Raw genomic sequence first — 144,179 nt, forward strand, 5'->3', positions numbered from 1 at the left:
ATGAGGGATTCACAGCTCACACCCACGCTGATTTTAGTGAACGTTGCTAGAGAACCTTGCAAGATTCTTGGCCACACGTTGGCTGAATGGCCCTCCAGCCCTATGGCTCGAGAAGTTGATGGACCCATAGCAGAAAATGCAGGCTGCCCTTCCTGTCGGGCGTGGCGTGCTTTGTGGGCTAAGGAAACGGCCGTGTGTGTTCCCTGTGGCTGAGCTGGACTTCTGGTTTCCACCGGCCTCGGGGGATGAGAGTCAGAGGGTCATATCTCAAGCATTCCAGCTGAGGGGTTTAATACATCATATATTAACAGTGTGCTATCAAGCGAGAGATGATGTGGAAGGAAAACAATAATATTCCAAGGAAATCTCATGCCCACATACAACCCTGTTCGAGTCCGTTCTCCTTTTTGAAACCCATACCCTACACATCTGTTGGTGCAGACGGATCGTGTGACAGTCAGTCCCAAACGCACACACTCTAGAGATGAGGCAAAGCGCAATTTATATCAGCTTCTTAAATACATTTTTTTTTCCCTGCGGTACGCGGGCCTCTCACTGCTGTGGCCTCTCCCACCGCGGAGCACAGGCTCCGGACGCGCAGGCTCAGCGGCCATGGCTCACGGGCCCAGCCACTCCGCGGCCTGTGGGATCTTCCTGGACCAGGGCACGAACCCGCGTCCCCTGCATCGGCAGGCGGACTCTCAACCACTGCACCACCAGGGAAGCCCCTTAAATACATTTTTAATATGTCGAAGTCTTCAGCAAATGTTACCTTCTCGAAAGCAGTGAGAAATGCGCTGTGAATATCTCCAGCATGACCGATAAGGGGGTTATCGGATCCTTGTGCAATCTGCCCCTTGAAATCTTTTAGGGGATGCTGTCTAGCCACGCGTGTTTCTCTCTGCAGAAGGGGATCCACATTTTCCAGAGACGAGGATCAACTCGGGTTTTCTGTGCAATGTGGAGCCTCCTTGAGCATCAGATGAAGACGCCTGTGGGATTCACGCCCGGATGTTGCAGCTGATGGGGAAACAGATGGTGGGACTCAAGCCGTCCTTTGGAAAATATCGGTACAATCGCTGCAAACAGCACAAAGCGAAGTCAGAGAGATGTCTGCAATCCGTGTCAGATACTGGGTCTTTCGAGCTCCACATGGCCTTTGCCTTTTCCCAAGAATAGTTTATAATGAAGTCAGCACGATGCCTTTTTTCTGGACCAACCACACCTAACATTTGCAAACTGATGACCACCGCCCAGTGGTTTGCAGAGGACAGCTGTTTGCGGTTAAAGACATCAACGGCATTTCCCCGGGGGGCATCATTTTCCTCGGGCTCCCTCCCTGCAGCTCATTTTCTCAAGTTTAGGGACCCAGCCTGTATGTTTCAGGTCCCAGCCCACACAGGTCGCCCCGTCGGACACGAAAAATTACATTAACATGGGATCAATTTTGAGAAAAGAATACTCTTCAAAAAAAAAAAAAAAGACTTGATGTTACTCTTTCTTTAGCAAATGTCTTACTTGAGGTAATCCACCCTCCCCTGCCCCCCTTGCTTTTGTTCACATCAGCAACTTTTCACCCAGAAGGATCTCATCAAGAACGTGCTGCATCTTCTCGAGTGCAAGGATGAAGTGGAATATCTGGCTGGGTTTTTGTTTGCCTGCTGTTAACAAGAAAATTAGTCTTTTCTAAGCCAAATTTAGAGACAAATAATTATCTTTTTCTCTTTTTAAAAAATTTTTTATTGCAGTACAGTTGATCTACAATGCTGTTCGTTTCTGCGGCACAGCAAAGTGAATCAGTTATACATATATATCCACTTTTTTTAAAGATTCTTTTCCCATATAGGCCATTACAGAGTATTGAGTAGAGTTCCCTGTGCTGTACAGTAGGTCCTTATTAGTTATCTATTCTATATATAGTAGTGTGTATGTGTCAATCCCAATCTCCCCATTTATCCCTCCCCCGCCCTTACCCACAGTAACCATAAGTTCGTTTTCTACGTCTGTGACTCTATTTCTGTTTTGTAGATAAGTTCAAGAGACGAACAATGATTAAGCCTTGCCTTATCTTGGGCACAGTGTGGAATCGACTTAAAAATAGCAGAATGCTATCATGCTAACACATAAATATGGAATCTAAAAAAAAAAAGGTTCTCAAGAACCTAGGGGCGGGACAGGAATAAAGACGCAGACGTAGAGAATGGACTTGAGGACACGGGGAGGGTGAAGGGTAAGCTGGGACGAAGTGAGAGAGTGGCATGGACCTATATACACTCCCAAATGTAAAATAGCTAGCTAGTGGGAAGCAGCCGCATAGCACAGGGAGATCAGCTCGGTGCTTTGTGACCACCTAGAGGGGTGGGATAGGGACGGTGGGAGGGAGAGGCAAGAGGGAGGGGATACGGGAACATATGTATACGTATAGCCGATTCACTTTGTTATACAGCAGAAACTAACACACCACTGTAAAGCAATTATACTCCAATAAAGATGTTTAAAAAAAAATGCTTTTAAGACCTCATCCTGTAGCTGAAACTCCAACTATGGTAAGGTGTATCTGTCTGTAGCATGCGTCTACCGTGTTTTACGAGCTTCACGGGGTGATGACCACCTAGGACAGCCTGGCATGCCCTAAACCACAGGAAATACCCGCGATGCGTCACCTTACACACTTCTGTAAGAATTCCTCTGGGATTTACACCTACAACGGATAGGGCTGGGTCATGAGATGTCCACGTACTCAGTGAGCATCTAACGTCTGGCCAGACGCTCTTCACAAGGGCAGCTACAGAAACTCAGTATCCTGCTGGCCCCCAGTGGTGGTCGTCTCACACAGGCGAGCGTTTCATACTATTCTGTACTGTGGAATCACCCCCCCACACACACACACACACGATGAAACATACAATATATGCACGGTTGCGAACACTGTAATTAAACCTTTCATTCGTTTTTTCAATCATTTTGAAACTATACCATCTCTTCCACCCATATATGAACCTACGTTGCGACATCTCTCTTACACGACGTATTTCCCAAAAGGGTAGAGACGTAATATTATTACCTTCCTCCCGCAATAGAGGTTTTCTGTGGCATATATGTTGGGTACCGATGGTCACGATGGCATCGTCTCAGACCAGAAAAGGAACGAAAAGGAAAAGGTGGGGTTCACTAAACCAGGGCGGGGCAACCTCCCCACCTGCTCCTCTGTGGGACTCGTGGCTTCTGTCCACCTTTCTCTGTCTTTCCTCCTTGGCTTCCTAAAAACGTGCTTCTTTTCTGGGCTCACGGCTCCCCCTGCAAATAAAGTACCTCATCGGATCCAGTTCTGGAAAGCTCGCCGTAATATAAATCCTCGAAAACCCGGCGTCCTCTGGTCCTGAAATAGCAAGAATCTAAGGTAACCAAAAGGAGGGCTGATCCCATTGCCACTGGTTCAAGCTTCCTTTCCATCAATTAAAACCACGTGTGTGTGTTACAGCCATGAGATCCAGATGTCCCTGCGGTAGGGGATCTCTGTAAGAGCCACGCAATCCGCTGTAGTCCCCGACGTGGTATTTCAGTGCATCCGTGTCTACAGAAAACCGCCACAGGTGATGGTCAGCTGGAAGGACTTTGTATGAACACGGAGCCGTGCCCTGGACGCAAGGTTCCAATGTCCCGAACCCATAAAGGCAAGTTCTCTCAGTGGTGACCCAAATGCCCCCTTAGCCCATTCACCTGACACTTTGTCTGTCCATCCGATGAATTTTGGAAGTCTGTGAACCACCATCATCCCGCCAACTGGACCCTGAATACGTCACACCAATATTCATCTCCTTTCCACCTTTTTTTAAGAGCAGGAAAGCACGCGACAATGGGAAGACACATACGATGGCTTGCCTTCTCTCTTTTCTAGAATCTCGAGGAAAATCTGGTTGTCCCCGAAGTCCCGTGGATACATACATTTTAATCTGTTGTAACAACTTTGTCTGCAAAGCACACTTCACCCGGGTGTCCTACGTGAATCAGGAGCCAGTGCCTAGTGCGTATCCACTGTGTTGGTAGCCACTGCGCTAGCTTCTGGTTTCAAGGAAAAACGTTAAAGCACTTGGATTACATGTGGACTTTTGCTTTCTAGGTCATTGTTTCATGAAAATAAAATGTCACAGAAGACAGAAAGCCGCTGTATGCATTCTTTCAAAATGTTTTCCTCTGCCCACAGAAACAAGCTCCACCTGTATAAATATTAGGCGGCCAGGAAGTAACTGTTTACTTATTATTACAAAGCCTTAAAGGCAGCAGGAAGAAGAATGTCGTGTTTATTTTTCCACACGAAATAACATTTAAAGCCACTGCAATGGCAAGGGGAGATGGGAGAATCTAAGTTGATAGGAATAGTTATAAAACTGTTACAGTCGCCCAGATGTATCATCTGGGAGTTATTTTGCATAATGCTGATTTCACTTAGGGTGTCTCATGGGTAGACGGTCAGCTCAGACACAAACTGAAGCCCAATATATTTTTTCTCTCCAAGGTTCACAGCGTTGCCAACCGGGATGAATGCCAACCCGAAGAAGAGGATGACATCGTTAGCAAAGAACCCCGACGGCATCCTGGGCGGACTGACGGACGGTGTCATTCTTCAAGCTGTTTTAGACGATCGTTTCTTTTTCTGCCAATCCTCTCTCTTTCGTGAAGGAGAGCCTTGTTCTCTTATTTGTTAAGGTTTGTTTTCTTTAAGTCGACCCTATTTAGACTTCTTTCTGAGTGAAAGCATCTGGGGATCGCTAGATGATTATCTCTCTGTCACAAACAATTTGCAACAGTGCCCTTTATGGACGGCTGCTGCTTTAGCAAACCAAATTACAGGACGCCCGCAAGGATAAGGGTGTCCCAAATACTGCGTTGGACACACTTAACAGGTACCACTCGTCTATTTACCAGCTACATTTGAAGCTGGGGCAAATAATGAATAGTTTTTTTAAGTACGTACATTAATTGGGGACATGCTGATGCTTTAAAAAAATCATTCAGCATTTACCCCAACTTCAAATGTAACTGGGCTTCCTGTATTTTATTTGGCTACCCTGCCTTTATAAGCCCTTTCTGGGGGCGGTGGGATGTGCATAGCAGATGGTACTATAATAATACCATTTTGGTCTTGAGGAAATAGTTAATCCTGGTCCTTCCAAAGCTACTTTTGCAAGTCAGCCAGGATGCTGCATTAACTATCTTTTACTTTCTAGCAGCGATAATTTGCTCGGGGCGTGGATGGTGGGGGGGTCACCCGCAGCTTTGAACGTTCACGCCAATCACATGTAACTACACCAATGACCATCTGAGCGTGGAGTACAACCTGCAGCCGTTTAAACTCCCTGAGACAGGAGACGATGGGCAACAATAAATCTTTCGAGGCCGTCCACGGGCTGTCCCGATGCGTACGGAAATCCTGCCCTGCATTCCTGACTACCTTCCTTCCCAAGATGTCCACGGCTCCGCCCCCCGCCCCCCAATCCACCAGCAACCTCTTCGCAAGCTTGTCTACGCGGGTCCCAGACAACAGCAGGCTCAGAACATCGAGTTGTTCCACCGCGGAAAGAGAAACGGGTGCTGGACTCAGACCCAAGGTTAACAGCCGACCGGGTCCCATCCTCACGCTTCGGGGGCGTCACCTTCATTCTCTGCGACTGGATAAAGGTTTGTGCCCTTTCCAGAGAGGGCGCTGGTTACCGGGGATGCTGCAAACAGGCGAAAAGAACCTTGCTGGGAGTGTGGGCACTGCTGAGGCTGGGGACTGCAGCCAGCTTGGCGACCTAAGCTAGACATAAACGCCAGTCGGATAACAGTCCCTACCCGAGAGGTTCCTGGTTGGGGCAGGGGGCTGTGATGCAAGAATAAAGAATTTAGAAAATGCCTTGCTCGCCCCCCACCCCCCCGAGCTCGGAGGCCGCGGCTACCCACTCACAGCGGCGGAGTATTTGAGGCATAAAAGTGGCCCGAAGCCAGCCTGACATGGGACAAGAGAAAACAGAGCTACTTCATGGGTTGGTTCTGACTTCTCTTCTTGGGTCTGGACACGTTAAATGACTTTGTTTCCGTCTGTGGCAGATCAATGAAATGGAAGCGATACACCTAATAAGGTTCTCACCCCAGAATGGTGAAAATTGGTTTCGGCATTCGAAGGGCGAGCTTTCTAGAACTGGATCCGATGAGGAAGCGGCACGTTTCCGAATAAAACAGGAGAAATGAGGCTTCGGTTCCTGCTTTACATTCTCGGATAACAGCACGGGCAAGGCGGTGGGTACGTGCGTGCCCTGCGCGACATGAGTGACCATACAATCGCTAATGGACGAAATATGACTCTTTTATGGATCCCCAAAGGCACCGGAAATACCAACATTCCGCCGCCATTATAAATAATTATAGGATGTACTGGTGATGCTGAAATTCCTTATTTACAAGTCGTCCTAGCAGCCTGGGAGTGTCCGTTCCTGGTCATGGCTAATACTTTAAAAATTAACTACAGAGACCTCTTCGGACCAGCCCTGTCTGTGAAGTACACATATAGTACGGTGTTTTGTTGTTTTAATAATTATGGTTCTGGTCTCTGTGATTGATGTTTGGTCTTTACTCTTTGGTATCCATTGTTTTTCAATGAATAGGGCAGAAGAGAATTTCAGTTAGGAAGGTCTTTTACCTAATGAAAGATGAGAAATGCAATCGTGGAAGGGTTTGCCTATTCCTTTCGCTGGTAAATACTCTTTTGAAGTTGCGTTCATTGTCTATTAACTGTTAAATTGCTCAGCTGGGTTCGGCTTAAAAATTAAGGCTTTACTATCTACTTCCCTAACGAGAGACACTGTGGCCCAATTAAATACTGAGAGTCTTACATTTCAGCCCATTTCTCCAGAAAGAGTAGCTCACAGTGTGATCTCACGTTTTTTGGTTTTTGACACCTGAACAGTGTGTTCCCCTCATTTGCAGGAAGGATGGAATTTAGGATCCGCTCCAGCCCAAACCCATGTCAATTCTTAACTCAAATCTCTGTTGGCTGGCCCAACCACTGTGAAAAGAACACATCTTTGAAACACATGAGTGCATACTTCGGATGGAATCAAAATGTGTTTTACAAATACACATTGCCTTCAAGTCCCAGAAGTTTCTGAAATAAATTCAAACATGAGTTTGTCAGATGCCACAGACACCACATTATAACCCCAAAATAGATCCTACAACGATCTGGCACGAGGCATTTATGAAATAATGAACAGACCTCAGATCTGATAGCCCTATAAAAAAAAGATATCGTAAAAACCGGTAATAATAATAATAAGCATTCTCCCTTTTCATGAGCCAAAGTCAGAATGGAATCACCCCTGATCATCTGTAATGAGCTGGTTATAGAGCAAAATGTTACAAACTTTATACTCTTGCCCGGAATCTGTAATTATTCGGACTGCAATGTTTAATAACAGTCATTTTCCAATGATTCTGATTTAAGAGGAGTCCTATGCCTATTTTTAAGGATCGTAATTTATCCTTTTCCTCAATAATTCCCCTGCGCCTGCATGATTATAATGCTTAACACGTGTGCCTCTCGCCCAGTGACGAAGACAGGGCCGTAAAAAAAAGTAGGTATTCCATCTAACTCTGCTGACATCAAACAAACAAATCATCAAAGTGAACTCACAGGATATTTTTAGAACGCACAAGGGGTTCACAGCACCAGGCGGGGGCCACACAGCTAAAGAGCAGGTGTGATATCTTCCCGTAAAAAGTCTGCAAGATCCCTCCACCCAGCTGGAGACTGCCTGGCATGATGGTGATAAGGGAGGGGCAAAAGGCAGGGGAGGTGTTTCAAGGCGAAGAGAGGCTTCATCGAAAGGTGCTACCAAGAAAGCTACCTACCCAGATGGCCGCGCATGGGCAGAGCTGCACGTTGGAATCCGACATGCCAAGACAAAGGGAGCCACCAGATAAAAACAGATGTGAAACCTCGGGCACTTCGAACGCTACGGTCGTTTCAATTCTGCCAGTCATATTTAATTCGGGGCTTGGTTTCAAAACTCAAACCATGGAGGAATAAAAGGGAATAAATCCAAAGTTTTTCTTCACAATCTCCCTCAGCTGTTATCTGTTTGATGTGTATCTTTCTAGACCTTTTCTATGGATCTGGGTCCATAAATATATGAACATGCTGAAAAACGTGTAGTTTCCCGAAGTGCGTCATTTCACCCCCCCAAACGAAACACAACGGATTCGCCTGAGCGAATTCTGAATTCACTTTTCCACATACCAATGTATCTTAGAAATCTTCCCTTGACCCAAAATACAGGCCTTCCACAGCTTTTTTTTTTTAAACTCCTGAAGCTTATTCTGTACATTGGCTGTACTCTGGTTTATTTTCAAATCTCGCCCTAATTTTATGATTCTGTCTCAGGCCACTTTTTTCTTGCTTTGGTTGTTAGTTTATTCCTTAGTACTCTAATACAAAAGACTCAAAGAACCCCAACTATCTGGTAATTCCAGCACACAGAAATGTGTGTTGCCATTCTCTAAAATAAGTTATGTACGCCCATGGCAAGAAAACTCAAACCACATGGAATTCCCACTTTATCGTATGTTTTGCATATATAAATTATTAGGAAAAGATAACCGATGGAAGGGGCAGATGGTATAAGTTATCTCACCCATTTCAAAGCAACATGAAGAAAGTAACATATAACAGATGGTCAACTTGGTTCATTTAAAAATGCACATCACTGACTTGGAGGGCACTGTGCTTGGGGAGATAAGTCAGACAAAGGGAAATTCTGTATGACACCCCTTACACGTGGAATCTAAAAAAATACAAGAAACTAGTGAATATAACAAAAAAGAAACAGACTCGCAGATATAGAGAACAAACCAGTGGTTCCCAGCAGAGAGAGGGAAGTGGGGAGGGGCAAGATAGAAGGAGGGGATTAAGAGGTACAAACTAGTAGGTATAAAATAAATGAGCCACAAGGATGTATGGTACAGCACAGCGAATACAGCCAAGATTTTGTAATAACTGTAAATGGGTGTAACCATTAAAAATGGTATAAAAAATAAAAATTGAAAAAAGAAAACCAAAGAGTTCACCCAACAAAAAACATTTTTAGGGCTTCCCTGGTGGCGCAGTGGTTGAGAGTCCGCCTGCCGATGCAGGGGACACGGGTTCGTGCCCCGGTCCAGGAAGATCCCACATGCCGCGGAGCGGCTGGGCCCGTGAGCCATGGCCGCTGAGCCTGCGCGTCTGGAGCCTGTGCTCCGCAAAAGGAGGGGCCACAATGGTGAGAGGTCCTCGTACCGCAAAAAAACAAAACGAAACAAACAAACAAACAAAAATTTTTAGATGCATATCAAGGTGAAATAGATTTTACCTATGTAGCTAGCAAAAAAACCCTTAAAAGTAACTTTAAAGTACGCGGCAGTAAAGATCTGAAGAAAAGTATTTTTTTTAAATGATTGAATGAGTAGAAACAGGAAGAATATTTTCTGAAGGCCAATTTGCCAAGCTGTATCAGAACTTAACATGTAGGTAAGCAGGAAGTTTGGAGGAGGAGAGATGAAGAGTGAGGCGTTTTTCTATTTCCCATTCGTGTGTTCATGGTTCAAATTAAAATCCTAGAGGTAGAAAGAGAAGGAAGGGGTGGGAAAGCCCCATTTCTGCCCCAGCCCTGGGGCTCCTGCACCGGGGGGGGAAGGTGCAGACTGGCTCTGCCGCCCAGCAGGTGGGACATCTCCTCCATGGGGGGAGCAGGCAGACCCTACGTGGAGCCTCAGGAGCTCCTAGACCCACCAGGAGGACAAGCAGAGGAAGACAAGTGTGGATGGAGGTTCCTCTTCCCTCCAGAGACTCTAAGCCAATCCAGGACGCCTCCTTCTTGGAGCACTTGTGCCGGAGACGGGAAGAGCTGGCTTCTTCCAGCTCCGGGAAGTCCACCTTCCCCCCCACAGTTGCCACCATCCGGACAGGAAGAGCTGGCTTCTTCCAGCTCCGGGAAGTCCACCTTCCCCCCCAGTTGCCACCATCCGGACAGTAAGAGCTGGCTTCTTCCAGCTCCGGGAAGTCCACCTTCCCCCCCACAGTTGCCACCATCCGGACAGGAAGAGCTGGCTTCTTCCAGCTCCGGGAAGTCCACCTTCCCCCCCAGTTGCCACCATCCGGACAGGAAGAGCTGGCTTCTTCCAGCTCTGAGAAGGGGACTTAAATCCTGAAGAACTCTGTGAGCCAGCTCTTCCACTGTCGGCAGCTTGAAATCAGTCACGGCGGGGTTAAGTACTGACACCATGGACGTCGGCAGAGGCTGCGCGTCAGGGCCTTATCTCCCCCGGGAGAACTGGTTTACAAAGCATACCACCACCTAAGACCGTCTAAGCCTCTGCAGCACTGACACGGAGCACGGCCCCACGTGGCCTTCTCAGGACAGACACTCCCCCACCCAATGTCCTCCACCTGCCTCTTTTCTGTAGAAAAACTTTAGCCAGAGAATAACTTCAACCAGAGAAGTGAGAAAATGCAGAAGCAAAGGAAAGCAGTCAAACAAAACCAAATAAAGCAGTTGAGTCATTACACAAAGTCAAGGACGCTTAGTCCCTCCTCAGGGACTAGCGATCGTATTCTGAGCCACGTCCTGTGAGCTGCTCTGCAGATACTGAAGACCCCGCCAGGTGGAAGAAGTGCACTGCACGGTGACCAGGCTGTAGCCATGACATAAGCTGCCACCATTCTGAGAACTGGCCTCAAGGAAATGGGAACCAACTGACCTCGGAAGTGAACACCAACCGTACTGAAAACAATCAAGAGGATACAGATCAGACCATCACTGACCAATTTCAAGATGACGATCACAGCTGACTGTGCTGTTTCTGCATGTAGCCCCGTCCCTCCGCCTTGACACTCCCCTCCTTTTTTTTTTTTTTCTTTTTTGCGGTACGCGGGCCTCTCACTGCTGTGGCCTCTCCCGTTGTGGTGCACAGGCTCTGGACGCGCAGGCTCAGCGGCCACGGCTCACGGGCCCAGCTGCTCTGCGGCACGTGGGATCTTCCCGGACCAGGGCACGAGCCCACGTCCCCTGCGTCGGCAGGCGGACTCTCAACCACTGCGCCACCAGGGAAGCCTGAAACTCCCCTTTGAAAGCTCCTGTCCACTGATAAGCAGGGGAGAGGTGGCTGTTAGACATGAGTCCACCTTCTCCCCCCAGTTGCCACCATCCGGAATAAAGCACACTTTCCTTTCTACCAATGCCTGCCTCTCGAGTATTGGCTTGAGAGTGGCGAGCAGCGAGACCCGAGTTCGGTAACACGACGACAGTTGAGTTCTGTGTTCTTGGTCTCAAGGGATTAGAGCAGCAGGCTATATATGGGATTCATTACGCCTGGCAAAGCCACTAAACGGTTTTCTAAGTGTGATCAGGATGCCGATGATGGTGGGGATTGACGGGAAAATAGATGTGGAGTGAAAATCCAGAAAGGTATACTCTGAGCTACTACATGGTGCTTAGAGCAAACTAAAAGACCCAGGAGCCTAGGTGCAAATTTAGGAGACAACTGCCTTCCACTGGCAGCTTTCGGTTAAACAGAAAGCAGAATAAATTTGAGAATAGGAATATTCTCAATGCAGAAGCAGAATAGGCTGCAACCCCCTAATGTTCCGAACAACTGGCCAGAAGAACAATCACAGGCTTCAAAACCCGTTAGGGCTTCCCTCGTGGTGCAGTGGTTGAGAGTCCGCCTGCCGAGGCAGGGGACGCGGGTTCGTGCCCCGGTCCAGGAAGATCCCACGTGCCGCGGAGCGGCTGGGCCCGCGAGCCATGGCCGCTGAGCCTGCGCGTCCGGAGCCTGTGCTCCGCAACGGGAGAGGCCACAGCAGTGAGAGGCCCGCGTACCGCAAAAAAAACCCAACAAAACCAAAAAACCCTGTTAATTTACTTTCAGATGTTAGAGAAACATTGTAGATCTACATCTGCTAATGTATACACAAACACTACACCCGGATGGTAAAACAAAGTATACAGTGGGCGCTAATAAAAAATAAAATGGATACAAGTTTCATGTGGCCTTACCAGCCTAAAATAATAAGAAAACCCCTTTCAATGGGATTATTTGCTGAGTTCAGAGGTTGAAGAAATGGTGAAGGGTGATTTATAATGATCTGCTAAAAATCAAGCAAAGGACAGGCAATTCAGAAAAAAAGAAATGTGAAAGTCCAAAACATGTGGCTATGTGCAAAACCTCACTCACAAATGTGGATTGAAAATACTGAGATATGACTTCTTTAACCCAATCCAGTTACCAAACACTATAAAAGCTGGCCTGTCCACTTGCTGTGGACAAGGTTGTGAGAAACTTCTATTCTCTGTTGATGGGTGTAAATTGATAAAAGTGTTTCTGGGTTGCAACGGGCAGTATCTGATCATAATTTAATTGAGCAAATCCTTTGGATCCAGCATTTTGTTTCTAGATCCTTTTCTAGGAACGACTGCTACACACACACACACACACACACACCAGATACACACACACGGACCCCAGATATACACACACATACACACACCAGATACACATCCCACACCAGCGGTCCCCAACCTTTTTGGCACCAGGGACCGGTTTCGTGGAAGACAATTTCTCCATGGACCAGGGGTCGGGGGTGGGGGGCGATGGTTTCAGGATGATTCCAGTACATTACGTTTATTGTGCACTTTACTTCTATTATTATTACGTTGTAATATACAATGAAATAATGATACAACTCACCATAATGCAGAATCAGTGGGAGCCCTGAGCTCGTTTTCCTGCCACTAGATGATCCCATCTGGGGGGTGATGGGAGACAGTGACACCCGACGTGAGGGCTTATGTCCAGTCTACTGCGTAAGACGCAGCTTAATCGTCACTTGACACTCACTGACAGGGTTTTGATATGAGTCTGCAAGCAATTGATTTATGATGGTCTCTGCGCCATCAAACCTCTCTGCTAATGATAATGTGTATTTCCAGCCGCTCCCCAGCGCTAGCATCGCCGTCTCAGCTCCACCTCAGATCACCAGGCATTAGATTCTCGCAAGGAGCGCGCAACCTAGATGTCTCGCATGCGCAGTTCACAGTGGGGTTCGCGCTCCCGTGAGAATCTAATGCAGCCGCTGATCTGACAGGAGGCGGAGCTCAGGCGGTAACGCGAGCGACGGGAGCGGCTGTAAATACAGGTGGAGCTTCCCTCACTCGCCCGCCGCTCACCTCCTGCTGTGCGGCCCGGTTCCTAACAAGACACGGACCAGTACCGGTCCATGGCCCAGGGGATGGGGACCCCTGCCCCACAACACACACACACACACACAAAGATGCAACCACATGTGTATATACATGCACACTATTTTATATAAAGCATGGTTTGCGCTGTACAAAATGCAAAGAAATTCTCTTCTTTTCAGCAATTCAATACATAAATTACATAAGGGCACCTTGCCTACAGTAGGAGACCATCTCCTCATTGCAAAGGAAAGTGCAGTAAGTTTCTCTACACTCAGTGGCAGAGAAACTACACATAACAGAGTTTTACATGAGGATGTCCTTGCATGTCCTGAGAACTGTTCCAGGCACCAGACATACAACAGTGAACAAAACCAGAGACCAACTTCCCTGCCTCCATGGAGTTTGCATTATAATGGGGAGAGACAGACAATAGAGATAAGTAAGAAAAGTGGACATAACCCATTAGAAAGTGCTCAGTGCTATGGAGAAAAATAAATGAAGGAAGGGGTTGGTGAGCAGGGGCAGGAGAAATGAGTTGAAATTTTAAATACGATGCAGGAGGGACCCCTTTATGAGAAGATAGCTGAGCAGTCTTTAAAGAAACGGTGCAAATGATGGATAGACAGACATAGATAGACAGACAGATATAGATAGATAGGTGGATGGACAGTCTTATGCTAAGGTCCAGGGTCTCTGAACTTCAGTGCTACTGACATTTGGGGCTGGAGGACTCTGATGTGCGGCGTCCTGTACCCCATCGAGTGTGGAGAGCACGCCTCTCCCCTGAGAGATCAGCACACCTTTCTTTATTACATTCATACTCTTAATGAAATGTTGCACGATCTAAATACTACAATTCCAAAACTGTTTTAAATAACTGCTTTACATATGCAACATTACCCATTTGAGGGGTTAAACAGACGCCTCGAAAAGTGGTGAAAATCTTTTTAAAGGGGGTTATCAAATTTATCTTGCCTGGGTAGAAACAGTACATCTATCGGGAGCTTAGAAAGAGGATTATCTGTCACGACTGAAAGAATATTTTTACAAGGGCAGAAAATGAAGCCGATTTTCAGTGAAGACCAGTAGAAAATGTCAAAGGTAAGAACCAAATGAGAACAAGGAAATAAAGTGAAAACTGGGGGATGGACACATAGGAAAATGGTTACACATGTCGGGGTCTTCCATGCCTGACGAGGACGCGCTGAATTCTGGAGCCAAAAAACTCAACCTCTGCTTTGAGAGAGCTGAGAGTAAGGCACGTGGAATCCCACCAGCATCTCTTTCCCTTTTGGAAAAGAGAACCCTCCCAGCCATCCAGAAGCCCAGACGTCTATGCAGAACTGAGACTGGCTGGGACCCGGGACCCTTGGCTGCAGTGCTGCAGTGCTTGAACCTGGACACACCTCTATTCCAGCAACAAAATATACACACACCATATGGGACTAAAAATAACTGCGTGCATGCGCAGTTGGGGCAAATTCCGGACAAAAGATACAAAGAGACCAAAAACCCACCTGTGACCTCTGAAGAGCCGGGAGCAAAAGCGGGTACTGCGCATGCGCCCTGCACTCACACCACCAAGGCAGGGCACTGCGCACGCCCCCTGCACTCACACCACCAAGGCAGGGCGCTGCGCGCGCCCCCTGCACTCACACCACCAAAGCAGGGCGCTGCGCGCGCCCCCTGCACTCACACCACCAAGGCAGGGCACTGCGCACGCCCCCTGCACTCACACCACCAAAGCAGGGCGCTGCGCACGCCCCCTGCACTCACACCACCAAAGCAGGGCGCTGCGCACGCCCCCTGCACTCACACCACCAAGGCAGGGCGCTGCGCACGCCCCCTGCACTCACACCACCAAAGCAGGGCGCTGCGCACGCCCCCTGCACTCACACCACCAAGGCAGGGCGCTGCGCACGCCCCCTGCACTCACACCACCAAAGCAGGGCACTGCGCACGCCCCCTGCACTCACACCACCAAAGCAGGGCACTGCGCACGCCCCCTGCACTCACACCACCAAAGCAGGGCACTGCGCACGCCCCCTGCACTCACACCACCAAAGCAGGGCACTGCGCACGCCCCCTGCACTCACACCACCAAAGCAGGGCACTGCGCACGCCCCCTGCACTCACACCACCAAAGCAGGGCACTGCGCACGCCCCCTGCACTCACACCACCAAAGCAGGGCACTGCACACGCCCCCTGCACTCACACCACCAAAGGGGTGGGCAGACCCCCTAAGCCTCCCCTCCGGCCCGACCCCTGGACCCACCCCTACCCTCACCCCGTAGAAGGACCCAGCTGCCCCCCCTCGGGGAGCGGGGCAAGGGCACCTGTTACTTGTTCTCGCCCCCCCCCGCCCCCCGCTGCAGCAGGGACCCCAGTAAAGCTTTGCCTGAATTTCTTGTCTGGCCTCTGATCAATTTCTATCGATCAAGGAGGCCAGGAACCCCGGTCGGTAACAGATCTTCAATGAGAGCTGGAGACGTCTGTGGAGGGCTGGTGGCTGCCCCATCACCAGCTGTCAAGAGCTGACAAAGACCTTCCACCACCGTTAGGAAGGAAAATCCGTCCAACCGGCATCCCAGAGCAGACTGTAAAAAAGTGATGGCCACAGGCCATGTCCATGGCAACTTCGACCCAACAGTTGTAAAACAAACTAACTAACTAACTAAAAAATAAAAGAACACACTGGACCAACGTTTTGTCAAAGTACAAGTGTGCAGAGACTGGGAATAAGGGCTGGAGAAAAGAAAATATGAGTCCAGAAAGACAGAGCACTGGTAAGCACGCTGTAAACCGCACCGATGAAGACAGAGCACCGGTAAGCACGCTGTAAACCGCACAGATGAAGACAGAGCACCGGTAAGCATGCTGTAAACCGCACAGATGAGGACAGAGCACCAGTAAGCACGCTGTAAACCGCACAGATGAGGACAGAACACCGGTAAGCACGCTGTAAACCGCACAGATGAGGACAGAGCACCGGTAAGCACGCTGTAAACCGCACCGATGAGGACAGAGCACGCTGTAAACCGCACAGATGAAGACACAGCACCAATAAGCACGCTGGAAACCGCACAGATGAGGACGGAGCACCGGTAAGCATGCTGTAAACCGCACCGATGAAGACAGAGCACCGGTAAGCATGCTGTAAGCCGCACCGATGAAGACAGAGCACCGGTAAGCACGCTGTAAACCGCACAGATGAGGACAGAGCACCGGTAAGCACGCTGTAAACCGCACAGATGAGGACAGAGCACCGGTAAGCACGCTGTAAACCGCACCGATGAAGACAGAGCACCGGTAAGCATGCTGTAAGCCGCACCGATGAGGACAGAGCACCGGTAAGCACGCTGTAAGCCGCACCGATGAGGACAGAGCACCGGTAAGCATGCTGTAAACCGCACAGATGAGGACAGAGCACCGGTAAGCACGCTGTAAACCGCACAGATGAGGACAGAGCACCGGTAAGCATGCTGTAAACCGCACCGATGAAGACAGAGCACCGGTAAGCACGCTGTAAGCCGCACCGATGAAGACAGAGCACCGGTAAGCACGCTGTAAGCCGCACCGATGAAGACAGAGCACCGGTAAGCACGCTGTAAACCGCACAGATGAGGACAGAGCACCAGTAAGCACGCTGGAAACCGCACCGATGAGGACAGAGCACCGGTAAGCACGCTGTAAACCGCACCGATGAGGACAGAGCACCGGTAAGCACGCTGTAAACCGCACCGATGAGGACAGAGCACCGGTAAGCACGCTGTAAACCGCACAGATGAAGACAGAGCACCGGTAAGCACGCTGTAAACCGCACAGATGAGGACAGAGCACCGGTAAGCACGCTGTAAACCGCACCGATGAGGACAGAGCACCGGTAAGCACGCTGTAAACCGCACAGATGAGGACAGAGCACCAGTAAGCACGCTGGAAACCGCACCGATGAGGACAGAGCACCGGTAAGCACGCTGTAAACCGCACCGATGAGGACAGAGCACCGGTAAGCACGCTGTAAACCGCACCGATGAGGACAGAGCACCGGTAAGCACGCTGTAAACCGCACAGATGAAGACAGAGCACCGGTAAGCACGCTGTAAACCGCACAGATGAGGACAGAGCACCGGTAAGCACGCTGTAAACCGCACCGATGAGGACAGAGCACCGGTAAGCACGCTGTAAACCGCACCGATGAGGACAGAGCACCGGTAAGCACGCTGTAAACCGCACCGATGAGCCAGAAGGCTGGTGTGCGCCGTGGTGAACGACGGAAATGAAAGGGTAGAAAAGAGGATCCACTTCTAAGTTCCCAGACATGATGGGAAAGAGAGCCGCAGCTTTTCTTCTAACCCCTCCCTAGTATTCGGTCCCTTGTGAAATCAGCAACACAGAGCCTGGAGCTCATGTGAGAAAACAAAAAGCGGGATTCAGAGCAGTCACCTATGGGCTTCCCACAAAAGACCCAAGCCTGAAATGTGGTTTCATTTCTGGATGGTTCTGCTAAATATGCCAAATAGGTTTCCCACCATGACCACAGTAAAGGCTTGAAAAGCACGAATTAGGGGATCTCTGCTAAAGCCCCAATTCTTTAAGATGACATTCTGAAAGTGGCATAAATTCCCCCAAATAGGTCACGGGGGCTCCTTCCCTTAGGAAGGAAAAGACAACAGATTCCCAAGAAAAAGCCAAGGATCTAAACATCTGGCCAGGGACTTCCTGGTGGTGCAGTGGTTAAGCATCCGCCCGCCAATGCAGGGGACACGGGTGCGAGCCCTGGTCGGGGAAGATCCCACATGCCGCGGAGCCACTAAGCCCGTGCACCACGACTACTGAGCCTGTGCTCTAGAGCCCGCGAGCCACAACTACTGAGCCCACGAGCCACAACTATTGAAGCCCGTGCTCCGCAACAAGAGAAGCCACCGCAATGAGAAGCCCGTGCGCAGCAACGAAGACCCAACGCAGCCAAAAATAAATAATAAATTTTTTTTTAATAAAAGGATATCAGTTTAAGAAAATAAATAACCATCTGGCCACCGGGAAATGGAGAGTTCTCGGGTATTAGAATGTACTCTGCACAAGGCCAATCCTCCCCCTTTGCCTTTTAGGCATTGGGTCGTGCTTCTCCACCTTGACAAAAATAAGCACAGTGGATAAGAACTGCCCAAATTCCGACCTCCGTGGGCCAAATTAACCTTTGTTCTTTCCCACTTACGGGAAGGACGTCCCTTTAAAAACTCTGCCTTTTGTGGATTTTTTTTTTTTTCTTCACTTTCTCTAAGGCACTGGTTTTAAACAGCCTGCACACGAATTCTGATCATGGGAAAGAAGCATTGTTCAGCCAGTGGCTCTCGGAGACAGCGCCCTCCCCGGGGGACTGTAAAAGCCGAATGTGCAGGGGCTCCAAGCCAGACCTTCCTAACCAGATACCACAGCCAGTCTATTCTCCAGGATGTTCTTGAGAACCGGAAACATTTCGGGTGAAATTCGAGACCCAGCCCCAAAGGCGGGTGCCAGGGGCCAAGGGCAGTGGGGACAGGGGAGCGGTGGGAGGCAGTCACTCACTGTTCAACGGGGATAGAGTTCGGTTACGTGAGAGCAATACATCCTAGGGAGCTGCTGTACCTGACGGTGCCTACGTAACAGGGGAAACCAGTTACCTGTTCCTTTGACCTTTGTGCTCTGTCGCCTGTGCTCAGTGATGCTGGCTCTGCACCTTTTGTAAAAGATGTTGCCTGTGGCCTGAAACATACATAACGGCACATGCTCCGGGCTCTGACCTTTACCAGTAAAACACTTTTCGGTTCATACAGAGATAAAAGGTTGCAGAACAGAGAATAACATGTGTCTTGTTGGAGGTTTACGTGAACGCGGTGACCTGACCTACATGGACAGATGCAAGAGCAAAGGATTCCAGCATCCAGAAGGTGCCACAACCCCAGCCCGCCCTCCCCTTGCCTTTAAAAATGCTTTGCTGAAACCCTTCAGGGAGTATGGGATTTTCTGAGCACGGTCTCCTGGCAAGCCCTGCAATAAACCTTTCTCTGCCGCAAACTGCGACGTTCCGGTTTGTTTCGCCTCACTGTACGTCGGGCACACGAACTTGCGTCCAGTAACATCTATACTTGACGATACTGTACTTTGCACTTAAAATTTTATTGAGGGTAGATCTCCTGTGATGCACTTTTTAACCACCACTTAAAAATAAAAGTTTATCTGTGCTCGTAGCTTCACAGGTCTACAAAAGAGTCTCTCGCCTGCATTTCTGGAAGGTAATTTGCCTGTTAATAACTCTGACTTTCAAAAGGGTTCAAGTAGATCATGGTTTTCTGCCTTAAGACAAAGCCAAGCATGCAATCGTCAATGCTCTTATCAATCCACTGACTGGAGGTCTTCAGCATTTGACAGTTTGCCCGGCATCCAATGTTTTCCTCCAAATACAGAGAATCTGGTTCTTTCTTTCTTCAATGACGGTCCTAATATTTTTATTACTGAAATGTCATGTGGTGCACTGGAATGAGCCGGAGTCAGGTGGAGTTTGAATCTCAGCTCCATGATTTATTAACTAGGAGACTCTGGTGAATAACTTAGTTTTTCTCGGCCTCAATTTTGTTACCTTTAAAGGAGGGGGCGGATATCTCCTATTTTTAAATGTTAAATGGTAGCCGCGCCCAGGAGTGGGATTGCTGGATCATTTGGTAATTCTACTTTTAATTTCTGAGGAACCTCACCTCCATGTGGCTTTCCATAGTGGCTGCACCAGTTTATATCCCACCCACAGTGCAGGAGGGTTCTCTCTTCTCCACACCCTCTCCGGCATTTGTTGTTTGTCATCTTTTTGATAATAGCCATTCTGACAGGTGTGAGGTCGTATCTCACTGTGGTTCTGATTTGCATTTTGAAGAGGTATCTGCACCCCCAGATTCACAGCATCGTTATTCACGACAGTTGAGACACGGAAACCACCTCAGTGTCTGTCAACAGAGGAATGAATAAACGAGGTGTGGCGTACAGATACATACGACGGAATATTACTTGGCCATCAAAGAGGAAATCCTGCCATTCTTGACAACACAGATGGGCCGAGAGGGTATTATGCTTAGTGAAATAAGCCAGACAGAGAAAGACAAATAGGGTATGATGTCACTTATCTGCAGAATCTAAGAAAGTCACATTCATAGAAACAGAGTTAAAAGGTGGTTCCTGGGGCTGCGGGGTGGAGGGGTAATAGGAGAGATGTTGATCAGGGTATAAAGTTGCAACTAGTAGGTAAATAAGTCCTGGAGATTTAATGCAGAGCACAGTGATTACAGACAATAATATTGTATAATAAACGTCACCCTCACTAAGAGACTAGTGCTTAACTATCCCCACCACATACACACACACAAAAATGATAATTAGGTAACCTGATAGAGATGACAGCTATCACTACAAGGGCAATCATACTGCAATATATAAATGTATCAACCAACACGCGGAACACCTATCAGAATGTTCTATGCCAACTATATTACAATAATAATTTAAAAAACAAACCCTGTAAAGCAGGTATCTTACTGTCCTGTATGGAGGGGAGCTCCAAAAACAGAAGAAACATTTTTTTTCTGCAGGCAATACCTGAGGCAGCCTCGGACTGAGACCACACCTGTTCTTCCTTAACTTCTTGAGACAAGGTTGTTGGATTCTTTAACAAGAACGCAAAATGAGACTGGCTTCCAGACTTCCATGAACAGAGTATGGTTACGGAAAAAAAAGGAGAAAGAAAAGAAAAGAAGCCAATGAGGGCAACCAAAGCGGCAGAGGAGACAGAAGAACCTAGCTGCTTCGCAACACAGACTCCGTGGACCATCTCCAGCAGCCCCTCAAATACCCTTTCTCATTTTCTCCCGAAGTATGCACGGATGTGCACGTGCATGTACACACACACGTACACCACACACACATGTACACGCACGTCCACACACACGTCCACGCACGTCCACACACACGTCCACGCACGTCCACACACACACTCACTCTCTCTCGCTCTCCCAAACCAGAATGTCACCCCCTAAGTACCCACTCTATAGAAATTCTAGACCGTCACTCCCAGAAGGTTTGCAGCCAGACCCTAAGTTGCCGTGCCTGTCTGTGGAGACGCTCCCAAAGGAATTCCATGAGCAGAGGTAGACAAGGGTGGCCACCAAGCAATAAACAGGCTCGTATGGGACCCTCGTTTTGGTGTGATGCTTTGCTACCGGCTGTAGTAGTGACGTGAATGCTATAAATCACACACGGGTTGACTTACAGTGAGGAAGGGCGCATGTTTCAGCAAACTGCAGAGGTAGCGTGGAAAGCCGGGCGCCAAGCTACGTGACGGATGAGAATGAAATTTTAAAATAGTTCAGTTTTTGATGACAACGATGGAGGTACATTTTGAACAAACCGCAAAGGCGACTGGCAAAGACACCCTCGGGTACTAGACGAGAGGTTGGCAAAGCATGGCCAAATCCAGCCCCCCCAGCCTCTCTTTATCAATAAAGCTTTATTGGAACAAGCCACGCCCCTTCATTTACATACAGTCTAGGGCTGCTTTTGCACACAGCTTGTCCTGCAGTGCCAAAAATATTAACCGTCTGGCCCTCTGCAGAAGAAAATACAATAATACTGCACCATATGTTTGAAACTTGTTTTAAGGGAGAATTTGAAAGTTCTCGGCACAAGAAAAACATTTTATAACTATGTAAGGGGACGGATGTTAAATAGATATACTGGGGTGTTTTTCTGCTATGTATACATATATGGAATCATTATGCTGTAAACCTGAAACAAACATAATTTTTTGGTCAATTATATCTCAGTAAAATATAAAAAATTAAAAAGAAAAAGAAAGACTTCCGACACCTAGGCTAGATGAAAGCAGAAAAGCTACAGCTTTCCCTGTGACCAAAGAACCAGACCGGAGACAGACTTTATCTTAAAAGATACAAAGTTTTATTAAACAAACCTGGAATCAATAGTATTATTCCATAAATTAGACAGCAGTAAAATTTTCCTAGGGTATATATACAAATCACAGTGATTTTCATTGTGCAAGGAATTGACAGGGTTTTTTAATCCACATGAGAAGCTGGGATGACCCGGCGGGGCTCCCAGTGTGACTCACTGGGGACGTGCCACGCTGGCCCAGGAACTTCATCCCGCAAGAAAGAAGGAAGCTCTGACGGCCCTGCAGAGCTGGAAAAGCATCTCAGGGAACCAGGAAAGACGGCCTGCGAGCAGAAAGGCTTCACATCCCCGTTGCAAAAACAAACATGTAATGACTTGTACTTAAATAACAAAAGTCCACCGTGGAAGATCAACAGAACATCTTAAGACACAATAATTTAGAGGAAACCGTTACAGAGTATTTCCTTTTGATTATGAAGCTCTGCTCCTTGGATGCAACCCCACAGGGTCTGCAAAAACAAGCTTGATATGAAAACATTATGCTTGGTGAAAGCATCCCCCCCCATTCCACCTCCAACAAGACAGACAGACAGACACACACACACACACACACACACACACACAACTACTCAAACATATTAAGACAACTGTGCATGTGTTTTTCTCTTTGTTTTTGGTAACTCAACAACAACAGGGCTAGAGGGTACATACAGTACGTAGGATGTGCCCAACAGGTGTAAAATACATGCCAGGGAGACGCACCCCTGGAGAAAGAATAATGCAGGCATGCGTCACTTCAAATCTTAATTAGGAGCCATCAAGGGCTCCTGTGATGGTGTAAATTTCGCGATGCAAAATCAAAGGGCTGGAAAAAAAAAAATCCAATCTTTCCTGCACCTGCAGCTAACGTGAGGAATTTGATGTTCTGATGGGATCTGCTGCAGCCTGCAGCGTTCACCTGGGTGGGCGGCCCTCGGTGCCTACAGGGCGGTGCGTCGGGGTCTCGCGTGAACAGGATGGAGCTGTATTTCACAGTCCAAGTGGTTCCGAACTGAGAGGCAACTTAGGTTGTACGCAGAAAGGGCAAATGTGTGTCACATCACCCAACTGCTCAGTGCTACTGGTGACGCTGTGGCTGGCAGCAGGGGAGTCCCGACATACAGACGGACAGAAGGAAACAAAACACTGCGCGAGACATTTATAAACAGCTGATGGTGCAGCTGCCCCAGGAGCACAACAGGAGGTGGTGTTTTAAAGCATCGTGACGGTGTGACATGGACACCTGTTACCTGGTGACTGGAGTTTCTTTTGCGTATTTTGACATGTGGAGAGCATAAGTCACGATTTTTCCATTGCTGGCAAACGATACATTTCTGCTGAGGGGGATTCCAACTTCTGTGACCATGAACATTATGCCGTATGATCAGCTGTGATTTCACCTCCTTCTCAGCTTTACAGATGCCTATCAAAGCAGGCTGGCGACAATCCCCTTAGGAAAACAAGACCCGCCTCAATCCACCTCTTGCAATACATGTGTTTCCTAAAGACTTTTTAAATAGCATTGTCATTTACCAACTTGTCAAAATTGCAGAAAACAAAAATCAATCTGTCCTTTTCCGGCTCTGAATGTTGTGCTGATGGATGTGAATTTTCTCCAAAACTTTGCACCCTGATTATTTCTGATCCGATATGTGAGCACGGCAGAAGGCCTCCAGGGAGGGAACAATTTTTCGGTCATACACGGGGAGCGTGCCATGTGCTTAAGACTCACTTTGATCACACCCATCTTTGCACTACGTCAGACCATGTAATTTATGCCCTGGTCACCGGCAGGTAACGCTTTGTATAATTAAATGGGCCTGAGGGTCTGGAAGGTGAGACAAACACCATGTGGTACTCTTGGAATTCCTCTTCACTTTCAATGTTTTGCGTGGCTGACGGTCAATGACAACGTTTTTAAAGAACCAAGTCATCAATGCATTTGAACTTTTGTCTTCCCTGCATATTTGTTCAAAATTAAGGCAGTGTGTGTTCATGCATTCTTGGACTCTTTTCATCTCATAAATTAAATCCTGGACAGGAAGAGCGAACCCAAAAAAACACGCATAGGGATCGTGTGTATGTACCATTTTGCATTGTGTTCAAGAAAGGTGTTTCATTTATTTTGTATTTTTTTAAGCATAAGCCTCCAAATAATAATTTTCTTTTTTTTTTGCAGCACGCGGGCCTCTCACTGCTGCGGCCTCTCCCGTTGCGGAGCACAGGCTCCGGACGCGCAGGCGCAGCGGCCATGGCTCACGGGCCCAGCCGCTCCGCGGCACGTGGGATCTTCCCGGACCGGGGCACGAACCCGCGTGCCCTGCATCGGCAGGCGGCCTCCCAACCACTGCGCCACCGGGGAAGCCCTGATTGTTTATCTTTATAGTCAGAAGACACAAGACATGTTTTTCCTTGTGTGTCTACATCTCCGTGCAGGTTTGCTTTGCTCATTTAACCTTCTGACCTTCAACGATGAAACAGTGCAGAAATTACACGGTAAAATTTTAGCCCCTGTTGGCCCATGGCTTCATCCAAAGAGCACGGTGCCCGAAAAGTACAGACTGAAAACACAGTTCTGTGGGAACATTTACCCAAGCGCGCCCTTGGAAAATAAATTTTTATTGAGCTACTCATTGTAGCGGGTTTCTTTCACTAAATTGTGGGCTCACTCTCACCTATGGACTTGGTTTTTGAAGACGAGGTCATTTATGAGAAGGGGGTGATTTAGTGTCTCCAATTTAAAGCTCTTATAGGTGTAAGTTGCCTTCATGTCACCTTCAAACACACACAGCCCTCGTCTTTGGATTCGCGAATGGAAACTGGCCAAATGTGAGAGGTGACTGCATCTCCTTGGACAGTTTTTGCTACGGTAAAAAAAAATGTATGATTTTTTGCAAATGGCAGCTCTCCACACCCCCAGATGTGCCTGCAGAAGAGACAGAGGTAGGCAAGGGGCTATAGGAAGAAAAGCCTTCCTGGCCCAGCCCAGGAAAAACAGTGTTGATGGCAAAGAACCTGCCCGGTCACCCAAGAACACATGAGCTGCAGAGGCCTGGGAGGGGGCTGAGAGCTCAGGGGGCGCCCAACGCTTGACACCAACACACCTGTGGGGCACACTCTGCCCCATGCCGGCTGCCCAAGGAGCTGGACCTTTCTCGGCAGGAAAAGGGAGGATGCAGGAGAGGCGATCTCGCAGATCTATCGGGTGCATCCCTGCCGCCACTGAAGGCTCTGGAACCTACTTCTTAAACGCACAGACCTCCACGGAGAAGGCCATGGTTGGGCCCTACGATCGGATACGTAACAGGTTTGAGCAATGCTGTGTTTTCAGCTGACTCACAGCCAACAGAATATGGGCGGCGCCTTCAGATTTTCACAGCAAAGTTTGGAATCGGAAAGCAGAAGCAGAGAGTAGACGAGGAAATGCACGAGGGACCAGACAGACACCGAGGCCCTCCGCCCAGGCACTGCTTCTGGGAAGACCCATATTTAAACAGCAACACACTCATGGCGACCCACTCAGCACTTGGCTTTCAAGATCAGTGCTAAGGGGAAGGCACAGCAGAGCACTCCTCAGGGGACCCTCACCATCACGTCCAAAGAGAAACGAATCTCACCCAACAGGTGAGATTCTGCACAAGCCAACCAGGTCTATGACACCAGATGGACTGAACATTGACAAGAAGAAGCAAAACTAAGCAGAAACGAGGGAGGTTCAAACACTTCCATCGTACCTGTTTTGTTTCTTACTTTTCCTAAAACCAAAGGGAAAAGAAAACATTTGCATAGGTTCATTGAGCCAATACAGAAAGCTACGAGTTTGCTTTGGGAGATGCAGTTTGGTCCACGGATTTAACCTGGAATATCAATAGCTAGCCATCCCCCTACAGAGTATGAGATTTTTTTAATGCAATAGAGAAAATTCCTTGAATAACAGTCATGGCCAATGGCTAGCCTTGCACTAAAGTCCAAACCCACATCTCCTTCCCTGTCGTCCTGGATTCATGACCCAAGGCTACCAGACACAAAGCACTGAAGATATTGGATATAGACCGTCGTATGATACCTTCTTCACATATAACCATAAAATGCATATAAGATGATAAAAAATGCACATATCATACTTTTAAAATTTGTCCCCAAGAGAATAGATTCTTGAAAAAAAATGTGAAACATGAAACACCATAGGCTCTGGAAAGTAGGAACATTTACTTCACTGCACAATTTCCCTGATCCAGGCACACCGTCCTTTTTATACACACACAGACACACGCACAGGCACACACATGCAATTTGTGGTTGTATCTGAACAAGTTCAGCTCAAACTTATAAAGTCTATGAGAAAAAAACCCCAGGATATCCCAGTAGGAACACAAGCCTAAAAAGAAGATAAAATCTACAACCAAACAATTTTTCAAAATGTCCTCCTACTGCGCAGTCGATTTCCAGCTGCTTAAATAATTCTAGGTCCACAAATGTCAACGGCTCTGCCATCTCTTTATATACATCCGGGTGTATATAAACGTGGAAAAGTCCTTATCCCATTAAGAAGATGCTTCTTCAGGTCTGCCTGGGGGCAGCCATCTGTCCCAGGCAGGCTCAAATCACCCTGTTTCTGGCATGAAATTAGACAAAGGATTTTGTTAGTTTTTAAACACCTGGGTAGAGTTTGTCATCCTAAGAACAACAACAATAATAGCACGAAAGAAACCCAACTTTCCTTTGGAATTCTTACTGCAAAGACCCACAAGCCTGAATTCTAAGGAGAGAAGATGCCTAATAAGAGACATGGAACAATATTTGAAAGGTGGGTTTTTAATGTTCTATGGTGTTGACATGCACAGAACTAGCCTCTCCTCACCCACGATGAGAAGGGAGATTCATCACTCAAGCAAAAACAGATCCGAGGGCTTCCCTGGTGGCACAGCGGTTGAGAGTCCGCCTGCCGATGCAGGGGACGCGGGTTCGTGCCCCGGTCCGGGAAGATCCCACATGCCGCGGAGCGGCTGGGCCTGTGAGCCGTGGCCGCTGCGCCTGCGCGTCCGGAGCCTGTGCTCCGCAGGGGGAGAGGCCACAACAGTGAGAGGCCCGCGCACCGCAAACAAAACAAAACAAAACAAACACAGATCCTAGTTTCAATGTGCTTTGCTGTAGGGTTATACAGCCAGAGAAAACATTTTGTGATGAAAAGAACTACAAGGCACAGAGAGCTGAGAGGCCCCCTGCAGCTGTCTTAACACCCTCTCCACCTGCTGAGAAGCAGGAGCCACACACAGAGGCACGAGTAAGTCCCACAGCTGCAGAACAGAGCTCCAGAATCCTGTAACGAAGCTGAACTCGGGTCTCACCTGTGGGATGAGATTTCGCTTCCTGAAAGAATATCTTTTCGCATAGCATCGTCACACCTGATCGCTCAGCGGAAAATACCAGCCGGTAAAATGACTGAGAGAGATTCAAATATGAATGTGTCTGGCTTTTAGAAGAGCAAAATGCAAGCTGGTTGCATGAACAGGAGGCAATGAGATCATGAAATGGTCTCCTGACTTCCAAAGGGTCACCAAGAATGTCATCAAATACGGCCCCTGCCATTGGCCAAAGTACATTAAAAGTAACTCGACTATAAATCTGGGGAAAAAAATGATACAAATGAACTTACTTACAAAACGGAAACAGACTCACAGACACAGAAAACAAACTTATGGTTACCGAAGGGGAAAAACGGGGAGGGAATATATTAGGAGTTCGGGGTGAACAGATTCACATTACTAGGTATAAAATAGACAAACAACAAGGACCTACTGTACAGCACAGGGAACTATACGCAGTATATTGCAAAAACCTACAATGGAAAACAATCTGAAAAAATATATATACATATATACAATGGAATCACTTTGCTACACCTGAAACTAACACAATATTGCAAATCAACTATACTTCAATAAAAAATAAAAATTAAGAAAATAAAAGCCAACCCCTAGATACCAGAGAGAAAAATAAAAGGCAATTAAACTAACTCAATAACTAACTAAATAAACTAGACCTTCAAAGTCAGAGAGTCATAGACCTTCAAAGGTTCGTGGAAATAAGAGACTCAAAGTCATTTCTTTTCAATCTCAAATTAACTTTAGCAAATTTCCTACAAGGTGTTCTCAGATGATTCCTTTCTAACAAAAAGAGACCCAAGAGCCCTTCTGAAAATACTTGGGAAGTATTGTGGTCTGGACCTCGGAGATTCCAGGAAGCAGCCACAAGAGCTATGCTTCTCAAATGTGTAGGCGCACCGGTCTCCTAGGAGCCGTATGTATTGGTACAGACCCTGCCCCGGCAGGTCAGTCCGGGGAGTGAGATCCTGGTGGTGAGGCTGGTTCTCTGGCGTGCGGCCCACACACACCGGCTGTTTCTTCTGCTGCCCTGGAAGGGACTAGGGCTGGTTCTGCTCCATCGCTCGTGCCCGAAGCGGGGAGAGAAGCCCCACTCGGTCTATGCAAGACCTCCTGCACACGAGGTTCTGTCAACCTCGCTGATTTTTTTTTTTTTTTTTTTGCGGTACGCGGGCCTGTCACTGCTGTGGCCTCTCCCATTGTGGGGCACAGGCTCCGGATGCGCAGGCTCAGCGGCCGTGGCTCACGGGCCCAGCTGCTCCGTGGTATGCGGGATCTTCCCGGACCGGGGCACGAACCCGTGTCCCCTGCATCGGCAGGCGGACTCTCAACCGCTGCGCCACCAGGGAAGCCCCCTTGCTGATTTTTAACTACTAAAAATAAAGATACACCTTGTCGTTTACCCATTTTAAATACAGCAGTGTGTACGTATCAATCCCGAACTCCCAATGTATCCCTCCCCCCTCCCCCCGACCCTCCCCCCCTCGTAACCTAAGTTCGTTCTCTGAGTCTATGAGTCTGTTTCTGTTTTGTAAATAAGTTCAACCAACGAGGACCTTCTGTAGAGCACAGGGAACTGGGCACAGTGTTATGTAACAACCTAAATGGGAAAAGAATTTGAAAAGAATAGATACATGTATATGTTAAAAAAGAAAAGAAAGAAAGAAACAGAATTCAACTGATAAAATTAATGCATGAAATGAGATTCCTTGATATTAAAAAAAAAAAAAAAGATATACCTTCCAGGTGGGGAGCCCATGCTCAGAAATTCTTGAAGACTTCCAGATCTTTCTGTGACACCGGAGGGGCCATGTTCCAGTCGTTCTCGGGATAAGCTTCGAAGTTGGAGGTGTCGCCCTCGCTGCACACTTTGGGCACGATGGGAGGCTGGGGGATCAACAAGACCCAACCCCGTGTTACAGAGGAACAGCGCGCGCCAGGATGTTATTATGCTCAGCGCACATTGCACTTTGCACAGACTGTGTTTTTTACAAATGGAAGCTTTGCAGCAACCCTACCCTGAGCAAGTCTATTGGGACCCTTTTTCCAGCCACACTGGCTCCCTTCGGGTCTGTGTCACATTTTGACAGTTCAAACTTTTCCACTATGATTATATCTGTTATGTTGATCTGTGACCAGGGATCTTTGACGTTACTACTGAAATTGTGTTTGTTTTGTTTTCTTTTGTACTTTGGAGTTAAGGTACGGACACTTTTTTTAGACATAGTGTGACTGTATGCTTAATAGATTACAGGATAGTACCTATTGTACATAACTTAATTTTTCTTCTTCTTTTTTTTTTTTTAATTTTTGGCCACGCCTTGGTTTGCGGGAATCTTAGCTCCCGGACCAGGGGTCGAACCCTCACCCTTGGTAATGAAAGCACACAGTCCTAACCACTGGACCACCAGGGAATTCCCTATACATAACTTTTATATGTGCTGCAAAACCAAAACATTAGTGTGACTCGCTTTATTGTGGTACTCTGGAACCAAGCTTACAGTATCTCCGAGGTCTACCCATACATCCCTCTATGTCTACAGCTTTCTGTGAAAATGTAAAAAGAACTGGAAGACAACAGAGCTGCTTTTCTTTGTTTATGAACAGGAAAAGCTTGGAATTAAAGATATTGCAAGTGAGGTGTCAACTATCAGATTGATGAATGCTTACACAGTTTGAAGAATTTAGGGAAGAAGGAAGGTACCCAGCACTTGCTTCTTAAATTCTAGAACTGAGGACCACCTGGACTGCTTGTTAAATCGAGATTCCCAGGTCGGGGACATTCTGATGTAGCTGGTCCTGTGGCCACACTTTGGAAAATTCCAGAAAGATGGAAAGAGCTCCAGACTTGGGTTTTATTATCTCAGAGGCCATACCACAATCCTACATTGATAAAAATGAAGGCATCGGGATTGAGAAGAGGGTCAGCAAACTTTTCCCATAAAGGGCCAGTTAGTAAAACATTTTGTTTTTCAGGCCATACAACTTCTGTTGCGACTACTCCCTGCTGCCATTGCAGTGGGAAAGCAGCCATCGACAATCTTTAAACAAATGGATGTGGCTATGTGCCAATAAAACTTTATTTATAAAAACAAGCAAGGGGCCAGATTTGGCCCACAGGTTGTACTTTGCTGATTCCTGCATACATCCAACTCCAAGATTCTGTAACACACACAGACACCGACTAGTTTTCTCTAATCCTGTGAAACTGTTATGCTTTGTCCAGAGCCTTTAACACACGTGGTGAGCACCACCCCTCTCGCCCTTCCTCTGCAGGATGGATCCTAACCTGGATGTTTCACAAGACACTTGAGGCTCATGATGCTAGAATCCTCAAGTCAAGTCCAGGACGAGGACCTAGATTTGTCCCTGTCCCAAAGCTCCGTGCTTCCTAACAGACCACAGCAAAGCAGATGCAGCTGGAGAATCCTGACAGAGCATGCGTTCCTACGTGGATCCCAGGGGGAACATTTTAACTGCTATGTGGACACAGAAATGAGTCAAGTAAGTTAAAAATTATTCATTTAAAAAAAAAAAAAAGAAAACCCTCTTGTCACGTGTATATTTTGGTGAGTGTATCAAAGTGCAAAGAGCATGGAGTGGTCAGCACCTCAGAAACATCAAGGAGCTTCAGGTGAAGGTGCCACGTTCCTCATCTGACTCAGAAGTTCCGTGGCAGAAAGTCTAATTAGTGAGGTTCACGCTGTATACGCACAGCAGACAACTCCCATCCCCAAATGGGCCAAGCCACACGTGAATAGATCTTGGGTTGGCTCCATAAAAGAGGTTGAGGATTTACAAAGATTTTAAAAGTCACAGAGTAAGTTTAATGGTGACTTTTCCTTCATTCTTTCTCACTGCATTCAATAAATGAGCTATTTCTATAAACCAGGCGCCACGTGGACAGAAGGTGCATGATTCTGGCTTTCAGAAACCTTCCAGCCCAGTCAATGGCTCCAGGGGAGTATCTCTATCTGGGTGGCATATTTGGAATCACTTGATGAGCTTTTAAAAAGCTATAAAAATAAAGTTACACAGAGATACCTCTTTTTAACCATCAGTTAGGCAAAACTGCAAAAGTTGTATAACTCACCACTCTTGAGCTGGGGGAAAAGAGGCATTTTTCAGAACCAGTCCCCCGGGAGCACAAAAGGATGCCGTTTCTACAGGGACGTATGCTGCAAAAGTACCTAGATTTCAAACGCATTTACGCTCTGACCCAAGGATCTCACTTCTGGAAATTCATCTTCAACACAAAAGAAATGTACGCAATTATTCCTTTTAGGAGACTGGAATCGGCATTAAGTGTCTGTCAGTTGAGGTCTGGTTAAGTAAACGATGGTAGAGACATGCAAAGGAGTTCCATGCGGTTTAAAAAGAATGAGAAAGCTATTCAGGCATATGGGAAGATCTCGAGGTTGTATCGTTAAATGAAAAAAGCAAAATTAGAATAGTGCATGTGTAACTGTAGGTTTGTGTTTTTAAAAAAGGGAGAAGGACTTCCCTGGTGGTCCAGTGGCTAAGCATCCGCCTTCCAATGCAGGGGACATGGGTTCGAGCCCTGGTCAGGGAACTAAGATCCCACGTGCCACGGGGCAACTAAGCCCGTGTGCTCTAGAGCCTGCGTGCCACAACTAGAGAGCCCGCGTGCCACAACTACTGAGCCCGAGTGCTCTGGAGCCCTCGCACCACAACTAGAGAGCCTGCGTGCCACAACTAAAGACCCGACACAGCCAAATAAATAAATAAAAACAAATACTTTTTTTAAAAAAGGGAGAAAATAAGAATATGTGTATCCACCTGGGTTTACATTAACCTAAAGAAACTTTTAAAGGATACACAGAAGAATCTAATAAAAGTGGTTACCTATAGCCAGCTGGGAGGGGACAGCCTGGCCATGTATACCTATTAATATTGATTTGGTTTTTGAACAATGCGAATATATTACTTAGGCAATTTTGTAAGTCAGTGTAATAGAATAAAATACATAAAAGTTAAAACCTTGAACAAAATGAATATCGGTTCCACCCCTAGAGTCTGGGCTGGGGGCGAGGCATTAGCATTTTTTAAGTGTCTCCACTGGCGCCCAAGCGCAACGTTGAAAACATTGCTGTTGAGGATACCCGTCAATCACATATTAAGTTCAAAGAAAGATGGGCCTCAGAATACTTTCCATCTAAGCTACCACCATCACTGTGCCACATCCGTCCATAAGTATGAGACATGCGTCCTACCTGTGTTATTCCCCCTTAGAAAGGGAACAGATGAGATTCATCATAGTCTCAGAGCCAGGGACGGATGGAGCCAGTTCTCCAAAAACCCAACTGCAAAAGTGGGGTCTGAACCCCCCATTAGGTGACTCTTTAGCTGAGCTCTCCCCTGAATAGGGAACCTGGCTTATCAACGATTTGGGATGGTTGCTTGTACCGAATCAATTCATTACATGTCCATCCTAAGTGAAAGAGAGCTCAGGAGAGCTCCAGGCTGCCCAGGGACCAACTGCCCATTTAAATATGTTGTACCTTCAGTTTCCTTTCTGGGACAGTCTCCCAGTCCATGGTCCGGAACCACCGATGCCGTTTCACATCCTCTGCTCCATTCTGCAAAAGAAACATGCATCATCAGTGAACAGAAGGTTGACAGGATAGGAAAGAAAATATTCCAAGAGAACCTCTACGCGATGCCCTACGGAGAAAAACAAGAGTTTGCTATGTGTGCAATCACTGTGCCCAGAGTGTGAGCTATTAGGGAAAACGACAGATGAAGGCATCTGAGTTTCATTTGCTTTCCTTTGTCGTAGAAAGAAATCCGGTCACGAGGTTCACGTGTATGCCGCTCTGGACCAAAGACCAAAGTGTAATTATGATTCAGCCTCTTGACATAAAACTAGACTGACGCGCGGTCAGGTCTGAGTTTGACACCTGTTTTCATCTTGACAATTTCCTCAGGTGAAATTACACTCATTTTAGAAATGTATAAACTGAGATTCATTAAATGATGTCATTTGCTCTGTACTGCCCAGCAAGTAAGTCTATAACTCAAACTGAGCATGTCAAACTTCAGAGACTTTAACAACTACCCAACGTCGCCTCTCAATTAACAATGTGTACAGCACAGGGAATGCTACTCTATACTCCGTCATAACCTACATGGGAATAGAATCTAAAAAAGAGTGGATACATGCATATGCGCTCACTTTGCCGTACAACGGAAACTAACACAACACTGTAAATCAACTCTACCCCCCAAAAAATTTTAAAAAAACAAAACACAAAAAGCAATGTGTACTAAGGTCTGTCTAGTTCATCCTCAGCTGTGGTGTCAATAGCTGGACGGGAGGCACCACCAGTACCAGGACCTCTGAAAATCCCTTCCAAGTTCTCAGCCTTCAGCTGCACCCTTCTTCTCCTTTTTTACGACACTTGTAGCAACTTTTTAATCAATTAAATGCATGAAGTTATAAGACAGAAACATGTGATGTCTGTGACACAGGAGCCAGTGCATCTGAAGTTAACTTTTTAAAATGTGTATCAGTTCATATTTTTTAAAGTTTTAAATGATTTATCCTCAAAAAAGAAAATTCTCTGTAACCATATCTCCAAAAGGTAGGAGATGGGGTGTCAATGTTTTCTAGTTTTTTCCAGTCCTATTATTTTGAAAACTCTTTTTCTTTTCCTATTTCTTTCCATCCATATGTAAGTCAAATAATGACATCTGATGAGTGTTACCTTGAGGGATGCTGAGAGAAGGTAAATGGGACTGAAGGTTTACTCCCTAAAAGTTCAAACTCAGTATGGATACTAAGGTTTTATGGTATCTAGATAGATGACAGAGAGATAGATGTAGATGACGGTAGAGGACAGAGGATGAGCTATTTAGATAGATACATTTATAGATGATAGATGAAAGTTAGGTAGATAGGTGTTCAATAGATAACAGACAGATGATAGACAGATGATGGAAGATAACAGATGATAGGTGATAGATACATAGGCAGATAGATGATAGATAAATTGATAGATAATGGAGAGAGAGATGGATGAGATATCTAGATAGATGATTGATAGATGACGGATATATAGGTAGATAGATGATGGAATATGACAGACATATAGATAGACATAGATGATAGATAGATAGATACAATAAATAGACAAAGAAGTGAAGGAGAAAGTAAGTGCTAGAAACTTTCCAAGTGTGGAGGACAGAGCAGTGTCCACAGAGGATGAAGGAGTTAAACACAATGGTCTGTTTGGGAAATAAAAAGAGAAACACCGCAAATGAAGGAGCGCCAGGAGGAGAAACACAGCCCGTTACTGGATGAACAACCATGCTGTTTCACAGATCTGTTCCTTTCTCCAGTGATATCCAACCACTTAGCGTTTACTCCCCTCCCTTAAGGACCTCAACACATGAGCCAATCTCCATGAGTAGCCTTAACTAGCCAACCAATTTAACTCGTTATGTATTGAACTGTGCTCCCCACGAAAGGACATGTTGAGGCCCTAGTCCTCAGCACCTGTGAATGTAACTTTATTTGGAAACAAGGTTTCTGTAGATGTAAACAAGTCAAGATGAAGTCATTGGGGTGGACCCTAAATGCAATGACAGTGTCCTTACAAGACACAGAAGAGGAGAGACACGGACACAGAGGAGAAGCCCCGGGAAGACAGAGGCAGAGACGGGAGGGAGGCGGCCACAAGCCCAGGGACGCCTGGAGCCCCCAGAAGCTGGAAGGGGCAGGAAGGACCCTCCCCTGGAGCCTCTGGAGGGAGCACGGCTCTGGGACGCCTGGACCTCAGACGTCTGGTCTCCAGGATGGGGGAGGATGGATTCCTGTGGTTTTAAGCTCACGGTTTGTGGTCCTTTGTTACAGCCGCCCCAGGAAATGAACACACCCACATAAACAGAGGGCCCCACGAGACCTGCGGGGTTCAAGTCTCACACACAGGTCTACTTTGTCCCTCAAGACTGCAACTGACAGGGTCAATGCACTGGTCCACGTCTAAGTTTATCCACAGACGTCCAGAGCTAGAAACAGCTAAGAAAATGTCCCTGGTTTGTCTCAAATTCAGCAGTGCCAAAACAGAACCAAGACAGGCATATACAATATCACAGTTTATACAAGTCAGTTCCTTCCACGTGTTTCCCTCCAGATGAAAAGTTTGACAAAAGCACACATGGTGCACAGCTTCTAAAATGACGATGAAGTCACACACCAACCTGCACATGCATGTTTAGAGCAGCACTACTCCTAACAGCCCAAAAGTGGCAACAGCCCAAGTGTCCATGGACGGATGGATGGGCACACAGCACGGGGTCCATCCACACAGCACAACAGGACTCAGCCAGGACAAGGAGAGAAGCTCTGACCCAGGCTACCACGTGGATGGACCCTGAACACACGACGCTCAGTGAGAGAAGCAGACACAAAAGGTCATGTTGTGTATGATTCCATTTTCATGAGAGCTCAGAATAAGACAATCTAGAGAGACAGAAAGTAGCCCAGTGGTTGCCTACCACCAGGAGGGCTAGAAGGATAGAGAGGTGATAGATACAGGATACAGGATATGGGTTTCTTTTGGAAGGGATAAGCATGTTCTTTAAACGGTGGTGATGGTCGCACAATTTTGCAAATACATTACAAGCCATCGGACCGTCCACTTTAAAACGGGGAAACTGGATGGTATGTGAATTATACCTCAACAACGTTGTTGAAAAATATAAAAGTAAATAAAGTCATGATTCGTAACCTACAGATCACTGCTGAGTCACTGGCTCCTTTGGAGAGACAAGGAGATGGGGTGTAGACCCAGTTTGATTCTGCAGGCCCCAGAAACCCAGATTTGGAATCTGACCAATGACTGAATACGAATGTTCTGCCTTTGCTGAAGGGTGTGAAGTCAAATGACAGGCACTTATAACGAATACCACTTAACACATACGGACGGAAACACTCACCTTCATGTTTCCCAATCTCCTTGTTCTGTCGACAACAAGCAATTTCTTAATGAGGTCTCTGTTTGGGAGACGGAGACAAAAACACAGACGTGTTGATACGGACCCATGCAAACACAGCAGGTCAACAGCAGTAAAATCCACACCGCACAACGTGGACAACGGGCGCAGCGGTTCACACTGGCTGAACGCTTTCTAACGCTTCTTTCTAACCATGATCTGTTCCTAAATAATTTCTGCGGCGCAGAGCTGCGAGAGGGACCTAGCTAAGGGGAAGAGGTTGATTAGATCATCGTAGAAAAGAACAGCCCCGGAGCGGGAGAAAATGTGCCTGCCCTGGGGATGGGGAGGCTTCATTTCAGACATACGAGTCAGGCCATCCCCGCCGACTACACGACATGCACTTTCACCAAAATCGATGCTCTCGCTTTGCCCTGTGGGTCTGTTTATCTGTGAGATTCTTGTCTGGCCATCCGTGCCTTCCCGTAAGCACGTAAACTTATTGGATCCCTTTCGTGTGTGCCGGTTCACTGAGATCCTCCCTCTAGATAGCAAACGGGGGACTTCCCTGGTGGTCCAGTGGTAAAGAATCCACCTTCCAGTGCAGCGGACACGGGTTTGATCCCTGGTCAGGGGACTAAGATCCCACATGCCGCGAAGCAACTAAGCCTGCGTGCCGCAACTACTGAGCTCACATGCCTCAACTAGAGAGCCTACGCCCTTTGGAACCCGCGCGCTACAACGACAGAGCCCACGCGCCCTGGAGCCTGCACGCCACAACTAGAGAAGAGGAAATCCGCACGCCACAGCTAGAGAGAAGCCTGCACGCTCCAACGAAGAGCCCGTGCACTTCAACAAAAGATCCCGCGTGACGCAACTAAGACCCGACACAGCCAAAAATAAATTAAATAATAAATAAATAATTTTGTTTAAAAATAAATAAATAAATTGCAGGCAGTATCAGAATACAGCAGGACGGTCAATTATGATGGGAAACTGGAGGTGGTTTTCAAGACTTCCAGAAGATGGGCTAGCTCTCAGAGTAACAGTTAAGGAAATAAAAAGTATAATGTGTGTGTTTAAGTATCTAATACGCTGACCATGTTGTGTATACATTAATATCCAGGGACTTCAAGCATATGAGGATGTTTTCCAGGACAATCAAACACCCCCGACTCAGCTTTAAGCATCTCAGCTTTCCTGAATCCAACAATGCCCCGGGGTAAGCAGCACAAACCCAGGCTCCAGCTACGCCCTGGGCGCTGTGGGACCCGCTAAGGAGGCTCAGATGCGTCAGGTGATAAATGAGGGACCAGGGACCAGGGCTCCTCACATCTGCACTGTGAAATCTCCCAGGTTCCTACTGATCAAACTCTGTTAAGGTATAACTGTAACACAGTTTCCCAACACTGTGTATCCTTAAGTAGAACTGGAGTCCTTCTAGACGTTCTCCCAAATCCATCTCAAAGAGAAAACCCAAGAACACTGGCTCACCTAAGGCTAGGATGTAGCCTTAAGGCTAGGATTTTGATGCATCCATCGAAAACAGAGGAAATGTACTCTTGTGCAAGGCAGAGGGATACAAGAGCACTGAGAAATGAAGGTACCTTTCCCATACTTAGTGAGTCTCCCCTTCATTATTTTAACATACCAAAGAAACACACTAAAAAAAACAAGGTCACCAAACACCACACTCCCAGAACATCCCCAAATCCATGTGTTTTTTCCTTCTTCTTCCCTATTATTTACAGCACCCTCAGCCCTATGAGTGCATATCGTTAAAGCTGCCAGTCCCAGGATTACAAGAAAATCAAAGATTTATTCAACATATAAAATCAGATCTTTGCGAAACAGCTCGATCCTGAAGGCAGAAGGTGCAGAAGAAAAGGGGCCACCCGATACGGCAAAGCCACACAGGAACTCTGCAGGCATCCAAGACGCGGCAGGTGGGCACCTCCATCCTGGAATGCCTGTGAGTCCACTGGCAGGCCCTTCATTCAGCGAGGCTGAAACTCTGAATCCTGCTGACTCCCCGGGGGCCAGCTGGCTTCTCCTCGACCACTTTCAGACACAGAGAAACACTTGTAAATAAATATGAGTTCTACCAAGTCGGCACCAAGCCCCCAAGCTTCTACTTCCTTTTCCATTATACATATTCCTGCAAGGAAACCCGAAGCTTCATCCAAAGAGACATGTGCCCAGGCCAACACGCTGACACGGTCCAGCGCTGAGGGTGCAGGAACCCACAAAGGACCTGAACAGCTTCAGTCAAAATTCTACCCTCAGGGCCACCTGGTGACAGTCACTTGGGTAGGAAATCACTCCCTCGGGCTCTGCTTCTCAGCCGGCCCATGAAGATCTAGGCAAAAACATGAAGAAGTAAAGCTTTACTCAACTATGATGTGCCATCACCAAGGGCAGCAAAGGGTCCCAGGTTCCTGCCCTTGGTGAGCCCCCTCACTGGGGACGTGAGAGGAAACGCCTGGAGCTGCGCACGTGAGCCCTCGCCCTCGCCCTCACCCTCACCCTAACCAAGGATTCCAGAACAGCCTCTGCTGCTTCTCTCTTGAAAGTAAACTAGGAGAAAAAGACGGGGAGTTGGCAGCAGACCGGACGGAGATTACGCTTAGGTCTGTTCTCTTTCTATAACATCTTCTTGTTCACGAAACGTTGGAAACGTACTCTATATACAAACATGAGTGTAAAAAAGAATGAAATTGTGCCGTTTGCAGTAACGTGGATGGACCTGGAGGGGATCATACTAAGTGACGTCAGTCAGAAGAGAAAGACAAATATCATATGATGTCACTTGTATGTGGCATCTAAAAAATGATACAGGGACTTCCCTTCCAGTGGTCAGGGCTCTGCACTTCCAATGCAGGGGGCATGGGTTCAATCCCTGGTCGGGGAACTAAGACCCTACATGTTGCGCTCATGACCAGAAAAAAAAAAAAAAAAAGATACAAGTGAACTTATCTATGAAACAGAAACAGACTCAAAGACATAGAAAACAGACTTATTGGGAAAGGGGGTGGGGGGAGATAAATGAGGAGTTTGGGATTAGCAGATACACACTACTGTATATAAAATAAACAACAAGGACCTACTATATAGCATAGGGAATTATATTCAATATCTTGTAATAACCTATATGGAAAAGAATCTGAAAAAGAATTTATATGTATATATGTGTATATGTATAACCAAATCACTTTGCTGTACACCTGAAACTAACACAATACTGTGAAGCAACTACGCTTCAATAAAACAAAATGGATAAAAAAAATGGGGGTAAAATAGAAATAAAATTTACTATTTTAACCGTTACAAATCCATATATTAACATAAGCAAATAAATGACCTAAGATTTATGGATCTTCCCTTCTCCTGGGGAAACACCTCCTGGAAGCATTTAAGTCCTTCCTCGAAAGAGGAAGGGGATCCAGTCTGATGATCTGTGTTGCCTGAGACCGTCACAAGTTTACCAAAGAAAGAAGCAGGCTGTGAGGACACAGGAGGTAGTTCATCTTTATCCTGCTTGGAGCACGCGCACCCACGGCAGCAGCGAAGTCACACCCATCGCGGGCGGGTCCCGCCAACAGGCAGCGGGTGTACAAGCCCCAGGTGTACCAGGAGAATTCCAGGGAGTCTACAGGGGCCATCAAGTAGCAGTGCCCGTGGCTGGGAGTTGCCGCTAATCTGACCATATCATCGGTCAATCGTTGACACATTTATAACTCAACTTTATTTTTTTCTCTTTATTATGTCTTCTCTTAATACCCTCCCCCGATCCTTCCTCATCCCTCAGCCCTCCCCTGTAACTCACTTTTTAAAGTGTTTTGCCATCCATTCGAAACATTGTTTCGAATGGATGGCAAATCTCAATGATCAAAGATAACTGGCAAATCTCAAGGATCAAAAATAATTCTCGTGCTGATTCCAAATCAACTCCTCGCATCAACACTGATGGGATCTGGAGCCTGGGAGAGAAATCCTAGACCATATTTCTTCATTTCTTTCTAGAGCAATAGACTTTTGAGTGCTGTACGCATTCCCCTTGTCACCTTACCGTCGGACCATTCAGGACACAGAAGTCTCCCTTCCGGATAATTTCTGTCTAACTGGAGCCTCCTTTTCTTGCTAGAATCTTTTGGAACCTAGCTGGTGGGTCAAACATGACACAAGCTCCGCCCACAGGAACCAAGAAGAACATCCTTGGTCCATACGGAGCATTGCTGTTTAAGGTGAAACAAACTAGATGCAGCCAGTGGCCCCAGGATCACAGCTGAGCACTGTCATGAAAGAAGTTTTCCCTGAACTCAACAGGTTCCTTTAAAAATACGTAGCAAAAAAAGAGAGAAAAGTTTAGTTCTCAATTAAACACAATGAAACCCCATTTGGGGATCAGAAGAGGTTGGAAGCACCTATCAACGTATCTGGGAAATACAGTAAAACAGCTAGAAATCAGGACTCACAACGGTGCCAATGGCTAAAAGCTGACACACAGGGCAAGGTCGTTGGAAAAATCGTTGGAAAACCTAAAGCGTTCTTATCTTTTAAAAAATTTAGCTTTTCCTCCCACTGACACAAAAATGCACACCCGAAGTTTAACACTGAAGCAATGCAACAGTTCTTGAAACAACGAGGGCGTAACTCAAAATTCTAGCAGGAGAAAGGACTTTAAGAATGAAAATAATTTAAGCAGGAGAGAAAAGAGAAACTCTGCTAAAGCCATCAACACTTGTGCCAACCGCAACACTAGCTGGGAGGAAGGACACCCTTCTTGTCAAATAACAGAACGGCTCTCGTATTAAATATGATAACAAACGCCTTTATTCGCTAATTGTAAGTGTCATTTCTTTTAAACGGTATAAAATAGGGCTGAGAGTCGTTAAAAGGTGAAGTCTCATCCCAGCAGAGTCATGAAAACCTCTTCCCTTTTGGTGGAAAAAATGACCGGTCAAAACAGCTTCAGCCCAGCACAGAGAATAACACAGGATCGTACCCCGCTCGGCAGATGCCATAACTGGGGTTTCTTAGATGCTTTAAAAATAAACACACCCGATGAGGCGGGAACGGTTTACTTACTTGACACTGAAGTCCAAATGCCTGGGGAAATCGATCTTGCCTGCAAGAATTTTTTGGTAAATGCCAAATGCGTTGTCATCAAAAAACGGAGGAAACCTGTTAGAAACATAAACATCTATTTTTAGTGCCAAGCAAGTGTGGAAAACATCCCTGCTGGGTAAGGAGGACTCTTTCCGCCTGACCCAGGCAGAACAGAATTTATTTCACGGCCGCTCTTTCCTCGCATCCTGGAGTCCATGGATGGCTCGAGACCAGCTTCGAAGACATGGTTGCAAGAGGCCAAGCGTGAAGCACCGCAGCCCGAGGACAGAGGATGGGCCGGCAAAGAAAAGGCAATGACCATGAGGCCATCTGACCAACTATGAGGTCACTAGGGTGCCATTAAAAATGTCTCCCCAACTGGACCGTGAGTGGACCTCTTTGTATCCCTCCTGCATACGGGAGTGTGGAGCACACAGTAGGTGCTCAATAAGTGTACACAGGCCAAATGTAAGAGGAGAGGTTACACTGGATCCTATTTTTTTGGCTCAAGTACTTCATAACTTTACAGAAGCCCATATGTAAATCTCCACGGTCGATGAATTCACCTCCATCCTACTTTGGGAGGTGAGTGACAGCAAGGCTGGTTTCCAGTTTGCGATTTTAGGCACAAAGATCTACACTAGGGGTTGGCCAGTGATGGCCCACAGCCTCTTTTTGTCAATAAAGTTGTACTGGCACATGCATGCCATACACGTATGTATCCTCTGCGGCAGTGTTACCACAATTAAAGACTATAGTCTAGTTAGAGAAACTAACAGACCTATCCTTTCTAACATCTGGAAATAGAAAAACAACACAATGTGACATAAGTTAAAGAAGAAATATACTTACAACTGTAAGGACCACGAAAAATCCAAGAAACTCTAGAAGTAAACCACTAAATGCATACCAGATAGCCACATGTCCCTGGGCACAAGGTATACTTCTGATACTTCCTCAGAGTGTTCAAGGCAAAGACCTTCTACTCGAAAGCAAAACCTCTATTTAGTTTCTTTAGAAGGAGGTCTTCTAATTCAGTAGAATAAGCAATGGAAATATGAAGGGGAGATTTCAAATGATGGTCTGACTGATGGCAAATCTCAATGATCAACAATAATTCTCGTGCTGATTCCAAATCAACTCCTCATGTTTTTTTAAAGAGAAACAGTGTATCATGGGTGGAATGGTGGCCCCCAAAGTTACACCCGTGTCCTCACCATGACTACCTACATGGGACCTTATACGGAAACAGAGTTTTTGCAGATGTGATGAAGTGAAGGGTCTGAGATGAGGTCCTCAGGGAGAAAATGTGTCATACATACCTACCCACGTGCGTGGAGAACGTGGCACGCAGTACTCTGGGGGAGCTGGCATTACACGACACTATCATGGGAAAGGCATGTTAGCAGTAGTTTAGCGAGCGGAAAAAACAATAATAGGGAGAGCACTAACACATCTTGCCTGAAGGAAAAAGCACGGAGAACTCGGCGTGTGCAAAGCGGCCAGAGAACCTGCCCTCAAGTCTCTGCCTTTAATCCAACAGAATCCTTCCAATTCTTAATAAACGGGTGCTTGTCATACAGAAGTGGGCGTTATGTGCACCTTGCGTTGTCCATGGTGAGACGTAGCCAGAAGGACAAGCTGCCCATCCCCGTGAAGGCAGGCTCGAGACTTTCGTCTGCAAACTTCATGCCAATTTTGCCATTTTCTCCATCATCTATCTGGATTCTTTGTATAGATACCGTCGACCTACCTAAATCTCCCAGTAAAAAAATGGATTGTCCAGAAACAGGCGCCATTGTTGTGACCTTGCGTTTCTCATCAGACCCCAGAGACCCGTTACAAAATGATGGTCCTGGGACGGCCCCAGTGGCCCAGTGCTTAAGACTCCATGCTTTGGACTTCCCTGGTGGCGCAGTGGTTAAGAATCCACCTGCCAATGCAGGGGACACGGGTCGAGTCCTGGTCTGGGAAGATCCCTCATGCCGCGGAGCCACGAAGCTCGTGCGCCACAACTACTGAGCCTGCGCTCTAGAGCCCGCGAATCACAAGTACTGAGCCCGCAAACCTACAGGCCGTGCTCCCAACAAGAGAAGCCACCGCAATGAGAAGCCTGCGCACGGCAACCAAGAGTAGCCCCCGCTCGCCGCAACTAGAGAAAGCCCGCGCGCAGCAAGAAGACCCAGCACAGCCACAAATAAACAAACAAATACACAAATTTATCTAAAAAAAAAAAAAGACTCTGTGCTTTCACTGCAGGGGGCACGGGGGGTTTGATCCCCCGTCCGGGAAGTTCCGCATGCCACAGGATGTGGCCAGAAAACAAAACCAAAATGATGGTCCCAAACTATGAGCCCATTGTAACAGGGAAAGGACCTTGGAAGGCAGGTACTTTGGAAATGGCTTCAAGGAAAAGAAGAGTTTCTGGAGAGAGAAGTGAGAGATGGGGGGCTACAGTATCACCCTCCTTTGACTTCTCCCTCCAAGGTCCTCGGCCTCATACGTTCCTATGAAACAAATATCTGAGATCCTCAGAAAAAGGGGCAAGAACAAAGTACTGGGCCAGGAAACACCCGGGCAGACTGGAGCGTGAGAGAGAGTCCCGGGGCACCCTATCTTTGGCATGGCAGCTGTGATTCTCAAAGTGGGGTCCCAGGGAACCCTCGGGTTCCTCGGGATCTTTTCAGGAGATCTGTGACACCCTTTTTCTGACTATGAATCTGAATGTGGCTGCATTTTCGTCATACACCTCAACCAAAACAACGCATCACACCAGACAGAGTGTGAGAGAAGGGAAGGACGCAGTGGCCCGCAATGAAGCTGGACATAAAATAGTGAACATGTGTACAACGTCACTGTTTTCTCTACCTATTTTTAATACTAGGAAATAGTTATTGTTTTCATTAAAAATTTGATTTATGTTCATCATTAGTTTATCACCTTATGCTTTTACGTATAAACTTATACACTTATATATACAATCTCAGTTTAACTTCCAAATGTGGTAAACGTTGACAGATAGAACCTGCATCCCTGAGAGCTCTTTGGGGTCGATACTAACACTTAGGGGCGTTTTCATAACTTTTAGGAAGGGAGTCACTTTTAGGACAGATGGTTACTGAAAACTTTTAGGGTCCTGCGGCTGAAACGTTTTGAGAACCACTGCACCGCAGCTAACGTTCTACATGGATGCAACTCCAAATGCAGACTAGTTCCATCTTCCTGAAAAATAGGCGTGCGACTGAAACTCTCCACATGGGTGGATATGAAAGGAACAGATGATGGAAGACATCAGGGCTGAGTTGGGCGCTCCTGGAAAAGCCCATGAATGGGCCACCTGTTTTCAATCCAACCGAAACATTTCTTACTCGATGAAAATAAAATCCCAGTTAGGACATGCTCTCATACCTAATCACGTGGCTGGCTGTACCCAACAAGTGTACTTCTTGTACTTCATGAAACATTTCACCCACCAATGAAAGCAGTAAGCAAACAGACAAGGCAGAGTCTAGCCTGATCTTGCTAAAGGTGCCAAAACAGAAAATGGAAATCCAACAGGCACGCGGGAGACGGGAACCTGGAAGAAAAGGCCACCTCCGCCATCTGTATGAGAACTCCCTCCCACTGGCCACCAAAGGCGTCTGGGTTCAAGGGGGTGAGAAGAGCAGCTTGCACCATCCAGTGATCTCGTGGGCAACGAACACACGGAACCAGATGGTTGCAGACCCACTGAGCGCTCCAGAGAGAACAGAAAGGGGTGCTAGGGCGGAGCGTGGCTGGAAGCAGCGGAGGAGGGCTCTGAGGGCAGGTTACAGGTGAGCCCGAATCGTGAGGACTGGAAGCGAAGGGACCGGCCGGGGGGATGCCCTCAGGCGGCTGGCAGAGAGAGGGACAGCAATGCCGCACCGGGTGCTGGAGGCGCAGCAGGAAGGCCCGCGATCCCAGGAGAGAGGCCAGGCCTCCGTCTAAGGTGGGCAGATCTTCTACAGACCGACTCAGAGCCTCGTATAACGAGGAGCTCCGGGTCTGTCCCCTCGAGGGCTGCTAGGGAGAAGGACGTGGCCTGGCGGGTGTCGGTGAGGGACCCCTCCGGTGGCTGCCAGGGGAACGTGCCACGGGCAGGGGCAGCTGGAGGAGACGTGAGGACACTCGGGACGGGTCCAGGCGAGAGCAGAGGCTGGCCAGACTTCAGGGGCAGCCCCGGGTCAGCCAGGCGTGCGGTGTGGGCAAGTGTGGGTGTCTCTGGAAATACCACCCAGACAAGCCTGACTCTAACTGAAATGTGGAAAACAAAAATATGCCGACTGTGAACTAACAGCTCCCTTTTATGAAATGCAAAGTTCAGCTTACGGTGTTCTGGGTTAGGAGAGGGTTTGAATTATTAACCTCCAATTATTCTAATAATAGGACCTAGTAATAGATTCTAATTACATTATTTTCTACTGAATTCCTAATATTCTCTGAGACTACTAGAACTACTGTATGGTTAACCTTCTACTGGAATAGAGTATTTTCTATTTTCTAATGTTCTAATATTTTAAAATTGTACATCCCAATAGTAATGAGAATATCATTTTAATATATTATATCCTAATAGTATCTTAGTTACTATTAAAATAGCATATTAAATTATTAGAATTCTAATAATTATGCTTATATAATAACCCTCATAATAATTCCAGTATATCCTAATATTATATTCTAATTCTACCCTATCCTACTCTATTTTAATAATTTTCTATTATAGTCTATCCATACTGTGTTCGAACAGTCTATTATATTCCAACCTTGCCTCTCCTAATGATATTCCGCATTACTGTGTTCTGTACTATTACAGTCCAACCGAACAATAAAGACAAAACAGAGGACACGTGGACCCCATTCTGCTCAACAGGACTGGGCGCCGGGATTCAATTCTCCTTGGGCAAGGCTGCCCTCTCGTGGTCAGCAATGTACAGGAGGGAAGGTATGCTGCTGGCTCGAGAGTGTGGAAGCTGATCAAGTACAGCTGCAGAAAGATGTACAGTTTCTATACCTTCTTGGTGGATCGACCGTACATGCCATTTATTTCAGCGTGCTGCTTTGATGAGGACTTCCTGGGCTAGGGTGCATGTGAATAAACTTGGGTCTATGTGATTTGCTAGAGGTGTTTGACTAAAGAGCAATGGAAAACTGAAAAGATTTGATAGATTGATAGATATTGATCTATGATTGATAGATATTGATCTATGATTGATAGATGTTGATCTATGATTGACAGATACGGATCTATGATGGATAGATATGGATCTATGATTGATAGAAAGGCAGATAGCTAAAAATTAATAGATACACAGTTAGAGATAGATATGAATAGACGATAGGCAGATAAAAATAAATACATAGAGAGTTAGAGATCGATACGGGTAGATGATAGAATAGGTAGATGACAGATGATATAGATACATAGAATAGATGACATACAGATGATAGATAGCAGATATACAGTTAGAGATAAATAGGTACAGATAGTAAGACAAATAGGTAGATAGATGATGGATAAAAATGACAAACTAGATGATAGGTAAATATGATGATAAACAGGTGACAAGAGTGGGCAGATAGGTATATTATGTAAATAGATACCAGAGCTGACCACAGATACAATAGAGAAGATATACAAATAGATAAGATACAGATGACAGATAAACAGACGATAACTAGATATAAACGACAGACAGATCATAGGTAGACGATGAAGAGATGGACGACTGATAGACGACTACGGACAGGTTTGCAGAGATTCCCCCCTGGTTGCTCACACACTCAATGCAGGAGAAGGCCTCTTTCCATCTTTCTTTCCAACTGAAAGCTGTGGACCAGCCCTGCAGGGAATCACACAGGCATGGAACAGGCTCCGGGTTTTATTAAAACCAGAGCAAACTTACCAGCAAAAAGCACAGCCGCCAATGAAGGCAGGACACAGGGAAGGGGCGGGAGTGTGGACGGAAGGCTGCCCGTCAGACAGAAGAGCCTCGCGTTCACAGGACGGGGAAGAATCCCCAGGTCCACAGTTTCTACGAGGGGGATGCCTGCTTTCTGTGTCCATCCTGCACGTCTCACGCAGAAGCCACACACTTCACTATTTAATCATGCCGACCCCTTGAGAAACAGTCCGACTCTCGGCTATCTGGACGAGGGGCAACGTGACTCCTAACCTCCCCCGAGGCACGTCTGGGATTGCAGGGAAGAACACCCTCTTTCCATTCCGACACACTCTCCGTTCATAACGTCCTCAGCTGCGTGATCCGACACGTACGTTACCCAGCTCCGGGAATCACTCCAGAGCGTCCGTGCGGGAGATGAACAGCATTTTCTTGGGAGACAGGGACACTTACAGACAGGACGGAAGACCTCGACAGCTGTGCCCTGCTGGTCCTTCAAGCCTCCGCTTTTGCTCTTTGGAAATCAAGCCGGACGGTCCGTTCATATCACCGTCACCAGCAGCGGGAAACTGCCGTGCGACCCGACCCCGAGAAGCTGCCCCCGACCCCCGGTGCCCCATCCTGGGGGTGGGCTGAGCACCCCAGGGCCAGCGAGGGGGGCAGGGACTCGCCGCCGACTTCTCCACGGAAACCCGACTCACCCCGAGAGCATCTCGAATATGAGGATGCCGAGCGCCCACCAGTCCACGGCTCTCCCGTGCCCCTTGCTCTGGATGACTTCGGGGGCCAGGTACTCGGGGGTCCCGCAAAGGGTCCACGTCCTGTGGGCAGAGAAGGGAGTCCACAAAACTCAGCTGTGCTTGGCCAGTGCGTGCGTCTCAGAAGCACTGAAGGTTAGTCACTGAATTGATCGACAAGATGCCTTAAACCCTCGCCCGGTAGATAAAGACAGTAACCCCGTCTTCCCTGACTTCTGTCCTTTATAATAAACACTCTGTAACCAAGAAAGAATCTGAGTGACGGCCCTGTTATCACGGCTGTGTCTTCTTCTTGGTGCTTACCTTTGCTGCTCAGGATCAAAATCCCCCGTCCCTGTTTTCCCATAAAGTGATGGAAAAAAGGATTCAAGGATTGACTCAAGGGAACGACCCTCAGGAACCCAGACGTCTGCTTTATGAATAAATGAGCTGGTTCTGTGCCCCCAGAGGAAACACCAAGCGACCGCTAAGTGCCTTTTCCACCTGCTCTGCAAAAGGCCTGAAGTGTTTTTGTGGGTTCGCGGTCATTTTAGTATCCGTGGTGGCTTTTGGAAATCCTCAGGTTAAGGGGCTCTGGGATGTTTGGGGTTTAAACGGGGCGGACAGCTTTGGAAAGGATTTTCTCCCCAGGAGTTGAGACTTGCAAAATATTTAGCGTTTAGCGCCACCTAGAGGACAGCTGGCTGAAAGCAAGAGATTCCAGCCAGCCAAGCCGGACCCAGCACAGAACGCGGAGATTTCTTCTGATCGCGTGGGTGGTTGTTTTTTATTTGGGTCATCCCTTCCCTGTGTCTTTTTCACAACAGATGGGAGACGCAGTCTTCTTCTCCTTTTAAGAGAATTCTATTTATACTTTAAAAAGCCCCAATGTTTAATTAAAACATAATTTGTAACATTTCTGCTGAAATATCTAAATTTTTATGCCCTATGGAAAATAAAGACTGATTTTCCTAATTTTCTCTTTATTTGTATATCTCAGTATGGAGGATTTTGCTAACAAAAATTCACCCGTGAAAAGATAAAAACAATACAAACTTCCAGCTGAAAGATTAGGTCCTGGGGTTGTAACATGTCGTGGTGACTATATAGTTAATAATACTGTATTGTACATTTGAAAGTTGCTAAGAGAATAGATGTTAAAAGTTCTCATCAAGAGTAAAAAATTGTAGGGCTTCCCTGGTGGCGCAGTGGTTGAGAGTCCGCCTGCCGATGCAGGGGACGCGGGTTCGTGCCCCGGTCCGGGAAGATCCCACATGCCGCGGAGCGGCTGGGCCCGTGAGCCATGGCCGCTGAGCCTGCGCGTCCAGAGCCTGTGCTCTGCAACGGGAGAGGCCACAGCAGTGAGAGGCCCGCGTACCGCAAAAAAACCCAAACAAAACAAAACAAAACCCTGCGTCCAAAGCATAGGAAAATAACACGCTATGGTCATGTTCACGTTTTATATGACAGATCAGCGATAGTGATTAATATCCAAGAGGGAAACCACGGACTTCCCTGGCGGCCCAGTTGGTCTTTGCCTTCCTATGCAGGGGGTGCAGGTTCCATCCCCGGTCGGGGAGCTAAGATCCCACAGGCCTGGTGGCCAAAAAAACCAAAACATAAAACAGAAGCAATATTGTAACAAATTCAATGAAGACTTCAAAAAGGGTCCACATCAAAAAAATCTTAAAAAAAAAAAAAAAAGGGCAACCAAAGGAGATGCCAGGGAAGACGCTGCTGTGACACATGAGCTATGAGCTCCATCGGCGCCTTCAGCCAAAGTCTGAATGGTGACTTTCTCTTCCCCAAAGTGCAACTGACACAGCTAGGCTGTTAAACCACTAAGAAGATCTGGAAACCGCCTGGTTCCAGCCCACGTTCTTACGTTGGGTAAAAGTCCAAGGCAATCAATGTCATCTGCCTGTTTTGTGTTTTTGGTGTGTGTTTGTCATCATGATATACACTAAATCCCCAGAACATATTTATCATATAACTGGAAGTTTGTACCTTCACCCATTTCCCCTTCCGCTCATCCCCTGCCCCTGGCAACCACCATTCTACCCTCTGGTTCTCTGAGTTCAGCTGTTTTTTTAAAAAATTAAAGTATAGTTGATTCACAATGTTGTGTTTGTTTCAGGTGTACAGCAAAGTGATCCAATTAAACACATATTTTTTTCAGATTCTTTTCCATTATGGTTTATCATAGGATATCGGATATAGTTCCCTGTGCTCTACAGTAGGTCCTTGCTGGTTATCTATTTTATATACAGTAGTGTGTATCTGTTAATCCCAAACTCCTAATTTATCCCTCCCCCACCCTTTCCCCTTTGGTAATCATACGTCTGTTTTCTAAGTCTGTGAGTCCGTTTCTGTTTTGTAAATAAGATCATTTGTATTATTTATTTAGATTCCACATATAAGTGATATCATATGACATCTGTCTTTCTCTGTCTGACTCACTTTGCTTAGTATGATAATCTCTAGGTCCACTCATGTTGCTGCAAATGGCATTATTTCATTCTTTTTCATGGCTGAGTAATATTCCATTGTATACACATACCACATCTTCTTTATCCATTCATCTGTCAATGGACACTGAGGTTGCTTCCATGTCTTGGCTATTGTAAATAGTGGTTAGTAACACAGGGGCACATGTATCTTCTCAAATTAGAGTTTTCGTCTTTTCTGGATATATGCCCAGGAGTGGGATCTCCAATTCAGCTTTTTTAGATTCCACACGTAAGTGAGATGCTACAGTATGCGTCCTTCTGTGACTGATTTATCTCACTTTAATAACCCCAAGGTCCAACCATGTTGTCCCAAATGGCAAGATTTCCTTCTTTTTTATGGCCGAATAATATTCCATTTTATACACATCTCCTAGCTTCTTTATCTACAAGCCAAGAAACACGTGAGGCTACCAAAAGCTAGGAGAGGGGCACAGAACAGATGGTTTTCTAGAGCCTTTACAAGGAACATTGCCCTGGCAACACCTTGATTTCCTACGCTGGCCCCCAGAACTGTGAGGCTGTAACATTCTGTTGGGTTAAGCCCCTTAGTTTGTGGTACTTTGTTATGGCGGTCTCAGAAGCCAAACACCCACCCCATGGGGGCCATATCACATCAGCCCTCACCCAGTTCACCTCTGCTTCTAAAGCACCTGGGGTTTTCACACTCCACACTGGGTATTATAACTTGTGCTACATGACGGGCTACAAGCTAAATGATGGCCAGGGAAACAAAACATTTGGAAACACAGCTTTGGAGGTCCAGAAAATTGTCATCATGATGTCCATGTTTATCTCTTTAAAGAGGCTGACCACCCAGTTGCCCCCTCAGGCTTGGAGAGATGACATCATGTCACGCAGACAAGGAGCTACAGCTCAGAAAGGGGATGCGATGGGGTTTCCGTGAGGAAGAACTTCAGGTTCTCCTTGTGACTTTGCCCTGCGATCGGCCAGAGGAAAGAGTCGAAAGTGCAGAGGCGACCACTTCACCCCATGCAGATGGCTACCATCAAAAAAACAGAGAAACAAGTGGTGACGGGATGTGGAGAGAAGGGAGCCCCCCTGCACTGTAGGTGGGAATGTAAAATGGTGCAGCCACTGTGGAGGGTCCTCAAAAAACTAAAAATAGAACCACCGTTACGATCCAGCAATCCCACTCCTGGGCATATACCCACGGGACATGAAAGCAGGGTCTTGAAGAGATATCTGCACACGTGTGTTCATTACAGCACTGTTCACAACAGCCAAAAGGGAGAAGCAACCCCAGTGTCCCTCACGGATGAATAAACAAAAAGGAATATATCCAGACTGTGGAGTATTATTCGGCCTTGAAAAGGAAGGGGACTCTGACACCTGCTACAACATGGAAGAACCCTGAAGACATTACGCTCAGTGAAAAGGAAAACTACCTAATGATTCCACTTACGTGAGGCCCCTAGAGGAGTCATATTCACAGAGACAGAAAGCAGATGGTGGGTCCAGGGGCTGAGGGTGAGGAAGTAGGGGAGCTGGCACATTTTAACGGGGACAGAGTTTCAGTTCTGCAAGAAGAAAGGAGTTCTGGAAATGGATGGTTGGGGATGGCTGTACCACGTACTGAATGTAATTCATATGCTGAATTTTACGCTTAAAATTGGTTAAGGTGGTATCTTGGATGCTATCTGTATTTTGCCACAATTAAAATTTTATAAAGTGCAGAGACAGAAGAGGCTAAGAAAGGAGGGTGTCCCCGTGGGCGGGAGATCCAGGAACAGGTGTCTGATACCCAGAGTCAAGGTAAGGTAGCCAGGACGTCGGCAGAAGCTGGACCAAGGGCGGGTTTGGAAAGGATCCGGGACCAGTAAGTCCAGACAGAGCTGTGTGGGAGCCACGTCCAGCTGGCACGCTTCTGCCAAGGAGCATGTCTCTGGGGCAGCCACTTAAAAACTCTGGGCTGCAGCCCAGGTCCAGACCACGTGTGCCCAGGTTGCCTAGTGTTGCCGTTGTGTCTGGCACCTGTCTGTAGACAGGTAGAAAGGAACGGCATCTTAGGAGGGAGAAAATACCCTTTGCAAAGAACTCCTCCAACAAGAGATGCAATGATGAAGCACTGATAGAAGAAACCCCTATCTTGCAGGTTTAATGTAAAGAAAGTAACAGTGTCTGCTCACTGATACGTTTGTCCACTCTCTCTGTTTCTCTGCCCATCATCGAGCTCACGCTGACCCTGCTGTGTAAGCAGTGCATCTGGTCCGAGCCCTCCCCAGGTCCACTGGAGTGTTGGGGGTCTTGGGCGGGAGTGTTCAGCTCTCTCCAGGAACCCACCCAAAGGTGCTCTTGGGTCCCTGCTTCCCTTCTCCATGACACCTCTCCATTCCCAATCTCTGACTCTTTTTTCACACGACAGACTCTTTCCCATTTCCCTAGAACCCCCCGTGATACAAAGTACCATTCCACTTTCAAATCCTATGGAAGGAATGGACGGTCACGTTACGTTGGTGCAGATAGAAATTGTATGGTCTGGTAACCAGCCAGGAATTTGGGTGCAGAAGGTGGCCGTAAGTTCAAGGAAGGAAAGGAGATGGGAGACGTGGGTTCTTCCCACACGGAGTCGAGCGGGAAGGGGCTCACACTACCTGCTGGGCTTTTTCAAGTGGCATCCCGTCAGGGTGCACAGAACCACCTGGCGGTCCAGCTAGGAGTTTCTTGTCCCCAAGACTTAAGCTTAGGAGCATCTTTCTTCCCGCCACACCCAGCTGAGTCAACTCAAAGTCAACCCTCGTTGCTCTGGCTCATGAAATTCATTAATTCTGCTGAGAGATCCAGGTACTGGCCCGTGAATGCTGTATTCCCAGGTGGGGCACATCCACGGTGGCCTGAATCTAGCTGGAAGCCTGGCGCTTAGCTGATGTCCTCACCAGGTGGAGGTGGGTGCAGATAATTGTATCTGTGTTAGGTGTGGTGTCTCCGCTTACATGTGGAAAGGTGAGTCTCTCCCTGGCTTCATCCTGGGGTATGGGGCACAGATGGAAGGCCGTATGACTTTCCAGTTTCTCAGTAAACTCAGGTAGCCTGACCCCCTCATTCAAGGAAAAGCTTTCTCCGAAAAGCCCCCAGGCTTCTTGGGTGTAGAGAGGCATAAACTGCTAGAAAGAGCTTCAGACTGCAGTAAACGTCCTTAAAGCCTTAGATTTCAAACAGTACTGCAGTTCCCTAAAAAGTTAAAGAGAATTTCCGTAAGTCCCAGGAACTTCCGTCCTTGGTTAAGGCCCCCAAAGAATTGAAAGCAGGGACTCTAACAGACATGTGTACACCCAGGTGCACAGCAGATGATTACTGGGCAAGGTGGAAGCAGTCTTCTCCTTTCAAGAGAATTCTCTTTATACTTAAAAAAGCTTCCTGCAAAAAGCCCCCATGCTTCTTGGATGTAGAGAGTCACAGATTGCTAGAAAGAGCTTCAGACTGCAGTAAATACGTTAAGACAAGACAGACAGTGGGGGATGTTACTGGGAGAGGGTGCTGGTCCAGGCTGTGAATTATCGATGCCCCTGGTCTTATCGTTTCTGCTCACTGGCTCTTGAAGAGAGGGCCAAGTGACACCCGCCGTTCTCAGTTTTCTCACTGTTATCAGGTCCACCACAACTGGGGGTGGGAGACCGTTATCCAAGTATGCTCTGTGAAACAGACGTCCAATTGCTCATGTGTTCCGACTCCCCCACTGCCTTCCATGGCATCCCCACTGAGTTGAATTGTGTCCCCCCCCAAAAGTCCTAGACTCCGGTACCTGTGAATGTATTTGGAAATAGGGTCTTGCAGATGTAATCAGGTTAAGACTGGGACTAATCCAATGACTCGTGTCCTTAAAAGAAGAGGAAGAGAGAGAGATCTCTCTACTGTATTAGAAGGAGGCCGTCTACAAGCCAGGAAGAGAGCCTCACCGGGAACCAAATCAGCCAGCATCCTGATCATGGACTTCCAGAACTGGGAGAAATACATTTCTCATAAGGTCACCAATCCTATGGGATTAGGACCCCACTGTCATGACCTCATTTGACCTTAATTACCTCTTAACAACATGATCTCCAAATACAGCCACACAGTGGGGGTTGGAGCTTCAAGACATGAATTTTGGAGGAACACAAGTTCAGTCCAGAGCAATGAAGGTGATGGTGATGGTGGTGATGGAGGTGATAATTATGGAGATGATGATGGTGGTGATGATGATCATGGAGATGGTGGTGATGATGATGATAGTGGTGATGATGGTGATGATGATAATGGTGATAATGATGGTGATAATGAGGGTGATGATGACGGTGGTGATGGTGATGAAGGTGATATCTATGGGATGATGATGGTGATGACAGTGGTGGCGATGGTGGTGGTAATGATGATGTGAGGGTGGGCATGATAAAGTCAGAAGCACCTACTGTCTACTCAATGCTTACTACATGAGAGGAACCGTTCTTAGGAAATACTTTCCATCGAGCAGACCCATCCATTGTTACCAATCACCCTGCAGGGTAGGAACAATTCCCATTACACAGACGAGCAAAACCAAGGCACACGGGGTGATGACAACATACAACGTCCTCAATCTCTCCAGAGTGGCAGACACAGGGGTCCAGCAGAGGCAAGTGGTCCCCATATCCACTCTTCATTCCTAAGTGCCCCTCTGAGGTGCTTCCGTGAACAGAGGCTCTTGGTAAGGGAAGTAAGTTTAACCTGGAAGCCGTAAGGTACTACCACTTGGCAACTGTGGGGATACACGCCAACTGCCTTACCTCTCAGGGCCTCAGATTTCTCAGCCGTAAAATGATGACGGTTGGCCAAACTTATCACCGAGTGAATTTGTGAAACATTTTATTGGTTGTTTGTTTGAATCAGGGCTTCCAAATAAAATGATTAAAAAAAAACCACAAAAAACTAGCAGGTGGACTATATACCACATGTTACCAATAGGGGGCAGCACCAATGCCATAAACCAATTTTTAAAACTATATAAAGTCTTCACACTCTTCTACGTAAAACCATCCCATTTTATTCTTAGCCATGAAACAGATGAAATTCTATAGGGGAAAATCAGGTTGCATTTAACAGCAGCCTAGAACGAAACTGGGTCATTTGTAGAGACATGGATGGACCTACAGACTGTCCTACAGAGTGAAGAAAGTCAGAAAAACAAACATCCTATATTAATGCATATATGTGGAACCTAGGAAAATGGTACAGATGAACTCACCTGCAAAGCAGAAATAGAGACACAGACGGAGAGAACAAATGTATGGATACCAAGGGGGAAGGAGGGGTGGTGGGATGAATTGGGAGATTGGGATGGACATATATACACTATTGATACTATGTATAAAATAGATAACTGGGCTTCCCTGGTGGCACAGTAGTTGAGAGTCTGCCTGCCGATGCAGGGGACATGGGTTCATGCCCCGGTCTGGGAGGATCCCACGTGCCGCGGAGCGGCTGGGCCCGTGAGCCGTGGCCGCTGAGCCTGCGCGTCCAGAGCCTGTGCTCCGCAGTGAGAGAGGCCACAACAGTGAGAGGCCCGCGTACCGCAAAAAAAAAAGAAAGACAAGCCGTAATATGAGTTGGTGACGGTGTGGAGAAAAGGGAAAGCACGTCCACTGTTGGTGGGAATGTAAACTGGTGCAGCCACTATGGAGAACAGGATGGAGGGTCCTCAAAAAACTAAAAATAGAGCTACCATGTGATCCAGCAATCCTACTCCTGGGTATATATCTGGAGAAAACTCTAATTCGAAAAAATACATGCACCCCAATGTTCACTGCAGCACTATTTACAATAGCCAAGACATGGAAGCAACCTAAGTGTCCATCGACAGAGGAATGGATAAAGATGTGGTGTGTATGTATATATACATATATATATATACACACACACACACACACACACACACACAATGCAATATTACGCAGCCATCAAAATGAATGAAATCATGCCATCTGCAGCACCGTGCATGGACCTGGAGATTGTCATACTGACTGAAGTGAGTCAGACAGAGAGAGACAAATACCATACGATGTCACTTCTGTGTGGAATCTAAAGAAAAAGGAGGTCACAGCGCAGAGGACGCAGAGCACGCTGCCAGAGGCAGGGGGTGGGAAGATGGGAAAACGGGGGAAACGCTCACGTACTTGTCCACCAGTTTCTTGGCGAACCCGAAGTCAGTGAGCTTGATGTGACCGTCTCTATCCAGCAGGATGTTCTCCGGCTTCAGGTCTCTGTAGACGATCTCCTTGGAGTGCAGGTACTCAATGGCACAGACGATCTCTGCAGCGTAGAAGAGCCCGGTGGAGCTGGAGAAGCGGCCCTGGTTGCGCAGGTAGCTGAAGAGCTCACCACCCGGCACGAACTCCATCAGCATGTACAGGAAGCGGTCATCGTGCCCCGTCCAGAACCTGCGGGACCAGAGCGGGAGTGAGGGCTGCGCCTCGGAGGGACAGGAAGGGACAGGGACGGACGGATGCTGGGATGGCACTTAGACGGAGGTCGTGGTACACGAACAGGTCATGTTAAGATATATCTCTCGGTAAGACATGATCATACGAAGTGAAGTAAGTCAGACAGAGAAAGACAAATACCATATGATATCACTTCTATGTGGAATCTAAAATGAGACACAAATGAACTTATCTACAAAACAGAAACAGACTCACAGACACAGAGAACAGACTGGTGGTTGCCAAGGGGGAGGGGGTGGGGGAGGGATGGAGTGGGAGCTTGGGGTTAGCAGACGCCAACTATTATATAGAGAATGGATAAACAACAAGGTCCTACTGTAGAGCACAGGGAACTGTATTCACTCTCCTGCGATAAACCATATGGAAAAGAATACGATAAAGAATGCATATACACGTGTAAGGGAATAACTTTGCTGTGCAGCAGAAATTAACACGACATTGTAAATCAACTATACTTCAATTAAATCTTAAAAAAAAAAGATATATCTCTAGGTCCATGTTAGGATACTCATATACATGGACAGATATAAGACGTGTGTGGACAGATGTTAAGATTTGGTAGAGGGCTTCCCTGGTGGCGCAGTGGTTGAGAGTCCGCCTGCCGATGCAGGGGACACGGGTTCGAGCCCCGGTCTGGGAAGATCCCACGTGCCGTGGAGCGGCTGGGCCCGTGAGCCATGGCCGCTGAGCCTGCGCGTCTGGAGCCTGTGCTCTGCAATGGGAGAGGCCACAACAGTGAGAGGCCCGCGTACCGCCAAAAAAAAAAAACAAAACAAAAAAACAAAAAAAACGATTTGGTAGAGATCGATGTTAAGATATGTCTATAGGTATTAGAACAGAAAAACCAACAAATAAGCAGATGATTATTTTGTAAGAAGAGATACATCCCTAGGTAGATGTTAAGATACTCATACAGATGGACCGATGCCCACATGTGTGTGTGCGGCGATGCTAAGATTTGGTAGAGAGTGATGTTACTGGTACAGATACATGTTAAGACATGGCATAGACAGATGTCACGTTATGTGTATAAATACACGTTAAGATCGATCTCTAGGTGGATGTTAAGATACTCGTATAGGTGAACAGATGTCGAGATATGTGTGTGGACACATGTTAAGGTTTGGCAGAGATTCATGTTATGGGTACAGGTACCCATTCGATGTGCTAAGATGTGGCACAGATGATGTTAACGTTACGTGTACAGACACACGTTTGGACACGTATAGGTAGACGTTAAGATTCAGGTGCACGCAGATGTTAGGATACAGGGAGACACAATGCTAAGGGATGGCTATCCTGTCGACGTGCAAAGGTCTCAGAAAGGCCAAGAGTAAATACCAACTTCTGACGATAAACTGGTGAACAGCTTGTTATGGGCTGAATTGTGTCCCCAACCCCCAAATTCATATGTTAAGTCCTCACCCCAGGACCTCAGGAGGTGATTCGATTAGGAAATACGGTCTTTAAAGAGGGGATGAAGGTAAATGAGGTCACTAGGGTGGGCCCTGATCCCATAGGACAGGTGTCCCTATAAGAAGAGGAGATCAGGACACAGACACACACAGAGGGACGACCCTGGGAGGACACAGGGAGGAGACGGCCGTCTCCACGGTCTCAAAGGGCACCCACAAGGCCGACATCCTGACCTCAGACTTGCAACCTCTCCAAACATGTGCTAATAACTCTGCTGCTACAGCCGTGCCATCTGGGGCGCTTGTCTCACAGCCCGAGCAGACTCACACGGGGTGGGCACACCTCAGGGATCACACCTGGTTCAGTGGCCCCAGGGTCGTCATCAAGACTGCAAATTTCCAGTCCATTCATGATGGCCTCCCAGACACCTGCTGGGAAAGGTGGCCATTAACAAAAGCCCAAAGCAAGAGATTTCTAAGCAACGACGGGTAGGAGATGTTCCCAGAGAGTCAGAAGAGACGCATCCCCTTTAGAAAGGCGCTGATTGGCTCTGTTCACGGGAGAAAAGGCAGCAGCGAGAAACTGAGGAGAAAAGAAGAATACAGATGTAAGAAGAGACAGAGTCCTGAATGAATTTTAGAGGTCACGGCAAAGAGGAAAAGCAACAACTACATCCTGGGGAGATAAGCACGGATGGAGAAGAAAGTTTGCCTGTAAAGGAGATGTGGCTACGTATGGCTGATTCACTCTGTGATACAGCAGAAACGCATACACCACTGTAAAGCAATTGTACTCCAATAAAGATGTAAAAAAAAAAAAGATGTAGAAAAAAAGAGAAACGCTCGTTGGAAGTAAGGGCTCTGTTTCTGAGCGGATTTAGGACACAGAAGTGTGACTCAGGCACAAGCATATAAAGGTCCCCCCGCAGGATCGGGACACACAGACGACGATGTGAAGCAACGCAAGGCTACCGTGCCAGCAGAGGTGCCTGATCCCCGAACCCCCGGGCCGGGCATCTTCTCTGCTCAGGACACTGTGCTCCCCTCCAAGGCTGGTCCCAAAGTGCTGAGTCCCTCTGGGCTTCCATGAAAACAAAGGATGCTCGGAGGACCCGCGTCCTTGGGTGAGGATGCGCAGGGCACCACGCACCAGATGGTCCTGGCTGCTGGGATGGGCTGTTCCAATAAAATAAAGAAAAATACAGGCACACCTCGTTTCAGTGTGCTTTGCACACACCGCATTTTTAACACATGGAAGGTCTGTCACAACCCTGTTTTGCAAGCAACTCTACGGGCACCATTTTTGGAACAGCATTTGCTCACTTTGTGTGTCTGGGTCCCCTTTTGGCAATTCTCGCGATACTTCAAACCTTTTCGTTATTGTGGCAATCTGTGATTTGGGGTGTTTCTATTGCAAAAAAGCAAGTCACGGAAGGCTCCGAGGTTGGTGAGCAATTTTAACCAATAAAGTGTTTTTCACTGTGGCACCCACATTGCTTTTCTTTAGACATAATGGTACTGCACACTTAACACACTACAGTCCAGCGTAAACGTAACTTTTAGATGCGCTGGGAAACCAAAAGCTTCGTGTGACTCGCTTTACGGCGATATTTACTTTACTGTGGTGCTGTGGAACGGAACCCACCGTTATCTCTGAGATCTGCCTGTAATCAACCGTATCGATATATACACAAAGCACTGGAGGAGGTAGTTTGCAACGACCCAAAAACTAGCTGCAAGGAAAATCACGAAGCAATAACCAAGTGTGGCAGTGGTCAGGAAGGTGTAAGTTTATGCAATAAATAAAAAGATGGGGGACTTCCCGGGCGGTCCAGTGGTCAGGACTTGGTGCTTTCACTGCCGAGGGCACGGATTCAATTCCTGGTTGGGGAACTAAGATCCCCGTAGGCCTTGCGGTGCGTGCGGTCAAATTTGGAAAAAAAAAAAAAAAAAAAAAGATGGGCTGCAGAGAGGAAAAACGCCCCCCGTCGTGGATGTGAAAAACTTTTCTATGCCCAAGGGAAGCCTTTTAAAAAGAAAAAAGGACAACATACTCTTCTGATGTTCAAATGAATGGCTTTTTTGTTAAGCACTATGGTTTATATGTCTTCGCACAATATGGGCCACGCGTTATGAAAGGGTTTCTCTACATGCGCGTTTCCACGTGCAGACTCTTTGCACGACGGGTGCGGCTGGGGGATGACGGCTACCCTCCGATAGGGTTGCCATACATGCCATTCTTTCTCGGTGTTCCCCGTTGATTTCTGTCTCTCAGAGTGAGAGACGGCCCGGGGTCCTGTCTGTAAGAAGCACAGTGGCAGCCCCGTCTAGGCGTTGCTTTTCCCCCAGTTCCTGATAGCCGTGCATCTCTGGCCTGTTCCCCTTCTCACATCTGACAGCTCAAAGGCTCGAGATTTGCAGTGTTGAAACTTGAGGGAACACAGGACGCAGGAAGAGTGCTTTGGGGTTGTGGGTTGTGGCTATTGCTACTGGAGTGGAACACAACTTTGCTCCCCCTGCAAAGTATCTCTTTGGCATGCGGATTATTTCGACCTGAAAACAATCAAAGACTCAAAAGAGAAACTTTGACCTTCTCGCTAATAGCCTCAAAGAATTCAGACGGAGGAGCTGTTCCTGGGACCTCTATCCTCACCAGAGATGTCTGCCCGTGATATGGGCCACCCGTGGTGGGGAAACAGCAGGGCCTGGAGATCAGGGTCCACTCTGTGTCCCATTGTCTCTGCAGGCTCAGCAAACACTTGTCTACCAACTTTTTCTTTTCCGTCTCCATGTCGACGGCCTTCCTCCCCTTTGAAGTCCCAAGCCACTACCCCAACAGGCTCTTTTGTCTTTAGCTGAAGATGATAGCATTTAAGATGAGGGTTTGGACCATGTTTGTGAGTGACTCCGTTTTCCTGGGTCTCTCCCGTGTGTCCAGGGGATTCAACTTTCGTGTGACTTTCTCCTGTTCATCTGTCTCACGTCCATTTCGTTCTCAGACCAGCCAGAAGAGCCTGGAAGGATAAGGAAACTGTCTTCCTCCCCGACATGGCTTTCTGGAGAAATCGTCTGAGCAGACGCCCATCTTCCTTCCATCATTTAAAATCGAGATGAGCCGTTATCTTTGGGCCGCCCGCCCTCCTCCTCCGGTCCACATACCTACGAGTATGGCAAGGACGTTCCGTGCCGTGATGCTTGAAGAGAAGCGCACGGTATCCCAAACGCATGACAGCCTCGCTGTGTTTTGCGGGCGAGCTTAGAACCCAGCAAGGGCTTTGCGGTTCTGATGGGGAGATGTGTTCTAGGGCAGGGGTCCCCAACCCCCAGGCCACGGTACTGGTCCGCGTCCTGTTAGGAACCGGGCCGCACAGCAGGCGATGAGCCGCCGTTCCGCCCCGCACCCCCATCGCTCGCATTACCACCTGAAGCCCACCATAGACACACACCTTCCGTGGAAAAACTGTCTTCCACAAAACCGGCCCCCGGGGCCAAAAAGCTTGGGGACCGCTGTTCTAGGATCCTGACACCTGACTGGTGAACTTGTACACCGAACCTCTACGTAAACTGGTGACTTGCTGAATTTCTCTGGGGCAGGGCGGATGGCCAATCTAGCTAGAACTCATCTGAGAAGGCCTGGTATTCTGGGATTTCGGGGCCGAACTGAGCCCTTAAGAAGACGTGAAACAGTCAATAGTATCTAAGCAAGGGCACGACCATTTTCTACAGCTGTGAATTGGGTTGAAAAGGTAGGAGAAATATATATAAGCCTATCTCTCCGCTGCTCCAATGCACGCACACACACGCACACACACACGCACCTGGAGGTCATCAGTGAGCTGCCAGGCAACTCACTCTTTGCGTAACTCCTGTAACTGCTCCCACAGACCCGCTATCAGGCTAAGAAACTGCCCTGACGTATTCCCAGCTCTGGAAAACAATGGATCACAAGGTTCCAAGGCAAACTCATCTCAAGTCTCAGGAGCATCAGGTAATGAACAACGTGGGGAGGTGAGGACAGAACCCGATGGGGTTCGGAGCGAGGGGTGAGACGGCTTTCAGGGCTGAGCAAGTAAGTGGAGTGCGTCAGCCCCCAGAACAGCGTGGCTGGGCACCAGGTGACTCGGGGAGGGGGCCGGGGTCACAGCCTCTCTTTCCGCCCCCTGGGCTCCAGGGGAACTGCAGTTTCATCCACGGGCAGGCCGACCGACATAGGAAGCAACCGAGGGTGAAGTGTCTGTTATCCGGCTCCCAGTTCCTCACACGCCAAGCCATTCTCGGATACCAGCTGGGTGTCCCAGAATTCAACTCAGTTCTGGTACTGTGCACCCAGAGGTAGCATCAGACCCCACGGGGTAAGGGCTCCGTCCCACAGGACCCCAACGGCAAGTCCAGGGGGCCACCTGTGCTTCTGACCGGCCGGCGGCAGGTGGAAGGTTGCCACGACCTCTCCTTGGGTTTCATCTGCTAGAACGGCTCACAGAAGTCAGGAACGTTTACGCATTAGATCACCTGTTTATTATAAGAGGCGCTAACTCAGGAACAGCCAGATGGGACCAATGCAGAGGGTGAGATTTGGGGAGGGGGCAGGGGACCCCGACACCCTCTCCAGGCTGCACTCTCCCCAAATCTCTACATGTTCACCGACACGGACGCTCTCTGAACCCTACCTTCTTGGGGTTTTATAGAGGCTTCATTACGTAGGTCTGATGAACTCACTGGCCATTGGGAAGTGACCTCAACCTCCAGCCCCCCTCCGCTTCCCAAGTCAGGGTGGGACTGACAGTTCCAACCCTCTAAGGGTTGGTTCCCCTATAACCAGCCCCCAGCCACAGGTGACCCGGGGGCTTTCCAAGACACCTTTATGGCTCTCGGCACTTAGGAAATTTCAAGGGTTTTAGGAACTCTGTGCCAGGAACTGAGAAGAAGACCAAATAAATATTTCTTAGGATAAATCACCGTATCACAATCTCAAATGTCCCAAACAAGGGATAGAGTGGGGAGAACTATACCGACCGACCAGGATGGATGAAGATGCTCGTTCCACAAATATCTAATGAAATCAAACAAACCTTCAACCAACCGCCATACCTACGAGAGCCACCGTACATTAAGCGGATAAGTCATTTCTACCTTTGTAGATCACACGCAGAAGTGATCCGTCATCAGCTTGCTTAAGAAGCAATACTTTTCAAATAAAGGCACCCATAACGAATAGAAATTATGGCTATAAAACAAACAAAAGTCCTGAGGGCCCTGATGCCACTGTCCTCCTCCAAATCACGAAAATCAGATACATTATCGAAAGGAAGAAAAGAAATCCCTCCGATACATCTTTGCTTCAAAGCTCCACCAGTTAAGAGGTTTCTTGAATGGAAAGAAGTTGTAAAGAGTTGGGTATTATTAACGATCGGACGTAAACGAATATTCAAACAGTTCCTGACATCACGATTCCAAGAACAGTTACAGTCATCGCTTGGTGCTTGTGGCCGATAGGAGGCAGTCCACGTGACCACAGAGGAATTAAACTCTTGAGTTTAGAGAATCAGAAGCGGGATGAACTGCAGGAGCTAATCTGTTCATCCAGTCATTCTCATCAACTGCAGGACCGAGTCTATAAAAAAAACAGACGTTCGAGGGCCAAAAGCAAGGTTTATCACGTCGCTACGAGAAAAGCACGCATGTAGTGGATCTAAAAGGCGTGGGACCCACGGTTAGCATCACCAAGCAGCATCTCCAGTAACTCATGATCACCCCTTTACTGACCTCACCACCCACTGGTTTTCTCTTTGTTTAGTGGATACATCTGGACAAGACCCACTTCGGGGACTTCCCTGGTAGTCCAGTGGTTGAGACTTCGCCTTCCAGTGCAGGGGGTGCGGGTTCAAGCCCTGGTCGGGGAAACTAAGATCCCACATGCCTCACAGCCGAAACACCGAAACACATAAAGCAGAAGCAATATTGTCACAAATTCAATAAAGACTTAAAAAATGGTCCACATCAAAAAAAAAAAAAAAAAAGAAATCTTAAAAAAAACCAAACAAAGGACCCACTTCATACCTGGCAATGTCCTATCTTGGACACACTGGAAAGGGCATCTCCCGTTTGGCCTGTCATGAGCCTTGTGGGAAGCAGGGGAACCAGCTCTAAACACCGAACACAGAAGGGGGGGTGTGTCCCAGCAAGATGGGAAGGGTTGCCCAGGTGTATCTGTGGTCGAAGGAGGCTGGGGACAGACATACAGGGAAGTTGGAAACTGAGGCACCAGTCAAACCCTAGAGCTGTGGATGCACCGTAGGGAGTCTGCATTTTGTTGCGGGCAGGAAGGAAAGTCATTGACGGGACTGGAAAACAAAGGATGACAGTTGGGTTTTCATGTCAGAAAGAAGCCCCCGTCTCCAATCAAGAGTGGATGAGCCCTGGGGAGGTGACTGAGAAGAAAGAGAGGGGACCCAGATGAACAAAGGTGGACGGACTTTGGAGATGTGACTTACAAGAGGAAAGGGCAGGTCTGGAAAAGATGAAAACTCTAACTCGAAAAGATCCATGCGCCCCTGTGTGCACAGCAGCAGTAGTCACTACAGCCAAGACATGGAAGCAACAGAAGTGTCCATAGGCAGAGGACTGGATAAAGAAGACGTGGTACGTGTATACACAGTGGAATACCACTGAGCCATGAAAAAGAATGAAACAATCGGCATGGATGGACCTGGAGATGATCATGCTACGTGAGGTCAGTCAGACAGAGAAAGACAAACGTTATACAGTATCACTCATATGTGAAATCTAAAAAGTAACAGGAATGCATCTACGTACAAAACAGAAACAGACTCACAGACACAGAAGCATGGATGGACCTAGAGATTATCATATTGAGTGAAGTAAGCCAGAAAGAGAAAGACAAATGCCATATGATGTCACTTAGATGCGGAATCTAAAATATGATACAAACGAACTTACTTACACAACAGAAATAGACTCACTGACACAGAAAACAAACTTATGGTCACCAAAGGGGAAGCGGGGGGAGGGGTTAAAAACTAGGGGTTTGGGGTTAACATATACACACCACTATATATAAAATAACCAACAAGGACCTACTGTACAGCACAGGGAACTGTACTCAATAGCTTATAATAATCTATAATGGAAAAGAATAGGAAAAAAGTTTTATATAAATATATAGAACGGAATCACTTTGCTGTACACATGAAACGAGCACAATATTGTAAATTAACTATAGTTCAAAGAATTAAAAAAAAGCAAGAGGAAAGGGCAGAAGCCCTGGTGAGAGTGAACACAGCAGCAAAGAAAAGGAAATCAAAAACAGTGCCCGGGGTGGGGGGGGACCCAGGAGCTGGAAGGGCCATTTGGGGGGAGTCCAAGGAGGAAGTGATGGGAGGTGTGGGGCAAAGAGGAAGGTCAAGAATTCCTTTCCAGCATGAGGACCCTGAACTGCCTGCAGAGACATCCGGGCAGAAGGGACCAGGCGCCAGGTGTGTGGATGAGTCCAGCTTGGAAGGAGCAGGTGTGAGTGAGAAGCTGAGCTTAGGAGTCTAGCGTGTCTAGTGTGCAGCAAGTGTGACTACAGTGCATGGTTTTGGGAGCACGTGCACACGTTCACACACGTCCGTCCCCTATACCACGTCCGCTCCCTGGTCCTCCCACCTCTACCTTGCATGGCCCATGGCCCAGCCTCTCTCCAAGGAAAAGCTAAGAGACCTCCCTCCCTTTCTGTACGCCCTCACGCCTGCCTGGCCTCCTGGAAAGCGTCCACCCAAAACGCCCAGGAGGGATCTCTATGAAGCAGAGTTAAAAACAGTGAGAGGCAAAAAAAATAATATGCTGTAAGAATGCCACACTCCGCATGTGTGTGTGCGCGCACGCACAGAGCTCTTTAAGCACGGGGAGAAGGACAGAAGGCATCATACCAAACTGTCCACGTGGTGACCTGGTGATGATGGAGGGACAAAGGAAGAAAGAAAAGGGAATGAGGCAAGCTGAGGAAAAAAAAAGAAAAAAGAAAGAAAAGCAGAGAAGAGAAGAGAAAATGCTTAAGCACTCTCCACGGGCAGGAAAGAGAAAGAGATGTCGAAAATGCACTCAAGGAGTTGAGGCTGGGACTGAGACGCCTGTACACCTGTGTTCACAGCAGCATTACAACAGCCAAGAGGTGGAGGCAGACCAAGTGTCCGTGGATGCATGATGGATATAAACAAATGTGTTCCAGTCACACAATGGAATATTACTCAGCCATGAAAAAGAAAGGACATTGTGATACAGGCTACAATGTGGATGCGCCTTGAGAACATGATGCTTGGTGAGAGAAGCCAGCCCCAAAAGGACACACAGTGTGGGATTCCACTCAGAGGAGGCCCCTAGGGTTGTCACACTCATCAGAAAGTAGATGGTGGGGCTGGGGGAGGGGGAGTGGGACGCAGTGTTTCATGGGCACCATGAGTTCCAACTTTGCAAGATGAAAAGGTTCTGGAGATGATGGTTGGGATGGCTGCACGATGTGGATGGACTTAATGTCACTGAATTATACACTTAAAAATGGTCAAGATGGCAGACGAATGGATAAAGAAGATGTGGCACATGTATACAATGCAATATTACTCGGCCATAAAAAGAAACGAAGTTAAGTTAGTTGTGGTGAGGTGGATGGACCTAGAGTCTGTCATACAGAGGGAAGTAAGTCAGAAAGAGAAAAACAAATACCGTACGCTCACACATATATGTGGAATCTAAAAAAAAAAAAAAAAAAGGTTCTGAAGAACCTAGGGGCAGGACAGGAATAAAGACACAGATGTAGAGAATGGACTTGAGGACACGGGGAGGGGGAAGGGTAAGCTGGGACGAAGTGAGAGAGAGGCATGGACATATATACACTACCAAATGTAAAATAGATAGCTAGTGGGAAGCAGCCGCATAGCACAGGGAGATCAGCTCGGTGCTTTGTGACCACCTAGAGGGGTGGGATAGGGAGGGTGGGAGGGAGAGACGCAAGAGGGAAGAGATATGGAGATATATGTATACGTATAGCTGGTTCACTTTGTTATAAAGCAGAAACTAACACACCACTCTAAAGCAATTATACTCCAATAAAGATGTTTAAAAAAAAAAGTCAAGATGGTCAATTTTATGTGAGGTACATTTTACCACGATTAAAAAATTAAAATTGAAAAAATGCACTGGAGAGAACATATTAATCAATTATTCCATAAACAGCAAAAAAAAAAAAAAGTGGCCGTCATTGACAATGAGTAGGAACACACTGGCAGAGACGTCAGCTCTGAGCTCAAAGAAGCACTTTCCACCTTTGATTATTGTCTTTTATTTGCAAAGTCTGCAGTGAGCACCTCCCTTGTGGCATTTTAATTAACTTAAAAGTCAGCCTCATCTAGCTGGAGACACCTAACTTTAAAGTTGGTCACAGTTTCTCCAGATGCTGCCGTAAAGCTGGACTCTGCCATTCAAAAGGAGAAAACAGAAAGCCACTCACGTCACCCTTTCTTGAGCCCCATCGCCCGGCGCAATCTGAGGTTCTGGAACATCCCTTCCAGTTTCCGAACCGGCTCCATGGTAACCAGTGCCCCCCGCCCGCCCCGCCGAGGGGACCTGAACTTGTTTCCCCGTCCCCAGCCCAGGCTCCCCCTGTTGTGGAACCCAGGGGTCCCAACGCTCAGTGGCTACATCTGATGCCTTCCCAAGGACGACCGTTCGCTCTCTCTCTCTTCCCAGATGGCTCCCTGGAAACTGCCCCACCTGGAACCCTGTCTCTCCCGTCCAACTTCCCAGGCGTGTGCCAGGCCAGTACGCCGCTGTGGAAGGCGGGGACGGGGTGACCTCGTGCTCTGTCCTCGCACCCAAGTCCCCAGCTGAACGCACAGGGAAGCGTGCCCTCCGAGGTGCCCGGGCGCACAGTGTGTCCATCTAACCTCCCCACAAGTGCCCTGGGGGCCCGTTCCCATCTCCTACCCCCGCTCCTGAGTTACACACCAGCATCAATGCTGGAGCTCCCCCCCACGTCCAGCCTTGCGTCCAAGGCGGACTCAGATCCCTCCCCATGTCCCAGCCTCCTGGCTGACCCGTGGCCCCTGCACCAGGCATTCCCCCCACCTGTCAGCCACCAAATGCCTTCTCCTTCTGCGAGATTCTGCTGCAGCATCCTCAGCGGCTTAGGATCTCCGGCCCCAAAGGGCTGACGATTCCGTCCTTACCAACCACGCTGGGACCTACCAGAGCCTCATCGGGAACTTCACAGTTTCCCTCCACCAGGAGAATTCAAACCTCCCTTTTATAAAGCATCCACCTTGCCAGACCCCCCAAAATTCAAAATGGACATTTCGTTACGTTCGGACAAAGCACAGAACAAGGAATTGGGAAGTGGCTGTGTTCCTTCTGTCACAGCCGTCCCTTGCAGGCGATGGTGAAAGAGGAAGGAGAGCTATTTCTGGACTTTTGCTTCTGAAACTCAAGTGCAGAGGGGTCAAGGGAAGTCAGAACAGGGTGTTCTTTCCTCCTTAGCTACCAGAAAAGCCAAGGAACAGGTTTACTAACTACCCGTCCATGTGCCATGGAGATGCACACGAGACTCAAGTCTGTGGGCAGGAAGAAAGACCTTTCCTTTAGGCTATGGGCTCGTCCTCTCCAGACTAAGACCCAAGTTCCTCTACGTGGAGATCCAAGCTGTCACTTCGCCAATAATGAGAAGGATGTGCCCCATGGGTGATGGACCTCTGAGTTCTTTCATACCCACATCTGTAGCGGAAAGCCAATGAAACATGGCTGGCTAGCTGGGTCTTCTACTGCGCAATGAGTGACACGGCACTGGGACTGTTATTGGGTCCACAGGCTCATCACCAAGACGAAATGATGGAACTCCACGTGCAGGGGCTGGGACAGGAAAGTGAGAATGCACCCACACCCACCTAATCTCTGTGTGTGCCCCTATCACAGGTGTTATCAACCAACCATCCATCCATCATTCAACCCATCCATCCATCCGTCAACCTATCTAATCATTTGTCTACCATCTGTGTATCCATCCAGCCACCCATCCATCCAGCCACCCATCCATCTACCCAAATATCTACCTATCAATCTATTTATCTCACTATCTATTTCTATATCACCTACCTATTCATCCTGTCTTCCTTTCTTCCTTCCATCCATCCATCCACGCATTCTTTCTTTCTATCTATCTATCTATCTATCTAGGCAGTGGTCTGTAATCAGGACTATTTCACTCCCTGGGACATTTTCTGTCAACGTCTAAAGACATTTTTTGCCATCACACCACGGAGGGCGTGTGCTCCTGGCATCGAGTGGGTAGACACCAGGGATGCTGCTAGACCTCCTCTACTACACAGAAGAGCCGCCACCACAAAGAATTTCCCGTCCCCAATGCCAGTGGCGCCCAGGTGAGAACGCCTGTCCTGGATCCCACCAACTCTAAGATGCCAGCGATTTCTAGACGCACAAAGGGCAGGGAGCAGACACAGGGTCCTGGTCTAGGGGCGGGACACAAGCCTTCCTCCCCGGGACACCTTGACTGTCACACAATCCTTCTACACTGAGTTTGTCAGCTCTTCTGAAATTATCTCTACGCTGGCTGAACCGGCCCTTCAGGATGGCTTTATCCCAGAACAGAATGCATTCTCTGATGTGGACGTAATGAACGTCCTGGCCGACTTTCAACAACGCAGCCAGTAGCACTTCAAATACCGCACGCTAATGACACCGTGGGCGAACGTGCCAAATCGTTCACGTGGAAGTTGAAACTTGAGTCTTTGTGCGGCGTGATACCCGGGATCACCGGTATTCCATGTGGCTTCACGGGAACGCGAGTAAGGCTCACTCAACACTTCTGGCCAGTATGAAAGGCAGATGTTGGGAGAAGCAACTCATTTCCAAGAGAAACTGCACAGCTGGGGGGATTCGATACCTGCTTCCCTCGTGGTCTCTTCCCACTAAATCTGGTGCCCCATCCAGTGGCCCTGGGCACCCCACTCCCCCCGTTCGCGGGGCTGGTCAGAGACAGCGCTCTCCCCATTACCTGTGGGGCACCTCTAGAGTCTGCTGACCCTGGATCAATTTAATCCCAGTTTTCAAACACCGCCGGGTCCCTCAAGTGATAGTGCACAGAAAACTTCCAAAGGCGACAAGTACTTTATAATAAGACCCCTGTGCACTGAAAGACCTGCACTTAGCAAGTCACTAAGTAGTAGTGTCCACCCCAAAATCTATATGCTGAAGTCCTAACCCCCAGGACCTCAGCATGTGGCTGGATTTAGAGATGGGGTCTTTAAAAAGGAGATGAACGTGAAATGAGGTCACTAGGCTGGGTCCTGATCCCGTAGGGCTGGGGTCCTTATAGGAAGACGAGGCCAGGACACAGACATGCAGAGGACAGCCTTGTGGACTAAAGGACCAGGAAAAGTTCCTGCCTGTTGGCCGTAGCACAGTTGGACCTGACATATAAAAGGACTACACTGAGGTGTGCCTGCACCCAGTGAGCTGTATGGCAACAGGAATATCAAGGTAGCAAAGAGACTGTCAGATTACAGAGCTACCACAGTGCAGAGAGATCCCACTCTTTAAAATTAGAGAAAACCCGATTTAGATAACCTGGGGTCAAATTCCATCCCACTGAAACTAGGGCTTACAGCCTTTGTGATGGAAACAATTCAGGTACTTATCCAAAAGCACGGAACATCGGAATACACAATCTGCGTCCCTCTGGATTCGGCAGTCTACCCTACCTGATGAGGAGACCGCCCGATTAGCTGTCCAGGAGTCAAGGAAGCAGAGTTGTCTGACTAAAGTTCTGTTCTTCACGGTCCTCCTCTTCCCTATGCCCTTTTAACTTCCCAAAGCTCAAGGATTCTATCCTGGGGACTCCTCTGACGTAGTTAGAAAGCACCCCCAGAGGCTGGTGCCCACTCCAGGAGACGACGGGGTGTGTGGTACTTTGCTGGGGCTGCCGTAACAGAAGACCACAAACTGGGTGGCTTAAACAACAGAAATGCATCCTGTCGTAGTTCTGGAGGCCAGAAGTGCAAGATCAGGGTGTTGGTGGTTCCTTCTAGAATCTCCAGGGAAGGAGCCATCCTAGCTTCTTCTACAGCTTCTGGTGGTTGCCAGCAACCCCTGGGGCTCCTCGGCTTATGGCCGCATCACCCCCAATCTCCACCTCTGTCTTCACGTGGCCTTCTCCTCTCTGTGTGTCTTTGTGTGTCTTCTCCGCTTGGTACGAGGGCACCCATCACATCAGATGGAGAACCCACCTTACTCCTATAGGACCTCGACCTCCATCTTGATGACACCTACAAAGACCCAACTTCCAAATAAGGTCACACTCACGGGTACTGGGGGTCAGGACATCAACGTATCTTTTGCAGGGGTTGGGGGGGGGACACGACACACAATTCAACCCACAGCAAGGTGGAGTTCCCAGAATGGAAGCCATCCCCCAAGGTTCCCTATAGCATCACCCTAATGTTTCCAGGGGGACGTGCCTGATCCCAGAAAATATGCGTTGAGGTGACCTCAGCAACCCCGCCAGCCGCCGGGCGGCATGCCCACCACCCACGCACAGCCCTGGGAAGCACTCCTCCCACTGGCTTCTTCCCTCTTCTCCAAACTTGTGTCTTCTCGACGCCAATGTCGCAGACTTCTCGTTTTCACCATCAATTCCACCTGCTTCTCTTCCGTGTTCTCCTAATTTCACTGCAGACACATAACCCATCACGCCACTTGGTTTCCAGAGCAAACCGGAACCCAGCGGCCAGGTGCCCCGTCTTCCTGGGAAAACTCAGCCACAAAGCACCCTCGGGGACACACCCTGGGGTCCTGGCTTGAGACTTCCTGTATTTGGTAAAAGCCCAAGACCGTTCTCCTAAACCACGTGAGAATGACTTGGCAACAGATAAAGGAGTCCACATCTCCTGTACAGAACGTGTACTGAACACCGTAGCCAACTGAAGTCGTCATCCAGAATTACTATTTCAGTTTCTAGAAGAGACACCAGAAGTAGAAGCTTTTCTTCTTTCCAGAAGAAGATCTACACGCATGAGATTTTCTACCCATCTTCCCACCACCTCCCAGCGAAGAGGAGACTCGGACCTGAACAGGGAGGGGTGGTGGCTCTGCTGCACCGGCTAAGTTCTTTTTTTGTTTCGATTTTAATGACTCAACAGCATGAGACTCTACTGACCCGTCCACACTGGCCCAACACGGCCACTGGGCTTCATAAAAGGAAAGTAAGACAAGAAGCCAGCTGCTTCCCTTCTGTCACCCATCAAACATGCCGCCCGTCCCTGCTCCGAGTGACACGCTGTTTCGGGGACGTTGCTCCGGCGGCTGTGAGCCGACAGGTGTTATCTCCCTGCACTGGGGCACAGGCAAGGTGCTCCAAGAGCAGGGTGCAGGCGCCTGTCTCTGTGAACAGGCAGGTGCATCGCAGAAGAAAGGCAGGTGAGGGTGAGGTGGGAGAGGCAGGGGGTGGGGAGAGGCAGATGAAGGGGGCACCATGGGGGGGCGGGTGGCCCTGCGGTGACAACATGGATGGTACCTCCCACCTCCTCCTGCAGGTCACTTTCCTGGGATGGAGGCAAGAGCGTCTGAAAAGAGCCAGAGGCAGAGCCAGAGCCCGGGATGAGCCGTTTCGAGGCCACTGCGCCCCTGGGGTCATTCCCTGAGGATGTGTCAGCAGAGACGCAGGTCATCGGGGGGCCGTGCGGGTGAAGGGATCACTACGGCTGTAGTGAAAGCAAAGAACGCCTTGAAAGAGGCAAGTCTGGGAGGCCAAGAACAGCTGGGCACTCAGGCCAGAGAGGGGGCCACACCAGGCTGGGCTGGGAGGGGTCGGGGGCTGCGAAGGGGCGTGAGGAAGGCGGCGGAAGGGGCAGGCCCCCGGGGATGGGGACGGAGAGCCCTCTGTGGACGCCCACACCTGAGGCCCCTGAGTGGGAAACGGCCTTACCCTCCGCCAGCAAAGAGCGTGGCAGAAAGAGGGATCCATTTGGTCCACATTGGGCACCTTCAACTGGAAGGTTCTATGAGGCAGCGACATGGGGCCACTGAACGGCCAGCTAGAAACCCAAGGAACGATGTGAGTGAGCAGAGGTGAGCAGGTGACTGAGGTCCCAGGAAGACAGACTGGACAGGCTGTCCAGGGGGCTGGGGGTGGGAGGAGGGGACAGAGCCTCTGGCGGGCCCCAGGTGGCCCTGTGGACACGCGGCTGGTGCAGGGGGGCAGCGCCAGGCGTGCCACCCTGGGCAGGCACTTGTGGGAACGGCGCCTTTCTCCGTGAGACCGGGAGCTGAGATGTCTCAGCAGAGGGTGACCCGCTATGACCGCACCCCATCCCACCTCCCGCAGGAAAATCCACCTGGGGGCCGGGAGGGTGGGGACCCGGCGAAGGGGACTCACAGCTTGACCAGGAACGGGTGGCTGACTTCCTTCAGCACGGATTTCTCGTTGTGCACGTGCTGTTCCTGCTTCAGGCGGATGACGTCCGGGATACTCATCACCTTCAGGGCGAAGAAACGTGTGCTCTGCTTCTCGCGGACCAGCTGCACGCGACCGAACGTCCCCGTACCTGCAGTGGGGAGACGCGGTGTCAGCAGCCACGGCCCCCAGGACGGGAGACCAGCACCCCGACCTCAAGGCAACCTGGAGGCTCGGACAGCTCAGTAATGGGCGATACACCTGGTGCGAGGGCTGGGTGACGGGCACCTGTCTGGAACGGTCAACTGAACTGACACACACACAGGATCACTTGCCCCCGCTAATAGGGGCAACTGGCCATCCTTTCTGCAAATGAGTCGTCCCAGAGGAAACGCGCACACACACACACACACACAGGGAAAGGCAGAATGGAAAAGGATGCTAAATACATTCCTTCGATGTGTCTTTTTCTTTAGGTTTTCTAAATCAAGACAAGACATAGAAAATAAACTTACGGTTACCGGAGGGGATAGCAGGGGGTGGGGAGAGATAAATTAGGAGTTTGGGATTAGCAGATACACACTACTATATATAAAACAGGTGAACAACAAGGACCTACTGTAGAGCACAGGAAACTCTACTCAACACCTTATAATAACCTAGAATAGGAAAGAATCTGAAAAAGAATAGATATGCATATATATAACCGCATCACTCTGCTGTGCGCCTGAAGCTAACACAACATTGCGAATTAACTCTACTTCAATTTAAAAAATTGGATTAAAAAATAAAAAATCAGAAGATAACTCTTTCCATGAAAACTTGTGAGTATCCCTGCCAGGTTCCTCTTTATCCCACACAGCACTGTATGAGAGGCAAATGAACTCAAAACTCTAGTACACGTGTTGGTGATTGCCACCGTCCTGTTAAAACAAAACAAAACAGGCCAAGTGTGACACACCCCTCCTCACAAGCTGCTTCCTTTAAGCCATTAACGCCAGCTAAACGCAGTGTTTCTGTGAACACTTGCCAAGGGTTAGAACCAAGTGATGCAGATACTAACAGAGAGAAAAGTTTAAAAAGTGCAAACATGGAAGGAAATCAACAGTATAAACGTAAAAGGAGATCAAACCCTCCTGTGCACCATAGGCTGTGACACTGCCAACCCAATGTCTCCTCCTCTGTGGTCTCCCACCAGCCCTTCTTCATCCTCTGAGCCTCACTGTGCGGTGGGGTCCAGCTGCTACCCCTCCCCCCGGCCGGCAATCACTTAGGGCACCTCTGAGATTAAAGCTCCGAAGGCATTTTATCTACGGCCAGAGAAAAGGTAAAGTTGGGGGCAGAAAAATGACATCTGTCTGTGTGACCCTCTGGAAGCTTACCCAAGACGGCTGTCCTTTCCGCCCCTGTTTATCGAAGAAATAACGCAGAGGAAGGGCTCTCCCAGGGGAAGGAGGTGTGGAAAACGGCCAACGAACTGGGGCTCCCTGGCTGGAAAAATGGCAATCAACATGATGAGAAAGCAGGAAGAAAGGAATTCAAGGATGGCTCGAAGACGAAAAAGACCTGCAACGCAACCACGCAGCCACCTTCTCCTCTTTCACAGAGTTGGGAACGCCATTTACGGCACATGGTAACATGGAGAGGGAAACAAAGTTACACCTAAGCAATGCACTTGGGGGGAGGGCCTCTTCTACAAATTGAAATTCTCAAGCTGCAAAATACGTTAAGTGCCTCTACTGGCTTACGCAGCTGGGGTGAGGGACATGGCTAAGTCACCTTGGCTTTTAAAGCAAGTTCCCGATCGTGACTATTTTATTACTGCGCAAGTAGAAAGTGATATACACACATGAAGGAAAGAAACTGTGCCAGAAGAAGCCAATGATGAGCCCCAGTACAGGTTTTAAAAGCCCGTCCTCATCAAAAGATGATTCAGAAGTAAAAACAGAATTGTATCACAGTGAGGCAGCGCTGACAAAGTTCTGCGCAAGCAGGTTCACAGAGAGGCAAGTAGGGGAAGGGCCCCGAGGAGAGTGAATGGACACAGTCTAGGTGTTTTCATGAGATCGCTTGATAAAGGGCGCATGAATGGGAACTGAGGACACTGGCATGGTATCCAGTGCAAGTTGTGCCTTTGACTTGTTCTGTGAACCCAAGGCAAACAAATGAACCCGTCTGGACTCATACTGTTTTCATCTCTCTGACAGAACAGGTAGAGGACTATATCGATGTTATCAACTGTCTCGCCACACGCTAAAATTCTAACGATGAAAAGAAAGACAACACGGCTATGACTCAACAGATTTTTTAAAAATTCTTTTACCTTTCTGCCTGCAACATCTTTTAAGCTTTGCTCTGAGCTGTGTGTGCTGTAAACACTGAGAACTCAAAGCAGAGTGCCTGCAGTGCAGAGATGGGGGAACTCCCTCAGCACCACAGTCAGATTACAGGATGATACCGGGAAACCGTCTTGTTGACGGCAGATGAAACCAGCATGCTGTAATTTTTAAGGTGACCGGCTTTAATGCGCTAAAGACCAAACCAACATTCAATGGTGCTGGTATGAAGTCGTTATTGCAGTAGAAAGAAAAAGGACAAACATCTTTTCCTGATTGGTGTTGGCAGGCTCTCCAGTATACATCCCCAGCTCTCCACATCTCCCGTTGGAAAGTAGAAAAGTCCCCCTTTTAGCTTTGCTGCAGGTAAGGATGGTTACATGACCCCCCTCCGCCCGATAAGAGACGAAATGGAATATTATTCAGCGTAAAAATGAAGGAAAGCCTTGTTGATTATCTATTTTATATATACTAGTATGTGTATGTTAATCCCAGGTTCCTGACTGATTCCTCCCCCTCGCGTTTCCCCTCTGGTAAACATAAGTTTGTTTTCGAAATCTGTGAGTCTGTTTCTGTTTTGTAAGTAAGTTCATTTATATCATTTTTAATTAGATGCCACAGATGAGTGACAGCGTATGATCTTTGTCTAACTTACTTCACTTAGTGTGATAATCAACTATACTCCAATAAAATTAAAAAACGAAGGAAATCCTGCCACTTGGGACATCACGGATGAGCCCCGAGAGCATTAGGCTAAGTGAAATAAGTCCAACAGAGAAAAACGCACACTGTATGATCTCATATATATGAGGAATCTAAAAAAGGGCAAACTCATAGAAACAGAGTCGACGGTGGTCGCCAGAGGTGAGGGGTGAGCGATCGGGGGAATGGATGAAGGGGGTTAAAAGGTAGAAGGTTACAGTTACAAAATAAATAAGTCCTGGGAATGTCAAGTACGGCATGGTGACTACAGTTAGTAACACTGTATTGTTTACTTGAAAGCCGCGAAGAGAGTAGATCTTAAAAGTTCTCATCACGAGAAAAAAATGTGTAACTATGTGAGGTGATGGATGTTAACTAGATAGACTGTGGTGATCAGTTTGCAATATATACGAATATCCGGTCATTGCGTTGCACACCCAAAACGAATACAGCGTTATACATCAAACACATCTCAAAAAAACGGGGAAAAAACAAACAAACCTCTTTCTCAACTACACTCCAGTAAAAATTTAAAAAATAAATAAAGGGGTCACCTTGAACACAAGGTATCACTTTACTGTGAAGTCACAACAGAGGGGAAAAGAAAAAGAACTGCCGAGTGAGGTGTGGGAAAGCACAGAAAATGCATTTTGCAGGGTCAGGAGGGACTGACCTGCCGTCTTCCTCAGCCCCAAACCCACAAACTGTCCCGAGAGGAGGGAGGTCACACAGGGACCATGGCAAAGCCTTTGCCCTGCAGACGCCAGGTAAAAAAAAAAGCGACCACCTTATTTTGTCTTTGAAAACCCATCATGTAAATGAAGCAGGTGGAAAATCAAAGCTACTAGGATTTAAGTTCGTGTGGGTCATTGTAAGTTTGCTGGAACTGAAAACACTTGGGGGGAAATCCACACAGAATGGGGACCGTAGGAGTAGCGTGGAATGCCAGGGAATTACAAAAGGAGAAAACGGAAACCACTCTGGGTTTTATCTCGGGGTAATGACAGAAATGATAGGGAGGCCACTCCCTCTGATTTCACCCTCCATCCCCCTCTGGTCTCCCCCCTTTTCCCGCACCACGTGCTGCAGAAAAAATCCACTAATGGACCAACACACCAGAACACCGACATCGCCCATGTGGACCCTACGCAACCTCTGTCCTGGGAGGGGACCCACAGTGGGCCTGGTCCTGCTTGGCTCACCTACACACAGTTTTTCTAACCCTCCTCCCACCAGTTGAGGGTTGAATTGTGTCCCACAAGAGACAGATTCAATTCCTAACCCTGGAACCTGGGAACGGGAGCTTATCTGGAAACAGGATCTTTGCAGAGGTGATGAAGGGAAGGGTCTGAGATGAGGTCCTCCTGGATGAGGGTGGCCCTAAATCCAATGACAGGGTCCTCAAGAGACAGAAGAGGAGAGACCCAGACACAGAGAAGCCCCGTGAAGACAAGAGGCAGAGACGGGAGGGAGGTGGCCGCAAGTCCAGGGACGCCTGGAGCCCCCAGAAGCTGGAAGAGGCAGGAGGGACCCTCCCCTGGAGCCTCTGGAGGGAGCGTGGCCCTGGGACACCTTGACTTCAGACATCTGGTGTCCAGGATTCAGAGAGGATGAATGCCTATGGTTTTAAGCTTCCCAGTTTGGTGGTAATTTGTTACGGCAGCTCCAGGGGTACAAATTCAACCAAGCAATGCAAGGATTCTTCTAGCATCCTTATTTTCTAATCACCTAATACTTTGTGTTCATATTTTTGCATACAGAACCTAACAGGATTTTTACTTATCTTCCTCCCGTTTGAGAACACGTCTGGAAATGAAAATTTACATTTTTCAAACACCCCAACAGGGATCTGCTCAAGTCTTTTGATACACTGATGTGGTCTGGGAAATCCGGGGAAATTTAAGGGCCAGCACTGAGGACACCACACTCAACTGTCTTTTTCCAGATAGTTGATGAGGAGATACTCAAGGAAAACTCTAGATTCATAAAATGAAAAGCCGGTCTGTTCTGGAAAAGTGATGAACTTTCCAAAAGCTTATCAAAAGAAGCATGCAGGGCTTCCCTGGTGGCGCAGTGGTTGAGAGTCCGCCTGCCGATGCAGGGGACACGGGTTCGTGCCCCGGTCCGGGAAGATCCCACATGCCGCGGAGCGGCTGGGCCTGTGAGCCATGGCCGCTGAGCCTGCGCGTCCGGAGCCTGTGCTCCGCAACGGGAGAGGCCACAGCAGTGAGAGGCCCGCGTAACGCAAAAAAAAAAAAAAAAAAAAAAAAGAAGCACGCAAACCAGGAGTCTGCTTCAAGACAGAATAGGATGCTAGCTAATAACAGAAACATTTTCTGGGCAAAGGAAACACTGCTGGGTTTCTGCTCCGGTGGAGTAAGCCCCGTGGCTGTCCTCACCAGGAACACGCCCCCGCCAGAAAAGGGAATTTCTCCTGGAGACTCTGACACAGGCAGTTTCGCCAGAAAGACAGCCAAATTCCACATTCCCTTTTATGAACTGCATTTTCATTTCATGTTTCAATTACTGGAAGTGAGAAGATTCCTCCTCTTACAAAGGATTTTGTAAAAGTGTATACGCATAATGTCTCCTACGAAAAATGCACATACTTAAGCTTACCGTTATGACACAGAAGTCTGGCTTCCCAATGACTGTTTTTTTAATCCCTGAGACTGCAGCAATCAAATGAAATATGCAATACCCCTCTATCTATTTCTAGATACCTTACAAAATTTAACCTTTAAGAAACACACTGCTTTTTTTATCACTTTACATCGTGGAGACCATCGGCAGTGACGTTATCTTACACGCTTCAGTCTTGGGCTTTAAGGAAAAAAGACTCCACAAGAAAGGACGTATCCACGCTTTGATGATGAAAGGGGTAGAAACAAACCCTTTGAGGACACGTTTAAGGAGAACATTTATTTCACAAATAAAGGAAAAGACAACGTGAAATAACAGGATCATTGTAACAACCCGTGGAGCAGAATTAAGATAGAAATTCCACCAAGGTAGAAACTAGCAAAGACTGGTTAAATGTGCAAAGGGAGTCCTGTACATAAAACCGTATTTCCTGTGTTCTGTTGAAAATTAGGGAACTGAACCAGTTTTTAACCTGACGAGAAATCACCTTTTCTTTTCTTCCTGTTTCAGAGATTCAGAAATAGTACTGGTTCCCTAAAAATGACTGAGCTCATGCTCTGAAGGGTCTGCTCTAAAAAGGATGAGCTCTGGGGGGAGGGAAAAATGGGAAGATTGGGATTGACACACACACACTATTATATATAAAATAGATAACTAATAAGGACATGCTATAGAGCACAGGGAACTCTACTCAATACTCTGTAATGGCCTATATGGGAAAAGAATCTAAAAAAGATATGTGTATATGTATTACTGACTCACTTTGCTGTACACCTGAAACTAACACAACACTGTAAGTCAACTGTACTCCCATAAAAATTTCAAACAATAGGGGCTTCCCTGGTGGTGCAGTGGTTGAGAGTCCGCCTGCCGATGCAGGGGACACGGGTTCGTGCCCCGGTCCGGGAAGATCCCACGTGCCGTGGAGCGGCTGGGCCCGTGAGCCATGGCCGCTGAGCCTGCGCGTCCGGAGCCTGTGCTCCGCAGCGGGAGAGGCCACAGCAGTGAGAGGTCCTCATACCGCAAAAAAAAAAAAAAAAAATTCAAACAATAAATCAATAAATAGGATGACGTCTGGTCCACACAGCAAGGGAGGGGCAGTTATCTGAATATGCAAACAATTCTTAAACACACACACACATTTTCCATTCTGGGTCCACGCTGGGGATGAAACAGTTCTGAACAGGAGGTGCTACGGCTGTGGGGATGGATTCGGGGGTCTGAGATGTCAAGGCCTGTCTTTCACATCTGTGGGCCTAATCCAGCAATGAAAGACATCAGCTTCACCCTTCTAATCCATTCTTTACCCAAAGATCCCAGGGTGGCCTCCCGGGTGTTACCTTCTTACGAGGGACCCAGAATCAAAGCTCAGATTTCGTGCAGAAAGTCTTTCAGTTACCTCCACTCTTACCCAAAGAAGGCCCACTCGGGAGATTCTGTAAAGCCAGGTCTTGGTTTTAACTTCGTCCTGTGTTTACGGAGGATGTTATCACTGGGGGTCCCGGAGGAGGACTCATGGGGACTCCCCTCTGTGGGCTATTCTACAACTTCTCCTGCGTCTTCAACTGCTGAATGAATCGTCTTAAACTAGTTCATCATAAAAAGTTCTTGTAAAAAATCGCGTCTGTCGTACACCCTGGAGGATCCTATGCCCCACGTGACCATCTTCAAGAAGCCCTGTGTCCGAAATCCATAGATTCCAGGTTCGACCAGAGACACTTTGCTAAAGGCATCGGTAGAGAAGGACCGACTGTAGCAGCTCACCTGCCTTCTTTTTCTTAACCTGACTGTATCCCCCCCACCCCTGTCAAAAACAGGAAGGAACGGATACACAGATACGTGGACAGATAGAAAGAATGGAGAGATGGACGAAGGAGAGACAGATGACAGATAGATACGGGCTTTGTAAGCCTATTTCCAAGAGAGGAGACAAAACCTCATCACAGTCCACCTGACAATTACCTGTAATCTCCAGCTTCATTTAGTAACAGCCGACGCAACCTTAGGACAGTCCAAACCACTCTGTCAAACCTTAAAGCACAGAGAGCTGGGAAGAGGATTAAATACACCCGTCACTCAGCTTCTGACGTCAAGAAACCTCACTCCTGAAGACTCCTGGGATCCGGACGCCAACTAATTTCAACTCACTTCCCACAGCCGTCTGATAGAGAGAAACCTTTTTTTGTTTAATATTTATTTTACTTATTTTATTTTTGGCTGCGTCGGGTCTTAGTTGCGGCATGCGGCGGGCTCCTTCGCTGCGGCGTGCGGGCCTCTCTCTAGTTGTGGTGTGAGGGCTCAGTAGTTGTGGCGCGCGGGCTTAGTTGCTCTGCGGCATAGGGGATCTTAGTTCCCCAACCAGGATCGAACCCACGTCCCGTGCACTGGAAGGCGGATTCGTAACCACTGGACCACCAGGGAAGTCCAGAGAAAGCTATTTTTTTTAATGGAACTATAGGTAATTTACAATGTTGTGTTAGTTTCAGTTTACAGCAAGTGATTCAGTTCTTTATATATATATATTCTTTTTCAGATTCTTTTCCATTATAGGTTATTACAAGATATTGAGTACAGTTCCCTGTGCTCTATAGTAGGTCCTTGTTGTTTATCTATTTCATATATAGTAGTGTGTACCTGTTAATCCCAAACTCCTAATTTATCTCTCCCTCCCACGACCCACTATCCCCTTTGGTAACCAGAAGTTTGTTAGAGGTAAAGCTTTTTCAGGAGAGCATCTCAGGATCACAAAGAGACCAACTGCAAGAGTTCTCAGTACGTATCCACGCCATCCTGAAGCAGTCTGCACCCGCCCCTTGTATACAGAGCAGAATCATACCTGTTTATCCTGGCAGGAAGGGAGCTGAGCCAGAGCTCAGAAAGAGGTGACCCAACCATCTCTAAAGACAGACCTGCCTTACCGGCCATCCCATCCCCTGCACCCTCCACCTCTCTGTAACCTGCGATCTCTCTTGAAGTTACGATGCTCAGTGTGCCTTGCACTGGTGTATCCCAGATGCTAATAAAACAGAACCAGGCATGGCCAAGGGGACAGAGAGTGTGGGTGGAGGAGACCCAACCTGCCCTGAAATGCAGGAGAAAAGACAGCCGACAGGCCAGTGCGGGGGGGGGGGGGGGGGGGCGGGGGGAATGCCACAGGAACAGAGCTTCCAAGAAAGCATGGCATCTCTTCCCTGTGGCGCTGGGAAAGAGGATGCGGCGGAAAATGCGCTTCAACCCAGGTCCCCTCAGCGGGAGCAGAATCCCCACACCCTGTGTGTCACCTGCTGGGCCAGGGGGTTGAGCTCTGCGTTGGGTTTTGAGGGAACACTCTTCTTCCTCACACTTCTATATGGTCGAGGTAGGTTAAGGTACAGAGGCTAACACAGGATGTATATAATATTAAGGGTTGCAACTGGGAGACTTCTGAGCGACCCAGCGACCCTCAAGGGGCTACAGAGGGGTCTGGACCACGCTTCAGAGCCGAGGCTGCCTGAGGATCACACACCGCCGGCCTCGTCGTACCGTGGCCTCTGATGCAGCCATTCTGCAAGATGGGGGCCGGACAGAGGGTGACATACCCCCAATGCGCTAGCATGCCCAGACGTGGGAAGAATTCAGCGGACCCGCAGGTGAGCCTGGGACACGGCAGGCAGCCTCAGCCTCAGCAGCGTCAGCTGGCCACCCGGGGGGATCCGGGGGTCCCATCCAACTCCCTTCCACCACCTGTGCATCCCAAGTGTCATCAGCAGTCACCCCCTTTGCCTGGAACCCCGCCTGCAAGGTGTCAGGAATCACTTGTCTCCTCCACCCAACGGGAGCAAAGGTTTTATCTCCTCAACTGTTTAGACAAGTGAAATTAGTTTGCAGATGTTTAAACCAATTGAAAAAAGGATCTATAATTTCTAAGGAGGCTGAAAGAAGGCAGTATATGAAGAAAACGTCAGTCCACTCTTGATAGTGATATGTGCTCCTCTATGTTGAAAAGACTTTTTTTAAAAAAATAAATAAATTTATTTATTTATGGCCGCGTTGGGTCTTCGTTGCTGCGCGCGGATTTTGTCTAGTTGCGGCGAGTGGGGACTATGCTTTGCTGCGATGCGCGGGCTTCTCACTGAGGGGGCTTCTTTTGTTGCGGAGCACGGGCTCTAGCCACACGGGCTTCAGTAGTTGTGGCCTGCGGGCTCAGTAGTTGTGGCTCACAGGCTCTAGAGCGCAGGCTCAGTAGTTGCGGCGCACGGGCTTAGCTGCTCCGCGGCATGTGGGATCTTCCCGGACCAGGGCTCGAACCCGCGTCCCCCTGCACTGGCAGGTGGACTCCCAACCACTGCACCACCAGGGAAGTCCCTGAAAGGGGCTTCTGCAGAAAGATACAAGATACTAAGCTGGGTACCTGGAGTTGGCTAGGGGATGTGGTGATGGAGGCAGATGGGGGCCAAAAACAGGGATGCATTTCCATGTATAATTTTCATTTTTTAAATCTGTGAGCTGTAGAAATGTTTCAGGTACATGATAGTTAAATCTATGTTCAATTGATCAATTCAATAAACATACATTATATAATTATTGCAAGATAATTACTACACCATAATGAAAGAATGTATCATTGTAAAACCCAGTTCTTATCTTTGAGGTTTCCCCCCTTTAAGGTAACATCAGAAAAGCTTATAAACTACAATACATGACATCATGTGTCCCAAGCCTACAGTTCTCCTTTTCAAAGTTGGCTTTTGGAAATTACGGCTGCAAACTAGTACAAACTTCTGTTTTACAGGCGAAAAAAAAAACCTTTAGAAGGTGTTTATTAAAGAATGTGTGCTAACTCAGATTAAAATTAGAACTGTGGAACTGTACACTTTGAAAGGGTGAATTTTACGGTTTGTGAATTATCTCTTAATAAGCAAAATTTACCCCCAAAAATGTGTGCTTTGGATAAAGCTCTGAGGATTTTTTTTTTTTAAACTTGGAACCTTCAAAGATCAGCTGATTAAACTGGACACAATTCAGCTGAGCCCTGGGTGGGAGGGGTTAGAGTTGTGAGTTCACTAGTCTAGACAGATTTAAAAAAAAAACAAACAATCAGTTCTCTCAAAATGTTGCTGGGTCAAGCCACATTCCCTTTCACAGAGCCCTCCTGTAGAACAGATATTTCAGACACACAATTCTTCTATTTACAGATTAATTACTAAGCTACACTCTCTCTTAAGAAAGATACAAAGTGTATAATCACGCAAGAAAAAAGAAACACAGGAAGTCCCTCACACCAACCCCAACGCTAAGGAATGTAACACAAGGAAACGCCTGGAATCCCTGGCCCTGCACTGGGCTCCCCAGGAGCAGATGTGAGGGACCTGGAACCGCGCTGGGTGACTCTTCACCCAGGAGCACAAAGGCTGGTCTTTGTATTCTGACAACACCATCCGGGCAGGTTAAAAGTCACAGCCTGGTACTGCATCCAGGGTGGGATGTGATGATGTCATAGCACCCCGCAAAGTTACAAACAATGGCCCTCAATGTAATTGACACTCTGGGTTAGATAATTCGGGGGTTGGGGGGGAGGGCGTGTGCTGGGCACTGTGGGCTGTGGAGCACGATCCCTGGTCTCCACCCGCCACATGTCAGTAGACACCCCCCCCCGCATGTGACACCCCAAATGCCTCCAGACATTGTCAAGTGTCCCCCCGAGGAGCAGAATCCCCTTGGTTGAAGACCACTGGTATAGACAGATGGATGACAGATGGACGACAGATAGAAGATAGATAATAGGTAGGTGGTAGATGATAAGTAAGAGTGATGACAGATGACAGCTAGATAGAAAAAGGTAATAAATGGATGGATGGATGGATACATGGATAGAAAGATACAGAAGACAGATGATAAATGGATGGATGATATAGGTATAGATGGATACATACATACATAATAGAGAAATACAGAGATGGTAGATAGATGATAGAGAAATATAGACAGACAGTAGATGGATAAATAGATAATAGGTAGAGTGGTAGATGACAGATGGATAGATAGATATGGATAGATGAAAGATTTATAGTTTTGATAGATGGTGCATAGATATAATAATGATAGGTGGATGGATAGATGATTGATAGACAGACAGACAGACAGACAGGGTCTCTCATGTCAACGCAGAGTTTCTCTGCCTCAGCACTACTGACACTGGGGCTGGATGAATCTCAGATGCGGGGCGTGCTGGGCCCAGCTTCCCTGGTCTCCATCCCCCCAGGTGTAACCATCAATAATGTCTCCAGACTCTGCCAAGTGTCCACTGCGGGCAGCATTGCCCCCCGTTCAGAAGCACCAACTTGGAGCAAGACAGCCCAGTCGAACTTTCTGTGGTGACAGAAACAGTCTACGTCCGTGCCGTCCAACCCGTGGCCACAAGCTCACAGCGGCTCCAGAGACTGGGCGACTGGCTTTGATCGTCTTTCACGTGGCCAGCAGCTGTCATACCGGACAGCCTTCAAGGTGCCGCAACTCAGCTCACGCTCAATTCTTGCGTCAAGTGTCAACCTGCCCCTCTGGAAATGTAGAGAATGCTGTACCTCTGACAACAGATGGTTTGTGTGGCCCACGCTGTGAAGACCACCTAGCTCTCTAAGCAAAAACGGGGTCCGGGACTTCCCTGGTGGTGCAGTGCTTAAGACTCCGCACTCCCAGTGCAGGGGGCCCAGGTTCGATATCTGGTCAGGGAACTAGATGCCACGTGCATGCCACAACTAAGAGTTCGCACGCTGCAACCAAGGAGCCCGCGAGCCGCAACTAAGACCCAGTGCAACCAGATAAATAAGTATTAAAAAAAAAACTACTGAAATATTGCTGTGTGTTGGACGCTCTGCACGATTCAGAAACAGCCACAATCCACACAAGGCTGGTCCCTGATATCTTAGTTTTGTTACCATCGTGCGGGAAAGGCTGACAGTAAACGTTAATGACAACAGCCATTCTGACTCTGATGCGCTCATCTATGTTTCAGGGGCTTCTAAGGCTGCAGGACTTCAGGACACAGGTGTGCTGAGGTACATACGGATGGACCTCACCTTGGGGTGAAGGTCGGGACAGACGTTCGTTTTTGAGGAAGGGAAGTTTCCAGTGGAAATTGGAGGGTGGGGCGGACTGGAAAGTAGAGGCTCACTGAAGTTAAGGACGGGTGGGACTTCCCTGGTGGCGCAGAGGCTAAGAATCTGCCTACCAACGCAGGGGACACGGGTTCCAGCCCTGGCCCGGGAAGATCCCACATGCAGCGGAGCAACTAAGCCCATGCAGCACAACTACTGAGCCTGCGCTCTAGAGCCCGCGAGCCACAACTACTGAGCCCACGTGCCACAACTGCTGAAGCCCTTGCGCCTAAAGTCCGCAAGAGAAGCCACCACAGTGAGAACCCGCGCACCGCAACGAAGAGTAGCCCCCACTCGCCGCAACTAGAGAAAGCCCGCACGCAGCAACGAAGACCCAATGCAGCCAAAAAACTAAACTAAACTAAAATAATTAAAAATTTTTAAAAAAAAGGAAATTAAGGATAGCAAAGGCCACAGAGAGAATGGAGATTCGTGAGGATGGAGGAAACAGGGCAAGAGAAGGCGGGGATTCTGAAATCCTTCCACTGCGTTCTTTAGGCAACGGATTACAGGAACTCACGCGGCGGGCAGGGGGAAGTGACTGACTCCTCTGAGTTCGGCGTGCTTTCCGTTTTGTTTCAGAGATTTCCCTGCGGTTGCAGAAGCCAGTAGGAAGGACGAAAGACTAGTGTGGAGCGAAAGAACAGATCCTACATGAGGCTGGAGGGGATGGGCTGGGAGAGGGAGGGAGGAGATGCCCACAGGGTAGCACTGAGGCATCTGAGAAGGTCGTGATTTAAAACTTGAAAAAAGAGCCTGTACTTTTATGAAGATGTATTTTATATAACTTAACAACGTTAAAATATAGTAAGATCTTTTGAGAATGTTATTGTAATATATGTTATTGTTTGCACAGACTTTTCTGCATAATTCACTCTAAAAGCATACAGTGTATGGTCTAAGAAAGAAAGAAAAAAAAAAAGACAGGAAACAGGAAACCCTGGCAGGTGTCCAAAGGGTCCACTGAGTTGTTCTGTTTTGGGGAGGGTGGTGACAAGTTCCATGTTGGACCCTGCGGATGTCTGGAGAAGCAGGGATGTACTGGGTTCAATCGAGCCCCCAAAGATTCATGCCCACCCAGAACCTTAGGATGGGACGTTATTTGGAAACAGGGTCTCTGCAGATGTGATGAAGGGAAGGGTCTGAGATGAGGTCCTCCTGGAGGAGGGTGGCCCTACATCCAATGACAGGGTCCTTCTAAGACACAGAAGAGGAGAGACACAGACACAGAGGAGAAGCCCCGTGAAGACAGAGGAAGAGACAGGAGGCAGGCGGCCACAAGCCCAGGGACGCCCGGAGCCTCCAGAAGCTGGAAGACGCAGGAAGGACCCTCCCCCGGAGCCTCTGGAGGGACCGCGGCCCTGGGACACCTTGACCTCACACGTCTGGTCTCCAGGACTTGGGGAGGATGGATTCCTGTTTCTGTAGGTCACCTGGTTTGTAACGATTTGTAACAAGAGCCCCAGGAAATTAATATAAGGGGCCCCCTGGATGTTGGGGAGAGAGAGACAAACCCACCCAACAGGCTCTGCCTTGAAGACCACCCTGCAGCTCGCAAGAGCAAGATGCAGGTGACGGCTGTGCCTTTGGCCACCAGCTCCAGGATGATAACTACAGTCACAAGCATGGATCAGATCACCCTTTGGACGTTAGAAAATTCTCCTTTGTAATATCCAGCCATCCTGTTGGAAACTCTTTTGTTTCTCTTTTATTGGAACTTCCTATTATTGTTGATGGATACAGTATCATGTCAAACTTCTCTGAAAACGACTCAAAGTGAGACTTTTAACAAAATTCCCTATGTTCCCTTGTTTTCACCTTCTCTTAGGTTCCCTGAATTATTGGCTTTCTCTGGGATCTCAAGTCTTCTGCTATCTTGATGTCTCAGACTGTGTAAACCGATTGAACAAGGCGAGTTTGGTGGCTGTTTCCTGTTAAGAATGAGGGTCTTCAGAGGAAACTCAAGTTTCCACGTGTGAGTGAGGCTGGGACCCTAGGCATGAGAGCATTAGGAGAACGTTACCCTTAGAGGGCAACCACTGCCTTCCGTCTCTTTACTGAATAAACTGTTCCAACAGCGCTGATGGTTTTCTGGGCACCGTGCTCATCACAGGAGCTGTGGAGTTCTCCAGGGATCCCTGTGCTTCCTTACTCAAGCCTTACTTTTTTTTTTGGCCCCGCCGTGCGGCCTGCGGGGATCCCCGTTCTGCGACCAGGGATTGAACCCGGGCCCTCGGCAGTGAGAGCGCCGAGTCCTAACCCCTGGGCCACCCAGGAAGGCCCACTCAATGCTCACTCTTGTCACAGCTCGTCTGGGGTCCGGCGTGTCCCGCCCTCCCCATGCTGCTTCGTCCACACTGTCCTACACGCTGGCGTGTGCTCTGGGCTGCCCCGAAGTCTGATGCAACTTCTAACCTGTGCGTGACACCTGCAGCTCCTTCGTGACGACTGTCTGTACCTACGTCATTCCTGTGTTCCTGAAAATAAACTGTATTATCAGTTTAATGGAAACTTGGGAGAGGGAGACTATGAGGGGTGTGTGTGTGTGTGTGTGTGTGTGTGTGTGTGCATGTGTGCACGTTACCAGCAAGCAGGTGGCATCTGTGTGCAGTCAGGTTGCCACATGACATCAGATGTCTCTGCACTACTGATACTATGTATACGATAAACAACTAATGCGAAGCTACTGTGTAGCACAGGGAACTCTACTCAGTGCTCTGGGGTGACCTAAATGGGAAGGACATCCAAAAAAGAGGGGATAAATGGATACGTAGAGCCGATTCACTTTGCTGTACAGCAGAAACTAACACAACACTGTAAAGCAACTCTACTCCAATAAAAATTAATTAATAAAAAAGTCTCTGACGATATTTACAATGGAGAGAGGCCGGAAATAAATTACACACACACACACACACACACACACACACACACACACAGGCAGACCTCAGAGACACAAGTTGGGTTCCAGACCAACTCACTAAAGCAAATACAGCAATAAGTCGAGTCACAGGAATTTTTCTGGTTTTCCAGGGCGTATAAAAGTGATCTTTCCCAGTTGATAGACTCCCCTGTAGTCTATTAAGTGTGCAATAGCATTCTGTCTAAAAAAACAATGTACAGACCTTCGCTTTACAATAGCTTCTTGCTAAAAACGGCAAACCATCCTCTGAGCCTTCAGGGACTCGTTGCAGTAACATCCAAGTTCCCTGGTCACAGATACCACGACACATGTCATCACAATGGAGACGTTTGAAATATGGCGAGAACGACCACAACGTGACCCAGAGACACAAGGGAAGCAAGTGCTGTTGGAAAAGTGGCACCAACAGGCTTGCTCGAGGCGGGGCTGCTACACACCGTCAATTTGTAAAAAAGCGCGGCATCTGCGAAGTGCGATAACGCGAACTATGCCTGTGTGTCTATATATTTAAACCTGTACCTTTCGCTACATCTTCTCAAGGAAGATGTAGCTTGTCTTCTGCTGACAAACTCCATCTTCCCATCAGTGAAGGTGTTTTGCCCGTTTGAAAGTGTTTTGTTATGAAATCCTCAAGTAACCACAGGAATATGGTTCATATAGAAACAGAAGAGATGCTATAAGGGGTCCGTGTGGAACGTGCAACCAGAGATGCTTAGGAAATGTCATCTGGTATTCAATCACTTTTGGAAAATACACGTATGCCTCTGGACATTCACTTATACTAGGGAAAGGAGGTCTTTTTGACGTGTCATTTATCTCAGGTATCGTAATGAATCAGGGGACAGCCGAGAATTTTATTAAAGAGCTGTTTCCACTGGTATCCCTAACAGTGTCTGAGAAATCACTTAAAAACGATCCTGAGGTCGTGGCACCCCAGAAGGAAGGAATTCTGATGTCTGATTTTGTTGACCTATACGACTGCTGAGATTCTTAGGTGTGTAAGCTGTGCTGTCCAATGAGGTAGTCACCAGACACAGGTGGCTTATTTAAAGTCCAATGAAGTGAGGTTGAGTCAAATAAGGAAGTTGATGATGACCCAGCAATCCCTCTCCTGGGCATATATCCAGACAAAGCTGTAATCCGGAAAGACATATGCACCCCTATGTTCATAGCAGCACTGTTCACAACAGCCAAGACACAGAAGCCTAAGTGCCCATCGACAGAGAAACAGATAAAGAAGATGTGGTACATGTATACACTGGAATATTACTCAGCCATGAAAAAGAAGGAAATAATGCCATTTGCAGCAACATGGATGGACCTAGAGTTTATCATACTAAGTGAAGTAAGTCAGAAAGAGAAAGACAAATATCATATGATACCACTTATATGTGAAATCTAAAATACGACACAGATGAACTTATTTACAAAACAGAAATGGGCTCACAGACATAGAAAACAGACCTGTGGTTGCCAAGGGGGAGGGGAGGTGGGGGAGGGATGGAGTGGGAGTTTGGGATTAGCGGATGCAAACTATCATGTATAGGATGGATAGATAACAAGGCCCTGCTGTAGAGCACAGGGAACTCTATTCAATATCCTGTGACAAACCATCATGGAAAAGAATGTTACACATGTATCACCGAATCACTTTGCTTTGCTGTACACCTGAAACGAACACAATACTGTACACCAACTATACTTCAATAAAATAAATTTTAAAAAAAGAAGCTGGTCACCATAGCAACATAGATTATAGAACATGGTCCTCACGGCATCCGGTTCTCTTGGACCGCGCTGCTCTAAAGAATCCAAGAACAGGAGAAGTTTGCTGTGAGAGAATCCAGGAGAGGCAGATGACTCAAGAACGAGGCGCGCGAACTTGCTGAACTGGTCCTGCGGAGTCTACTCGGGAGCCTGGCTCATTTGCGTGATAGCGCTGAGGCCGCCATGCTGCTCCCAAACTACTGAGAATCACCCTTATGATAGGGGAGGGTCAGGCTTCAGCCCTAGACTTATTCTTGGTAACAGAAAACTACTAAAGTTGCATAACAGTCTTTACAATGTTTAGACCGTTCGCGTGATGGTTAATGGAAAGCACGGATCCTGCCGAAATATCCCCCAGCTGAGCAACCGCTGGGTTCCCGGAGCACAAGAAGCTTTCTTCTGCTAAAGCCCCGACCCCGAGCCTCGTCTCTTCTCTCTGTTGCTGATCACATCCCTGAGAGGTGACCCTTCCATTCTTCCAACTGACCTCAGGCTCTGAACTCTCGCCAGGGTAACTGACAGCCAGCAACACATCCATTCTTCCAGTGTCTGGCTGGACAAATCTTCTGGGGTCCCTACTGTGCCCCAGGGTACAGAGTGATACACACACTGTGTGGTAGACACAGACCCAGGCCACCTGCAAGCCCGTCAATGTCCACTTCAGAGCCCCCCACGCTCCAAGCAGCACCTCTCAGACTCTCTGATCTCAGGATTTCTGGATGCGCTAGAAACCTATCGAGATCCCTGAGGAGCGTCTGTTCGTGTGGGGCTTGGGGGTGCCTCTCGATAGCAGCCATAGTAACAAGTAAAACAGAAATACAGAAAACGCAAGAGCCCTCAAGGATGCATTTCACTGGTGGTCAAAGAGGCAACCATGATCCCACGTCAGGCGGCCACTGGAAACGCCACCCAACACTCATGCGAGAAGGAGAGAGGAAAAAAAAGCAAATAATGCTTTCGTGTTCTTACGAAAGTCATAGTGACCTCAGAGTCCCACAAGGAACTCCCATGGGCCCCAGGACCCCACTTTGAGAACCACTTGCATCTCAGCTATGGACCGACCGTAGCAACCCATCGCGTAACCGATGCGGTCTTTCAAGAGGCATTTCATTCTGCCTCTTAAATAGACTATTTCACAAGAGCCAGCATTTTCCAAACTGGATAAGGAAATATTTTTACAGTCTTTTTAGTTTAGGCTCTGCAAAGCAGACACATTTTGAGTTGAGTCTGTTAGGTATTACAATCCGCCCTTTTCATTCTCATTTAGTATCTATTTTGTGATCATTTAATAGCTCACGGCACTAAATACGGGCATTCTGAAAACCTGAACAAACGACACATAATCAAATATAACTGTCTCCCATTCAAAGTCTTTCTGATGATTCCTACTTCAAACCACAACCTTCTCACCAAGATCAAAGGTGTCATTTGAGAATGTGACGAAGACCCACTTTCCCTCAACCGTCTTCCTCCAGGATTTCCTACCTGCCAAGGATACCCAATTCCCACAGCATAACCCTCACTCCCCAAAGACTAAGGACGGAGACCGGGGGGTCTGGGAGGGAGCGACCTAAGGGTCCCCAGGAGTCATCTTAAAAGTCCCCCGTGGCCCCAGGTTGGGGTAAGCGTCCACCCTTCATCTTTGCACGACACAGGCGAACCACGTCCTGGGAAAGCACATGGAATCCAAACATCTACTAAGAAGACAGAAACGAGTGTCTCCCAATGCCCGTGCCTGAGCCTTGCCCAGCTGGAGCCAGAGAACATGTTCATAGCCCAAAGTACACTGCTCTACAAGCCCGGGCACGGCCAGTCCATGCAGAGTCAGGACAGCCAGAGACCTGTTTCATGCCAGCCACTCGGGAAGTCAAGTTTAATGCTGGCAACAAATAAAATCGATAGAAAGACAATGTCTCCAATTCCTCCAGAGCCTTGATAAAAGCTGCTCACTCCATCTCGACGGCCCCCCTGCAAATCTGTGGTCTTTCAGGAATCCACAGGCAAGACTCCTGCTGTCTGTGCTACTGAGTGATTCCTGGGCTGGGCTGGCGTCCTCATTTTAGACTAATCCTGCCTTCTACTTTCCTATCACTGTGTGATGTCTGTCACGATTCATTACTCTTTTCTAGGCTGCAAAAGAAGCAGCCTGGAACCTGGACCGTCAGAGGTTGCACTGTTTCCAGAACAGAAATATTCTGAAGGGACAATTCAGAAACCACCTTCTGGCGCAGACTCGGGACTGTCTACCTAGGAACGACCTGCCCTGCTGACTTGACAGGAAGGCTAGGCAGCGGGCCTGGCAACAGGAGATGGCTTTTCCCATCCAAAGAGGTGGCCGGTCTCGGGTTTCATCAGAGTATTTGGCAACGTCCGGAGAACTGGAGTGTTTTCAACAGCCAGAAGGGTTCTCACCCCCTCAGCCAAAAACCTCCCAGTGTACGTGGGTGTGTGCACACCTGTGGATGCAGCAATGCAGGGAGAAACAGAAGCACGGAAAGTCACTGGACAACTAAAGAAAGAAGTCGGTTTCCCCTTTTACAAAGGTAGAAGATCTCCCACCGATAACCCAGGAGGTGAAGAACCCGGTCCACACACCCACCCCCCACCCTTCCCACGGACGGTTCTGCCAATGGCATCCCCAGTTCTAGACGGGGATTGTAAAGCTGGTGTCTAAAGCTGACGGCGTCCTCGTTTTACTTTTGCTTTTAAGGAAGCCGAGCGGCTGTCCTGAGATGCACTGCGCTCAGAAACAGGCTTCTGGAGCAGGTGGCCGCCGCCTCGTTGTTCTCCCTGCTTATTTCTGTGGCTGGTTCTCCCCAGGGAAGCAGCTGGGGGTTTTCATTCGTGGAGGGGGAACTGTAAGGAAAGCAGCAGCAGCTGGGAGAGGGAAACAGACCTGCAGGAGGGTCCACCAGCCACGGTGCACAGAACACAAGACTCCCCCAACGACCAAGGTGCTCCGGGATGGTGGGAAAAGATGACGCAGGCTTAGCAGTTCTCCTGGGTCACGATTCCCTTTCCTCCATGGCCCTCTAGGAGGCTCAGAGGAGTAGCCCAGAATCTCAATCAAAATACAACATGTTACTACCAGGAAAAGTAAATAAAGACCCAAAAAAGAAAGAAAGAAAAAAAAAAAAAGCCTACCCAAAGAAGAGTAACAAACACCAGAAGCAAAAGCTGAAATAAAGACCCAACCGCGTCTCTGTGTGAGGTCTCTACCGACTTTACAAGCAGAGAACAATGAACTTGAAAACAAGAGACTTCCCCGGAGGCCCAGTGGTTAAGACTCCACGCTTCCACTGCAGGGGGCGCGGATTTGACCCCTGGTCAAGGAACTAGATGCCCCGTGCTGCGACTAAGACGCAGCGCAGTGAAATAAATAATAATAAAAAAAGGAAACAAGAAATCGATAGAGAAAAAATAATCGGGGCCACGAGAAGCTGCGGCTTTGACCCAAATCAATACAACGGATACCTCAGAATCTGTTACCAAAAGAACGTGCTAACTCATCTTTCGCAGGATCAACGAAATGAACGTCTTCATGAGTAAAATCCCTGCCAACAATGACTGTATTCAAGGAGTCAATACTCTGACTCACTGGCGTTTGGTTTTTTTCTGGGTAAATGTTTTTTTCCCCTACGGTGTGAGGATAAATGGAAACTAGCACCCAGGCAGAATTTCCACAAGAGGAAACTCTAGATAGCTGGCCTTCTGGGTGCCCGTTCGATTTAGGGGGGCGGGCGGGGGGTAACCCTCCAAGCGAGAGTTTTCAATCTGTGCTGAATGATTTTTTTTGGAATTGTCCGCAAACACCAGCTGGCTAACTACCCACCTCTCCTCGCTCCCTGCTAGCCGTCCCCCCCTTCACTGCACACACCCAGGCACAAGCAGGCGTGGGCACACAAGCCCTGCTTCTGTCTGCCCCTGCAACCTCAGAACCCAGGTGCCCTCGGCGTTACAAAGGCCGTCCTGTGAGCAGCGGAGCCCTGCCCGCCACACCCAGCCCTCAGATCTGCCCGGTCTGGTCCTTTGTTCAGTGAACTGGCTGCCGAGATAATGAGGCAGCAGGGTGACATCATCAACCCAATTCACTGTCAACTGTGTTACAGGAACCCTGGGAGGCTGCCCTCCAAACGCCTTCCATGAGCCCGGCTCATCAAAACCGTGTCCAAAGGACACGTCCAGAGGATGCGTATAGAGAGCAGCTCACGACGTGGGAGCGCTGGGTGCAACGATTTTCAGGAACTCCCGCGTTTGAGCAGGGACTCTGGGAGACGGTTTGTTTTTCCTGTAACTGGAGGGAAAGCCAGCGTGAATTTCCAAATGGTAAGTGGGGTGAACAGGTGTGCAAGGGGCCGAAGGTGGATCTTTTTTTCAAGCATGGAATCACCCAGTGGGAGGGGACCTCGGACGCCCAGAGTCTAGTCTTGACAGACCTCCTAGACTAAGCGGGAGGCACTGGGCCAAGCAGGTGCTGGGGAGGCCACGGCAGCACCCGGTGCGAAATAAAGCCTGGAAGGACGGCCCAGAGGGGTCCGACGGGAGCTCCTACACAGGGACAAGGTGACTCACAGGACGGTGACAGCCACCCACATGGAGAATGTCCCCTTCACGTTCCTACGCCCCAGGGCAGCAGGACGGTCCGTGCCGGAGGAGGAAAGGACCTGCATCGTAGACCACACGTGCCCACTCCATCCGCGGCCTTGGGTGATACGGGGCGTTCCAATGGGACGAGCCTCGGGGACACTCAGGATGCGTGACTGGAGTCCTCCACGGCTAACTCCAAAGGCACTGAAGAGCTATTTGTAACATATGCTCTTATTTGGAGACGCAACCCAGATGCCAAGCGGACGTTTACTGGAGTGCCGTAGGGGTGTAGCGAGAGATGCAGCATCCTGTGCACCCGACCCAGCGCAGTATCGCAGATCCGTCCTCCCCGCAAAACGCAGGCGGGGCATGACGCTGCTGGAACTAGGAGCTGCTTAGACGCATTCGTAGTGTTGCTTTTATTATTCTTCCAAGGGGAACCTCGGGGAGGCGGGGGGAGAGCCTGCCAAGTTCCTCAAATAAAAAAGATAAATAAACGTCCCCGTGTTGTCCAGTCAATGGACACGCTCAAGCCTCCTTGAGAAGAAACCGCCCGCCGCCGCCGTTACCTCCCGCCCCCGCGTGGACACAAGCTTGGTTTCTGGGATTCCACGTGGCTAACCACACCTGCCTCCGCACGGGTCACAGCCGTGTGTCTAAAGGTCCATCCCGGGGCCAGAAGCTCCTCGAAGGTACGAGGCTTTGTCATCTCATCTTGGAGCAGTCCCGTCACTGGCCTTTCTCTTGCAACACGAGAACTGGTGCTGCTTGGCCGGGGACGTGGCAGTCAGTGGTGACACCATTCCAGCCCCTCAAAAGAGGGCAAAGATGTGACAGCCTCAGGTAACTCATTACTCCCTTCCCCAGCGTGCACGGGCACGCGCACACACACACCCAATTTCCAGCCCCATCTGTCGGTCAGTGGATCTCCCATTTCTCCTCCCAGGTAGTAACGGAAGAGCTTTTTATTGTTAACTGCGGTCCCTCCTTTTGTGGAAGTCAAGGCCGTCAGACCAGGGCTGAGGCCAGGCTGGGCGCAGCCATCCACCCGCCACGTCCTCCAAAGCGGTGCTGCGTCTCGGGTGAGGCGCACACAGAAGAGTAGAAGCATCAGCGCACGATACACAGAGTAAGATGTCCTTGTCGTCATCCCCAGAACCTGGGGACGCGTTCGTTTACGTGGCCGAGGGGAACTGAGTCTCAAGGAGCCAACCACAGAGGTGAATCAGCGGAGCCTTAGTAGCGAGATGCCCCTGCGTTAGTTGGGTGAATGCAGTGGCATCAGCAGGGTCCTTAGAAGGAGCCGAGAGACGCAGGAGAGAAACGGCACGAGAAGGGTTTGACCCGGCAATGCCGTCTTCAATGACGAAGGAAGATCATCATAAACAAAGGAATGCGGGCGGCTTCTAGGAGCTGCAAAAGGCCAGGAAAGAATGCTCCCCTGGAGCCTCCCAAAGGCACACAGCCTTGCCCACGCCTTGGTTTTTAACCCAGCCATGCTGGGAATTCCCTGGCGGCCCAGTGGTTAGGGCTGGGGGCTTTCACTGCCGAGAGCACTGGAGAACTGAGATCCTGCGAGCTGCACAGCACGGCCGAAAAAGAAAGAAAGAAAGGAAAAAACAGCAACCAGTAATACCATTTCCAGACGCCTAACCCTTGGAGCTGCAGGTTAATCAATGCATGTTGTTTTAAGCCACTGAGTTCGAGGTCATTTGTTCCAGTAGCCCAAAGGTGGGAAAGGCCACGCGAGAGATCCCAACAGGAGACCACGGGAAGTGGAGCTTGCACTGGGCTCCCTGTGCGGGCCCTGCCCGCCCCCCTCCCCTCCCCGGCTCCCTGACTCCGAAGGAGGTGCTCTGAGCATCGGAGGGGTGGACGCACGACAGGTGAGCTGAGAAGAGTGAGCACCAAATCCACGCAAAGACACTACCGTGTGTCCTGGAACACGAGATGAGCCTGTGTTCGGAAAAGGTGACGCTGGTGATGATGAGGGTGATGATATTATGGTGCCTACCTTGGATGCAATGAGCCAAGTCCGCCTGGGGTGAGGCTCAACTAGTGCATCATGGGAACGCCAAGGAGGCTGAGGTACCGTACGATGCACTGAAAGGTTCATGGTGTCATGGGCTGAACTGCGTCCCTCCACCCAAAGGATTTCATCTTGAAGTCCTGACCCCCAGCACCTCAGGATGCGGCTGTATTTGGAGATGGGGTCTTTAGGTAAAATGAGGTCGTTAGGGTGGGCCCTGATCCCACAGCACTGGTGTCCTTCTAAGAAGAGGAGGTCAGGACACAGACGCGCAGAGAGAGGCGACCCCATGAGGACACAGGGAGGAGACGGCCGTCTACACGCCCAGGAGAGAGGCCTCCGGAGGACCCAGCCCTGCCCACGCCTGGATCTCAGATTCCGGCCTCCAGGGCTGTGTGCAAATAAATTTCTATGGTTTAAGCCGCCCAGGCTGTGGTGCATTGTTTCTCTAAGCAAAAGAATGCAACAGGAGAAACAAAATGGGGTCCATCCAGCACAATGAAACATGACTCAGCCATAGAAAGGAATGAAGCCCTCACACAGGCTACCAGGATAAAACTCAAGAATGTGAAGCTCAGTGAGAAGCCGGACGCAAAAGGCCAGACAGTGTAGGACTCCACTGACGTGAAACGTCCAGCACACGCAAAGCCATAGAGACACGGGTTAGCGTTCGCCAGGGGCCGGGGAGTGACTGCCTCACGGGTAGCGCGTGTCCTTTGGGGGATGACGAAAATGTTTTAGAACCAGACAGAGGCAGTGGTTGCACAACACGGTGCCACTGAATTGTTCACGTTACAACAACCTTCCGTGAGTTTCCATTAAACGAAAGTTCCCCGAGGGTCAGAAGTGATGCAGGTGATGCTGGTGGAGGGTGGCAGGATGTGGCAGCAGGTGGCGGAAGGGGACAGTGACGATGTAGATAAGGACAAAGACGCCTCCCAGGCAGATCAAACTAACCATGTCCCGAACGGTCCTCCTGGGCTTTCCCCCAACACGGCTCCATCCCTAACCCCCTCAGTGTCTCCAAGGGGTGGCACAGCTTTCCAACCATGTAACCCCCAAACCCTGGATTCACCCCTGATTCTTTTCTCAGTTAGTTTCTCTAAAGAACCTTCCTTTCTCAGTTCTTTACTGTTCTTCCCAGCAAGAAAGAGCATTTGTAGTTTTCAAAGAAAAGAGGAAAAGGGGAAACGTTTTAAATGGTGTGAAGGTGGTGACATGTGAGTGTTTGAAAATAAACAAACGAACTTGGGGGAAAATACCAAGAAAGCCCCAAGAGGTCGCTCCTGAGACTGAAGGAGAGGCGCTGAGAATCCTGAACACGTGTTTCTCAAGAAGAACACCGTGCTCACAAGCTTCAAGTGACCCCGGAAAGGGGAAGCGTGTGTCTGTGTCACGTGGTGCTTCTGCCCTTTTCTCGCAGTGACAGACATGGCCTCCTTGGTGGTCCCCAACTGTGGAGAGACCCATCCCGGAAGCAGGTCTGAGACCAGCATCATGGCGTCATGTCCTCGTCCCCATGCATGAGCCAGGTCGGGACAAGGAGGGTCGTCCCCAGATCCAGGGAGAGAGGTGTCCTCCTGTAAGGAATCCAGGATGTGGCAAGGTGAGGCTGTTGCTCGGACAGCCACCTGCACCCCAAAGGCAGAAGCTCAGGAGAAAGAAGCCAGGGCGACATGTAAGGAGGAGTCAACCCAGTGTTACGGACTGGATGTCTGTGCCCCCCCAAATTCCCACGCTGAAGCCCTATCCCCTCCCCACCAATGCGACGGTGTCCGGAGGTGGGGCTCTGCGAAGTAATTAGGACGGATGAGGTCATGAGAGTGGGGTTCCCAGGATGGGATTGGTGTCCTTATAAGAGCTTTCCACTCTCCACCATCTGAGCACACGGCAAGAAGACAGCCAGCGCAACCCAGGAGAGAAACTCTCACCAAAACCCAACCACGCTGGCACCCTGATCTCGAACTTGCGGCCTCCAGAGCTGGGAGAAATCCATCTGCATTGCGATAAGACACCCAGGGGACGGTCTTCTGTCATGGCAGCTGGGCCAATCAAGACAACAAGGTCGGGATGGATTCAAGATGGCGAACCTTGGCCTGACCACATGGGAACTAACTCTGCCCCATCCAGCTCGGGGGATGACCTCTGTCAAACAGTGAGCTCTGCTTTAGCCACACCCACATGCTGCGTGGGATGAGGACGCCCTCGGAAAACACATGTAACCTGGTGTCCTCCACCTCCAAGGATGTGAGGAAACTGCCTTATGGACCAAGCTGTAAGGCCACACGGAAATCAACTCTGCAGTCCTCTCTGGCAGGTGTACTAGTTTCCTGGGGCTCCCACAAACTGTGAGCTTAAAGCCACAGGCATCCGTCCTCCCCCAGTCCTGGGGACCAGACATCTGAGGTCAAGGTGTCCCAGGGCCACGCTCCCTCCAGAGGCTCCAGGGGAGGGTCCTTCCTGCCTCCTCCAGCTTCTGGGGGCTCCAGGCGTCCCTGGGCTTGTGGCCGCGTCCCTCCCGTCTCTGCCTCTGTCTTCCCGGGGCTTCTCCTCTGTGTCTGGGTCTCTCCTCTTCTGTCTCTTAGAAGGACCCTGTCACTGGATGTAGGGCCACCCTCCTCCAGGAGGACCTCATCTCAGACCCTTCACGTCATCACATCTGCAGAGACCCTGTTTCCAAACAAGGTCCCGGTTCCCAGGTTCTGAGAGGACATGAATTTCGGGGGAGAAGGGGACTCTATCCAACCCAGGACAGCAGGTTCTGTGTGCACGTGTCTGTGACTCGTTGGCTCACCCCTGCCTCTCTCCCTGCCTGCACGTTTCTCCTCCTGGCTGGTCTTCACCTGACCGCTCCCCCCACCCCACACTTTCTATCCTCTGGCGCATTTCCCTTTTCTCCTCCTGAGCAGGGAACTATTGGCTGTGCGTCTCCTAAGCTTCTCTTCCCAAAGTCCCCCCCACCCCCCCAACCCCGCCGTCCCCTTGGAGATGCAAAGTAAGAAAGCAGAGTGTGTAAGATGAAGACGACACGAAACAGACAGATCCATGGAGACAGAGAGCAGATGGGGGTTCCCAGCAGCCGGAGGAAATAGGGGGTGACTGCTCACAGATTTGGGGTCACCCTGCGGGGGCAGCACACGAAAACGTTCTGGAACCTCACAGAGATGAGGGTCGTGCGACTTTGTGAACGTGTAAAGCACCACGGCACGGTTCCCTTTGAAATGGTTCCTTTTGTGTTATGTGAATTTCACTGCCATTTTTTAAAAATGAGAGGGAACAGGGGCTTCCCCGGCGGTCCAGTGGTTAAGACTCCGTGCTTCCACTGCAGGCGGCCAGGGTTCGATCCCTGGTCAGGGAACTGACATCCCACATGCCACTGGGAGTGGCCAAAAAACAAGTGAAAGTTTTTTTTAAATGAGGAGGAACAGCCTGCAGGACTTCTGTAAGACGAAATATTCTTTTCTAGTATTTTCCGTAATTTTATAAAAAGAAATATTTTTTTCTTGTATTTTACCTAACTTTCGAAGTTCCTCTGATGCTCTTAAGTTGAAACTACCCTCCACGCCCACTCAAGGTAAATCAGATTAAAAGGTGAACACAATTTTCTGGGTATCGCTACACGGTAAGCAACATTCCCTCCTAAAGGCTTCTGTCAACATCGCCCCGGGAGAGGTCATTCACATGCAGTGGGAAATCTCCCCAGTGCGGATTCCACCCGCCTCCAGGGCGTGCTGCTCCCGGTGATGCTTTGAGAGTCCAGGTGGGAGGGAGAAAAATTAGGGCCGGTTCTGGGGAACCAAGGGTGCATGAGACAATCTTATCAGCAGGGAGGAAAATGAAAGTAAGAGACAACAGTGCAGGTTTAATTACTCACTACGGAAGGTCTCCTCGGTCTAAAGAAAATACAACTTTCTGACAGTGAGACGTGATAGTAAAAAAATACAAGTGTGAGGCGTGAGCGCGTTTCTGTGGTCAGGGAATGAGCTTTGTGCCTCGATCTCGGGGCTGGTGGCTGCCCAGACGGATGTACAGGATAAAACTGCACAAAACCAAACGCATGCCCCCTCCTCACAAGCTCAAAGGAGTTCCCATGAAAGGTGGGAGCACTGATGAAGGTCTGTGGTCTCTTAGCAGGATGGACCCCACGACGGCGCGCGTCCTGGTTTTGATATTGTGTGACACCTACAGAAGACGTCACGGGGGAAAACTTCATGAAGGGTGCATGGGACTAGGTGCAGGTTTCGGAATCCCCCGTGCGCCTATCATTATTTCAAAACATTTATCTTTAATAGTACCATTGTTCGTGCTCATAGCGAGAAATCAAGCTTGGTTACCTGGACCAGGAATGTGGACCGGGGGCTGCACACCATTCCTTCTGCAACTGGGCCTGTTTTTCAATCTATGAAATCAGTTTGGCCAAGACAGGACCCAAGGTCCCTTCCACGCTCTTTAAAAAATGCCCATGTTGGGGCTTCCCTGGTGGCGCAGTGGTTGAGAATCTGCCTGCCAATGCAGGGGACACAGGTTCGAGCCCTGGTCTGGGAGGATCCCACATGCCGCGGAGCAACTAGGCCCGTGAGCCACGACTACTGAGCCTGTGCGTCTGGAGCCTGTGCTCCGCAACAAGAGAGGCCGCGATAGTGAGAGGCCCGCGCACCGCGACGAAGAGCGGCCCCCGCTTTCCACAACTAGAGAAAGCCCTCGCACAGAAACGAAGACCCAACACAGCAAAAATAAATGAATAAACTAATAAACTCCTACCCCCAACAACAACAACAACAACACCAAAATGCCCGTGCGATTTTTCACCAACATAAGCTAAGCTTTCTTCCAAGCTGTGTGAATTTGTGGAGGGCTAATCAACCTAGAACACGGACAATTTCCCACAGACAGTTTATCCAGGAGCACAGAATAAGGGCATCTGAGACCTTACTGGTCACTGACTTTCCTCCTTATTCTATCTCCAAGGTGTCATGGCCGCCCCGTGAACTGGGCCGTCCGCTTCCAGCTGGGTCTCCGTATCCTGGTGCCAACCCTCCTGGGGGGTCCTGCCATCTGAACAGCCACTGCCGGTTTTGCTAAATCATGGAGAAGCACATCTGTGCCCACCTGCTGTGTTCCACCTGCGCTGATCGTCACAACCCTCCTTGGGGGATTGTGAGTCAGCAATTCTGTCCCACAGGCGCCTCCCCCGGGGCCCAGCTCACAGGCAAAAGAAAAGGATGAAATAAACACCTGTTGGTGAGAAAAAGAAGAGCTCACACACCAGAGTGGAGATCAGACCAGGTGAAAATGCACAACTGTGTGAGGCCAGAACTTCAGAACTTCAGGGTGGAGGACAAGCCCAGCCGGCCCGGTCCTTCCACCCTGACTCATTCTGGAAGGTTCCAAGGGCGTGGGGATTGTGGTTATGTTAAGAAAGGCTGAGAGGTTTGTCAGGGTGGTTTTTTTGTCTTCTGTTTTGTGTGTGGGTTCGTTTCAAGTTGTGGAAGACAGCCTCGCTCAGCTGGAGAAATGCATACAGATGGCCTCAGACGATTCAGAGCCACTGGGGGTGCCTGTTTGCGATGGGGGACAGTTAGGGATGGGTCCGGGGCAGTCAAAAGGGAACTTAAGTTTCCTGGGCCCGAAGCTTAGGATGAAGAGGCACCATGCTGGCCCCAACTGCGTTCTAACTGTGGGTAAAGAGCCCAACATAGCCCCTCACTTTTGTCCATGACACCTCATGGTCTAACGTTACTGGAAACTCTAACACCTCTGATGGGTTTGGGATTTTTTAAAAGCTTATTCTTACTTTCTTAGATTAACCATGTGCAGATAAACCTGGAATATTAAAGAAAGTTCTGGCAAAAGGTGATTTTAAAAAGCCACCAAAACTGCAAAGCCACACACACACACACACACACACACACACACACACACACACACACACCCCCTGGGTCCCAGGCCCCTGCTGGTCCAACATCCTGAACACGTGTGACCTGGCTCTCCCTTCACACCCTTGGAACCCACAGGAAGTTATCCCTGAAGAGCAAGTATCTTCTTCATTAAGAAAGGGAAAGACAACTGGAGGGCTCATTTCCCCCCCACCCGGCCCTGCTCGGTCCCCAGAGCCAGTGACTTTCTATTTTTAAGGACAAGACGACTCACTGGGCACCCTAGGCCCACTAGGCAGCGCCCAAAGGGCCCCCAGGCAGCTGCAGACACCGGGCTACGCCACGTCCGCAGCCCACCCACCAGCCCACGCCCCGCCTGATGCCCTGGCACCTTTCACAATAGACTTGCTTAAGTGCCCAAAACAGATCCAGTTGCCAGCGCTGTGTGCCAAGGGCCGCCGGGTCCTCCACCAACTTTCCATTGTTGAATTGTGTTTCCACCTACCGGTGTGACTGCACTGGTCTAGGTTTCTATCCTCGTCTCCTACCCTGCAAAACACAGCCAGCTTTTAAAGCAGCCCTGCAGAGCGCCCCAGAGGGAGGGAGGGAGGGAGAGACAGAGAAAAAGAAAGGGAGAGAGAGAGAAGATGGAGAAGATGAGACAGAGAGACACAGAGAGAGAGAGAGAAAAACAGGAAAGGGAGGGAGAGATGGACAGTGAGAGAGAGAGAAGATGAAGGAAGAGATGGACAAGAAGGCTTGGAGGGAGAGGAGGAGAGAAACAGGAGAGAGGGAGGGTGCCTCCTGTCCCCTCCGTCCCAAACGAGGCTTCCTGGGCACCCCTTCCTCACAGCCAACTACATACGGGCAAAAGGCTACTGACGGAAAAGGGAAGGTTTCAAGGCCACTCTGAGTGGTTTTAATGCCACTCTGGCTGTGCCCCTTGGTCATATGAAACCCCAAGCCATGCCCTTGAGGCTAATGCTTCCTCCCTTCCAAGAGAGGGTGGGGAAGGGCCCGAAGAAGTACCTGGGTACCCCTGCTCCAGGGTCATTTACGGTATGCGCCCCCTTCCCCATTGATTCTTTCCTGACAGGTTGGGACAACTCCCTTAGCAACAAAGGGTTGCTAGGAAGCCACAGGCTGGCTTGAGCCCACAGCCTGAAGGCAGCGCCCTCGCGGAGTCGGGATATTCTGACCCATTCAGGGCGGGCTCCATACACCAACACGTTTTGGGATCCAGGCACTCATGGGACTGGAGACTTCACGTTTCCAGCTGCCTAGGAGTGGTCAGGTTCAAAGGAGGACGACAAAAAGGAAATCAGTGCCGGATAAAAGAAATGCCCAGTTCCGGATACACAGACGGAAAATACGGCAGGATAAGGAAATGCGTAATTCACCCCCAACGCCGCCCCGCGCCCCTAAAACGCCACGGGACACCTGACCTCCCAGTTCCAGATACGCTCTCAAGTCCAGGCGGGAGCATCCTGACGCGGGGGAGAGGGGGAGCCTGGCCAAGGTGAGGTCTGCAGGGGTCTCCGCGGCCGCCGCCGCCCTCAATGTGACGTGACCCCAGCAAGTTCTGTGACGTCGGGGGGGCCCAGACACCGGGGAGGTTGCTGGGGGGCGGGCGGGAAGGTCTAAAACAGGAGACTTTGGAGGTGCGGGGCAGAGCGCCCGCAGGTGGGGAGGCTCTCGGGGGCCGGAAGGAAGCCCTCCAAGTCTAGGGGCGTTCGGCGGACCCAGGGCGCACGGGGAGCCCCGCGCGGAGATCCCGAGCAGGCGGGACCAGGCAGGGCCCTCCCCGGGCGGCGGCCGGGCGACCGCACACAAGCCTTTTGTCTGACGCCGGCTTCCCGGGCGGCGCCGAGCGCCCCAGCGGGCCGGGTCCCCGCGCGTCGCACTCACCCACGGTGGCCAGCGTGTCGAAGTCCTGCGGGCGGTAGGCGGGCGGCTCCGGAGAGGGCGCCCCGGGGCCGGGGAAGTGCGCGGGCGCGCCGTCGGGGGTCTCCCCCGAGCTCTCTCGGGCGTCGGCGTCCGCCGCGGCCGCCTTGGCCAGCCCGGGCGCCTCCATGGGGGCGCGCTCAGGTCCGGGGTGCCGGGCCGGGCCGGGGGGCGCGGGGGGCCGGGCTTCCCGGGACGCAGCCTCGGAGGGCGGCGCGGCGGCGGCGGCGGCGGCGGTGGCGGCATCAGCGGCGCCCACCCATGCGCGGCCCCCGCCTCCCGGTCGGCGGCCGGGCGCAGCAGGCGGCGCGGCGGGGACAATGGCTGGGCGCGGGGCGGCGCTCAGGGCAGGAGCGGCGGCGGCAGCCGGTGGGAGTAGCCAGCGGCCTCTGAGGGCGGGCGCGGCGTGGCCTGGGCGGGGGACGCGGCCCGGGCGGGCGGGCGCGAGGCGGGGTCCTGGCCGCGGCCGCCCGGCCGCCTGTTCATTCCTCTCGTCCCGCGCCCGCCGCCCTCGCGCGGGCGCTGCGTGCGCGCTGCTGGGGGGCCGGGCGGAAGCGGCCTGGGCGGGGCCGCGCGCTCCCTCCGCCCGCCCGGGCGCCGGCCCGGACTCAGCCCGCCCGGCTGGGGGTGTGGCCCGCGCCGCCGCGCCCCGCCCCCTCCGCGCCCCAGCCCTGGGACCTCAGGGCCCGGGCGCCAGGAGCCTCTCCCGCCATTCTGGGGCGGGGGCGGGCGCGGGCGCGGGCGGCGAGGTTGCTCGCGCGGCCTCCGCGCCCCGGGGCGCCCCAGGGATGGGGTCTCGGCCGAGCTCCCCCGGGAGACGCGCGGGCCTGTCCCCGCGCCCCCTGCGCCCCAGCCCGGAAGGCTGGGGGAAGGCGGGACCGGCTGGGGAGCGGGAGGGCGTGGCTTAAAGAAAAGTAAAGTTAAAAAATAAAGCTGGAGTTGGATGCGGATGGGGCGCGCTCCGCCGACCGCGCGGTGCCCGCGACTCCCGGCGGGCGGCCGCCACGTCTGGCGAATAACCATCGGGACCAAGGCCGCTCCCAGCCCTGGCTTGTTGGACTGCAGTCATGTAAGATACGCACCATGGGGGAGGCGCGGAGCCGCGCTCCCGGAGCGTTTCTTGACAGCTTCCGATAAATCTTTAATTATTTCAAAAGAACCATTTCTTAAAATACTAAGAGGCAGGTAACAATCAGACAACTACCAAATGCGGCGCATGCAACTTGACGGGCAGCTGGTGTAAACACACCAGGGACGATTTCGGAAAAGAAACGCAGGACGGTCACAGACAACTACACAACGATAGCGTTAGATTTTTCCTAATGGGAAGTGTGTCCCAGGCCATCTTTGGTTATAGTTATACCCCCAAAATGTCGGGGCTGTATCTGAAATGCAAATGTAACTAGACGGATGCGGCCACTGTTTTTCCGGGGATCTGGTTAAAGTGCTCCTTGGACCACAGCGGGCCGGGCAAGGAACGCCTGGAATCGGTCTTCCAGAGCAGCCCCCAGGGCTATCCGGGCCGCAGGTCCGCGGACCACAGTTTGAGCAGCGAGAGGGCACCGAGCCTGCCCTATTGTTTGGCGGGATTCCAGCGATTCCGCCCTTGAAAGGGAGGGTCCTGCCCCTGAGTCCTCTAGTCGGCGTGGGGACGGTCTGTCGCAGAGGCCAGAACTACAGAAAGGAGGCGTTTTACGGGGGACCAGGCCGGGCCTGCCTCGCTTGGCCAACTGGGAGGGGGTGACAAGAAATCAGAACCGGCTCTGGGTGTGGTGCTCTGGCCCCCGGCTGCCAGCCGCGCCCCTGCCCTCCTCGGCACACTGTGGGCGGCTTTTTCCCCGGGCGAGACGCCTGCTGTCTGCTGGTTGCCAGATCTTGAGCTGGAATGCGAAAAATGCGCTCCAGGAGCGGGCCGCGTGCGCCCCAGCGGCTGCTCAGACAAGGACTGGTCCCCCGCGCTCAGGCCACCAGGCCGTGCCCCGCGGAGGGGCGACCGGGACGGTCCACGCCGGGCAAGGGCGCGACTCCACGCGGAGCGCGCGCCCGCTCCCCGCGGACGCGACCTTGTGACTGCGGTCGGGCTGGCTAATTAAGGTCGATGGTCAAGGCTAGGGTTTCACGCCCAGTGAAAGGCACGCCTTGCCCTTCTAATGGCAGCCGGGGAGGAAAAAGTAACAGAGACGCTTGCAGAGTTAAACTCTGGGTGGCGGAGTGGATCTGACCCTTCCTCGCCCGCCCGGAGTTTGACCGCATACCTACCTGTTCCTATAAATATCCCGGCGGGTTTCACAACACCTTGATGAACAAAGCCGCTTTCATCTGGAAGGCTCATAAAAATTCTTCAGAAACCACAGCATATTTCTTGAAAGGCAAAAAAGAAAAAAAGCCCTGCAAGCGAGGCATTACAGGGGCATTTGTACCGCCTTTGGGATGAGCATTCGGTGGTGATGGGGCAGGGAAATACCGAACTCTGTAACCCAGCGGACTAAACGCTCCCCGTACGCAGAATGAGCTCTAAAGTCAACGCCGAAACAGGTGTAGGCGGTTGTGGAATGAGGGAGAGAGAAAAAGGGTGGTCCGTGAGGGCAGCTGGACACTTCTTTTGGAATTGCATGTATTTGTAAATGTGTATGTCTATAAGTAGATAGGTAGATATGTGTGCGTGTGTATACTGAGTGAAAATAAAAAGCGCACAGTTGCCTTCACAAAGTTTACAATCTCTCTATATTATTATATATATTACATTCCAATGTGTTCTGATATATATTCTAAAGTGTTTGCCAGCCTTCACAGACTTAACAATTTATATGTGTATAATAGATATTAATATCACATATTATATTCTAATCTATTCTGTGATACATATGTTTTACAGTATATATTCTATTTGATTATGTTCCAATATATATATTCCAAAAGAAGTGTTCAGCTGTCCTCACAGACTTTATCTATATTAGATATTATTATATCACATATATTCTATTCTGAATATATATTCTAATATGTTTTATTATATGTTCTAATATATATATTCCAAGAGGTTTTCAGCTGCCCTCACAGACTTTACAGTTTTTAATGTATATAATATTAGATACTATTTATGCCCCACATATTCTAATCTATTCTGAGATATATATTCTAATGCTTTATTATATGTTCTAATATATATATTCCAAAAGAAGTTTTCAGCTGCCTTCAGACGCTACAATTTATATATAATATTAGGTATTATTTATGTGATATTACTATATTCTAATATATTCTGGAATATACATTCTAATATATTTTATTATATATTCTGATTCAGAGAAGCGTTCAGTTACAGGAATACGGTTTCCGATTTCCGTGGTTAGGCTTTACTGTCATTCAGATGAAGCCGTGGTTTACTAGGAATAGCCTAGGTCATGTCTCATGCTCAGTGATTTTGTTCCTATTTCTCAGGTGAGCTGCTGCATAGCCACGTAGGGGGGTTTTGTGCTTTCATTCGGCACCAGTGAATGTTTTCCTGGCAAGGGGTGATTCAAGTATTTATAAGCGCTCACTTTTAGTAGGTTTGCAACCCTCTGCTGCTTCTTTTTCCCTTGTCCGGATGGCCCTGTGGTGGGTTTGCGTTGGTTTCATGCGCTAGAAATTCACGATAACCTAGTTAGCTGGCTACGTTCTATTACAATCCTGGGCACTTCTGCCTCCACGGATGGACCGCTGCTGTCGTGATGAGTCACAGATGACGGTACTTATTTTATCATTACGATCAGTACACCCACAGTCATCAGAGGCCTGCCCCGGTGGGAGCCCAGCTGAATCCCCACCACTCACAAAGCGTCCCCACGCGCCCCAAGGCTGTATTTTGGCGCCTGGTTCTCTAGAGATATTTTATGCAAAGCGGACCCCCTTTTCCAACAGCTTCAATTTCACTTGTTGAATAAGTGTTTGACCCAACACACGTGGATAAGTTTTGACCTAGCAATGGCCTTCCTGCTGATGGAAATGAAGTTTTCACCATGGAGATGTCACACACACTGCCCTGGTTAGGGAGGTCATGAACTCCAAATGGGCTGAGAGCAATGAACTCGTCCAAGGTAGAGTCCTGGATGGTTAAATTTGTGCACATTTGGGTAAAATTAAGGAATCCCCCATCACTAAAGTAAGACAAAACCCTAAGCCACCCTCTCTACAAACTGCAGTTTAAACATCTGAAAAAGTACAAGGACATTTGACTGTCACACTGCTCTTATTCATGTATGGAGCTCCAATGTCTATGAATAATGGTTTTGTTTTGTTTTTGTTTTTTGCGGTACGCGGGCCTCTCACTGTTGCGGCCTCTCCCGTTGCGGACCACAGGCTCCGGACGCGCAGGCTCAGCGGCCATGGCTCACGGGCCCAGCCGCTCCGCGGCACGTGGGATCCTCCCGGACCGGGGCACGAACCCGCGTCCCCTGCATCGGCAGGCGGACTCTCAACCACTGCGCCACCAGGGAAGGCCTGAATAATGTTTTTATACGTGTCTATTTACTCGGAGGCTTTTCTTGAGAGATTTCAAAGGAAACTGTAGAGGAACGTGTTGAGAATAGACACATTGCCTGGGATAGACCAGCCTGTAATTAGAAGACGGTGCATTTACTCATCACCGAAGATATGCAGGAAAGTTTTTACTTGTCAGATGCTGAAGAGATTCATGGAAAATCTAAGCTGTGATGCCGGAGGAACACAGGTGGGTCATGCTTCCCGAAACGTGAATACATATGGTGGATAGAGGCATCCTTCATCCGAAAGGGAAGTTAACGTTCGGTGCCCCTGTGGCTGCTGTGTAACTGGACTTCTGAACTTGAACTTTAGAAGTCACATTTTACCCAAGGAATCGCAGTGATGGTTAGAAAGCAAAGATGATTAGGAAGTAAATATGATGACTTAAGAGAGATTTCACCAAGGGCATCGATCATTCTGTTCCATCATATGTTAACGCAGTTTCCTTTCCCTACCTAAAATCTCAAGTTGTGAAAATGAATGAGTGGGGTGGCCCCCATGAGCCACGGTGACCTGCATCCTAGAATCCACAAACCAGACCTTGTCACTTGGGTCAGGCTGTCCTTTTAGCTCATGTGCTAGTGTCTGGAGCTTTCCATGAATTCCAAGTACCACAAAGGAACATGAGAAAAATTACGCCAAATCAACTCGTATATGTCTCTAGACATTATAAATAATATTCTAGCGCCAACTGTTATCTACTTTGGATTAAAAGCTTCTTTAGATTTTTAGATTCTCACCTTGTATGCTATTAAAAAGTACCACAAGGACATTACCACGAAAGAAAACTAAAATCCATTTCAGAAGGACTAGATCTAAAGATGGGGGAAAGTATAAGACAGGTTCAAGGTTGTATTGTACAACACAGGGCATATAGCTAGTATTTTATAATAACTGCAAATGGAAAGTAACCTTTAAAAATTGTACGAACATTTAAATTTTTTTAATTAAATAAATAAAAAAATTTAAATAAAGAAGTGGGAAAACAAACAACACAATGAGACTAGGGACTTCCCTGGTGGTCCAGTGGTTAGGAGTCTGTGCTTCCACTGCAGGGGGCACAGGTTCAATCCCTGGTCAGGGAACTAAGATCCCCCAAGCCGTGTGGCATGGCCAAAAAAATATATAAAACAACAAGACTAGAACATGATAGTGGAGTGGGGTCAGTTTTCCAATCCCTGGATGGTCATAGGAGGACCTCCTAAACTTGACAGAGACAGAATCACAGGGGTAAACAGATAAACAGATCTGACAGCCTAAAAATGTAAGAACATTATGGAATTATAAACAAAATAAAAACACATTTACAACAAGAATGCAAAGTGCCTAAGAAAAGTACATGAGCCAAACTGATATATGTTCAATGTTCAATGGGCATTAACAGACAATTAACCCAAAAAAGGGCATAGCTACGGGTCATTCACACAGGGAGGAAACAAAAAATCTTTAAAGTAACTAATAATCAAAGAAACTGGACTGAGAACGAACGTGACGGCTTTTTTCTTTTTGTTTTTAAATCCACCTGACATGGTACAGGTGAAATGTTCCATGCTAATGAGGGAATTCTTATACACTTTTGGCTGTAATGTTACGAAATGATCGTATGTTTTGGTGCAGTCATTCTATGTCTAGAAGTGTACTTTTCAGAATTAAATTTTGGAGAATATCAAAAGCCTCATGATCAGAGTTACCCATGATTATGGGATGAAGTGTAGTCCGCAATCTCACACAAATTCAGATGTTGAAGTCCCCACCCCCAGGACCTCAGAAAATGTGGCTGGATTTGGAGATGGGGTCTTTAAAGAGGGGATGAGGGTACAATGAGGTCACTAGGGTGGGTCCTGATCCCGTAGCACTGGTGTCCTTATAAGAAGAGGAGATCAGGACACAGACACACACAGAGGGACGACCCTGTGAGGACACAGGGAGGAGACGGCCGTCTACACGTCCAGGAGAGAGGCCTCGGGAGGGACCAGCCCTGCCCACACCAGGATCTCAGATTCCAGCCTCCAGGACTGGAGACCATAAATTTCTGCTGTTTAAGCCGCCCAGTCAGTGATATTCTGTTTTAGTGACATGATCTGACAATGACACCAATGATTCAAGGCAGTTTTTATTATAGAGAAATAAATAGACATACTTTCAACACCCAGAAATATGGAAAAGTATACTGGTCTGTTTACGTAAGGGGATTTTCAAACTCTTCAGAATGGGAGCATTATGACCACATTGTAAGTATCATGGGCAGCCGTCCAAATTTTGTAACACACTCTGATCTTCATTATATAACAAGACGATGCCTCCCCCCGCCCCAGAAAGGGAGGGAAATGTCCCAAAAGGCTGTGTCTGGATTAAGAGAATCTTTACAAAGATTTTTCTAATGCTGTACGCCAATTTTTTTTTCATAAGGACAGAGACCTCAGAACACACAAGATTTCACAGGAGATACAGATTGAGAGTTATCTTAGGGCTTGCCTAGAAACTGTGGTTCTGTAGTTTATCTTAACTTCCAGGAGGGACGTAAGAAAACATTAATTCTTATCGGAGAAACAGATTGCTGTAGTTGGTCATCTGTATTTATCGGTAGGAAGAGGAAAGTTGAAAACTCGTGAAGGACGTGAGGAGGATGTGACTGTAAGTAGAAACACACCCCCTGATCTTGGAGGAAGGCATTTGTGGCTGGAATTCTTCCTTAATGGAGGATTCAGGCCAGCCTCACAGCATCATCCCCTCCGAGGCGTGGTGGCGGGGCTCTAAAAATGCCGAAAAATAAGACTGGGAATGAGGTGGCAACTAGCTTTTCTCGTGATAAAGCCAGGATTTTAAAAAAATAGTTTCCTGTTGCAGAGGAAAGAAAGAGATTGGGAAATGCATTTCACAGGAGTCCAGAATGCGTATGCCGTTTTAACAGGGCAAAGAACGTGGGTCACCCAGTAAACGTTATTCGGAAAACTGCAGGGTGACTTAAACGTAAATAAAGCCGGCCTCTTGGTCTACTCTTGACGCGGAAATCAATTCTTCACGTGTCAAAAGGCATGTACAACAATAAAGCCCTGGAGCGTTACATGAGAATATGGATTTTAAAATACGATAGTCATAATAAATACATTTGTATCATCTGTATAACGTATACGTTTTCCATGGTGTATATATAAGTTATATTGGGGTGGCCAAAAAGTTTGTTCAGGTTTTTCCCTAAGATCTTTTTTTTTAATGAATTAATTTATGTTTATTTACTCGGCTGCATGTATCTTTTCGAATTAGGGAAAAGGGGGTGGGAGGGATAAATTAGGAGTTTGGGATTAGCAGATATATAAAACAGATAAACAACAAGGACCTACTGTACAACACAGGGCTCTGTACTCGATATCTTGTAATAATCTATAATGGAAAAGAATCTGAAAAAGAATACACACACACACACACACACACACACACACACACAACTGAATCGCTTTGCTGTCCACCTGAAACCAAAACCTTCTAAATCAACAAAACTTCAATTTAAAAGTACATAAGTAAAGGGGAAAAAAAGAAGTGCTGTTCAGAACAGTCTTAGAAAATGTGGACAGACTTGACTAGAAACAGGCAATACTGGACATATCCAAAAGGAGCCCTAAAACATCCCATCCCATAACCTTGAAAGAGCAGATTCCACCCATCCCCAGAAAGCAAGGATGCCACCAACACCTCATGCCTGGACTTAACATCAAACACCTGTCCACAGGATGAGAGGCACAGCAGGTAGTATCCATCACGCATACATGGGGTATATTTGGGGTCACCACCACCAAGAACAACAATACAACCATGTGTTTGTATAATGAACAGTGGAACTTTATAAGAAAACGAGGGTTTGGTATCACTTGTTTTGAATTTTGCTGAATTCGTGGCTGCCCTCTCGGGCAAAAAGAAAGATGATACAAGTGTGACAGATAAGCTTGAGGTTAAATACAAAAAGACCTTCATGGGATAGGAATGTTCTGTGGTGTGAAATCTTTGAGGGACACAGAACTAAGAACAATTTAGAAACAAATTTAATCTGCTGTGTGGGCACACACAGAACTGGAGTTCACTGAATATCAGATACAGCACTTCAGCTTTTAAAAGGGGGGCAGTAGGTGTGGGCTTGTCTAGAGACAGTACAAAGAGCTTCAAATTTCCAGAAGAAACTATATTCAATATCCTGGGATAAACCATAATGGAAAAGAATATTAAAAGGAATGTATATATATGTATAACTGAGTCGCTTTGCTGTATAGCAGAAATTAACACAGCATTGTAAATCAACTATAGTTAGTTCGATAAAAAAATAAATTAAAAAAATTTTCCAAAAGATTCACAACAGAGTGTTCAATGGATGAAACTGTACAGTTTGGGGGAAAATTGATCCCTCAATGGGCCCAGCCTTCTGTGGGGCATTTTAATACAGACCGTGAAGTCATTTAGGCTGGAGTCTGTGGGTCTAAATTTTAGGATTTGAAAATGTCAATCAGTCTAATATTTCTACCGTGTGATCACTAAGGAATCTGAAGGTACCTGGATAAATGTGAATTCCTGGTAGGGGATTCCACAATCTTTGGCCAAAATGTTGAGATTCCACCATATTCTTAAAAAGCCAATGGCCAAGAAGCTTAGAGGTTGTCTTTCATGGACCAGGTCCTGGGTTCCATGGTGGCCCCCCCTCTCTCCCCCCCGCAAAAAATGATATGTCCTCTTACAATCCATCAATGGGATGTTATTTGGAAAAAGAGTCTTTGTGGATGTGACTGAGGATCTCGAAATGAGATCAGCCTGGATGAACCAGGTGAGCCTTAAATCCAGTGATGCATGGACACATGTCCCTACATGAAAAGGAAACACAAGAGGAGAAAGCATTGTTTACAAGGAGGTAGAGATTGGGGTCATGCATCTACAAGCCCAGGACCACCAGAAGCTGGGAGAGGGGATGGGACAGCTTCTCCCCCAGAGCCTCCAGAACTAACCAGCCCTGCCCACACCTTCCTCTCACACTTCTGGTCTCCAGAACTCAGGATACATTTCTGTTGCCCTAAGTCGCCCCAGTTTGGGGTAATTTGTTACAGTAACCCCAGAAATCCAACACATCAGCTTGTCTTATTTTAGATCCCCATGAGAATTTGATGAACTGGAGGTCGTACCGTGGAGGGTCTGTTTCTGTAGACACTCCCATTTGTTGCCTCAAGGGCATGGGATAAACCTTTTACAGAAAAACTCTAAAAATATGTATACATCTCTCTACCTGTAGCCAGTTGGCAGGTTGCCTTCCTCTTTGCAAAATGACAAGGTTGTACCGGTGGGGGGTCTGTCAATGTGTCACATCCCAGACTGATGGTGCAAGAATGTTCCACAGTCCAGCCCACCCAAGATAAACTGTGCACTTGCCACAGATGATGGCTTCAATTGGCGAGGGTGTGGAGAAAAGGGAACCCTCCTGCACTGTTGGTGGGATTGTAAATTGGTGCAGCTACTATGGAGAACAATATGGAGGTTCCTTAAAAAACTGAAAATAGAGCTACCATGTGATCCAGCAATCCCACTCCTGGGCATGTATCCAGAAAGGATGAAAACTAATTGGAAAAGATACATGCACTCCAATGTTCATAGCAGCACTATCTACAATAGCCAGGACATGGAAACAACCTAAATGTCCATCAAACAGAGGAATGGATAAAAAAGATGTGCCATGTATATATATATATATATATATATATATATATATATATATATATATATATATATAATGGAATATTACTCAGCCATAAAAAAGAATAAAATAATTCTATTTGTAACCACATGGATGGACCTAGAGATGATCAGACTAAATGAAATAAGTCAGACAGAGAAAGAGAAATACTGTATGTTATCACTTATATGTGGAATGTAAAAAACATAACAAACTAGTGACTATAACAGAAAAGAAGCAGACTCACAGATATAGAGAATGCATTAGTGGTTACCAGTGGGGAGAGGGAAGTGGGGAGGGGCAGTATAGGGGGAGGGGAGTAAGAGGTACAAACTATTAGGTATAAAATAAGCTACAAGAAAATAGATACCTAGTGGGAAGCAGCCGCATAGCACAGGGAGATCAGCTCGGTGCTCTGTGACCACCTAGAGGGGTGGGATAGGGAGGGTGGGAGGGAGACGCAAGAGGGAGGGGATATGGGGATATATGTATATGTATAGCTGATTCACTTCGTTATACAGCAGAAACTAACACACCATTGTAAAGCAATTATACTCCAATAAAGACGTTAAAAAAAAAAAGCTACAAGGATACATTATACAGCACAGAGAACATAGCCAATATTTTATAATACCTGTAAATGGAGTACAACCTGTAAAAAATCGTGAATCACTATATTGTACACCTGTAACTTCAGCAACTATACTTCAATAAAAAAAATTAAATTAAAAAAAAAAAGAATGACAGCTTCAAAACTCTGACCTCCTTTTGGAGCTACTGCTATCGATTTTCTTGCTCTCAAAGATCTTTCCAGAATTTTGCAAGGAGCAGTGAGAACAAGACACAGAGGACAGAAGCAGCGTCCCTCATACTAGCCGCCAGTGTTCGTAAGAGGCGCGTGTTATTATTTCCTGACTCGGGGGTGTGAGATCGCTGCAGGCTTTTGTGGTTGCAGGCTGGGTGTTTGTTCTTCTGAGCTCCTGCCGTGTGAGCCGGGATGCTTGCAGGTAGAGGCTACGCGTCAGAGCTCTGTGGGGCCACAGGGAGCCGTCTGTCTCAAGGCTACACCTGGTGCAACTCCAGCTTGTCAAAAGTAAAGTAAAGGCTGCCGGGAAATGGAATCTCGGAAGGAGGTGAATGCAGTTATTTCAGAAACAGACTGGATTTCTGGCTCCCTCCTGCATAATGAATACGAATGAAATAGCACAACTTCTGCCCTCTCTCTTCCCAATCCGCAGGTTTCCTTCATGGTTTTCATTAAATGGGATGAGGTCGGTTGCATATTTAGGTGGATGGGGTGCTATTCTGGAATGAGCACGCAGCGGTCATCAAATCGAGAGCTGAGGAGCGGTGACTTGAAGCTGGGTTCCGCTGGGGCTGTCCGCAGGACCACGTCCATGGGGCTTCGGTTTCCTCCCAGCCCTGGGAGCATCCCTGGAGAAATGGGAGGAAGCTACAGGGGCTTTCCTAACCTCTTACAAGTGTCCCTTCCACCCCCATTCTGTGGTGACATGGACTGAATTGCGTGCCTTTAAAACCCATATGTTGAAGTCCCAACCCCCAGGACCTCAGGATGGGGCTGTGTTTGGACATGGGGTCTTTAAAGACGGGATGAGGGTACAATGAGATCACTAGGGTGGGTCCTGATCCCTTATAAGAAGAGGCGATCAAGACAGAGACGCGCACAGAGGGACAACCCTGTGATGACACAGGGAGGAGATGGCCGTCTACACGCCCAGGAGAGAGGCCTCGGGAGGAACCAGCCCTGCCCACACCTGGATCTCAGATTCCAACCTCCAGGACTGGGAGAGATACATGTCTGATGTTTAAGCCCCAGTCGCATGACGATTGGGTGCAGCCCCAGTGCGTCACCCAATCAGTGGTGCATTGTTTTGGCAGCTCTAGGGAACTAAGACATGTGAGACACAGTAAGTTTATCTCGGATGCAAGGGGGAGGAATTTAGGCTCCACTTCTTGGGGGAGAGGCAAGATAAGAACCTGTGGAAGGGAGATGTCAGGTCACCTCTGGGGCTGCGCCATCTTTAAGGTGCTTGCTTTGCGGGGACGGTGGGAAAAGGGGATGTCATTCGTTTGAAGTACCGTGACTGCACTCTGACACGCATCGGATCAGCTGCCGCAGAGCAGTGAAGCAAGAATCTTCATCTGATACACCCCCCCCCTTGTTTTTTTAATACCCTTTTCTTAATACCATCTTCTTGACTTCTCAAACCACTTTGGCCACCGAGCCGGGGCCCCACCCTTAACACTTCCTGCTTCAGTTTGCAGTCAAAAGCCACCTGAGTGTTTTACTAAACCTTGGTGCGTAAACAATTCATGCTCTGACGTTGGAGGGGTTCCGGAGAGGTTCCTTAACATTTTTATGCCGCCATAAAAAAACAACAAACTTTTGCCATTTGCAACAACGTGGATGGACCTGGAAGATATTACGCTCAGCAAGACAAGTCAGGCAGAGAAAGACAGATACCGTAGGATCTCACTTATATGTGGAATCTAAAAAACAAAGCAAACTAGTGAATATAGCAAAAAAAGCAGACTCACAGATACAGAGAAGAAACTAGCGGTTACCAGTGGGGAGAGGGAAGGGGGGAGGGACAAGATAGGGGGAGGGGATTAAAAGACACAAAGTATTACGTATAAAATAAATAAGATACAAGGGTATATTGTACAGCACAGGGACTAGAGCCATTGTATCTTGTAATAACCTATAATGGAGTTTAATCTGGAAAAATTGTGAATCACCATGTTGTACCCCTGAGACATAGAATATTATATACGTATATCAACTCTATTTCAATTTAAAAACAAAGCCCTGGCTCATCCACCCCCCCCCCCCAAAAAAAGACACTGTAAAAGAAAATACAAAATTTATTGGAAAATACATTAAAAATTGTTTAGGGACTTTCTATGTTATTTCTCTTCTAGAATAGGTGGTACCTGGAGTTATGTTCAACTCCATGTATAGGGCATGCCACCGGGTACAAAGACCAGAAATGCCAGGTGAGAATGACACTAATCAGATCCTTCCACAGCGTTTGTGTTGTTTTGTCCATCACTCTGTGGGCACCCTTCCCTGGTGTGCACATTTAACGGGTCCCGCTGAGTATTTCCTAATCTATAGCCCAGGGTTCTTCTTCCCTGGCACTGTGGGTATTTAGACCAGATAATTCTTTGCTGTAGGGGAGCTGTCCTGGGCACTGCGGGCTGTGGAGTAGCATCCCTGGTCTCCGCTCACCCCATGCCAGGACCATGTCCTTTTCCCCAGTGGTGACAACCAAAAATGTCTGCAGACGTTGCCTCTCTGCAGAAGGAGGGCATTGTCTGTGGTAGAGAATCACTGTCTTAGCACCATGTATAGCTGCTATTCCACACAGATGATAGATATAATTTTTGTATGTGGGTGTGTATATATACGTTTAGATAGATAGATAGGTAGATAGATAGATGCTAGATGGATAGGTGGACAGATAGATCGAAACTATGTACCAGACATTTATTATATAATAGACAAATTAGATAGATAGATAGATAGGCCCACATTTGTCTTTTTAAATTTGGCTACAATTTTCATTTAAAGAAAACATCCCTAAAATTGATTTGCCTCCATTTAATCTTTTTTTTTAATTAATTAATTAATTTGTTCTTATTTTTGGTTGTGTTGGGTCTTCGTTGCAGTGCACAGCTTCTCATTGCGGTGACTTCTCTTGTTGCGGAGCACGGGCTCTAGGCACGCAGGCTTCAGTAGTTGTAGCACGCGGGCTCAGTAGTTGTGGCTCACGGGCTCTAGAGCACAGGCTCAGTAGTTGTGGCGCACAAGCTCAGCTGCTCCACGGCATGTGGGATCTTCCCGGACCAGGGCTCGAACCTGTGTCCCCTGCCTTGAAAGGCAGATTCTTAACCACTGCACCACCAGGGAAGCCCAGTCTCTGTTTAATCTTAAATAATACTTCTACAAACTTAGCTACTTTCCTGGTATCTGTTCCATGACAATACTACTCAACCAATTTATCATGACAGCGTAGGGGGAAGCAAGTTTCACATGCTTTGTGAAACTCTCCAGTTTGAAAGAAACTCCATTCAGGGAAGCTGAAATGATATTTGTATAGAAAACAGTGCAGCAAGAAATCCAATGCGGAAATCACAGTGACCAAAAGAAACAAACCAATTGTTGCGTTTGTATTTTTTTAAGTTTTTCTTCAGTAAAGGTCTATAAGCATAAAGAGCTTTTTTTTTTAGACCTATTTTTGTTCGCACCTACGTGGGTAGCGTAATCCCAACACAGCATATGCGGGAATTACTCACATTTGCAAAGCTTTCTCAGAGAATCTGAAGACACATTAGCTCGATACTTCTCAAGCTCTCCCAAGCTCATTTCATTAACTCCTTAAACTGTCCCTGGGCTAGTGCAAACACTAGAACGCAACTTTGAGAAAACATCACCAAATGCAGCTTTTCTCTGGAAACTGCAGCTTCCAAATGTAAAAAGTCCTCTTTCCGACATAACTCCTTCCAAACGAATCTTGCCTCAGTGGTGAAATTACTTTGTATAAAAGAACAGCTTAAAATGAGGTTGAAGCCAGGTAATGATTACTCTTAAGAAAATAGTTAGACGCTGATGCTGTCATTTTAGGTATTTTTAAATGTTTGAGCTGATCACCCCTAAGGCATCTGTGGACACATCCATATTCTTTTCCTCGTGGGTGTTTGTTTTAAATTGAGCAATCTGGGCTTCGAGGGGAGAAACTGTGTTCATCCCGTGGAATTTTGATCTTGTCTGTCTAATCAGATGTCACTGGGAGAGTCTGTCCAGTTCCTGGGGGTTGAGAGGGTTTACGTCAGCAGACCTCACTCTTCCAGACGTTATTGCTTATCTCAGTGCCTCAGACGGGAAAATCTGGGGTCAGGAATCTCACTCATCTGTCTTTTATTGACCTGGAGGTCCTTTTAACACCCGGACCAAAAAAAAAAAACAAAAACAAAACCAAATGAAAAAAGCACCCCCAACTTCTATGAACAAAGAGATGTCGCCGCCTATATTCATTTAACGTTTTGTTTAAACATAGTTTTTAAAAGGAAGAAGACGCAGACATAAGTTATGTTGATTATTTTAATAAAGGATTTTAAAAATATAAAACAATCTATCGTTACGTCTGTACTATTTAAGTAGACTTTTATGAAGACATGGGGGAGGTGGGTGTTTTCCTAAGCATAGAATTAGCAGCTAGAATGAATACTCCTTCCTTGATTTAAGATGGAATTGAAACACGTTGTAGTTTTAATGCTGAGTTTAGCTTTCATCCCCAGTTTTCCCGAGATTTCTGGGACTGCGGTGTTCCTTCAATCGCTTCTGAAACACCCTCTGATTCTAATAAGAAGTCTGATCTTCTGTTTTTTTACCTAGAGAAATACAATCGTGAGCTCTATTCCAGAGGCACTTATCCGTATTACAAAAACACATTTGCAAACCCAAATGCCTTTCCTAAAATACGGTTTGGATACTGGAGTGGAATAAAATGCTTCAAACGAATCAAGCCCAAAAAAAAAAAAAAAAAAGTCTAAAGTGTACATCCTTAAGAATTAAAATTTTAAGTATTTTTTTGTACGGTCCATTCGAAAGGCGTTTTATGATTCAAATGTTGTCCTTGTCCTCTGGCAAGCGATCGAGAAAATTGCACAAACATTTTATCTCTGGACAAGAAGATCTAAAACACAGCAGTTACTCAAGAGACGAGACGTGAGCACAGAGAAATGGCACGTGGTTCACTTCCCCGCAAAGGACACTCATTTTACTGTGTGGGAAATCACTGTCTTCTAGCCTCAGTGCCACTGACTTTTGGGGCTGCGTGACTCTGCGATGCGGGGCGTGCTGGGCACTGTGGGCTGTGCAGCAGTGTCCCTGGTCTCCACCCACCGCGTGCCGGCAGCATCCCCTCCCCGATAGCTGTCACAGCCAAAATGTCTCCAGACACTGCCAGGTGTCCCTGGGGGGCAAAATAACCCCCAGGTTGTGAATCGCGACTCAAGAGACGTGAGGACGACACACGAACGAACTGGAGATCGTGAACACTGATCTTAGCGGGACTGACTTGGGATCTGCTCGGCGGGACCCCAAGTTTCTGGTTGGGTGACTCTCTTCCCCATGGGTCTTCATGCTGGGGTGCAGGCCAAGGGGCAGCGGGTACTTGGGGTGTCCCACTCTTCTGGCAGAGAATGGGAGCTAAGAAGATTAAACAAACGAGGCTGCCACATTTAGAGCCCACACTTTGGTCACCTGTTACTGATGCATTGGCCAGTCACATGTTTGAACCCAATACAATGGTGCAGGAATAGTTCCTGTGCTATAAAAATGATTCTAGTACCAATTCCAAGGTGTATGTGTGTGGGGGGGGGAGGGTTCCCCACATCAATTCTTGCACACCAGTTGGGTGTCCTACAGTTCAACTCAATTCTGACACATCTACCTGGAGAAAAGGTCGGACCCCACAGGTGAAGGGCTCAAGTCCTGCAAGACTTCCTCCACTTCAGATGCCAATCCAAAATCCAGGGTGACGCCTGTGTTTCTGAGCGACCACCTATTCTGGGATTCTATTCATTTGCTAGAGTGGTTCACAGAATTCAGGAAACCTGTTTATTCTCTAGATTACCGGTTTGTGACAAAGGATATTAAAAGGTACAAATTCACAGCCAGACGGAGAGGTCCCAAACAAAGGAGCTTCTGTCCCTGTGGAGTGTGGGGTCTGGCATCATGTCACGTGGAACTGACCTCGCTCCCCAACTTGGAAGCTCTCTGAATTCCATCCTTCTGGGTCTTCAGGGAAGCTTCATTACTTAAGCACGACAGATTCACTCACTGGCCATGGATGACTGATTCAACCTCCAGCCCCTCTCCTCTCCCTGGAAATCAGGGAGTGGGACTGAAAATTCCAACCTCTAATCACAGGGTTGGTTCCCCGGGCCCCCATCCTTAGGTAAGTTAACAAAAGTCACCTCATTAGCATAACAAAAGACACCTTGGTCTCTCTCCTCACGAAATTCCAAAGGTTTGGGGAGCTCCATGCCACAAAGGGGGGTGAGGACCAAAGACATATTTCTTATAAATCACAATATCACACCTACTTTTGTGGGAGACTCTACAAAGCCCCTGAGTCTCTGAGTCCCTTGTTTCTGCCTTTTGCCATCTTCCTTAATATCTGGGCAGCCTAGTGCTAAAATTACGGGATGCCGCCTTTGGCTTTTTTTTTTTTCACATCTTTACTGGAGTATAATTGCTTTACAATGGTGTTAGTTTCTGCTGTATAACAAAGTGAATCAGCTATATGTGTACATATATCCCCATATCCCCTCCCTCTTGCATCTCCCTCCAACCCTCCCTATCCCACCCCTCTAGGTGGTCACAGAGCACCGAGCTGATCTCCCTGTGCTATGCGGCTGCTTCCCACTAGCTGTCTATTTTACATGTGGTAGTGTATATATATATGTCCATGCCTCTCTCTCACTTCGTCCCAGCTTACCCTTCCCCCTCCCCGTGTCCTCAAGTCCATTCTCTACGTCTGCGTCTTTATTCCTGTCCTGCCCCTAGGTTCTTCAGAACCTTTTTTTTTTTTTAAGATTCCATACATATGTGTTAGCATACGGTATTTGTTTCTCTTTCTGACTTACTTCACTCTGTATGACAGACTCTAGGTCCATCCACCTCACTACAAACAACTCAATTTCGTTTCTTTTTATGGCTGAGTAATATTCCATGGTATATATGCGCCACATCTTCTTTATCCATTCATCTCTCGATGGACACTTAGGTTGCTTCCATATCCTGGCTTCAGCTTTGGTTTCTCGCTGAAAGACTGCACATTCCTTTCGGTGATGAATCCCACACAGAACTTCCCTCTTCCGATAATCAGTGGTCCTCAAAGCCAGCCTGCACCAGCAGTGCTGCATCATCTGGGGATTTTTTGGACATGCAGAATCTGGGGTCCCTCCCAGATGGGATGAACAGAGAGCTCTGGGGGTGTGGCTGTGTTGAACGAGCCTTCTGGGAAATTCCCAAGCACGCACCAGGCTAAGAGGAGAAGGCTGCTTCTTCCCAGAGACCCCCAAGCTTCACCACCTGAATCCCTGGGGAGGATGGGACCCTTCTTCTGGAGCAGCATCCTGGGGGTGGATATACAATGGGCAAGACACCCGACAGTGTGGAAGACGCTGGAGCGCACCCACCCCTCCCCGGTGATGGCTGTGGGCTGGGCACCAAGTCCTGGGGTCATGCAGAATCTCATTCCTTTCTCGGGTCAGCTCACGTGAGGGCAGGGGACGCTGTCCAGGCCAGTGAGACTCAGTGAGGCTTCTGCTGCTTGGCAGAAAACGTGGAGCTCATTTCTGTTGGACTCAAACCTGGGCTGTTGCAGGCTTAGAGTCGGGCTTCTCAACCAGGGGTGATCCTGCCTCCTGGGGGACCACTGGCAATGCCTGCAGGTGTTTTTGATTCTTATAATTAGAGGCCAGGGGTGCCACTGTATGAGATGTCCCAGGGCTGCCTTCACAAATGACCGAAACCAGATGGCTTAAAACAACAGAAATTTATCCTCTGTCAGTCCTGGGGACCAGACGTCAGAGGTCAAGGTGTCCCAGGGCCGCGCTCCCTCCAGAGGCTCCAGGCGAGGGTCCTTCCCGCCTCTTCCAGCTTCTGGGGGCTCCAGGCATCTCTGGGCTCGTGGCCGCGTCCCTCCCGTCTCTGTCTCCGTCTTCATGTGGCTTCTCCTCTGTGTCTGTGTCTCTCCTCTTCTGTGTCTTGTAAGGATGCTGTCACTGGATTTAGGGCCACCCTCCTCCAGGAGGACCTCATCTCAGACCCTTCCCTTCATCACGTCTGCAGAGAGACCCAATTTCCAAACGAATTCCTATTTGCAGGTTCTGGGTAGACATACATTTTGGACCCACTGAACCCACAACTGGGCCCATCTTAGGATTCTACCCACCACACTCACGATTTTCAATGTATTTCCTAACAAGGAAACACAAAAGTGTATCTGAAACTTTCCCTTCCTGTTAAAGAATAAAATACACGAATACGTTCTTCAAACAGCCTTCAATCAAGTCCAACCTCTGAAATATTGACAGTTGGCCTCTTTCCAACCAACCAAACATTAAAAATACGCAAAACTCTCCTGCATCTGCCGGTTTGATTCTCTCTCATTCTACGCTCTACCAGGAAAGGCGCCTCTGAGCTGCCTTTCAATGCTTTTTACACAGCTGCTTTTTCTGAAACAACCATGTTTGAAGTGAACTTTCAACGGACACGGGGGAGGATTTACGTAGCATCTGTGTTTTCCAAGGAGCATCAGCTCTGTTCTGGGTCACCCAGCCCCGCCAAACAATTACATGGTTTTAATACAGGTCGAAACGGTGGCCATAATTATGCTGCCCATCTAATCCAACGCACGATGAAAGTGCTATTACAAGCCTAATTACTATATAATTATATATGATCAGAAGTTTTCCAGCTAATAGGAGCACACTCTTTGCAAGGAAAGGAGTGCGTGCGTGCGTGTGCGTGCGCGTGCGCGTGCGTGCGTGCATTAGTAATTACAGTGCTGTCGCAGTGCTTTGAAAAAGAAAAGGGGCTTTCCCTTTCCTTTGTTTTGCTCTAGGTACCCTTTATTAAATAAAGTCTGAGGTGTGTATGTCACAAAGAGAAGTGAAGAGTCATCCCAACTTGTTTTTTATGATTACATGAATATTATTTGCTGTGGGCCAAGTTGTAGGATGAGAATCCTACATTGGAAAATAATTACATTTTCCAAGTGCAAGGGTTTACATTGTTTATTCCTTGGAAACATTAGGAGTGAGATGTCTTTCACAGAAATGTTTTGAGGCTTAAACAACATATGTGAAAACATTTTGTCAACCAGTGATCAGGCGGAATTGTTATTAGAGCATGAAGTGTTGCAATAAGTAAAAACCAGGAGATCTAATCCAGCTGGGCAAATGTCTCATGACGGTGTCAGGCTTGAATTGGGCTGAGGTGCTAGGAAAAAAAGAAGATTGCCCTTGCATGGTGCCTGAAATGACCTTCTTTGTGGAGACTCTTGGGATTCCATCATCTTCCAGAAGGTCCCAGTTGAAATACAAACAAAACTGAGAAAGGAGGTAGGTGAAACCAGCAGAATTCACTATTTTTATTTTATTATTTTGTATCATTTTAATTTTAGCTACGGTCTGCAGATGGGAAGAAGAAAATTCTAGCGATTTTCCGTTTTAACAGCTTTTGGAGATACTATTCACATAGCTTTCAATTCACCCAAGGTGTACAATGGGATGCCTTCAGTCCATGCACAGAGTTGTGCAACCAGCACCTCTATTTAATTCCAGAACATTTTCATCACCTCAAATAGAAAGCCCGTCCCCACGAACATTCAGTCCTCACCCCCTCCCTGGTAAACACGAACCCACTTTCTGTCTGTCTGGATCTACCTGTTCTGGACGTTTCGTATCAATGGAATCACACTGTGTGTCCTTCCGCGTCTGGCTTCTCTCACTGAGCATCGTGTGTTCAAGGTCCAGCCGCGTTATAGCCTGTGTCAGAGCTTCACTCCTTTTCACGGCTGAGTCATATTCCACGTGTGGGTGGATCCCATTCTGTTTATCCATCTGCCCCTCCTTCCCTCCATCCATCTGTCCATCCAAACATCATGGACACTTGGGTGGTTTCCACCTTCTGGTGGTTGTGAATAGTGCTGTGAACGTGTGTGTACAGGTGTTTTCATTTCTCACCCTGCCACTTACGTCAAGCAAGTGCATGCAAGCATCTTTCAAAACAGGTGGTGCCACGTGTATAGAGGCTCTCCCCGCTGAGACCCACCGTGGTTCAGATAAAGTCTGAGAAGGCAGCAGGGTGGGCTGGGGGGTCAGCCCGGGGCGTCAGGTGACTTGCCAAAGAGCAGGGACATTTATTATCCACCCGTCACCACTGTCGCCTTCACAGATTTGATGGTGTCTTCATGGTCACCTGCTTTTTCACCACCTGACCCTGAACAGGCCACGCGGTCTCAGCAATGCCAGCAAGTGTAAAATACATGTGGGTACCACCTTGGGTAGGATTCATTTCCTCTGCAGGGAACAGAAAGCCCAGTGCACAGTGATGCAGAAGAGATGGATATTTTCTCTTCCTAGGAAGGAGAATGTCCACCCGGCTGCAGCCCAACGCCCGTGGGGTGCTCTGCTCGCTTGCAGGCTGGTCTGTACCCGGATAGCCCAGGACGGCGGCATCTGGCTTCTCAGAGGGAGGCTGGAGATGTCAGAGAAGAAGGTGACAGACACCCAGCTCTTCCGAAGAGGCTCATGGGAGCTGCCCCCGGGGGCTTCTTGCTTTCATTATGCCCAACCAACTGTCATCCTACGCCCCTCCAGCAGCAAGGAAGCCTGGGGTCGTTGTCCTGAATCCGAGAGGCCTTGTGCCAGGTTCCAGACTCTTCGTGGCGGAAGGAGAGTGGAGTGAATACTGCAAGCGCCCCCAGGCGGCTGTCCCACGGCAGGGGCTGCGTTTTGGTCTCTTGTATGTGTGTTTTGGGCGAATGGAAAAAAAGAAGTTATGTGGCAGAAACTAGACAAGTGCGGGAACAGTTGAAGCTTGAAAGACGCAGTGCTCGGGCGGTAGGGAAAGAATAACAGAAGAGAAAAGAAAAAGCCAGCCGTTACAACGGAATCGACGTGAAAAATCAGTGAAAGGATGGACGAGGCAGACAGGTGGGTGACTGCGGCTGGTGAGGGGGCAGAATTCCCTGTCGTGGTTACTAGACTTGAGATCAGTGATTCTCACCTGGGGCTGACCTTTTCCCTCCACCCCCAGGGGACACTTGGCAACGTGTCCGGAGACACATTTGGTTGTCACAATTTGTGGAGGGGGGGAAAGAGGGGGAGGGAGAGAGAGACACAGAGAGAGACTGTGATAGCACCCACAAGGTTTCCCACTTGCTGTTTTAACAATCATAGAGCATACAACTCAGGGGCAGTCAGCACACGCACAATGCTGTGCACCCCCCATTTCACCCCAAAAAGAGACCTCGTACCCATCAAGCGGTCACTCTCCGTTCCCCTCCTGCAGCCCCTGAGGATCTGCGTCCATCATCCCATGGTTTTTTTTCCCTGTGTCTCCACTGGACCATCCTGTCATCAAAACACCAGCTCTATGAAGAGAGGGGCCCCGCCCGCTCCACTAGGACCTGACGTTAACTTGATTCTACCTGCCAAGACCCTATTTCCAAGGACGGTCCCGTTCTGAGATACTGGGATTAGGATTTCAGGGTATCTTTGGGGGAGGTTGGGGGTATAATTGAGCCCACCAGAGCGCTCAAAACTCAGTAATGACGATCCATGCATTTTTTAAAAGGGAAATAATATTAAACTTTTATTTATATTTGGTGTACTTATTGAAATTAAAGTCTTCCAGCAGGTCAGAACAGTTTACAGTTCATGGCATTTACAGATGGTTTCTTTTGTTTTAGCTGAACTCAAAGGGAAAAGAAGGGACTTCCCTGGCGGTCCAGTGGTTAAGACTCCACACTGCCAAGGCAGGGGGTGAGGGTTTGATCCCTGGTGGGGGAATTAAGATCCCACGTGCCGTGCAGAGCGGCCAAAAGATAAAAAAGGTAATAATATTAATTGTTTTAAAAAAGGGACAAGAAGCTTAAAGAAAATACCTGAGAAGAAAGTACAGATGGACGTGTATATGCTATGTCATGAATCAGGCCTGGGTAGGCGTGTGTAAATGTGATATTAGGGTTAGCAAGACTTCAACCAGTGTTGGCCAAGTGGCAATTAGGGATGCAAGGCTGGGTTCAAGGGTCATGAAAAATACAACACATGGTGCGCGTTCTAAACGAAAAGAAAACCCGGTTCCTGGCACGATTCTACGTGATGCGGCAGCAGTCAGCTCCCATGGACACCTCAGGAGCTGACGAAGATGACACGCAGCCAGGCAAGTTAATCCTCCCCCTGCGTCCCGCCTGGGGAAGCACACCAGGTAAGAGGACACCCTTCCCTCAGCATCGTCGAAAAGGCGCAAGGGATACAGCACCAGGGATGGACCTGGAGGGTATGATGCCTAATGAAACAAGCCAGAGAGACACAAATACTGTAGGATATCGCTTACATGTCGAACTTACAAAATACAACAAAGTAGTGACTATAACAAAAACAGAGGCACACTCACAGACCTAGAGATCTATAGTGACTATAACAAAAACAGAAACGGACTCATAGATCTAGAGAACTTCCCAGTGGGGAGAGGGAAGGGGGAGGGGCAAGATAGGGGGAGGGGCAAGATAGGGGGAGGGGAGTAAGAGATACAAACTGCTGTGTACAAAATAAATAAGCCCTGGGACTTCCCTGGCGGGCCAGTGGTTAAGACTCTGCGCTTCCGCTACAGGGGACGCAGGTTCTATCCCTGGTGAGGGAACTAAGATCCCACATGCCGCGCGGCACAGCCAAAAATAAAATAAAATAAATAAGGTAAAAGGGTATATTGTACAGCACAGAGAATATAGTCAATATTCTATAATAATAATAAATGAAGTATAATCTGTAAAAATTATGAATCATTATACTGTACACCTGAAACATAACATGGTACATCAAATACACCTCCATTTAAACAAATTTTTTTAAAGAAAAGGAAAGATGCAGGGAGCTTGGGAGGGGCCACCTACGTGACCCTCCCTCTTCAAAACCAGCACAAAGCAAGTACCCATCTCCTCCACCCAGAAGATGGTGGGGCACATATAGCATCGGCCACGAATCATCTAATCTACGTGCAAAGACACAGGCACGAAGGCTAATTCCCTTTTGTGCTTTCCCACACGGGTCCCGTTTGTGCTATTTTGGGTCACCCAGTCATGCGGTCACGGATGCTTTCAGCACAGGCTAAAGGCACGGGGAATCCATCTGCCTACTTCTTTTGTTCCAAGGACAAAAGTCTCCCCTAAGGGGCTCAGGGAATCTTGCCGCTGCTTCCAGCTCCCGCACGGGGAGCTTTGCTAAAAACGCAACAAAGTGTCCGTTCTTTGCAAATTCACGGAGGAGTAGGTAGCACAGAGTGACCTCCACATGGGGCAAATGTTTATCTTTGAAACGCGATTGCGCCCGTATATTTACATAGACAGTCTCCATTTCCTGAGCAAACATCGGCGCGTTCCATTTGGGGCTACTTGGTACTCTCTTCAACAGTTTAGAGGCTGTGGGATGCAGAGAGGTTACACTGAAAGGTACAGTGTTTGTGCCAGGAAAGGAGAGACGGCACCAGATTAAAAGAGCACAGTGTCCGACCTGGGAGGTTAGAAAGAGTACAGCAGTTGAACACACACAAAGGAAAGAGGAAGAAAGAAAAGGGAAACAGCAGGGTTCATTACATAAAAAAAGAAAGAAAGCAAAGAAACAGAAGATCCACGTAGTCAAAATTAAAAGCATTGAAAACTTTTAAATAAAATCCATTTTAAGTTAAAATTGAATTTTAGTAAAATTAGTGTTATTTAAAAATTTACATTTGGACTTCCCTGGCAGTCCAAGGGTTAGCGCCCCGTGCTTCCACGTCAGGGGGCACAGGTTCGACCCGTGGTCGGGAATCTAAGATCCCGCAAGCCAGGACACGTGGCCAAAAAAAAAAAAAATTTTTTTTTAAATTTAATTTTATTTTTCATACAGCAGGTTCTTATTGGTTATCTATTTTATACATATTAGTGTATATATGTCAATCCCCATCTCCCAATTCCAAATAAAACTTTACATTTAACACATTCAATTATTTTAATTTAAATTTTAATTTGTAATATAGCTAAAAGCACACTGAAATAGAAATAGTATAATCAGCAAAATTCTGGTAAGATTGAACATAAAAAGAAAATAGAATGTGGCAATGAATAATAAAAAGCAGATATAATTTAAGATGCAGCAGTGTTTATAACAACAACAAAAAAACATCCAAGAAGATAACTTTTTTTTTTTTTTTTTCGGTACGCGGGCCTCTCACTGCTGTGGCCTCTCCCGTCGCAGAACACAGGCTCCGGACGCGCAGGCTCAGCGGCCATGGCTCACGGGCCCAGCCGCTCCGCGGCATGTGGGATCTTCCCGGACCGGGGCACGAACCCGCGTCCCCTGCATCGGCAGGCGGACTCTCAACCACTGCGCCACCAGGGAAGCCCAAGAAGATAACATTTTTAATAACGCTTTTCCCCGTACATTTAAGAACTTGGACACAACAGATGCATTCACACTGTACTATGAATTTGGTATTTTTTTTTTACCAGAACTGACTCAACTACCTATGTAAGAGCTGAAAAGTATTATAGACATTTAATAAATCGAATCAGTACTTTAAAAGCTTCCCACTGAGAAAATAGTCGGCTCGGGTAGTTTTATCAAGTAGTCGAAAATTCCAGTATTATCTAAACTACTCCAGACAATAGAAAAACAAGCAACATCTTCAATGCATTTTATGAAACCAGTAATATTTCTATGCCAAAACTTAAGAAAGCATGGGAAAGAAAATCACAGATCAATCTCACTCTTTGTGAAAAAAAACCTGCAAATTTCAAAGCAAAGTGTTGGCAAAACAAGCTAGGTAAGCCATTAAGTGAGTTTGTTTTATGTTGCACATTAAATGTGAACAGATTAAAGGAAAGAACAAAATGAAGTAAAAACAAGCCCTTCTTATACCACCTGATGCAGAAAATAACTTGGGTAAAACTGAACATCCATTCTTGATTTAACAAAACAGGAATAAATAAAAACTTCCTTAATTGAATAAAGGCTTTCTACAAAACAACTGATTGTACATAAGACCAAAGAGTGAAACTTTGAAAGTGGTCTCCTTAAAATCAGGAACAATTCAGGGATAACATCAGTTCTATTCAACACTGTCTTGCAGGTTCTAGCCAGTACAACCAGACCAGAACAAGAAAAAAATAAAGTACAAGAACTGGAAAGAAGGAGGATCATATCATTTGCAGAGGGCATTTTCTACATGTATACAGAAGACAAACAAACAAGTTTCTAGATAAAACATAGAATTAATGAGTTTAGCAAATTACCACTTATAAAATCGCGAAGCAAAGTCAGTCTCCTTTCAATACACTGGAACAAGAATATTTCATAATATGAAAAAATCCCATTTATAATAACAAGAAAAAATAAAGTCTTTTGGATTGTTCTACCAAAAGAAACACAAGAACAAATGAAGAAAATCGCACAGATCTAGTGTCCTGTTGACAGACATAGCTGAAGAATATAATTTGAGAAATGTATCATGTTGAAAGTTTGAAAAATTTGGTAGCATAAAGATGCAAGCAGTCTCTCTCTCTCTCTTTCTCATAGTTATAGCAACATTTTTTTCAAAAGCCTGACTACCTGACTTTAAAACTGATACACAGATAGCCAATATTGCTAAAATAAATGTGAAGAAGAAAAACAAGGGGGAGATTATTCTTGCAGATGTCAAGTTATATTTAAGGATGCAATAGTAGGAATGCAGTGGTGCCTGGGTGCTGGGACTGAAAACAGTCAATGGAAGGCACGATGGTGTGTGAAAAATCCATGGGTAAACCATGACCTAATCAATATGGTGCTGGGACCACTCGTTCTCCATAAGGACCAAGCCATACTTCAAAATCAAAAGTTTCAAGTAAATCAACAATGCTTCAAAAAAAAAAAATCAAAGGTTTTAAGATTAAGCAGTTAGGTTTAAAAGGTGAAACCTTAAAACTCCTTAGAAGAAAATACAAGCAAATATATTTATGACCTTGTGGAAGAAAGAATTTTTTAACCAAGAGACAATCGGCAGAAACTCTGAAAGGAAAAGACTGCTGCATTCGATGACATGAAAACGAAGGACTTCTTTGCCTCACGACTCCTTGCTGCCTCACGGCCAGGCAAGACACAGACTGGGGGAACTTATTTGCTATACATAATCCACAGAAGATTAGTATTCCCAATACATAAAGAACTCCTACACGTCCACTTGAGAAGACCACATGATTATAGAAAAAAGGGTGAAAGACTCCAACAGGCATTTCAAAGAAAAGGAAATCTAAGTTATAAATTAAACAAAGGGAAGCAGCTCACTCAGCAGTCATCAGGGATATAAAATTAAAACCAGAACTGGTATCTCATAGTGTAACCAAGCGGGACCCTATGGGGACTTCCCAGACAGGTCTCCCCCACCTCCTCCCACCCCATGTCCTCCACCTGCCTTTTGTCTGTAGAAAAAATTTAGTCAAAGATTACATTTAATCAGAGAAGTGAGAAGATGCAGAAAGAAACCAGTCAAGCAAGACCAAATAATAATAGTTTGGCCATTAAACAGAGTCAAGGACCTTTAGTTCCTCCTCAAGGGCTGCAGATCATATTCTGAGCCACAGCCTGTGAGCTGCTTTGCAGATACTGAAACCTCCACTAGGTGGGAGAAGTTACCTGCATGCTGCCCACCAGCATGGAGACCCCAGACCACTTGGAACCAGAAGGTTGATGATGTGGACTGCCAATGACCTCACCACCAACCAATCAGAAGGTCCATGAGCTGACCACACACCCACAGACCCCCTCCCTCACTCTGCCTTGAAAAACCCTCCCCTGAAAGCCATCAGGGAGTTCGGGTCTTCTGAGTACTAACTGCCCAGACTCCTTGCTTGGTGCCTGAAATAAACACTGCACTTTCCTTCACCACAATCCCGTGTCAGTAGATTGGTTTTACTTCACGTGGGTGAGGGGACCCAAGTGTGGTTTGGTAACAATAGTAGCAAGAGCTGAGCACAGACATGGAAACATGGGAACACGCATACTCTGCCTGTAGATGTGCTACGGCTACTCGGAAAAACCATGTGGCATGACTAAATAAAGATGAGGAAATGCATATGACTCAGTAATTCCACAAATTACTTACCCTGGAAAGACTTTTACAAACATGCACTAGGAAAAAAAGACGGGAAGCCCTCCAAATGGTTATCGAGAGGGAAAAAAATAGTAAGTAAATCACGTGACATTCAGATGGTGGAATAATACACAGCAAAGAAAATGAATAAAACACAGCTAAGTACATCAACAACGTAATTCTCAGAAACAGTGTTGAAGGAAATAGGCATGTTGGAGGAGAAGACATGTAGCCCAATGCCATTTATATAAAGATCAAAAACAGGCAAACAACATACTTTACAGTTTAGAGATGAGACCCATGACAAAACTACTCATAAAACAAAATAACAAGGGGGAATTTCCTGGCTGTCCAGCAGTTAGGACTTGGTGCTTTCACTGCTGAGGGCCTGGGTTCAATCCCTGGTTGGGGAACTAAGATCTCGCAAACCGCATGGTGTGGCCAGAACAAAAACAAACAAAAACAAATTGATGAGGAACATACATTCAGGATATTTTAACCGTGAGGGCTTTGGAGGGACAGACGAGAAGCTTATACCATATGGGATGTGTGTCTTGCTTTATGCTACATTGTACATGCGTATTCATATTATTATTTTTTAACTCTACAAGATATTATATACTCATGCATGCGTGAAAAGAAAAGAAAATAATTCTATCGACTGGTTTATTTACACTCTGTGGTGAGAATTTATCGGTGATTCTGTAACTGCAGCAAGTCAATCAGAATTTAAGACCCAGAAGAGACCAGAAATACAGAAATATGCATGGAGGAAAAAACCCTCAAAGTCGCAATTAGTGGTAGAATAGGTTGAGAACCAGCTTTTTTTCTCTCCTTCTCTCTCGTTTTACTAAGCAATATATCCCATATATGACAGGACATAGTTCCAATGTGTTGACCTTAATCTTTCTCTAGGAAAGACGTCAACTAGACTTCATGTATGCAAAGCTAGTCTAAAAGTATCTTGCCCTTTTTAAAATGAAAATTATTATTTGTTCATTTTAGAAGTGTACGTTCTCATTCTTTTTATGTATTTATAAAATAACCCCCAATTGAACCAATCACCAACAGAAGGCATCTTATCTGGTTTTGGTGAAACGTGAGCGTCTTGACTATTAAAGCAAGTACATGTGCTTTGAATATGAATATGAACATGATTTTAAAGTGATAATTGAAAGATCTGTTCATTCTTATTACTTCCTTGTAAAGGCTCAGGGTCGAAAACTGATTTTCTAGAGTAAAAATAATAACAAGTGCATTCATTGCTACCACATTTTGCCCCCATCACCCAAGCTGGTGGTTCCCTTTCTCAATATTAAAAAAAATATATATATACACATTTCTGTTCAATCCTGCTGAGTCCTAATTTGGACGTTATCTCTGCCTTTCTTTTCTTTTTTCCAAATGCGGTCTGTCACCACATCCTGTTGACTGTGCACTTATCAGGTCCTTCAAACTGGAACCTTTCTCTCCTTATCTCCCTCATCAATCTCCCATCCAGGACTGCACGGGGCTTGTACCTGTGTGCTCACCACAGCCTTCCTCTGGGTTTCTGTTTGGACCGTCACACGCCCTGACTGTGGCAGACGGAATTATTTTTCTTAGATAGTAGGATATGCTCACGCGACAACTCACAAAAGTTTTCTTGTTCTGCAGGAGGAAACCCGTCCATGGGGCATCCATTTCTAGACCCTTCCAGACCAAGGTACATGTTCCCCCATGCCGTGGCGGCCCATATTTACCACCTGGCCCTTTACAGGAAGAATGTGTCAACACTCGGTGTGGACAAACCCCGTTCTTGTCCTCAGAGAGGTCACCACGTGAGGATGGAGAGAGATGAATGCATGATTATAACCTATTGTGATACCTACTAGGTGAAGGCAGAGCAGAGTAATAGCGTTGCATTCAGAGACTTCTGGAATGAAATCTGATACAGGATGTGATGGTTGGTACCTCAACCACTCAACGACCCTGGAATGAATAAGTGCACCACGCATTTCAGACACTACAAAGAACTCCAATACGTGATCCCAATCGTTCATTCCCCCTTGAACACCTCCGGTTGGAGTTTTGTCTTTTTTGTTTTTTTTTAATTAATTTAATTTTTTTTGGCTGCGTTGGGTCTCCATTGCTGTGCGCAGGCTTTCTCTAGTTGCAGCGAGCGGGGGCTACTCTTTGTTGTGGTGCGCGGGCTTCTCATTGCGGTGGCTTCTCTTGTGGAGCACGGGCTTCAGTAGTTGTGGTACGCGGGCTCAGTAGTTGTGGCTCGCGGGCTCTAGAGCGCAGGCTCAGTAGTTGTGGCACACAGGCTTAGTTGATCCACGGCATGTGGGATCTTCCCGGACCAGGGCTCGAACCTGTGTCCCCTGCATTGGCAGGCGGATTCTTAACCCCTGTGCCCCCAGGGAAGTCCCTGAGTTTTGTCTTTTTCTCACTTTTTCTAAACCTTTTTTTTCGTCAAATGATTTGCGTGCACTTCAGAGAACGGAATTTTTTTTAAAATCTCAATTCGGTAAAACGTTACTAAGGGCTTATGATGTGTGACGGGTATAAGGGTCGGGGTTGGTCTTAAAGATGCAAACAGGTGAGGTGCTTTGTATTTGTCAGGTAGGGCTGCAATAAGAGAATACCATGGGTTGGGGGCTCCAGTAACAGAAATTACTGTTTCCCAGCCCTGGAGGCTGGACATCCCAAATCAAGGTGTGGGCAGGGCTGGTTTCTCCCGGGTCCCCTTGCCTTGGCGTGTGGACGGCCGTCTTCTCCCTGTGTCCTCAGGTTGCCAATTCTCTGCACATGCCAGTAGACAGACAGGGAGAGAGACATATAGAGAGAGATAGAGAACTGTGGTGTCTCTTCCTCTCCTGACAAGGGCACAGCCCTGTGGGGTTAGGGTGCCACCCTGATGCCTTCATTGAACCTTAATTACTTCCCTAAAGTTCCTGGCTCCAAATATGTCCTCAGAGGGGTTACAGAAAGACACAGTTCAGTTCGTAACAGCCTTACTCAGAATTGCATGCTGATTGCATGGGACCTAGCAGTTCCTTTCTTCCTTCTTCCTTCCTTCCTGAAGAAAAATTCAAATATATATTACATCACTCATTATTACTAATAATGGACGCTATGGGAGAAAATTACCACGACTCTATAAAGATAACTAGTAAGTCACTTATTTTCTTCTCATCTTGTTGCCAAACATAACAAATTGGTCTTGGCTTGTAAACTTGTGATACACGTGGTTTTCACGCTGATTCGTGGTTAGCATGCTTCTCGTGGTCAATGGTTCTACATGTCTCACTTCCTTTTTCTCAGGGATAAACAGGCTGAGAACGTATGGAACAATCAGATGATTTTATTCCTTTGCTTTTGAGTGAAGGTCACTGGGGGCCTTTGCCTGGGAGGCTGATGGAGACACTGAGAAAACAGAGCAAGGCCTACATACTCTTCATTTCTCCTATATCCCCAGGAGGGGTGGGGGAATGAAATACTTCAAGGTAATGAGCACAAAAATGGGACAGCCCCAAGCCTCAGAAAGGTAGCCACGATTCCCTGCCTTACTGAGTGCGGCCAGATGTACGGAGGAGTCATCCAGGCTTAGACATTCCCCTTCTTTGGGGTGAGTTAAGGATTGTGGGTGGAAGTCCAAGTGGATGATCTTAAACGCCAGTTTCCTGTTCAAAGAATCGTGTTCCAGAGACTGCTTCTGTCCCCGTGTGGTGGACACCGCCCTGGAAGGGCAGGTTGCAAGACAGGGAGGTACAGACTTTCCTCACAGGTGCCCCGTGCAGGAGGGCGCATCCCCGAGCTCATCCCGGGCACAGCCCAGATGCCTGCCCGCCGAGCACCCAGACCTGCCCAGGAGGCAGCTGTCTGCTCCCGGGCTCTGCACAGCTACTGGGAGCAGGTGCATCCAGCCCGCAGGGACCCCCCCCCCACCACCGCCTCTATTCCCTCTGGATGTTCTTCCCTAAAGAGACAATCTGCGCCTGTTTTGGACACGAACGCCAGCTCCCTCAGTTCGTAGCTACGCCAGTCTGGGCTCGTGTCGCTAAGAGATGGCATGGAATCATCTCCTCTTGTCGGTTAAAGGCTGCAAAGCAGGAAGAGAGTCAGATGTGAAGTTTGGGTCAAGCCTGTGTAGCCTCAGCTCTGGATTCCCTGGGGCCTGATGCGTGCGCTTCATCTTCTGGGCCTTCCTGCTAATGCTCTGCGTTTTGATCTGTTTCCTGTTGGTTACGTTTTATGACTTAGAGACGAGACTCGATGAAAAGAGATTCAACCAAATGTATCTGGTTTTGTAATAGCTCCAGCACATGCTGAGGAATAGAAGGGAAACAGAAATAAGGGAATAGAGGGGGAATTTTAGATTTCCTGTAAATTTTGTTCCTACAAATTCACATTGTTTTACACACACACACACACACACACACACACACACACACACACACTCCGTCCATCCACCCATCCATCTACCCAACCATCCATCCATCCATCCATCCACCGTCAATCCATCTATCCATTCATCCATCTACCCAACCATCCATCCATCCACCCACCCATCCATCTACCCAACCATCCATCCATCCATCCATCCATTCACCCATCCATCCATCCACCCATCCATCTACCCAACCATCCATCCACCCAACCATCCATCCACCCAACCATCCATCCACCCATCCATCCACCCAACCATCCATCCACCCATCCATCCACCCAACCATCCATCCACCCAACCATCCATCCACCCATCCATCCATCCATCTTTTATTCTCTGTTTCTCTTTATTTGTGTATTTTGAGGCCAAAATTGAATTTAATACTCCTTTTCTTCTGCCTTCCAGGGAAGGTGGAGATAGTTTACAATGGAGAAATGCACACACTTTTCCTCTCAGCTGAAGCATCCCATTTGTAAATAGCTTTTGGCTTCCTGAACTGCTTCTCCACTGATTCTGAAAATCCATCCTGCTCTCCCCAAGGCACATATCCAGGCCCTCCTAAGACCCAGAAGAACGCCAAGATTTCTATTTAAGGAGCGTCCCTCTCCTTCAAAGGTGGCTGTGGTTATAAATAGCAGCATTTTAAAACTTGAATGTTTATGTTTTCATCAGACTGTCAAGGTTAGGAAAACTGGCCTTCAGATCCAACCACCCTGGAGTTGGAGTCTGGCTATGCCTACGTAACAAACTCATGTGACTGTTGTGAAACCAGCACAAAATATTTCACGTAAAGAGCTTATTATAATGTTTGCCATTTAGTGAGGAACCAATAATAAGCACTGCTTAACAATAACAATGATAATAGATCATCTTATGTTTTGTATACTGAATAATAATAATAAATTTAATGTTTGGTACACTGCTTAATAATAATAAGGAAAACTTCGTATGTTTGGCCATTAGTAAATAATCGATAGTAGTTTAATTCAGATTTATAAATAAATTTAATGATAACATTTATTACTATTTTATATTATATATAACATATATTAACATATATATGTAACATATATTACTATTTTATATATATATATATAAACATTTATTACTATTTTATATATTTGTGCCTAACATAAACCGATCCTGTTTTGCTGGGTGTTGCAGAACATGGCATCATTTTTGGTAGGTATGGGAAAAGAATACTGAAAAAAAATGATTTCTCCCTTTGCATGAAGAGTCATGAAAATGTTAAATGTTACCATCCGTGATCACGCCCCAGCTGACTGAGACACCATGACTCGGATCCTGTGAGCTGCCTGGTGATTTTCTGTTTTTAAAAAATTTCAGCATCTAACTAAGTAAACCTACTTCGGGTTCTGCAACTCGGGATGTTATTTGTAATTAAGCTGTCATCCGTTTTCCCAATATTTATCAGTCCCTTTCATAGCACTAAGACCCACATTTGGCTTGTTTCTGGCAATAAAGAACACTGGCTAAGGAGTTTCCAATAATTTTAGATAAGTACTCTGGTTTATCAAAAGATTTTGTCATTCTTAGAAAAAATAATTTTAAAAACAGATCTCTATAAACATATATAGAAAACAGCGTGCAGTGTGCCCTAATGAAATGGAAGGACACTGTGTGCTAAGCACATTTATGTATTTGCTACGAGATGTCTCCTTTTAGGATGTCAGTTCATTTCGACGTTGCTGTCAAACTTCTGAGCAGCCAATATTTTTTTTCCCTTTACTGAGGTATAATTGACATGTAACATGATGTTGGCTTCAGGTGTCCAGCAATAATGACTTGGTATACGTATAGCCTGAGAAATGGCCCCACAATAACCGTAGTTAACTTCTGTCATCACTACACAGAGCTACCATTTTTCTCTTGTCATAATCCAATATGTTCTTTTTTATTGAAGTAGAGTTGATTTACAATGTTGTGTTAATTTCTGATGTACAGCAAAGTGATTCAGTTATACATATATATGCATTCTTTATCATATTCTTTTCCATATGGTTTATCGCAGGAGAGTGAATACAGTTCCCTGTGCTTTACAGTAGGACCTTGTTGTTTATCCATCCTGTATATACTAGTTTGCATCTGCTAACCCCAAAGTCCCACTCTATCCCTCCCCCACGCCCTCCCCCTTGGCAATCACAAGTCAGTTCTCTTTGTGAGTCTGTTTCTGTTTCGTAGATAAGTTCATTTGTGTCATATTTTAGATTCCACATATAAGTGATACCATATGGTATTTGTCTTTCCTTGTCTGACTCACTTCACTTAGTATGATCATCTCTAGTGCATCCATGTTGCTGCAGATGGCATTCTTTCCTTCTTTTTGAGGGCTGAGCAGTATCCTATTGTGTATTTCTACCACATCTTCTTTATCCGTTCATCTGTCGATGGACACTTAGGTTGCTTCCATGTCCTGGCTATTGTAAATAGTGCTGCCATGAACACTGGGGTGCATGCATCTTTTCGAATCAGAGTGTTCTCTGGATACATGCCCAGGACTGGGATTGCTGGATCATATGGTAGCTCTTCTTTTAGTGTTTTGGGGAACTGCCATACTGTTCTCCATAGTGGGATAAGCCAGTATGTTGATTTCAACATTGAAGGAGTTGTGAGGGGCAAATGGAGGGGGCAATTCGTAACAAATTTGCAGAGCAAGACGTTTATTTTATTTCATTTCATCTTTATTTTTAAGCTTTATTCTATTTTTAAAAATAGAGGTTTTTTTTAGAGGAGTTTCAGGTTTACAGAAAAATGGAGCAGGAAGTAGAGAGTTCCTATGCACCCCCTTTCTTCCCACTCATGCACAATATCTCATATTTTTAAAATTTAGTTTATTGAGATACAGTTGACTTACAATATTGTGTTCATGTCTGCTGCACAGCAAAGTGATTCAGTTATACAGATATATATGTATATATATACATTCTTTTCCATGATGGTTTTATCACAGGCTATTGACTATAGTTCCCTGTCCTGTACAATAGGACCTTGTTGTTTATCCATCTTACATATAATAATTTGCATCTGATAATCCCAAACTCCCCATCCATCCCTCCCCCAACCTCTGCTTGGCAACCACAAGTGTGTTCCCTATAACATTTCATACCTTTAACATCTTGCATTCGTGTGGTTCATTTGTTATAACTGATGAACCAATACGGCTACATTGTTATTAACTGAAATCTGAGATTACATTAAGGCTCACTCTTTGTAGCGCATATGCTGGAGGTTCTGACAAATGGATGACGACATCATCTACCATCACGGCATCATACCGAATCATTTCAGGGTCCTAAAATCCCTCCCTCCCCGAGACCCCTGGTCACCCCTGATCTTTGACTCGCTCTGTGGCTTTCTGTTTGATGGTTTTACGTTTTTAATCTATACCAATTGGAAAGTCAATTGGAATTACTTGGTTCCAGCGTGGTACCTCGGTGGCGTATCTATACCCCAATGACTATTTTCCCATAACTCTCCAACGAAGGAGACGATAAAACACACAGCGTCTACTGCAGCCCGTTTTCATTCATTTCCCTGCATCTGTAGGGATGGGACAGTCCGTCTCACTGAGCCAGCCCACGGGCTCTCAGCTCACTGTGGGCATCTTTGCCAACGCGGCAGATGGAAATCCTGGCTATTGCACGAGCCCTGCTGCTTCAGGGTCTGTGGGTGGGGCTGCCACTTGCCTACGATATATGGAAATTATATGTGATTCATGAATGCAGTCAGGGTCAATATGATGAGGCAAATGGCTGACGGATTTGTATTTCATACCTGCTTCTTCTGTCCGGTTCCGGACAAGGCAGGCATGTAGTGTGCCACTCCTTTTTCTTTTTTTAAATCGAAGAGACTTTCACGTAATATGTAATTAGCCACTGTGAAGGGTACAGTTCACCGGCATTTAGTAAGCTCATGACACGGTATCACTGTCCCCTCTATGGAGCGCGAAAGCAATTTCATCCCCCCAAAGAAGACATCCGTCGCACCCGTGGACTACTCACTCCCCATCCCCCTTCCTGCAGCCCCTGGCAACCACTGACGTGCTTTCTGTCTCGACGGATGTAACAACGGAATTCAATTTCTTTTTGGAACCATTAACCATCGACGAGTTACAAGATGATGACCGTTTCTCTATCTGGTACTCACTGTATAGATGGCAAAAATGGCTATCACATACCTGATACATATTTGCGTTAGAAACTGGCTTATAGGGATAGCGAAATTGCCACATGGGGTTACGTGCTGGGGTCTCGATGTGGATTAGCTAATCTTACCAACACTTGAATCTCACAGTCTTTTGGTCATGTTTTCAGCTCACACGAAGATATTCAATCTCAGATAGAATCAAACAAGTTTGTTTTTTTCTTTGCTTGTTTGGTGGTGCCGTGAGGCTTGTGGGATCTTAGCTCCCTGACCAGGGAGTGAACCCGAAAGCACCGAGTCCTAGCCACTGGACCGCCAGGGAATTCCTTCAAACAAGTTTTTTCTATAACTTATGAGTACACAAGTATAGTATGATTGAGATCAGCATGTAGACACACTTACTATAGATAAGCACCCACCCTCGGGGTGACCTGGTTGAAATCACAAATTTAAGGGGTACATCCACAGCCCCGAGAGTCAAGGGGCCAGGGATGGGCTGGAAGAATCGATCATTTTGATAGAGTCGGCTGATAAAAGTCACATGGTTCTCTGGAGTTGACCTGGTGGCTCCCACTGTTGGGGAGATCATTGCCTGAGTCCCGAGAAGGGACGACTGGGCAGGTTCTGCCTCACGTTCCTTTACTGATGCCGGCAGCACAGAGTGTCAGGAACAACCACTGAGGTATTCCTGTGGATATCTGTACTTCGATACAAATATTTGCGCTCAAAACTAGAGAGGAAACATGTCTGCTTGCAGAGAAAGGTGTAAGCCTTACAAGACGGTACAGATTCTGGGCAGTTGAGTGCCTGAAGTCTGGATCTGAGAAAGTAAGGTGTCATCGTACTTGGGGGCTTCCACTGGCAGAAGCCCCTGAGGATGGGCGTGTTTTGGGGGGTTAGATAACCTGTCTCTTGGCCGTGTTGAGACAGTCTTCAAGGTGCCCATGGATTGCTACCTTCTCTCTCCCCTCACAGACTCTTCTAAATTAGTGGTTTAAAGTATGGAGTTTCCTTAAAAAGCTAACGACAGAGCTACAATATGATCCAGTAATCCCACTCCTGGGCATATACCCTGAGAAAACCGTAATTCGAAAAGATAGCGCACCCCAATGTTCATAGCAGCACTATTCACAGTAGCCAGGACATGGAAACAACCTAAATGTCCATTGACAGACAAATGGATAAAGAAGATGTGGTCCATATATACAATGGAATATTACTCAGCCATAAAAAAGAGTGAAGTAATGCCATTTGCAGCAACATGGATGGACCTAGAGATGATCATACTGAGT

General features: G+C 47.7%; 1 protein-coding gene across 1 annotated transcript; it reads right to left on the reverse strand.

The window, feature by feature from the left end:
• Positions 1–26,287: 26,287 nt before the first annotated feature.
• On the reverse strand, positions 26,288–106,261 carry LOC309978860 (cAMP-dependent protein kinase catalytic subunit PRKX; the record flags this gene model as incomplete). Its single annotated transcript, XM_082865507.1, has 9 exons — positions 26,288–26,842; positions 29,351–29,498; positions 33,134–33,211; positions 36,573–36,630; positions 41,658–41,753; positions 48,304–48,423; positions 56,996–57,259; positions 74,174–74,342; positions 106,096–106,261. The coding sequence occupies 8 exons, from the start codon at positions 106,259–106,261 to the stop codon at positions 29,373–29,375; spliced, it is 1,077 nt and encodes a 358-aa protein (XP_082721633.1). The 3' UTR covers positions 26,288–26,842; positions 29,351–29,372.
• Positions 106,262–144,179: the final 37,918 nt, after the last annotated feature.

This window comes from Leucopleurus acutus, assembly GCF_964270905.1.
Source record: "Leucopleurus acutus genome assembly, chromosome: Y".
In the NCBI taxonomy this organism is placed as follows: Eukaryota; Metazoa; Chordata; class Mammalia; order Artiodactyla; family Delphinidae; genus Leucopleurus; species Leucopleurus acutus.